Genomic DNA, 144,179 nt, shown 5'->3' with positions numbered 1-144,179 from the left:
AAACATCAATATAATTGACCATATTAACAAGCAAAGTGACAAAAATCACATGATTATCTCACTAGATGTAGAAAAAGCCTTTGACAAAATACAACACCCGTTATGTTTGAAAACAATAAAAAGTATAGGAATAGAAGGGCCTTTCCTAAAAATAATAAATAGTATATATCTAAAACCATCAGCAAACATCTCTGCAATGGGGACAAACTAGAAGCCTTCCCAATAAGATCAGGAGTAAAACAAGGATGCCCATTATCACCTCTTTTATTTAACATTGTACTAGAAACACTAGCAGTAGCAATTAGAGAAGAAAAAGAAATTGAAGGTATTAAAATAGGCAATGAGGAGACCAAGCTATCACTGTTTGCAGATGATATGATAGTCTACTTAAAGATTCCTAGCGAATCAACCAAAAAGCTAGTCAAAATAATCAACGACTTTAGCAAAGTTGCAAGACCCAAAATAGACCCACATAAGTCATCAGTATTTCTACATATCTCCAACACATCTCAGCAGCAAGAATTAGAAAGAGAAATTCCATTTACAATCTCCCTGTATAATATAAAATATTTAGGAATCTATCTGCCGAGACAAACACAGGAACTTTATGAACTCAACTACAAAACACTCTCCACACAATTAAAACTAGATCTAAACAATTGGAAAAACATTGATTGCTCATGAGTAGGATGAGCTAACATAATAAAAATGACAATCCTACCCAAATTAATTTACTTATTTAGTGCCATACATATTGAACTACCAAAAAACTTTTTTACTGAATTTAAAAAAAAAACATAACAAAGTTCATTTGGAAGAACAAAAGATCAAGGATATCCAGGGAAATCATGAAAAAAAATGCAAAGAAAGGAGGACTTGCAGTCCCAGATCTCAAACTATACTATAAAGCAGTGGTTATCAAAACAATTTGGTACTGGCTAAGAGACAGAAAGGAGGATCAGTGGAATAGACTTGGGGTAAATGACCTCAGTCAGACAGTCTATGATAAGCCCAAAGATCCCAGCTTTTGAGACCATAACCCACTATTTGATAAAAACTGCTGGGAAAATTAGAAAACAGTATAGGAGAGATTAGATTTGGATCAACATCTCACACCCTACATACCAAGATAAACTCAGAATGGGTGAATGACCAGAATATAAAGAAGGAAACTATAAGCAAATTAGATGAGCACAGAATAGTATACATGTCAGATCTTTGGGAAAGGAAAGACTTTAAAACCAAGCGAGAACTAGAAAAAAAATCAGAAAATGTAAAATCAATAATTTTGATTACATCAAATTTAAAAAGTTTTATACAAACAAAACTAATGTGTCCAAAATTGGAAGGGAAGCAACAAATTAGGAAACAATCTTCATAACAAAAACCTCTGACAAAGCTCTAATTACTCAAATTTATAAAGAGCTAAATGAATTGTACAAAAATCAAGCCATTCTCTAATTGATAAATGGGCAAAGGACATGAATAGGCAATTTTCAGTTAAAGAAATCAAAACTATTAATAAGCACATGAAAAAGAGCTCTAAATCTCTTATAATCAGAGAAATGCAAATCAAAACAACTCTGAGGTATCACCTTATACCTAGAAGATTGGCTAACATGACAGCAAAGAAAAGTAATGAATGCTGTAGGGGGGGTGGCAAAGTCAGGACATTAATGCATTGCTGGTGGCATTGTGAATTGATCCAACCATTCTGGAGGGTAATTTTGAACTATGTCCAAAGGGTACTAAAAGACTGTCTGCCCTTTGATCCAGCCATATCACTGATGGGATTATACCCCAAAGAGATGATAAGGAAAAATTCATGTACAAAAATATTCATAACTGCGCTCTTTGTGGTAGCAAAAATTTGGAAAATGAGGGGATGCCCTTCAATTGGGGAATGGCTGAACAAATTGTGGTATATGTTGGTGATGAAATACTATTGTGCACAAAGGAATAATAAAGTGGAGGAATTCCATGGGAATTGGAACAACCTCCAGGAATTGATGCAGAGTGAGAGGAGTAGAACCAGGAGAACATTGTACACAGAAACTGACTCACTATGGTGCAATCGAATGTAATGGATTTCTCCATTAGTGGCAATGCAGTGATCCTGAACAACTTGGAGGAATCTATGAGAAAAACCACTATCCACATTCAGAGGAAAAACTGTAGGAGTAGAAACACAGAAGAAAAACAATTGCTTGATTACATGGGTTGAAGGGATATGGTTGGGGATGTAGACTCTAAATGAACATCCTAGTGCAAACACCAACAACATGGAAATAGGTTCTGATCAAGGACACAAGTAATACCCAATGAAATTGTGCATTGGCTGTGGGAAGGATGAGTGGAGGGGAGGGAGGGGAATAAAGTGAGTATTGTAACCAAGGAATAATGTTCTAAATTGACCAAATAAATTAATTTTTAAAAATGTATTTGGCACATGCATTGAAATTCTATTTCAGTTGAAAGAATCTATTATTTCAGAGATATGTGTGGAAATATGAAACTGAAAATAGTCATCATAATTTAGATAATTCCACCATTTAATTAAGCTCATTTAAATGCATATTAGCATGAGTAGACATCATTGTGTAAGATGAGTTCATATAGAACATTCACCAAGGGAACTTTGTTTTTAAAATTTTCCTTATTTTTTGTGGTAGTAGGCAATTTACCATTTGGGTTTTTCTTGAAAAGTATATGGAAATGGTTGGTCATTTCCTTCTCCATTTATTTTTATAGATGAGGAAACTGAGGCAAACAAGTTTAAGTAACTTGCCTAGGATAACACAGCTAGTAACTGTCCTATGACTGGCTTTGAACCCATGAAGATGAGTCTTCCTGATTCCAAACCTAGTTGTTGATCCATTGTACCACCTAGCCATTCTATTAAGTAACTACTAGATGCTAAGCATTACACAAAACCAAAAGTGAAAGTCTCTACATTCCAGGATCTAACATTCTAATGGGGAGATAATATGTATATGTGTGGGTATATTTGCACACACACACACACACACACACACACACATCTGTAGAACAGATATAAGGTAACCTTGGGTCTCTCTAGGAAATAGTGTGAAATATAATCTCTCTTCTCTGGTTCTATTATAATTTAAAAGCCACCAAGTAAGGTTACCTAAGATGTGGGCAATCAAAATCTCTGTTAATTGGCAGCTACTGTTCATGATAGTGGGTATAGAACCTTCTGCCTTGGGCTAGCAAACATCCTAGCAAGTGGAATTCTGTCCTCTGAATCAATTTAATTCATGGTAAAGTCAAGGGAGAAGGGCAGAGAGAGCTAAGGTTAGAATTTTGATTGCTGAGTCTTCTGACCTCCAAGAAATCCTGTCAGCTATGTTGTCCCTACATTTTGATTTAATGTAGGACAATAAAGCCTCTCTAATTGGCTTGAGTATAATTGGCAGTCAAATTATAGATATCTTATTAAAAAATACATCTGAGATGAACATCTCAGAATGAAAAAGGAATGATTTTTTTTCATCAAAATTAGCTGGTTCTCACTTAGCCACTTTCTTGTTTTACATCATAGCCAGTTGGCAGAAAAAATGTTTCCATTAATTAGATATAACCCAATTCAGTTATGAGGAGACCCTTAATAAGGAATTCATTTTGTTTTATTCAAATAAATAAGTACAAACAGAGGAACATATTCTTTTTGTCAAATAGATCACTCTTAATCTAAGTTATTTTTAATTGCAAAAGCTCATTTTGGTGAAATCAGTTCTTAATGAGTTCTTGTTTGATTTGAGTATGAAAGAAAAAAATAACTGCATAAATGCCTCATTTGTTCCCATTCATTTGAATAACAGCCAAAGGAATATTGTCTGAGTCTTTTTTTTTTGTAAATTTGGTTTATGCAGCAATCATGTTATCAACTTATCAATGTTAACATTTTTAGTGAGCATTGCTACAAACATCAATGAAATTCATTTACTCAACAGGGTGGTCTGGAATATGGCCAAAGTTGGAAGATCCCAACTGAATTTTTTCCATCTTATGTCCTTGGTAAATCTATGTGATTTAATTTCTGTTGCACCTTTTTAAAAGCAAAAATCCAGTTGTTTACTTATTTGTTGGCTTCTTGCTTAGGACCCGGTATTTATATGTCCTTTCCTTCAAAGAGAAGAGAGACAGAATGAGAACTGGGTGAAAATGTTGTGTTGTCACTGTCATCATACTAAATAATAAAGATTCTTGGAGGCCAATATCTGGAAGGATTGCATCTTTTTCTAGCCTTGCAACTAGCACAGAATATAGGAGAGTTGCTGTAATTAATTATTTTAGTATCTTGAAATTTGTTAGGAGATAGACAAGTTAGATAATTTGAAATGAAGCATTTCAATTAATTCAAAAAGCATTTCTACCTCTTTCTTTTTGTTTTCTTGTCTTAACCCCTACCTTCTGTCTCATAATCAACACTGTGTATTGCTTCCAAGGCAAAAGAGTGGTAAGGGCTAGCAATGGGGGTTAAGTGACTAGCCCAGGCTCACACAGCAAGAAAGTGTTTGTGGTCAAATTTGAATCTAGGACTTCCCATTTCTAGACCTAGCTCTCAATCCACTGAGCCAACTAGCTGTCCCCATTTTTACCTCTTTCTAAAGCAATCCCTGTCCTCAAGAAATTTATACACCAAAGAGATAATTAGTGGCATGTGTATATATGTATGTCCATATACATATGCATGTGTTAAAGGAATTTTCTTAATCTCTCCCACTGTCTCGTTAAGAGGCAGGAAAGAGAGCAGAAGGATTTCTAAATAGAAGAGAACTGAAAGGTGTCTGTGAGAGAGAGCTGAAGATTTTGTTACCTAAGAGGTGAGGAAGATATATAAGGAAGTTGATAATTGGGCTTTTGCCTTTGGATTCCTAGAGAACAGGAGGTTGGTCTGTCATAGTTTTACTACTGACAGTTAAAGGATAAAACCTTATTTAAGGAGGTTATGGGTAGTGGCTGTTTATTTATTAGTATAGGTAAATAGTGAATCTAATTTAGATGGGGTAGATTAGTTTAGGCCTGATCTGCCCAGGCAGAAGAACCTGTCCTTGAAGACAGTTAGAGTAGGGTATTTTAGAAATTTTAGGTAGGATTAGGAATTTAGGAATAGTCATAAGGTATTAGAGTATCAATCTCTCTTTCCTCCTTTGTATTTTCTATCTGTACTTCTCAAATTAAACTAAGTGTTTTAGCAAACTGCTCTCCTCACTTTTGTCAAACTCCTACCAAATTAACCCTTACACATGTACGTATGTGTTTACAAGCATTCATGGATGTGTATTATGTTACAGTTTATAAAGTACTCTATATACATTATTTTTGTTTGAACCTCATGACAACACACAGATGAGCAGAAAAATGGTGCAGTTCCATCAATGAAAAATTGCCATTACTCCATTCTGGTTCTTTTCAGTTCAACTTAGCAAACTCTGGATGTGTTTTGGAAAATATCAAATTTAGACAAGACAGAGCTCCAGCCTTCATTAGAGCAGGAGTCTGTGTTGTTCAGTCAGTTTTCAACCAGACTCTTCATGACTCCATTTGGGATTTTCTTGGCCAAGAGACTGGCGTGGTTTGCCATTTCCTTCTCCAGCTCATTCTACAGATGAAGAAAGTGAGGCAAACAGAACTAAGTGACTTGTCCAGGATCAAAGATCTAGTATGCATCTGAGGCCAGATTTGGACTCAGAAAAATGGGTCTTCCTGACTCCAGGTCCAGCACTCTATTTATTCACTGCACCACCTAGCTGTCTCAGGCAGGAGTCTATGACTGACATAAATATCTGTCACAGCACAATGGATGATAGAGATCTTAGAGCTTACTGGCATTCGAGGGTTTGCTGCTCAGAGGGAAAAAATATTGTCTTGTAGACTTGGGAGCAATTTGAACTCTCTAAATCTATGTGTGTTTGCCTATATGCATCTAAAATAGATAGATGATATGTTTTACAACTTGCTAGAGGTAGGATAGAGATGCTATAATTCTCTAAATCTAGATTCAGATTGGGATGACAGAGTGACAGTGCTTTCCAAAAATTGTTCACAGGGCTTCCTATGTATGCTGGGAATAATCATATATGACATCTTTAAGGTTGGTAAAGCAATTTACAAATATTATCTCACCTTATTCTCCCAACAACCCCGAGAGGCAGAAGCTCTTATTATTTCCATTTTATAGCTAAGGAAACTTAAAGCAGACAAAATTTAAGTGATTTGTCCCAGGTCCCAAGCTAGTATCTGAAGCTGAATTCGAATCCAGGTCGTTCCTGACTCCAAAGTCAGCACTTTCTCCACTGCCCTGCTCTATCCCATGCACTTGTCTACAAGAATGATTTTCCCCCAAACTATAAACACCAGAATGCCAGTTAGAGCTGAAACCATAATTATAAATACCTGTGTAACATAGGATCCTCTGACACTTTCTTGGAAGGTCAAGAATGATACATTTCAACTTTTCCCCTCAGCATTTTCTGGTACCCACAAGGGCTTTGGATGTCTCTAGTCTCTCTGAAAATGACTCCAGATCCCACTGATTGTCTTCCCTCAAATTTTGGAGGTAGTTGCCTGCATCCCACTTCCATTAAACCAATGATAGTAAGATTAGCATTTACACAAAAATATTTATTTCAGAAAGTATAATCACCAATTAACAAAATTAACTCTACCCAGTGTGTCATCTTCCTCTTTCTTATGCATCACCTCAGTCTCAAGGATTCAGAGTCCAAGAGAAGAGAAATAGGTACATAGATTAGTTTAGCTTCCTTAGAGCACAATCCCAATTCCAAGTCTGAAAACTCTTTAGTCTCAATTATGAGGTACTCTGGCTTCTCAGAACTTCCAGGCTAAGTTGACTGTGCCTGCCAAGTCTCTCCTGCAATTCTAGCTCCAAGTTGTTAATGGTTCAAACCAGATACAGAGATGATTCCCTTCATCACTTGAAACAGAGGAGGACAAACAGCACAGAACTGAAACAAACACCCCCTGGCACATTTCTCTTTGCCTGGAAAAAAGAGATGGAGGAAAGAAAGTCAAGGTCATAATGCCCATGCTCTAGGTAAACTGTGGTCTTCACCCACTGAATTCAGCAGATAAGGAAAAGGAGAAAAGCAGAAAAGGAGGGACAGGAAAAGGAGAGAGAGAGAGACAGACAGAGAGATGGGGGGGGTGTTCATTTGTTTATAAATTTGGAAACAGATTTATGATTATACTGGCATAATAAATTCCTGGTGAAGGAACTCCCTTCTCCAGTGCATACCAGCACCTGAATGGTTTGGGAACACATCATTTTAGAGAGTTGCCCAGGGACTTTTGAGAAATTAAATGACTTATCTAAGTTGACACAATCAGAAGGTGCCAAAGGAGGGACTTGTCTTCCTGAGAACTAGCATTTGCTGTCTCTTGAATTAATTTTTTAAAGGTAAGAAGCAGCTGGTAGAACAGTGGATAGAGCCCTGAGTCTGTAGTCAATAGAAATCCAATCTTAAAACACTTAAGAGTTGTGTGTGACTCTGAGCAAATCACATAATCCCTTTTAGCCTTAGTTTCCTTATCTGTAAAATGGGGATAATAATAAAATCTCATTCCTAGAATTGTTAAGAGATTCAAAATGAGATGACAATTGTAAAGCCCTTATGTTTAAAAGGAAGAAAGGGGAAACAGGGAAACTCCTAAGGATGTCAAATAACTGGCTGGTCAGGTCCTGTGTTTGTGGGCCAATTAGCTGGAGTGACTCTCCCTTCCTAAACAGAAGGCCAAGGGTTTCTCTAATCCAGATAGGAAACTTGAAGGAAAGGGGTAAACAGGAGTCTGTAAATGACTAGGAAACACCACTGAGGTAGAGTATTGGCAGTTTGCTAGGTCTTTGAGAAATGCCTAGCACCCCTCGACGTCCTTCCATCACGACTCCTATCAGAGAGACAGTAATGGCTTTTGGTTCAGGGTTTGGGGTAACCTGAACCTATTAGAACTGTCTCTCTACAACCCTTCGCCAACCCTTCTTCCTTTGGCTTTATTGAGAATTATCTGACTGCTTTCCTGAAACGATGACCTATTTATTGAACAGGATATCGATGGCTTATTTGGGAAAGAGGGAAATAGGAGGTCCCTAACTTGGAGGTGTTGAACCCACTGTTCAAGTTTTTCTCAGTCCCAGCTTAGAAAGGCTGGTCTGACCCTCCCTATCTGTTCTGATGTTAGTGGCTACCCTCATCTATTCAAATAAAAAGTTTAGTCTCTAGCCTAGATCCCTTTGAGATAACTTGCTGATAAACCAATTTTCTCAGTTTCTTTCAGGTACAAGATGGCAGGTTGATCAGGAAAATGGCTTCTTTGAATAGATGAGGACAATGGCTGAAAGGATCTCTTGTCTTTTGAGAATCTCCCAGGGAGCACTGCTCACTCTCAAGTCCAAGACAAGAGTCCTCCAGGGCTATTAGGAAAAATCCCAACTGCTTCTTCCCTCAGCATTCCAACGACCTCTCAGCTCTGTCCTTGCCCTCCTCCCTACTGGGGGGGAATTTTCATTGTGAAAATCCCATTCCCTCCCTTACCATGGTCCCTGGAACATGGCAGGCATTTAAAAATGTATATTGCTTTCCTTTCCCATAAAGGGGATCTTAATTGAAGGTGTTTATACCTCCTGTAGTACAGTGGAATAATTCCTGAACTTTAAGTTAGAAAACCTAAATTTAAGTCCAAGGCCTCCTGCTTAATAGTTGTCCCAACCTGGGCCAAGTAGATGACCAAAGCTTTTTTAAGGCTCAGTTTCCTATGAAAAGAAAAGGAAACAGACCCAGAGAGAGAACAACAGAGACAGAGAGACAGAGTGGGAAAGAAAAGAAGATAACTATGTTTTGCAATATCTAACTAGTTTGTTATGAAAATCAAATGAGAAAATAAATATAAAAGTGCTTTATAAGCATAAGGTATATGGAAATACCATCTATTTATTGTCTTCAATATTTCAAAGAACCACAATTCATGAATTTTGTGAGTGTAGGTCCTCTTGACACCCGTGCAAATCTCAGCCTCATCCTATTCCACCCCAACCTTAGGAAACAGTCTTCACCAACAGCTCTTGCTAAAAGTTTATCTCCTTAGAATTAACATGTTGAGGAGCTTCCATTAAAGTTTTATTCCAATGCCTCCTTGTACTCTTGTTGATGTAGAGTGGAGAATCCTGAATTCTCACAGCTTGTGCAAGAAGAGAGAAAACTTCAGTAGCCAAAAAAGCTACAAGCATAGCTTCATCAGTGGACTTTCTTTGTTGATTGCATTAGTGTAGGTAAATTAGAAATCAATCCAATTCAATTCCTGAAGCACTTATTATATGCCTACTATGTGCAAGGCATTCACTCTGGGGAGGCTAGAATAAAATGAAATAGAAATGAATGAATGAATCTAAAAAACAAAAAGCATCCTTGTCCTAAAGAAGCTTATATCTTTGGGGCTATAATATTTATATTGGTTAGTTTAAGATAATTTGAGAAAAGACAGCACACAAACAATTTGGGAGATCAGGAAAAGATTTCATATAGGAGGTGGTACTTTAGTTAAGGCTTGAAAAACAGTGAGGATTTTATGCGACGGAGGTGAGAAAAGAAAGAGTTCATTCCAGGCATTCAAGGTAAACAGGAAGGTGGGAAATGAAATCCTGAGTACAGGAAATAGCAAATAGGAGAAAATGTGGTATAGTGGAAAGAGAACTGACTGTTGAATCAAGAGGACTTGAATTGAATTCCCACATCTGACCTCTGTGCCCTTAGGCAAGTTATATAATCCTCCTGGGCTTCAGTTTCCTCCTGTGCAAAATATGGGGACTAGACTAGATGACTTCTGATGTCTCTTCCTCTCCCAGATGTGTAATATTAAGCAGAATAGCTTAAACTATTATTATATTGAATTTGGCCTCCGGAATAATTTTTTTTAAATGAAAGACTATTAGCAGGGGAAAATTGATCCTGTATCATAAATGAAGGAAGCCATTAAAATGCTGAAGATTTCCCTTTATTTTTCTAAATGATGCCTTCCTTTGCCATACTTTTAAAATGCCTTCTTCTGCTCTTTAACTGATGTCCTAAATCTGTGGGTTGATGATGACAATTTAGTAGTTGAGTTGGGAATATTGTGTAGTCCATAACTTTAATTGACTCAGTTATAGAAATGGAAGATCCCCAACTCTTCTATCTTTTCAAAGTCCCACATCATCTGTGCCCTTTCTTGGAACAATATCTAATTATGAAGAGCTAATTGTAATGCTGTAAGATTTTTTTCAGACTTTAATCACTAGTCTAAGTTGTTTTCTTGGTTGTGAATATGATATGAAGTCAGTTCCAACTATCTTTCAGAGCAGTTAGTGTTCTGGGAATCAGGAAGTCTTTGGGTTTGAAATGAATTATTAAATCTAACTACCAAGAAACAGAACTGAGATGAAACTTCCCATAAAGCAAAAGACTTTACCAAATACATCTGTTCTGAAGAACAATCCACTGTAGAGAATTTTACCTATTATCGAAAGTAGGTCACCAAAGCTCAGATCGTTCTCATTTCAAGGTCTTCATCCCAAGAATCACTGCTAAACCTGCAACAATAAAAGAAAAACCTCTAACAACATCCAAATAAAAAGAGAAATGTCTGAACATCAGTGGTTTGCCATGAAAGCAATATTGACTTTTCACTATCTGCTGACAGTTACAAGTCAAAGCAGCAGTGTCGCCCAAAAGAAGATTTTATCCCAGTAATGCATCCAGGAGACATTCAATGTTTAGAGAAGTGTTGGTATACTTAGAGAAGTATACAAGTATTTTTGTATCATTCTTGATTTGACTAGGGTAACCCAGATGTACGTTTTATACCTCCACTGCATCACCTCCAGAACTTGGAATACATAGAATTATGAATTGTGCTTCCAGAGGGTGTCTCCTGAACTTCCAAAGTTTGTTCCTCTCTACAGCCCAACTCTCTCCTCTGCTGACAAGGGCTCAAAACAGGTTCCTTGAAGCTGCTTCTTCCCCAGAATAATTATCTGTCTGTATCTATGTCTACCTACTTTCTGCAAGTGTGTGTGTGTGTGTGTATGTGTGTGTGTGTGTGCCTGTTCCACAATACATATGGAGTTTCCTATTGATGAAGTAGTTGTGCTTCAAGGCAACATGGCAAATGGTGAGGGATCAAGGAGAACTTCCCTTATCTCTTCTTTCAGTGCTCTCCTCCACAGGTCAGTCTGCAGTGCTTCCCATTCTGAATCTGCTAATACTCATCCAAGATTTAGTGATTTAGTGCACCTAAAAGGCTGAGTAATTTGTTTTCTCAGCCAATCATGTCATTTTCTTACTGATCCATTCCAGAATGAATTCTGTCTCATAAATCAATAATCTTGGGATAGATGGGTAGCTCAGTGGACTGAAAGCCAGACCTAGAAATGGGAGAACTTGGATTAAAATCTGGTCTCACATACTTTCTGGTTGTGTGACCCTGGGAAAATCACTTAAGGGCAGTTGCCTAGCCCTTACCATTCTTCTGCCTTGGAACAAGAACTTGGTATTGATTCAAAGATGGAAGTTGAAAGTTTCTCTCTTGTCTCTCAAACTATATTTTTTCCTCATTTTGTTTCTTAAAAGGCGCTCTGTGTGTGTGTGTGTGTGTGTGTGTGTGTGTGTGTGTGTGTGTGTATACACATAAAACCCTACATTTTAAAAAATAGTTATACACGTCCTAGCAGACCACTTTTTCCATGTCCTGGACTATCAAAAACGACTCCCTTACATAAGCAATAATCAATGCAATTGAAACACCATATTAAGCATGACCGAAGTCACAGAGCAATGAGCCTTTTGCTAGATACTGAGGGAGAAATATCGTGTGATACTTTCAAGAAATGGTATGTTTTGAGGCACATCCCACAAACACATATATGTGCATAAATAAGTCTATATCTATATTTATGCATGCATAAATGGTATGTGTCATACATATATACATGTGCATATATCTCTTATGTGCAGATAGGTGTTAGTTAGTTAGTGGTAGTCTCTCGGTGATCGAGAATGACTATTGTCTTTGTGCATTACCATCTATTGATGCACCCTCATGTGGCTTTGAAGTCCAAAGGCTGAGGCGCAGAGTCTGTGGCACATGGGGCCTGGGATGCCAGTTGTTACGGGAGGTGCAGTTGTGGCCTGGTGTCGGCATTCACGTGCAGCAGCAAGACGTCGACGTCGCTCATCTTCAAAGGTGGTGGCGGCTGGTGAATGTGGGTTCGCCAGCTGCTTCTGTCAGAGGCAGCGAGTTCTAGTTGCTTTGGTGTCATGCCAGCCCACTTCAAGTTTGACTTTAGCTGATCCTTGAATCTTCTCTTTGGTCGGCCTTGTTTCCTGAGTCCAGCTGACAGTTCACCATAGAATACCTGTCTTGGTGTTCGCTGTGGGTCCATGCGGATGACGTGTCCAGGCCATCGTAGCTGGGTTTGGAGGACCAGGACTTCGATGCTGGTGGAGTTGGCTCTGTCGAGGACTTCCTGGTTGGTGATTCGGTCCTGCCATCAGATCCTCATGATTGACCGGAGGGAGCGTTGGTGGAATTGCTCCAGCTGTTTCATGTGCTTCCGGTACAGTGTCCATGTCTCACACCGTACAGGAGCGAGCTGAGGACCACTGCGTTGTACACTTTGATCTTCGTCACAGTGCTTACACCGCTGTGTTGGAGGACTTTGCAGCGCAGCCGCCCGAGTGCCTGGCTGGCCTTTTGGATCCTGGCATTAATCTCGTGGTCTTGGGACTCGTTGTTGGCGATGGTGCTGCCCAGGTACTTGAAAGTGTTGACGTTAGAAAGCTGCGTGCCATTGATTGTAATGCACGGCTGGTTCGTTGGCCTCCCTGGTGCAGGTTGGAACAGCACCTCTGTTTTGCTGAGGCTGATAGTCAGGCCAAACAGTTTTGTTGTGGTGGAGAACCTGTCCACAATGGTTTGGAGATGATTTTCTTGGTGGGCCATGAGAGCACAGTGATCTGCAAAGAGAGCTTCCAGGATGAGTCTCTCTGTTGTCTTTGTTTTTGCAGTCAGGCGGTGAAGGTCAAATAGTGAGCCATCCAGTCGGTATTTGATGTAGACGCCCAGGTCTAGATCCATCACAGCATGTCGTAATACTTGGGTGAAGGATAGGTTGAATAGTACTGGAGCGAGGACACAGCCTTGTTTCACACCATTGGAGATGTTGAAGCAATCAGAAGTCTCTCCACCAGATAGGACTTCCCCTGTCATGTCGACATGAAAGAGCTGGATCAGTTTAACAAATTTTGCTGGGCAACCGAGCTTGCTGAGGATCACCCACAATGTGTCCCTGTTCACTGTGTTGAATGCCTTTGTCAGGTCTATGAAGACAATGTAGAGACTCAGGTTCTGCTCAAGGCATTTTTCCTGCATTTGCCTCACCGTGAAGACCATGTCAATGGTGCTGCGATCTGGTCGGAAGCCACATTGTGATTCAGGCAGGTTCTGCTCTGAAACAGATGACAGGAGTCTGTTGAGTATAACACGGGCGAGGATCTTTCCAGCAGTGGAGAGTAGTGAGATGCCTCTGTAGTTGTCACAGGCTGCTCATGAGACTTTGTTCTTGTATAGGGCTACGATGGAGGCATCTCTGAGTTCTGGGGCCATGTCTTCCTCTTCCCATATGCTGGTCAGCACTATGTGGAATGCCTGGAGTGCCTTTCCATTTAAGGCCTTGTATACCTCGGTTGGGATCCTGTCTTTACTGGGTGCCTTGCCTGCACTCATTTGTTTAATGGCTTTTTGGACTTCCTCTATTGAAGGAGGGACGTCAAGTTGTTCAATGTTGCGGTCTTGGGGGATATGGTCAAGGGCGCTTTGGTCGACTGAAGAGGGTCGGTTGAGAAGCTGACTGAAGTGTTCTTTCCACCTGTTGCTGATGCCTTTTTTATCTTTTATGAGAGTGTCACTGTCAGAGGATAGCAAGGAAGTGGTGGTGGGTTTTAATGGCCCATAGACAGTCTTGAGGGCACTGAAAAATTGTTTGTAGTTTTTTGTATCAGCAAACCGCTGGATTTCTTCTGCCTGTTTTCCCCACCATCTGTCTTGCATCTTCCTGATCTCATGCTGCACCGTGGCTTGGAGAGACTTGAATTTGTCCTTTCTAGGAGCAAAGTTTGGGTTATTTTGCCACTCCATAAAGGCTTTGTTCTTCTTGCTCAATAGGTCTTCAATAGCAATGTTGTTCTCGTTGAACCAGTCCTGGTGTTTGTGTTGTTTTGGGCCTAGGACTGCCTTTGATGTTTCCTTCTCTGTGTCTCTGAACTGGTTCCATTTCTCGGCTGAGCTTCCAGTGAGTGGTCCCTTGGCAGACAGCTTGTTTTCCAGGCAGGACTGGAATGTTTGCAAATAAGATGGATCTCTAAGAAGACTCACGTTGTAAAATGCGTGAACCATCTGGGCGCGTTTTGGATGGCGAGGTGCAATGCGCATTTGAAGAGTCGCTCTAACCAATCGGTGGTCTGTCCAGCATTCAGCTCCTCTCATGGCTCTGGTGATCTTTACATCCTGGATGTCTCGCCAGCATACAATGATGTAGTCAATGAGACGCCACTGTTTTGATCTTGGGTGCATCCACGTTGTTTTATATTTGTTCACCATTCTGAACACAGTGTTCGTAATGGTGAGTTCGAACTCTGAGCATTTGCTGAGTAGCAGTAGGCTGTTGTTGTTCATTTTGCCCACGCCGTGTTTGCCGAGCACTCCTTTCCATCTTTCATGGTCCTGTCCAATGCGGGCGCTGAAGTCTCCCAGTAGTATCAGCTTGTCATTTTTGGGCACTGAGTGCAGGATGGCACTCAGGTCAGAGTAGAACTGCTCGATGGTCTTCTCTGTGCTGGTCAATGTAGGGGCATATGCTCTGATGATTGTGGCATACCGGTCTTTGCTGAGAGGCAAACGGATATTCATGAGCCTCTCGCTGATGCCCACAGGCAAGTCTGCAGCTGTTTGAGCAAACTGGTCTTGATGGCCAGGCCAACACCTTGGATTCTGTCTTCATTTGTGGCTCTACCTTTCCAGAAGAAGGTGTATCCAGTGGTGGGTTCGCTGAGTGATCCGTCTTCTGGTAAGCGTGTTTCGCTTAAGGCTGCGATGTCGATGTTATATCATGCCAGTTCTTTGCCGATTAGAGCTGTTCTTCTCTCAGGTCTTGGGGTATTCTCTCTGTCACGTAATGTCCTGATGTTCCATGCTCCTAGTAGGAGTTTCTTCATATTTTTTTTTTATTTCAACTGCTTAAAGGGATGACCGGGTGTTTGTAGGGCAGGCAATGTTTGGGACACCTTTTCTAGTCCCCTCCCTTGATTAGGGTGAGCAGTGCTGTCCTAGAGAAGGCTGCTCAGTTGCCCAGGATGCTGCCGAACGTCCCTGGTGCCCTACAGGGCCGAACGACCACTGGTCCATGGGCCACCTACGTGCAGGATCGTGACTACCACTGCCAGTGGTCACCTCCACCTGTTGCGTCGTCACTCCTCCATCGCCACAGGTCTTGAAGAGGGTGGATGGGGTTAGGATAGATGAGTGTGCACAAAGATACTTGTGCGTGAAGGAGATTTAAGTGGAAAAGTTGATGCACAGAGACAGTCCCACTCTCTTGGCATTGGAAGCCTGGGTCCAGTGGCATGAAAAATTGTTATGTCTGGAGACTTCCTCAGCTGCATTGGATGGCCATGTTGTCCTTTGTGCTCCAATATGCCCTAAGCACTCCACAGTGCCTTGCTGCGTCGCCATCTCAGCCGTTGAACCTTCTTGTTGGTTTCTTCCGTCTGTTCAGGCGAAGCAGTCTTCACATTCTGGGTGAGCAAAGCCCTAGTTCACCAGGGGTCGACGATGACCTGATGGCTACCCTCACAAGGTTTGGCCGGCCTGTCGAAGCCGTTGCCCGGGGTGTGACTGCTGCCACATGCTAGCAGCTACTGGGAGCCACAAGTGAGAGCTGGGTGTCAGGTGGGGGTCAGAGGCTGGAGAGCTGCCCTAGGAGGGCAGGACAAGCCCTCCATACCAGAGATACTACCCCTCCCTAAGCACCCATACACCCCCAGATAGGTGTACACATGTTTAAAACATGGTTGCATATGTGCATAGAACATATGTTAATATATGAAAACATACTATGTGTGTCCATGCCTATGTATATAGTGTACTTCAATGCATTTAAATATAAATGTACACATATATAGGTATGCAATAAAATATTCATATATATACTAAATGTATGTACACCTACACCTACACCTACCACTACACCTATCCATCCATCTGCATTTTTATCACTCTTTGGCTACTTGCATGCTTTAAAAGCCCTCTTTAGATTCAGTCTACTATTCAATTGAAAAAATGCTAATGAGCCCTTGATCTCCCTGAATTTGTTCCTCAAAAGGCAAAGTCATTTTGTTATAAATTGTATAAAATCAAATGGCAAATGATTAAAATCAATAGTTATATTAAAATAGAAAATCAGAGTAAATTAGGAAAATATCTTAATTGTAAATATTCAAATTCCCATTTACATATAATATAAAATTAAATTCATATTAAATATTTACCAAAGTGTGTATATATAATATATGTATATATGTTTGTGTACATATGCATATATCCTTATTTGACCCTTACAAAACCTTCTGAGATAAACACTATTATCAACATTTTCCAAATGAACAAAACTGAGGCAAGGAAGGGTTAAGTGACTTGTCCAGTGTTACATAGTGAATAAGGCTGGTTTAAGATCTTCCCAATTCCAAATCTAGAACTCTACTCCCTCTGCTACCTAATTGCTTTGTCCTTGTGGTTTCCTACCCTTGTGTCTGGCTAACCTTCCACTGAGACCCTGCCCTTTCTCTCATTTGGTAGTGATTGGTCTAGCCCTAGATTGTCCTAAGAAGGGAAACTTAAAGAAAAAGTAGTTTTCATTTTTTACCCATATTCCAATGATGATCACGAGTTACCCCTTTCTGTGTGCTACTTCAAGAACTTTGGAACACCACCCTTACATAAATAATAATTCTTAGTTAAGACGAAGAGCCACATCTTCAGTTGGCATATTGGTATCCAGCCTGGTGATTGGGAAAAGTCATTAGAGCCATATACAAAAATTGAGCCACATCAGGAGCATGTGTGCCTATATGAAGGCAGCTTTTAGATGAAGTATTTAAAAAGGAAAAACCACTACTATTGCTCAAGAACTATCTGACTACACACACGTTTGGTCTCAGGGTAAGGATAGATGCTGTTGTTGGTTTTTCTCTGGATCTTCCAAGGACTTTCTTATGGAGAAATATGTCCATTACCCCCAGATCACTGGAGGCAAGCCGAGTAGTTTTGTTTGCATTTTTCACCCTGCACTGCCATGTGACAATGGCTATGCTGGTGCAGAACTTTCCCCAGTGGTAAGAGAACAATTTTCCAATATAAACAAATCTGCAATGATAAAGCATGCAAACACAACCCTAGCAGAATTTCTGATGTGGTGTTCATTCTGAGACTCTGCACTGTCACCCTAAGTTTATGTGTGAGCGGTCCAGAAGTAAACAGTGGCTAGATAAGATTCCATCATGAACCAATGTCTGTAAAATCCTAACTGAGCTTTCGACACTCTGCCCATGTTGGTGTCTATGTGATACAAAAATAATTGGTTAATTCAGCTCCTCTTGAAAATTTTATTTTAAAGAAAATATTGCATCATTTGGCATGATACTAGCACAAATTTTTTTTTCCCTTTCAGTTAGCAATTGTGGTAAAAATTGGAAGGGCTATAACCAGTGATGGACTTTTTTTTTTTATTTTATATTTATTTATTTGCTTGTTACCTTAAAATAATTTTCTCCCTCCCTTTCCACCTCCCATTAGAGAAGGCAACATTTGATAAAAAGATATAAAACTATATCTTACTTATTTCTATTTATCAATACTTTCTCTGATTCCTTTTCTTTCCCTAGTTCAAATTTCCTAGACCCTATACATTATGAGCGAAGGTGGTAGGGAACTGTATTCGAACTCAGTAAAATCTAGCTTCAAATCCTGCCTCTCTGTAGCAATCTCTGTTGGCCTTTGTTCCTCCTCTATAAAAGGAAGGTCGGAATGGACTTGATGACCTCTATGGTCCCTTTTAAATCTATGATCTAACGCTGTCACCCAGGGAAATAGACTCCATCTCCAGGTCTGTAAAATCTTGGTATCACATTCAGACAGATGCTTCAGTCTACCCCTGTGGCAGGAGAAGCAATTTCTTCTTGTGTTTTCTACTGGTATTCAATGAGTTTACATAATTAAACCTTGTATTTGGGGATTTGTTAATGAATGGCTTTATACAAGTATAAATAGCATTTTAATTACAATGTGAAGGACCAGATAAAAGAGGTGAGAATGGATGTCTCTTTATTATCTGAATAGTTTAGGCCTCCAAAGGAATCCTGGTTCCAATGATCCAGTGGAAGATTATTGGGGGCCTTGATATTTCTTCAAACTCCTCTCTCTCTAGGTGACCCCTGGAAATAGCACTTACTCTCCCCCCCCCCCCCCTCCTTGCAGGATGTTATTTTGTGCATGGTACATTGGAGAGGCACTGTAATTGCTGAAATCAGATTCTTTTACAAATGGAAGGAACTTGAGGGAGCAGCAGTTTTTTGGGGGACATACACAGCCCTGCAGTTTGACTGGAAGTTGGGGGGGGTGGAAGGGAATGTGGTGAATTGATTGTGAGAGTTTTAGAGCAAAAATGCAGATTTAAGAATAGTTTAATAAAACTTAGAAATAACATAGAAAATGCCTGTTGAGGGGTGCTAGAAAAGGGGAAGGCTAAGTGGAAGAGCACTAAACCTTCCCTTTTCTTTGAAGTTCTCAACTCTAGTCTAATACAGCCATACTTTTACTTTGCTGAATTTAAAGAGACAGATTACAGAATGAACTCAAATTGCCTTACTGCAATGGACTAAATCCTCATTCAAGGCACGTGCTGCAGAGTTAGTTACTATCTTTTAATTGTCAATCCATACCCTAGTATCATCCTTTCTCCTCCTAGAAAAAAAAAGCACAACAGCAACAACAACAAAAAACAACAATCTATCTCAGGTTATTGTCTTCTTCTTTGTGTGAAGGGATTCCTTTCTTTAAAATTAAAACTTTTTTTCCAGATTACATGTCAATATAATTTTCAATAATCATTTCTTGACATCCATGTTTTCTTTCTTCGTCCCCCGTGTCCCCTCCCCAGGACAGCAGACAATGTGATATGGGTGATACATATATTGTCATACAAAGATATTTCCATGTTCATTATATTGTGAAAGAAAACACTTTCTCAAGCTTACACTTGAGAAAAATTCTTAGAGGAAGAAAAGTGAAAAATGGTTTTCTTCGATCTGCATTCAGACTCCATCAGTTACTTCTATAACAGAGGATAGTCTGTTTTTTTTTTTTGTTTGTTTGTTTTGTTTTGTTTTAAGTCCGCTGGAGCTGCCCTGGATCCTTGCATTGTTTAAAGTCATAGTTGCTCATTGCGCTGTATTGCTTTTGCTATGTACAACATTGAGCTGGTTCTGTCCACTTCACTTTGCATCACTTCATATAAGTCTTTCCAAGATTTGTTGTAATCATTGTGTTTGTTATTTCTTATGGCACTATATAGTCCATTACAATCATATACTACAACTTGTTCAGCCATTCCCCAACTGATGGACATTCCTTCAGTTTCCTGTTCTTTGCTGACACAAAAAGTGCATGTCTTTGTACAAGTAGGATCCCCCCCCCCCATTTTTTATCTCTTTGGGATACAGGCCTGGTAGTGGCATTGCTGGATCAAAGGGAATTCACAGTTTTATGGCTCTGCAGTCATGGTTTCACATTGCTCTCCAGAATAGTCGTATTAGTATATAGTTCCACCAACATTGTATTAGTGTTCCAATTTTTCCAAATCCTCTCTGACATTTATCACTTTCCTTTTTTGTCCAAAAGATACATTCTTGAAATTACAATCCTAGTTTCCCATTCCAAATTGTGCAACTCTCATAATCCATTTCTTTTTTTAAATAGTTTATTTTTATCTTTTTCAATGAACAGTCTTCATATTAATATGTTCCTCAAAGAATTCATTCATTAATTAATTTTATTAATCTTCCCACCCACAACTGAGCAAAACAAATAAAACAAAAATCTTCAATACATAGTAAATTCCCACAAGAACAGTAGGAAATAAATTAAAAAGAGAACATATTAGAATTGAGAGAAGTTGGAAAGGCTGCTTGTAGACAATGAGATTTTAGTTGAGATTTAAAAGAAGCCCAGGGGAGCTAATAGGCATGATGCAGAGGGAAGAGTATTCAAAGGCATGGTAGATAACCACAGAAAATGCCCAGAGTTGAGAGATGAATATCTTGTTCAAAGACTAGCAAGGAAGCAGGGCCACTTGATCGAAGATTGTGTCATTGGAAATTAAGGTGTAAGAAAACTGGAAAGGAAGGAGGGGAAAAAGGCATACATAATTTGGTGGCTTCATATTCATTGTTCTAAATAGCTTTCCAAAATGACCAGACTAATTTACAGCTCTACCAAGAGTACCTTAGTGAGCCAGTGCCCTTCCAAAATTTTCTGTTTTCTTTCTTGTCATGCCTGCCAGACTGATAACCATGAGGGAGAAATTTAAAGTTGCTTTATTTGCATTTATCTAATTGTCAATAATTTAGAATATTTTTTTATGATTGTTGCTAGCTTGGATTTCTTCCTTTGAAAACAACTAGCTCATAACTTTTGGCAATTCATGCACTGAGAAATGATTCTTAGTCTTATACATTTGAATCAATTCTTTACTTGTCTTGTATATGAGAGCTCTATCAGAGAAACGTGAAGACTTTTTCTTTCAATACTTATTTCCCTTCTAATTTTTACTATATTAGATTTGTTTGTATGAAAACTTTAAATTTTTAAATAATTCAAATTACATATTTTGTCTTGTGTTTTCTCTTTCACTCATTTAGTTATGAATTCTTCTCATATTTCTAGATCCATAGCAAGGTAAGGTCTTCTTTGCTATTCTAATTTGTTAATGATGTAACTTTTTAATAAGTCATTTAAAGCTTATCTTGCCACGTGAAGTATTGATCTAAACCAAATTTCTGCCAGAAAACTATAGTTTTCCCAATAGTTTTGTTAAATAGTGAATCCTTCCCTAATAACTGTGGTATTTGGATTTATCAAATACTATGGTACTATCTTTTCTTCTCTATGTTTTGTACCCAATAGGTTATATTTTTTAAAACACTAACCTACTGTTTTAGAATCAATACTAAATATTGGTTCCCAGGCAGGAGAGAGATAAGAGCTTAGGCAATTGGATTAAGTGAGTTACCCAGGGTCACATAGCAAGGAAGTGTCTGAGGTCAGTTCCTCCCATCTCTAGGTATGACTCTCTACCCACTCAGTCATTTAGTTGCTTCCCTGGAATGTTCTATTGATGATACTCTATTTTTTACAAACAGCACCAAATTATTTCAATGATTATTATTTTGTAGCACAGTTTGAGATCTGGTACATATAGACTATCTTTCCACCTTTTTCATTTTTATCTTGGAGATGTTTGACCTTTTGTTGTTCTATATAAACTTCATTTTCCCCCCAGCTCTATACAATTTTCTTATAGGAGGTTGTTAAAACACTGAATATCTAGATTAATTTAGGTAGTATTGCAATATTATATTGACTCAACATACTCATGACCATTTACCATTTCTCCATTTGTTTGTTTTTTTAAAGTTATAATGAAGCAAATTAGGAATTTATTTAATTTGAAAAAATTAGAACTACTTTGGAGTTTCCACTTCACTAATTCTCCATTTGTTTAGATCTGTCTTTATTTCTGTTAGCAGTGTCTTGCAATTCAACTAACATACTCTCTGGATCAAGTCAAGTCAGCAAACATTTATGAAGTACCTTCTCCAGGCCAGGAACTGTGCTAAACCCCCAGGCTCCAAAAAAGAAAGAAAGAAAGAAAGAAAGAAAGAAAGAAAGAAAGAAAGAAAGAAAGAAAGAAAGAAAGAAAGAAAGAAAGAAAGAAAGAAAGAAAGAAAGAAAGAAAGAAAGAAAGAAAGAAAGAAAGAAAGAAAGAAAGAAAGAAAGAAAGAAAGAAAGAAAGAAAGAAAGAAAGAAAGAAAGAAAGAAAGAAAGAAAGAAAGAAAGAAAGAAAGAAAGAAAGAAAGAAAGAAAGAAAGAAAGAAAGAAAGAAAGAAAGAAAGAAAGAAAGAAAGAAAGAAAGAAAGAAAGAAAGAGAAAAGGACAGATTGTCTACTGGAGGAGACATAATTAAACTAATATAAATTAGATAGAGATAAGAATAAATTTTAAATAACCTTAAAAGAATAGCACTAACTTTAAGGGGGACTAATTTGAGCTTCTCAAATTTGCTAAATGTCTAAGACCATACAGTCACTATACCATGTTTTGAAATAGAGGAAAAGGGGGAGTGGGAGTAGTAAGCATCATCATATCCTAGTAACATTTTTGTTGTTTTAAGATAAAATAAACTTCCTATATTAAATATTCAAGAACTTAAGGGTGCCTCATTTCATACAAATATCTGACCTAAAATAAAAGGGTGTTGGTGTTAGTCATATCTCTGACATCACTAAAGATTTATTTTTCTCTTGAAAGATTATACTTAGTTGAACCAGATCTGTTCTCCTTTATTGCAAACCTCTATCTATTCCTTTGAGAAAATAATATTCCAATTCTATATTTTGGAAGCTGCTAAGTCTTATGCAATCCTTTTGCAACCCCATGGCATTTTAACTCCTTTCTGGCTGCTTGCAATTTTTTTTCCTAGAAGTTGTGAAGTGTGGCTATGGAATTCCTAGTTTTCAAGACTTGTTTTACCTAGAGATTGTCAGTAGATTATTTATGTTTTTCTCTTTGTGCTTTGGTTCTAAAAGTTCCAGGCAATTTTCATTGATAATTTCCTAAAACATGATTTATAGATTTTTTAAATAACCATAGTTTTCAGATAGTTTGATAACTCTTAGGTTATCTTTTCTGGACTTGTTTTCCATATCAGTTGTTTTTTTATATTACATTTCTTCTGTTTTTTTTTTATTTCAATCTTTTGGTTTTATTTCAACATTTCTTGGATTGTTTTATTATTATTGTATTATTTTCTGTTTGTCCCATTCTAACCCTCTGGACATTTAGATCCTGAGAGAGGTTTCCCACTGGTTTAATCTAAAGAGACAACTTTCCTTACCAATTAATTCCTTCCTTTTCCTTTCTATATATTGTTTTATTTCATCCAGATAACCCTGCAGTCCATATGACCACAATACCTGCCCTTCCCTATCCTCCTATTACAGACTTCCTGGGGCTTTACTTGGACTTATTTGAAGGTTACTGTCCTCTTCAGCATTTATCCCTGAATATCTATCTGATCAAGGTATTTCTTCATTGTGTTTGGAATTTTCCTTGGTTTTCTTATTAGGAAACCTGTCAATCTGCTTTGAGTCAATCTGCCCCTAAATGGTATGGGCAGAACCTGCTTGGTCCTGAGGATAGTGAGGCAAAATAAGTCCTTTTTTTCAAGGGACTCTGGAGCTGTTCCAGTGCTGGGTTACATTGAAATGCTTCCTTTTATTATAGGTTTTAGGGACTCTGCCTGGTTTCCTTCCCCATTGCTTCTGATCTCAGGGATTATTGCCATAAAGGGCTCCTCACATTGGCTTCTTGGACTAGTTAAGCTTAATTTTGCCCAAAGTCTTTTTTTTTTCCAAAGGAGGACTTTGATTACTGTTGTCTACAGTAACCTTCTCAAAACACTTAGAGTCTATTCCCTTGATTTAGATTCAGGTAACCAGCTACTAGCTCTGGCTGGTCTCCAGCACTTTTAAGTGCCAGTTTGGTTCTGGCCAAGAGTGGGGTTTGGGGTGAAGTTCTGGTGAGAACGAGTTTGGTGCTCAGGAGAGAGTATTAGAATTGCCCTGAAATCTCCAGAGATTTCCAGCTGGAATTTCTCAGAAAAATACAATGAATCCTTGTGCTCTTGCCTCTATCCCACATCTCTGCAGGATTCTAGGGGGCCTGCTATGGATTTCTGGGCTGGATAAATGACTTTAGAGATGATTTTCTCTCTCTTAGTAGAGCAATGCTTGTCTAAGCCATGATAGAGTATTTCCCTGGGAATAAGTGTCCTCTACAACTTACCATATAATAATTAGTTTCTTCATATCCTGAAGGCATCCCAGTTACATGCATTGTCTACTGTTTTGAAAATACAGCCACAGACACATATACTCTCACATACATACATGTACATATATTTACATATATACACCACATACATACATGCATGTATGTTATATATACATATATTATCTACATGTAATTTTCTCCATTAAAATGTAAGCTCCATGAAAACAAGGATTGTTTTGCTTTTGCCTTTATATTTCCATTATAGTCCAATTCTTAAACACATAATAAGGGCTTTATAAATACTAATCAACTGACTGCTTCTCAGCAGTCTATGATGAAGCAGAGAAAGATGACCTCTTAGGAAGGAAGATCAGGCATCAAGTCCCATTTCTGAATTATAATAACCATATGTAACCTTGGGTAAATCATTTAACCTCTTAGTGCCCCAGACAACTCTTGAAGACTAGCCAATCTCCAATGGTTCAGGAAGCTGCTTTATCAATAATTCATGAAATCACTAGTCTGGACTACTCCTCCCCCACAAAGAAATTTAATTAAAAGACATTGCACCAATCTGAGATGTGCCTGGTTAATTGCCTTGGGAAGTTCCTTTCCTTTTTCTGAGAAGCTTTGAACATGGTTTCCATTACAGACAGCAAATTCAGTCAAACAGAGGATTAAGGGACATGCCACAACTGACTTCCTAATGCAATTGGCAAAAACAAGCCTCCATAAAAGCTCAAATCCATTCACGCAGGAGTTATGTCTCCATAATGTAAATACAGCCGAAAATTGCAGGCAAGAGATAAACCCAGGAACTTAGAGGCATTTGTTTGTATAAAGAAACATAATTCCTAATGCTGCATCCCTTTATTTACCAAATGCCACCCTTAAATGCTGCTTTATCTGTTTCCCTGACAGTTGAGGGTGTAGTGTGACACCCACAGAAGAAGTATTTTCTTAAATATTGCCATGATGAGGAACATCCTAATATAAACAATGCCATGAGCAATGCTAATCTGAATGGGCGCAGAGGCAATGTCTTCATTGCTGACACTATGGTATTATGAATACCAACCTTAATGACTCCCGTTATATGAGGCCTCAGTAAATCTGCTAACATTAAGCTACAGTAGGAGCAACTAAGCATTGCTTCCCGTTACCTTCTATTGATTCAGAAACATGCTGGTTCAGGAGCAAAACAGTTCAGTCATTAAAAAGCAGATTGTAGCTGCCTATCAGTCATACAACCTTACAGGTTGATGGTACTATATTTTGCTGTCTTAGCCATCATCTTTTTTTTAATGCTATTTGAAAACGTGATATGTTCAAAAAGAATAGAGCCCCATTTTGAAAATGATTCCATAGGAAAAAATCTAAAAACTTAGTTAAAGGGAGAGATGCATTAATAGAAGAGCAAAGGACCAAAGACTCAAGAGTCTTGGGTTTTAAGGAATCCAAAAGCCCATTGTGCACCATAAATCAACTCCCATAGTAAGGGATGTCTCCCTGTGGAGGCAATAATTATGATTGTGTTGATCACATCCCACACAACATACACTTTAGTCCATGTCTTTCCCAGACCAGACAGCAGAATTTTGGAGAGGACTGGGAGTTGGGAGACATCTTGATAATAAATGCTGCTATCCATATGCCACTTGAAATCTAACAGGGTCTAAAAAAAGATTATCAGTCCCATTATTCCTTGCCCTGGTTCATTATGTACTCATCTTTAACTATGTTTGATGACCTGAACAGCTATACTTACTTCATAGACTTAAATGAATGACCTAGGGCCAGCCACTGACCTTGAATTCAGCTTTCCTTTTTAGATTTTGTTTAGAATTGAGTTTGAACTGTTTGTCTCTTTCTATAAAGGATGTAAGAGCTCTTAATGTTAGTTTTTGTGAGTCTGAAGTATTTATCCACTAAGCAACTAAACTTTGGCCCCAAGAAAAAAAGATATAGAGAAAATCCAAAAATAAAGCAAGCCAATTGAGAAGAATGATTATGCCCTTGGTAAACATATTTGCTTGATTTAAAAACAAAAATTTCTTAATTATAGTATTTCTAACCAAGCAGCATTTCTTCAGAAAAGGATCTGGTGTTTTAAGGGGACTACAAGTTCAATAGTGTGAAACGACAGCCAAAAAATCTAGCAATATATTTATCTGTATCACATTTAGAGTATAATTCTCATCTAAGTACCACATGTTAGGAGCAATATTACTGAACTGGAAAAAAAATCAAAGGCCACTCCAAGGTTTTTGTGTAAATCATTTCAGATTCAGAGGGGAAGATACCATTTTATAGTTGAAATAGCACTGAATCTGGCATCAGAGGACCTACTTTCAAATATTATTTCTGATGCTATTATCACCTGTGTGATCTTGGACAATTCACTTAACCTCTCTGGGCCTCAATTTTATCATGAGTTAAATTAAAATTTGGGATTATCTATGAAGATCTATGAATCAGAAATGATTAGTCTAAAGAAGAGAAGACTTACTGTAGAAGGGACATGATAGCTATTGTCAGGTAGACTTTTTTCACAGACTCAGAGGACATAACTATGAGCAATGAATAGAAACAAAAAAGGCAAGATTTAAGTTGGGTAAAATGAAAAAATCCTATAAAAATTAAAATTTTATTTTTAAGTTCTGAATTATTTCTCTCCCCTTTCCTCTTTCCTCATCCTTCAAGAAAACAAGAAAAATTTAGCCCTTTAAAATAGACTTGGTCATGAAAAACAAATTTCCATATTAACTATGCCCAAAACAAGAAAGAGAAGAAAATATGCCTTAATAGAAGAAAATATACTTTAGTTTGCATATTTAAGTACATTAAATTCTCTATCTGAAGATAGGATAGCATGTTTCATCATGAATCCTGTGGAATTATGGGTCCTCTTTGTTGATCAGAGTTACAATCTTTCAAAGTTGATAATCTCTCTAATATTACTATATAAATGTTTCTTCTTCTGCTGCTCACTATACATCAGTTCGTATGAATCTACATTTTTCCCTGAAGCCATATTCTTCATTGTTTCTTATACTTCAGTAGTCCTTAGCTTCTTTCTTGGTGGGGAGGGAAAGGGTTCAATTTATCCATGTCTGAGAGGGATAAATTAAAGTTCCTCATTATTATAGTTTTACTACCTATTTCTACCTATAACTCATTTAACTTTTTCTTTAAGAGTTTAGATGTTATTCCATTTTATATTTTTTAAAAATATTGTTATTAATTCATTGTCTCATACTTTTAAGGAAAAATAATTTCCCTGCTTATCTCTTTTAATCAGATTTATGTTTGTTTTTGCTTTGTCTGGGATCATTATTGCTATCCTTACCTTTTTTACTTTAGTAGAAGCATAACAGATTCTGCTCCAGCCTTCTCTGTGTTTTGTTTTTCTGATTCAAGTCCATTTCTAGTATACAATATAATGTTGAATTCTGATAGCAAATTCAGTAGGCTATCCTCTTCAATTTTATGTTGTGTTGATCCCATTTACACTCACAGCTATCATTTTTATTTCGGTATCTCCCTCTCTCCTATTCTCTTAAATGTGTAATTCTCCTTTGCCCTGCCCTTTCTTTAAGTCTGTTATGGTAGAGGCCCTAGTCACAGTTCCAAAGCAGAAAGGAGCACTTACACTTGTTACAAGGGAGCAACATTAGGTAAAGATCTGAGCATAGACCAAGAGAGCAATGACCACACTTCTATTTGGATCACACAATGTTGGAAGCACCAAAAACTTAACAATCTTTTGGAACTAGCTTTATAAACAGCAGCCAAAAAAAAAAAAGCCTAAAGTTTAAAACATTATCTTCTCCCCTTAGGGTCAGAACCCAATTTTCAAGTAAAATTAAAAGTCAAAAACAGTGGAGAAAAAAATGAAGAAACAATAATCACCTAAAGAACCTAACTATAAAAATCTACTATGGTGACAAGGAAGGTCAAGACACAAACTCAAAAGACATTGATGCTAAAACCACTAGAAGCAATGCCAAGAAAAATGTAAATTGGACATAAGCCCAACAAGTGCTCAAAATGAATTTTCAAAATCATAGAAGAAAAATTGTAGGGGATAGATTGAGAGGGATACAAGAAAATTATGAAAAGAGAATTAACTGGAAAAAGAGGCACAAAAATGGCAAACAGGGTAAAGTGACTTGTCTAGAATCACATGGCAGTAAATGTCTGAGTTGAACTCAGGAAGATGAATCTTCCTGACTCCAGGTCTAGGAGCTCTATCCACTGTGCGACTTAGCTGCTAATTTTTTTTTTTAATGGAGATCCCCATGGAACTTTATTTTTGTCAACTTCTAATGATGGTCTTTGAATTCTTCCAATAAAACTTTGGGAAATAATGATCTATAATTCATTCATACTTATTTGTAGCTATTCATTTACTGCTTATCAATTACATATTTTCTTTTTTTAAATATAATTTATTCCCAGGTATCTCAGCTCCTCTTTCCCCTCTCTGCCCTATAAAAGGTGTCACCAAACAAAAGACACACACACACACAGTGTCTTTCATGTATCCATTTTTAGTTCATTCTCTAGAAGTGAATATTCACAAGATATTCTTTAAATATTAATTTTTCAGCTGTATGCAATGTTCCCTTGGTTCTACTCATTTCACTCTTCATTACTTCATGTAGATCTTTCAATTTTTTTAAATTAACCTGATCATCATTTCTTATGACACATACATAGAATTTTCACAGGCCATTTTTCTTCTTCTCTCTTGCTCTGACCTCTGCAATTTCACTACTTGGAAGTAGCATGAATCCTGGATAGACAAGTATTCATCTTTTGTCACCATTTTATAATTGAAAGTAACCTTCAATAAGGTTCTTTTTGGTCTCTCAGTAGCTAAACAACCACTATCCTCTAAAGAACACTTGATTTATATTTAGAAGATCTGAATTGGAAGCATGAGTATAGCACACCCAGCCTTATAAATTTGAGCAAATAAATTTGCCTCTCCAGACTTTAATTTTCAGATCCAAAATAAAGAACTGCATTCAGTGATCTTTTAGGTACCTCCAAATCTAAAATTCCATAATCTTGAAATCCCAAACCCCTTTGGATGGGTTTCTAGACATGCCAGAGAATATCCCATTCCTTCATGGTTCCAGTATACCAGAATAAAAAGTAGTGAGAAAGAAGAGAGAATAGAGTTTATAATGATCTATCCTGATATTAATAGAAGAGAAAAAGGAGGAGAGTAGAAAGATCAATGAACTCAACTTCCAATGACCTGAATTAACTTTTGGCTCCAATACATAGCTGTTTGAGCATAGGGAAGTCACTTAAGTTCTCCAGGCCCCTCTAAATATCTTCATTTGAAAAATGGAGGTATAAAGACTCATCTCATAAAGTATATTGTAAACCATAAATCACTAAATAAACATTAACTATTATTTTTTTGCCATTTTGCTACAACAATCTTTTTGTACAAAGATTGGATCATGTTACACTCCCCTAGCATAAACTTTATATAGATCTCTATTTTCAGCTAGGATAATTGGGAGAAGCAGTGAATAGAACTCTGGGCCTAGAGTTAGGAAGATCTGATTTCAAATATGGTGTAAGATACTTATTGGCTATGTGTCCCTGAGCTAATCACTTCACACTATTTCCCTGAATTTCCTCACATGTATAATAAGCAGGAGAAGGAAATGGCCAACCACTCCAGTACCATTGCCAAGAAAACCCAAAATAGGGTCAAGAAAAGTCAAACACCACTGAAGCAATTGAAAAATAACAGCTTTTCCATCTGGATAAAATATCAAATCCTTAATTTAATATTTAATACCTTTCATACTTTATTCCCTACATTTACATTCTTTTCATACACTTTATAATTTATTCCCTTCACATACTCTTCATTAATAGCTATCAACTTAAGATTTACTCCACCCTGCTTAGTCTAACAAAACAGGAATGTCTACACCCCTACTTAAGGATTAAGTATTTAGGAGGATGGCCTATGACAGGCATGTGCTAGCAAATGATAAATCAGAAACAACTGACAGACCCCTGGGCTGTCCTAAGTCAAGCTCAAGCTACCATTGGTATATGTGAGATACATGAAAGTGATGTAAAAACGGTCTATATATTTTGCATTACTTCCTCTCTTGGGCTCTCTTTTCACGGAGAGGTGGTTCTGGCAGCAATGTGCTGAGGGTCTTGGCATCTTGGCATGGCAGAAACTATTGTCCAGGTTTGGTGGTGAGACTCCTTGATACACTACTGGGGAAGCTTAGTAACCTAGTTCAGGTGAGGCATCTTCTCTGAAGTCTCTCAGAGTTTAGGCTGATTCTTTTCTCCTTCACCTTCCAAAAGACTATCCTCTTAGGAAAGCCTCTAATCTTCTGAAAAGACTTTGTGGTGGAGGTCTTTGAACTCCCCCTGGCACATGCCAGGCGTGAGAAATCCTATACCCTCTTCCTCTCTCTTCTCTTTAAATTCCTTCCCTCTATATTAAGTAAACCACCATAAAACGTCCACAGTGACTTGAGTATTTTATTTGGGATATTCTCTGGTGACCAATTAAATTTACATTAAGTCACAATCCTAAAATTTCCCCTTACATAGTCAAATTAACTGTTTGCTATTCCCCATCTTGCTTTTGCTTCCTTCAGAAGGTGTCTTATTGAACAACAATACTTTTCCATTAAACTGATTATTTGAGTAATTCAATGGGTTTGTTACCCAGGTAAGCTTGTAGAATTATGTAACAAGCCATCACCCCTTTTTTTCACTCTCCCTCTCAAAGAGTCTCACATTGAATCAGGAAATCTTCTCTTTCCAGAAAGTATGATCTCAAACTCTGAAATTCAGAGACTTGTGAATTTAATAAATCACCAGAGGAAACTTACAAAGTTGGCATTAGAACCCCACTTCCAATAGGCCTCACCCCCATAACATGAAGTTGGGCTCTCAGGAAATATGTAAACAAGTCTACTATTGCCATGTGATTGGTAAATGTCTGCCATTACTGCTGGAAGAGTGGAGAGAAAGAACCTTCTTTTCCCCTTCCTTAGCTGTTCTCCAGAAAAAGGATAAGAGACAAGTTAAATGATAGAAAGCCCCATCAACTTGCTTTTATAACCCAAGAGGAGGGCCTGCTACTTGTTAGCCAATCATTTGTAGTTTCCTGGGCTTTTCCCTGGCCTTCATTCCTCGACTCTATAATCTTATCGTGTTGATACTCCCCTGATTGATCCTGTTGCATCTATGTTATAACTATGTGAAAAGAGAGGTGAATAGATCTAGTCTCTATTGCTCTTACTGGTGACTGATATTTGGTGTCATCCCTTTGCTTCTACAGTTAACCTACTTAGAAAACATGACAGTCTGTTATTCCACTATTCTCTCTATCACTGGCCCTACTGCTTGAGCCTGCTACTAGCAGAAGTTCTGCCTACCAAAAGTTTTAATACTGTTCAGGGTAAAATTGACCAGACCTCAATCCTATTTATTCTAAGGACCCCTCAGGTAGCTGTGATTTATCTTTCAATCATTACTTTCAATCATTCCTCCCACTGAAAGGAGCCCTTACTTTTCATTCAATTTGGGTTAGTAAATTCTATTCATCTCTTACCCAAACTCCCTTCTATGGTCAGTGCTGGTTTCTGAGTCACTCTGAACTTAGAGATTTGCATTTGTCCCCATACTCTTGCCATGCCTTCAGGACACTAACACCCAGTGAGGCTGGATGTATACTGGAGTCACCTTAAGGGAAGTGATTGTGAGCATTTTTACTTCAGAAATCATCAAACACCATAAATAGATTATGACTTAATTGATTTATTGACTGTCTTTCCTAAAGAAAGTAATGAACAAAGTGTTAATAATGCAAATTAAATGTGTGGTGCTGGCATGGGGAATGAGGGAAGTTTATAATTTTTATCGACATAACCTTGGTCATTATTACCATCAAAACACCAAAATTGTATTGATACTTTATTACTTGTGAGACATAATGCTAAGGACTGAGGATACAAAGGCAAAAATATGTCCCCGGGTCTTCAAGGAGCCCAAATTCTGGAAGGTAAAATACAAAGAACCATATACATGTAGGATATATGCAATGCAAATGAGAAGTAATCTTGAAAGGAAGGCAGCAGGGTGGGAAGACCAGTAAAGGTTGAATCTTGAAGGATAGAAAGAAAGGAAGACAGAGGTCAGAGATGTAAACATGGGAGAGGGTCCTTGAAAATTCAGGCACAGAGTTGGTGTCTAGGGTTCAAGGAATAAGAAGAAAGCCTTTATTAATTTAGGTTTATAGAGTACAGGGAGGAAAATAAAGTATAAGAAGATTCAAAGGGTTCAAATTGTGAAGGGCTTTAAAAGCCAAACAGATAAGTTGTTTGTTTGTTTGTTTGCTTGTTTGTTTGTTTGTTTTATCCTGAAGATACCTGGAATCCTTTGGAGTTTATTGAGTGTTATCCTACTGGGTGACATGGTCAGATCTGAGCTTTAGGAAGATAACTTTGGTCCTGGATTATAAGTTTTCATTGTTCATGCATTTCAGTTATGTCTGACCCTTTTGGAACCCATTTGGGATTTTCTTGGCAGATATTCTGGAGTGTTTTGCCATTTCCTTCTCCAATTCACTTTTCAGATGAGGAAGCAGGGAAACAGGATCATGTGATTTGCCCAGGGTCAGTAAGTGTATGAAAACAGATTTGAACTCATGATGAAGAGTCTTCCTGATTCTAGACCCAGCACTCTATCCTCTGTGCTCTTATACGTTTTCATAAGCCCAGAGAAAGCACCAAAAACACTTACAGGGGTATCAACTATCTTATTTCTATCCCCTGCTATTATTCCTGTCCATAGCTAAGTAGAGGTTCTGGTTTTCTTAACAATAATGAACTCCATGAAGACAAATACTTCTCGTCATTTCATTTTCATACCCCTAGTACCTAGCATAGAGTCTTGCATTTGGTAAAATAGTGACAAGGACTGGACCTGTGATTTTATTAGTTTAGAGAAATCTTAGGTGAAGAAACTACCTCAACCAATTCAGGTAATTCCCTTTAAGGCAATTTAGAGAGCTTCCTAGAAGACTAAGAAATTAAGTAACTTGCTCAGTATGTGTAAAAGGCAAGTGGAACTCATTCTTCCTATATATGAGGACACCTCTCTATTCACTCTCTTCTTGTATTCTTACTTACTAAATGCTCATTTGGATTTGATGAAATGATAAATTTCATCCAGAAAGGAAATTGAAATGAATGGCTGAAGGGAGGTTTGTTGAATATCAGTGGATTGCATTTATCCACGTTATCCATGTCTACCATTTGCATGGATGCTTTTGAGCTAGCTCTAATGAGAATATTTTGTAGATTAGGCTAAAGTATTATTACTGCTATCATGAATCCACAGTATCAGCAGGATAGCTTAATATTCCATGCCAGGAAATATTAGAAAAAATTTATAAATTATGCCATAAAATGCTTCCTTAGCCCTATGAGTTGTTGTAGTATTTATCAACTCTCTAATTAGGACCCTAAGTATGAGACTCAGAAAGCTTAGAACCAATTTCCTGCCTCACCATAATAAGAGATCATGGAATCCAGGAACACATTGGCTCCTTCCAGTGTGTATATTGTAGCTTCAGGGTTGATATTTTAGTCATTTTTATAGCCAGCAGCATTTTTGCAAGTAGATTTCTTATCGAAAGACTGGATTCAATACAAATGGCACCGTAGCAAGGCTCTGACTGCTCTGTTCTATCAACTGGAAAGCTTTAAAGGGAAAACTTGTGATTTGAATATCCATATAAACCATGTTTAATGCACCTTTAAATGAAATGAAGAGTCAATTGCAGAAACAAAAATGCTCAGTATATCAGTATATGCCTCCCTTGTGATCTTGTGCTAAGCAAAGCTCGTGGGAAACATCAAGGAACCAAAAATTCATTTCTCAATGTCATTTCAGAAATAGAATTGAAGGAAGCAACATGGTATGGGGAAAAGAGTGTTTGTGTTTAAGTTGGAAGGATCAGGGTTCAAATTTCAAGACTTGCTACCTATTTGTTCTTTAGCAAGTTATTTAACCTCTCTGTGACTCAGTTTCCTTCTCTATAAAGTAAGGGAGTTTGACTCTTCTAGCTCTAGGTCTATGATCAATTAAATCAATTCAAGAGGATTCCAAATTCCACATGAAATGAAATATAATGCTTTCTTTATTTGGCACTGGCCAAGCTTGCTGACTGATTAGTCAGTCATGGAAAGACACCCAATATCAAATCTATCTATTCTTCATAACATCATGGAGAACATAGAGGGAAAACTAGATGGTTGCCCCTATGGAATAAATAAAAATATCTGACTCATTCCATTAGATCTGATGGTTGGATTGGGATACAAAATCAGAAGCATTAAAATCACATGTCCATCATGGTAACTGGTCTCTGAACAATATATTTCTAGACCTTCATGAGATAAAACTTCAACTCTTGACCTGTTTCTAGGACTCACTTAAAGAGATTAATGGATCTGACTAGAGTTCAAAATCCCTTCAGGGACAATTCTGCTCAGACAATTAATGTTTCCATCAATGTTTGGGTTAAACATTATAACGTATCTTGTCTACAGACACTGATAGTGTAGCCCCAAAAGACACAACAGGTCCTTCACACTAAATCATCCTCACAGTTCACAATAGATTACAACATATGCAGCACAGAAGGAGATTTGAGAAGTTCATATCTCTCCCTGCAGTATTACCTGATTGATAGAAGCTAAAAAAATTTTAATCCAAAGTGTGTGTGTGTGTGTGTGTGTGTGTGTTTTACTGTGGAAAACAAAGGAAGCATTTTTTCACTCTACTGTTGACTCCTCGAAGTCTTACTCAGAAGGGCTATTTAAGACTAAAGATTGCCTCATAAATCCAATCTTTTTGTAATCACTGACAAAGTTAACATCTTGTTGCTGTGCTGAATTTTCACCTTCCTCTTAGGATCAAATTGACCAGATCAAGATGGAATTTGTTGTCAGGGAAGTAAAGTCATATCATGAGGTAATTGACACACAGTTTGAGTGGTACTGCTGGTGGTTTCAGTGTGTGTTTTTAATAACTGTAATCATATGCTTATGGAATGAAAACAAATGCTAAAAAGTGGTCAAGTCCTTTTAGAGTTTGGTGTAGATTCTCTTTCCCTCCCCACATAGTTCTCTCCTCATAGCTCCCTTAACATTTTATCCAAGTGAAATATTATTGTCTGCCATGCAGAAATGGTGATCACCTAGAGATAGAATTGAGAGTGGGGTGAGGAAAGCTTGCCCTGACCTGGCATGTTAGGATATCATTTATTCCATGCTACTTTTGGTTCTAACTGACAAAACTTGTAAAAGGAAATTATTCACTATTGTTAAATTTTATTATATCCTTTCCCTTTGAGGTAATAATACAATTTTTAACCCAAAGGTCACTGAATGATTGACTCCCATTAATGCCAAGGTCTTGTGCCTCAAGGATTGGCATAGGTCATGGAAAATTTTTCTTACTATTTTCCCAAGATGTTTTTACTATTATATGAAATTCATAAGGTATCCCTGTTGGGGAGATGAGCATGGTTGGCATGTAACACCACAACTCTGTGTTGATATAATGTGTCATTGTGACCTTTTGGGTCTGCCCATATGAATTTGGGCATATTCTCCCCCCAAGGGGAGACAACGTAGGTCACCACAAGCTCCCACCAGTGTATTTGTTACTTCTATCAGACAACCAAAAGATATTTTAGTTCAAAATAATATAAGTTTAATTAAATACTATAGAAAAATAAATTCTAAGATTCACTTCACATCATACCACAAGGCTATACTTCTCCACCGGTTATCACTGCCAGCAGGAAAGGTGACACACAGGAAGAGATATGCCCAGGAATTGTGTACAGAGGTTGTGTACAACAACAGAAATACTTATATTTATTTATAGTTAACATTTTCTCATTGTGTCCATTTTCAGCCATAAGATATGTACAGAAAAGGTATATGCAGAAGGCAAATGGAATCACAGAACTAAAGAATTTGAGAATTGGAAAGGACCGTAGTCATCTAGTCCAATTCATATAAAAAAGGAATTCTTATATTATAACATACTGTGCAAATGACTATCCTTTCGCTGATCAAAGATTTCCATGGTAGGAGAACTTAATACCTCTCAAGGTGACCCAACAATACTAATATTAAGTTTATTTCCAAAGGTGATCAAGGAAAATGAAAAAGAACTATATATTTTAAAATATTTATAGTACTATTCTTTATATTGGCAAAGAACTGGAAATTGAAGGGATAGGCCTATCAATTGAGAAATGGCTAAGCAAGTTCTGGTATATGATTACTGCACTCTCAGTAATGATAGCTCTACTGCACTACAAGTAATGATGAGTAGGCTAATTTTGGAAAAATATGGAAATATCTACATGAAATTATGAAGAGAAAATGAGCAGAACTAAGAAACCATTATGTACAGCAACAGAAATATTGTTTAAAGAATGTCTTGTGTATGTCCACCTCCAGAGAAAGAACTGATAAATAAAAATAAGTAAGATATAGCTTTATATATAACTATAACTTTTTGTCAAATGATGCCTTCTCTAATGGGGAGAGAGAAGGGAGGGAGCTATCTGGGATTTAAATATATCAAACAAACTACTTTTCTCTTTTTTTCTGGTCCTAGGTGCTAGGTGTTCTCTCATTAGAAAGAATCTATGAATCTCCTATTTCATTCTCAGGAAGATAAGTAGCTTCTTTCTCCCTGATAGAATTGAAGAAGGGCCTCTCCTCTGATATTAAGCTCTTGCCACATAGATATGCTTTTAGTTCCCCAGCATCACTTATGGCAGCTAATTAGCAGAAAGGACAAAACATTGGGTCTAGAACCAGGAAGATGAGTTCAAACCCACTCTCAGACATTTACTAGTTGTGTGATCTGGGCAAGTTTCCTCAACTATAAAATGAGGATAATAAAAGTACTTTATTCTCAGGAATTATAAGGAAAAAATGAGATAATAAATAAGCTTTAGAAAAAGAAAATATTAATATATTTACTTAATATACAATGCTATCAGACCCATTTTTATCTATCTTCTTTTTTTATTTAAAACTCTTACTTTCTGTCTTGGTAATAATTCTAATAGGATTAAGTGATTTTTCTAGAGACACAAATATTGTTTCTTTTGAATAAGGTATAGACCTATGATCAATTAATGAATTTCATTCCACCAAATCTTTTTAATTAAAAAAATTTTTTTTAAACCCTTACCTTCCATCTCACAATCAATACTGGGTTCTAAGGCAAAAAAGTGGTAAAGGCTAGCCAATGGGGGTTAAGTGACTTGCCCAGGTTCACACAGCTAGGAAGTTCTTGTAGTCTTATTTGAACCCAGGACATCCCATCTCTGGGCCTGACTCTCAATCCACTAAGCATCCAACTGCCCTCTATTCCACCAAGTCTTAATTATGCCAATGATATCATATTTAACTCATTGGTGTTAGTACTCATAGCTCATGTTAGTTTCTTAAAATATGGGATTGGTAGCGCAACTAGTTCACTTGACTGAGAGCCAAGTTTAGAGATGGGAAATTCTGGGTTCAAATTTAGCCTCAGACACTTCCTAGCTATGTGAACCAGGACAAGTCATGTAACCCCCCACTACCTAACCCTTACTGCTCTTTTGCCTTGGAACTGATACACAATATTGATTCTAAGATGGACGGTAAGGGTTTTTAAAAAATAAAGAAATGGGACTGAAATATATATATATATATATATATACATTGACATTTTAGTATATGCCTTCTTCCTGTGTTTTTTCTCCTGTTAATTTTTAGGCATTTCATCTGTTCTTCTTTCTTTTTACTATTCTCTTTAGTATCTAACTTTGGGATATAGATTTCTTTTCTAACCCCTATCTTTTCAGTTAAATTACCTTCTGATCACATTTTAAAGACATTTATCAAGTACATTCTTAACAAACATTGCTTTTGTCCTCCAACTCTGGTCAGGAATCTGTCAATCTTATATTGTAGTACAGGAACCTAAATTTCATCATCAGATAACAATATTTAGGGCTAGGATCACTTTATCAATTAATTTGTAATTTTGAGAAATCTTGGGAGATTCTCTGTTATAACATAGAAACATTCCCCCCAAAATCAACAGGCCTCTCAATTGCTGTTATCAGATAGACAAATAAATGTCTCAGGATCCCTAAGCAAGGATTCACCAAATATTACTACTTGACTCTTTTTCCTATTCTAGCTGGAAGCTCTCTCACCAGATAGATTCTGTGAACTTACTAAGTCATTCTCAGGTGGATAATTAGCTTCTTTCTCCTATGGCTGCTAGCTTTGCAGCAGCATCTGCTTGGTCATTTCCTCTAGAGACAGGGTCAGAGCCACCTGTATGGGCAGAGCAATGAACTATAGCTAGGGCTTCAGGCAGCTGGAGAATAGAAAGAACTTCATTAATAATTTCTGCATTAGCTATAGATTTTCCAGTTGTGGTTAAAAATCCTCTCTGGAGTCATAACATCCCAACCGAGTAACAAATGCCAAAAGCATATCTAGAATCCATATAAATTGTTGCCTTTTTATCCTTGGCAATTATACAGGCATGTTTCAGAGCTATGAGTTCTGCCCCTTGAGCGCTAATATTAGAGGGCAGTGAAGCTGAGCACTCAGTGGCAAATTCTGTGACTATAGCAGCTCCAGTGTAGCATATGCCATCCCTCATAAAAAAGGAACCATCAGTAAATAAGACCAGATCTGGATTGTCTAAGGGAGTGCCCAAGAGCTTATCTTGAGGCTTTTCTGCCAAGGACGCTAGTGTTTCACAACTGTGTAATGGTTCTCCTGAAGTTGGTAAATCCAGAAGCAAGGTGGCAGGGTTAAGAGTTGTACAGCATTTCAAGGTAATGTTTTCACTATTTAACAAGGTTATTTCATACGTGTAATTCGCTGATGCAAGAATGCCTGTGTTCTATGCCTTAGCAACAATGCTTTTACCTCATGTGGGTCCATAATTGTAAATGGGCATCCCAATACTAGATCAACAGTTTTTGTCACTAGTAAGGCTTTAGCAGCTACTCCTCTAAGACATGGTGGTGCTCCTGATGCTATTGGGTCCAGTTGGGCAGAATAATAAGCAGTTGGGTGCTGAGAAGGCTCCAAATTCTGAGTTAAAACACCTGATGCTACCCCTCTTCACTCATGTACATACAAAGTAAATTGCTTGTTGTAATCTGGGATGCCTAGAGCAAGGGTAGACAGGATAGCCTGTTTTAGATTTGATAGAGCTAACAAGTGTTCTGGTTCTAATTTGAGGGATTCAGGGATTGAATTCCTTGTTAGTGCTATAAAGGGTTTAGTAATTTCCCCATAGCAAGGAATCCATTATCTACAAAACCCTGTTGCTCCTAAAATTGCTCTCAACTGTTTCTTAGTGGTAGGAGTGCTTAAATTTTGAATATTTTCAATTTGTTTGGGAGAAATAGAGAGGGCATCCGCAGCCAGGATGACTCGCCAAATATTCTACTTTAGGGAGACACCACTGAACTTTATCCCTCAAGATCTTATGTCCTCTTTTGTGCAATTCCAAAAGAAGGTGTTTACTATCTTCCTGACATGCTTCTGCATCTGTTAAAGCAAAGAGCAGATCATCTATGTATTTGATTAATTTACTATTTTAAAATGTTATATTATCTGTGTCTTGGCTCAAAATTTGTGCAAATAAACTCAGGCTTTCGACAAACCCTTGTGGCAGGTGACTCCCTATATACTTGAAGCCCTTCCAGGTGAAAGCAAAGATATGCCTGGAGTTCTCATGTATGGGTATGAAAAAGAAGACTGAGCACAAGTCTACTATTGTAAAGTATGTAGCTGTGCTAGAAATAGAAGAAATAATTGTATGTATGTTGGAAACTATGAAGTGTCTCTTTATAAAATGTTTGTTCACAGCCCTCAGATCCTGTATGAATCTATAGAGGTGCTTGCCATTGGGCCCCCTTTTTCGGTTTTTTAATGGGCAGGATGGGTGTGTTGTATTCAGATTTACAAGGGATTATTATTCCCTGTTTAATTAACGAGTTTATTACTGTGGTAATACCTTCAATTGCCTCTTTTGAAAGGGGATATTGAGGAATGGAAGGAGGTGGGCTAGATTTAGTTTTTATATGCACAGGAACAGCCGACTTAAGTAAGCCTACATCAGAAGAAGATATGGCCCAAAGAGACTGTGGTATATCTGCAGGTATTACAAAGGTGGGATGCTCTTTCCTCTCCTGACTCTCTGAGAGAATTATAGGGCATAAATTTAAAGATTCCTCAGGTACTTCCAATGATAAGGAACCATCTGGGGAGCAAGTTATTATGGCTCTGAGTTTGCATAGAAGGTCCCTCCCCAGCAAATTTAAAGAGGAGTCAACATCAAAAGGAAGGAATGTTGTACCACTAGGGGTCCTACAGACACCATTCTAGGAGAAAGTTTTTTTTTTTTAACTCTTTGGGGTATTCCTGACATTCCCATTATATTCTCTGAGTAAATGGAATAGCAATGTAAATCAGATATACTCTTTAATACAGACTTGTAAGCTCCAGTGTCTAGAAGACAATCATAACAGATGTTACCCACCTTTAAGGTAACATAGGGTTCATTAGTATGGGGGGGCAGTGGATAGGGACAATCCCCTATGGAGATATTTATATATTTTAGTGATGTCATCAGACTATTGACTACTTTCTTCACTGAACTACTCTCTATTGCTTTTTTTCCCTCAGGAAATTTCCAAGTATTTACCTATTATCATAGAATGGTTAATCACTATGTGGGAGGAAGTTCTCTTTCTGGAAACTCCCTGTCCCAAACTGTCTAGGTAGTTCTCAACCTTACTAAATGCCCTTAACTATCTAGTTTTCCTTCACTCAGATCTCATTCTAATATTTGAAACCATTTAATTGATCATCCACCATCTTCAAATTGCCTTACCTAAACTTAGTTCATTAAATTCTCCGGAATAGAGTGAAATTTAATCTTCTCTTAGTAACCCTTTTCCTGTCTTTGGCTGAACTCATTCATAAAAGAGGGAAAAATATCAAGGTTCAAACAATTAAGAGTGCTCAAACTTGCCTCATTGAGTCTGGCATATATAGTATGAAGGGTTAAATTTTCAGAGTAGCAGTTTGAACAAAAGTCAGGAGAGCAGCTTCTTAAACACAAAATTCTTAGTTTATTATTAGGAAAATACTGATAGGAAATAGAAAAGAGGAAAGTGTGAATAATCTTATAATAGCATATAACTATACCTAAAATCCTAATCCTAACTAAAATTTTCTAGATAACCCTAAATCTATCTGCCTTCGTGGGCAGTTGCTTCTGCCAGAGTCAGACTTTGGCTTAACTTTTCTACTCTATCCAATAATATACACACTATCTATCTTCCTATCTACCCAAAATAATCAATAATCAATAAGGCTGTTAAGGCTTTAAATCCTTTTCTTTGACTCCAATAGTCCCAGAGAGAGCTAGCCACACACTCCTCTCCCCAGGGGACTGAGAGAGACAGAGACAAAGAGAGACAAAAGCCTCTTTCCAGCTGCCACCAGTAACTAACTTTCAGCCACATCTTTCTAACTGTCACTAACTGACAGTTTGCACAGTAGGGGGACTCTTACTCAGAAATCTTTTTACTCCCTTGTCTCTTAAATAGAAAAAGGGAGAAATTTTAAAAAAACTGTCTTAATAATAGTAAACCCCTAATAAATGCTTGTTGATTGATTGATAATTCCAATCACATATTCAATTTCAACTATTTATTAACACAAAAAAGACAACTCATAGGGTAGTGGAATAAACATTGAATTTGGAGTAAGAAATTTTTTATTATCCAGATGATCTTGGACGAGTAACTGTACCTCTCTAAATTTTGTCTTCTTATCTATACAATGAAGAGATTATGCTAAAATGATTACCAAGAGTTCTTCCTTTTTTCTTATTCTTAAATTCCAAATTCCTAAACTCAATCTTCTCCCTGATCTCCCTAACTCCAACTTCCAGCTTTGACCAGTTTTTCCTCCTAAGTCATTGGCATGACCCAAATGATAACTGCTTATGCCTGTGGTTGCTGAGAGAAAATAGGGTTAACCACTCTTTACGGCTTGGAATTTGACAAAAATATTTGAATGAGTGAATTCAAAGTCAGAGAAAGGAATTGGAAAGAGAGGCTCCAAACTTCAGACCTTCACAAAGTTTACTCAGGCCCTTTTTATCTTGCTCATATGGTGATTTTCATGAATCCAGGACACTGAGCAAGGGTATATTTTATATGGCAAGGAATCTTCTCATGACAATCTATCCATTTCTGGTTCCTTAATAGTTTTGAGTTCAGGGATTTTTTTTCAGGCTATTATCTGTGGCATCATAAGAGTTAAAAGTTTTCTAACCATAACTCAAATAAGAGTTCAGTTTGAAAATATGAGTGGCATAGTGGAGTTATAGCAGTTCAAAAGACAGACCAATGCCTAAGGGTTTCTCTAGCTATATGAATGGGTATAGCTGTCTGGAGATCTGGTTCATAAAAGAGATGAAATAGCTCCTAAATTGTGTGATCTAAAAAGAGCTGAAACTTCTAATACCTACAGATGTAACTCAGCAGAAAGAAGTTTAATGGGGATGTCAATAGAAAGCAACAGAGAGCAGCTCAGCAGAGAAAACTACTTGTAGAGTGATGACATCACCAAAAGACACCATCAACTCTGTGGGAGAGCATAGAAAATTGAAAGTTGTTCCATCTGGGAAGCTACCTTAGGCAGGTGAGCCATGAGAACAAATCAAGAAATCTGAAAAAGTTTTAGAAAGAAATTTGTTTGATTATTTGGTGAAGGAAAGAGCCAGGAAAAGGTATGGCTTCCTTTCAAGTCTTCATACCTGGTCAAGCACTTTTGCAGTGAGGACAGATTTCCAGCAAATCCATTAACTGTATATCAATAGGCATAAATATTCAAATTTGAAGAATCCAAAACACAAGCATTAGGTGGACCCTCAGATCTGGGTGGAAACTAAGCATTCCCTGCAGTCATCAGATTTGCCCAGAGTATCTCTAAGGTCAGCCTGGCCATTTCAGTAAACTTTTAGATTAGACAGCATTTAGCCACAGAAAGCTAGATTCAAATAATATTAATAAAGGATAAATAATAAACATTTTTAGAATGGAAGGCACAGTCATATGTGTTCCCTAGTCATGAATGCATATCTCCCATGCATTTTATCTTAGATTTATCTAATTTATATGAATTATTTTGGTGCTTTTGTGTATTGTGTGGATTTAATCTTTTCCTGTAAGTAAAACCCCAATAAAGAAAAATAATCTCATGAATATTTCAGAATGAGAGGAAGAGAGAAAAGGAGAGAAGAGAAAAGGAGATGACAAGATAGGTAGATATCCACAGGATATGGCAACCCAAGAGGCAACCTTCCTAAAGCATTGGATCAATCTTTAAGGAATTTAGATTCAGTTAGAGATTCTAGAAAACCTCTTTGGCTAGAGAATGTGAATGGATGTTAGTAGGGTCCTGACCTTGTTTTCCCATTCCTATTCTTTATGGCTTCCAGACAGCATCATAGGTCACGGAGCAACAGTCTTTTCAGTCATGTGGAGTGATTCTAAGATTCTAATTAGCAAACTATATTCTTCGTAATTTTTTTCTTTATCATTTTCTAACAATTTTCTACAATCTCCAGTCCATCCATATGTGAGTGATTTCAGCAAGCTGCAAGCTACTTTCTCCACCGAGTTTCTCTCTATTGGGTTACAGCTACAGGTCCTAAAGATTGCCCTTTTGTAGCATAAACTGGGGGCTATTCCAATTAATTTTTTTAATTCCAAACCTCTAGACACAGAGGAGCCCTGGAGAAGTTCAACCTGTCTTTTTAAACACTATTCTTCTGTTACTTCTCTCTTAATCCAAACTCTTACCTGACTTGTTGAGAAAAGTTCTTTTAACACCTAGAATGCATTATGGTCACTAGTCCGCTTTACTGTAAATCATCAAAGAAGCTCCACTTAAAACTGCAAAGGAGTTGGAACAGGATGGAGCTGGGGCAAGGAGATTTCTTTCAATCTTCATATTGTCTCGAGGTTCTCATAAATCACCTAGAGAACAGTCTGAATGAGGTTAGGTGTAGATGATTGTGACAGAGATGTAGGCAAAAGCAATTTTGTGGAGTGAATAAGATTTATTTTTCCTGCAATGATACATCAATAGACTTTAAACTTGCTTTGTAGTATTGGACTCACACTACCCAGTACTTTCTTTTCAATTAGAAAAATGTTGCCATGTGCCGACACCAGGAATTTTGGCAATTTCTTGTCTCATATTGTTACTCTGGGATATGTAAAGATCAGAACACTTTTCTGCAGTTGTCTATCATACCACTATCGTGCTTGGTTTTTGTTTTTGTGGTTTCTTTTTCTTTTAGTAATATTTTATTTTTCCGAATAATACATTAAAGCAATTCTAATGTTTGTTTTATCATATTTTGAATTCTAAATTCTTCCCTTCCTTCCCCTCCCTGAGATTATATCTATATATCTATTATATATACATATATAATAGATATCTATTATATATGTATATATAATAGATATATAGATATATATACATATATAATAGATATATAGATATAATCTCCCTGAGATTATAAGTCATTTCATAAAGGTTATATATATGCTATTGGATAAAACATTTTTCCATATTCATCACGTTGTGGAAGAAGACATATAACTAGAAAAAAAAAAACCTCAAGGAAAAGAGAATGAATAATGATGTGCTTTGATCTGCATTGAGTCTCCCTCATTTTTTCTCTGGAAATGAATAGCATTTTTCATCATAAGTCCTTGGGAATTTTCTCTGATGTGGATATTGCTGATAATAACAAAGGCATTTATAGTTAATCACCATACACTATTGTTGTGACTGTGTACAACATTCTCCTGTTTCTGACCACTTCACTTAGCACCAGTTCATATAAGTCCTTCCAGGTTTTCTGAACTCATCCTGTTCCTCATTTCTCATGGTGCAAGTGTATTTCCATTATAATCATGTACCACAACTTCTTTAGCTATTCTCCAATTGATAGTCATTCCCTCAGGTTCCAATTCTTTGCCATAACAAAGATAGCTGCTATGAATATTTTTGAACAAATAGGGCTTTTCCCCTACTTAAAAAAAATCAATTAGCACACACCTAGTTGGGTCAAAAGGTATGCAGTTTTAAAATCCTTTGGGCATCTTATTATGTTGATGGGCATTTATTACACCCTAAATCTTCCAGTTCTAGGGATCAAAACCATTTTCACATTAACCTTTATCCAAATGCGACAAAGCCTGCATTTTTCAGAATGTCACTCTCATTAGACTACTTTGAGGATTTGGGTTTTTTCCTTTTGTTTGCTTTTTTGTTGTTGCTCTTTTTTTAGAGACAGAATTAATTCTTTTAGAGTACTAGGGCCACTTAGTAGGCTACTGCTTCAGTGCACTAAATGGGGCCCCAGTGGCATGAAACACTTAATGAATTGTCCAGAAGTACCTGGCAGTAACTTAAGTGGAGTACTAGAATTGTACTAGGATTTGGCCCAAGATTTCCAAGTCTGATACAAAGCATTTATAACCTGTTTAACCTAAAATTCCTACATTTAAGATGAATTCCCTACCCAGGATCATCCAATCTGTTCTGTCATGTGACAGTTTCTCCTTCCTCTATGTGCTTCAATTTCAGAATTCAGTATTAAATAAATTAAGTATTAAACAATATATCCACAGGCATTTATTTAGACCTTGTTGCTGGAAAGAAAAACAAAGAAAGGCTTAAAAAAAGAACCCATGTTACTCTGAAGAGTACAAAATAGTGCTGGAAAGAGGTCTTAATGCAAGTTCCAGGACAGAAATGTTAAGCCATTTGAGGGGGGGAATAATGCATTGAAAAGATGATAAGCATCATTCTTCAGCAGATATCTTGCTTTTCCTGTAACCACTCTGGCTCCTCTTCCTGTCCTTCCTTTGTTTGGTTTGAATCTTATTTTATTATTTATATGTCTGTGTTGTAGTAGGAGAGCAAACAAATGATGAGTTCTCCTAAGCCTCCTCCACCGGAAAGCCCTCAAATAGTGAAAGTCTATTTAAAGAGCCTGAATCTTGTCCTTTGCTTGAGCAGGAAATGAATTTGCTACGATGGGTCTTAGAACCAGCACTGATAGAATGGAAGGTAATTAAAATCTAATGGCAGGATCTAACCATTTGAATTACCATTTAAATTGGCCAAATAGTCTTGAAGTCAGACTACTTGACAACCTCAAAATGGGACTATGAGAGATTCATTGTGTGAATATGAAATATTTTGCCTAGTGTGAATTGAAACTAACTTTGTATAAATGAAAAGAAATAATGTCCCAATTTTTTATGACTTTTCATTAGTATAAAAGTTAGTGGTAATGATTTGCAACATAAAATGCATGCATAACAAAGAACCCCAGATATTAAACACTTTTACTATTGAACAAAAAATAAGGCAATAAGGCATGTTGTTTATGATGCTTCCTATAATTTTGATGTGAATATTTTATTGTAAAAGATCTAACAATAGGATTCTTAAAATGTTCAGTTGTTAATAGCATAATTTTTTTAAAGTAATGATAGTCTAACTGTATTCTGCCCTGGCCAAATCATGTCTGTAAGCTTCTTTAGAGCAGAGCCTATTGGGGGGGGGGGGGGGTTGGACTTAGTTGGTTTTTTGCCTTCTTTTTTATTCCCCATCTCTATACAGTGCCTGGTTCATACTAGGTACTTAATAAATGCTTGTTGTCTTGATAAGATTGGAGATAGATAATTACTTCCTGCTACAGGTAAGAAAAGAGGAGGAACACGAATGAGAGGAAGTTGGTTTGGCAGAATACTAATACTATAAGAGTTTGAAAAAAGTTAACCTGGAGGGTGGTTTTTTGTAAGGTGATACCTCATTAGAATTTGAGGGGCAAGGATGAGGATGGAGTAGAAAACTCTGGAATAGGAACTATTAACTAAGAGACTTATATCTGTAAAAATCCTTAGGGATCTAATTTAGTGAGGATTACCTATGGGTAGAATAAGGTTCTTTTGTTTAGTTTTTGTTCTACAAAACTGTAAATGGGAATTCTTGTAAAAGGGCAAAATCTGAAATTCAGTTGCAGCAAACCAAACATTAGCTGGACTCCTCTTTCTATTAGAATGTGTCACTCAAAGAATGAACTATTTAATTCCCCAGACAAGCAATGGAAATGGACTGTTTGTATTAATCCAGTCATATGTAAAATCCCCTGCAAATCATAGACTATGTGCTAAATTCCATCCCTATCTTTACTTTTTCTGACTCAACTCAAAAATATAGTCAAGGTATTTTAATGGAGGTGGGAGGAGAAGGAAAGAGCACAGAAGATAGCGAAGAAGGACATGAGGTACAGAGGATGGTGATTCAAAGGACCAACCAGAGTACTTGGGAAGTTTGTCACCTATTGAATGGTGCCATCTTGAGTCCAAGTTCCTATTAACTTGTCTTAGCAACTACTGAATCTAATATCCACTCTGTCTTTGAAAAAAGTCATTCGGATGGAAGTTGGGACCTTTCATCTATCTAGTTAGAGTCTGACTAACTCACAGTCCTAAATGACTGCTATTCCATGAGTAATATGTATACCTGTTGACTTGAAAAAAGCTTACCCATGCCCCAACACACACCCACATCCACACACGCACTCAGGCACATCATTAAACTCACTAAACTTTAAGAAGTTTGGGAATTAAAGCTAGAAAAAATTATAGCTTCCACTAACTGAAGAACACCACCCAGTTTCTTAAGAGAGGATCATAGGATTATAAACTAAAAGATCCCTCCTCATAAAGAAACTGACTCTTACAGCCATGAAATTATTTTCTTGACCAGAATGACACAGGCAGTAAATAATAAAGATAGAATTAGATCTCGTACTCATTCCCCATTAGATGATATATAAATAAATATACAAAATAACATATCATAAATTAAATTATATATGTTTCATATGTGTATATAATTATATTCTATATACAATACTATGTACTATAAAATTATATGTATATCAGCAGAGCCCAATGGATTATTAATTTACCTTAGTACCAGGGGCTTCCTGGGTTGAAGTCTTGCCTCTACTACAGGCTAGTTATGTGGCCCTGGGCAAATTACTAACCTTCTAGGGTTATAAGAAACTGGCGAAGACTATGAGTTGTAAAAATGGTATGGATGTATTATAGAGGGAATCTCCTCTGATGCAAGGTCCTTATAGCAATGAAATCACAGATCCAGTCCCTATCATAACATATATGCAGTGATTAATGTATGAATGTGTTTGTGTGTATATGTATATATGCATCAATGATCCTATGTTAGTATGTATATCCGTAGCACCCATCTGTTGCAGCAATTTGGTATTTTGTGGGAAAGAACAATCCCCCCAAATAAACAAGCACGAGAGTCACAGCTATAATCTGTGTCTTCATACAATGCCTCCTAGAAATCATATTGTTAAGTAGATTGGCATAAAGCGTGTTATTGCCTTTTCAAGGGAATAGTGTTTTAAATGAAGTGTTGCTTTCCTGACTAAGGAATTGGCAACAAATAAATGATAGATATGCTCAACACATCATAAATGCCAAGATAGAAACCTCATAAACCTCTGTAGTCATTTCAAATAGTAAAATTGTCTACTAAGTCCCATAAAATGAGCATAAACATGCTATATACATGGATAATGCAAAGGGTCCTAAGATACTATTAAGTGTACATACATCAAATAAAACCACAATTTTACTGTATCATAAACTTGGTCTACTTAAAATTAATGTGCTAGCAATGATAAATATGAAACATTTAAATAATAATCATTTCTAATTTAGAAGGACTTTGGGACATAACTTGTACCATCTGAGTCTCCTTAAAAAAACTGAGAGAAATTTCAACTACTGTCTTGTTTCTTTCTCAATAAAGTTCCCTATTACAAACAGGTACAATTTTATAAACCATTCCACTGACTTTTGATATATGGCCAAAACTAATTTTAAACTTTTTTAAGACCACACTTTTGACTCTGATTATAAGGAACTGAACAGGAGGAATCTTTTGAATTTAGTCTTAGTATTCCTTTAGCCACCAAATTTTACCATTCCCATTTCCTATTATTTTAGATAATTGAGTTCTAAGACATTTCTAAAGGGGAAGGAAAGACAATGGCATTATCATACATGACAATCATTTTTCCAAGTGTATACATAGTAAGTTTTATCAATACCTTTCCATTATTCATTTATCCTGAGTTATACCAAGCTGTCAAGGAAAACTAGTGTGTGTTAAGCCATCTATTTGTGAGGGCTTGACAACCCCTTTTCAAGGCTGCTTTCCTCCTTTGATGTCCACCTGCCACCCAGATTTACCTGTGGCTCAAAAAAACCGTAGAATACACAGCGACCACACTTTGGTAAACCATTGTAAACCAAAAATTGTCCATGTTTTAGGTCCTAAAAAAGTCACAAATGTAGAAAAAGAATGTAGAAAATGTAGGAAAAAAGTAGAACTCTTAATGCATCTTAAGTGCATTAAATTTAAATGCAATAAAAATTACATTCTATAAAAGGCCTTTGAAGCACAGATTAAAAATTAATTAGAAATCAAATAACAATCCTAGAGGAGAGGGTCAAACAACAAATCAAAGAACACAATATTAAAGATAATGACAATCATGGGACAATATCCCAATAATTATGGAATGCCACCAAAGAAATACTTGGGGAAATTTTTTATCTCTAAACATTTACTTCAATAAGCAGAACAAAAAACTAGATCTATAAATTAAAAAATAAAACAAAACTAGAAAAATAAAAGTTAATCCCTGCTCCAATTAAATACCAAAATAGAAATTATGAAAATCAAAGTAAATATTAGTAAAACTGGAATTAAAAAATAATTGAACTAGTAAATAAACCTAGGATCTCCTTTTGAAAGAAAAATAGATAAAACATTGACTGATTTGTAAAAAAAGAAAGAAAACCAAATTACAAATATCAAATATGAAAAGGATGAATTGACAACCAATGAAGATGAAATAAAAGCAAATATTAGGAACTTTGTTGCCAATTGTATAACAATAAAATTGGCAATCTAAGTGAAATAGATTCACCCATCTATTTGTTCATTATAAAAATATAAATTGCTCAGATTCACAGAATAGAAAATAGAATACTTAAATAAACCTATCTAGGAAAAATGAGCAGAATTTTTCAAAAAGTTAGATATGAGAGATCTATAAAAGAAGTCCCTAAACATGAGATGGATTTGCAAATGAATTCTACTAAACATTTTAAAAACAATTAATTGCAACACTACATAAAATGTTTGAAAAATAGACAAAGAAGTAGTCCTACCAAATTCCTTCTATGACCTATATATGATCTTGATACCTAATCTGGAGGGAGCCAAAACAAAGAAAGAAAACCATAGACTAATTCCCTAAATATTATATATTTAAAATTTTTAAATAAAATACTAGCAAGAAGATGATACATTCTAGCCAGGCTGGGTTTATATCAGGAAGGCCAGGCTCATCAAATATTAGGAAAAGTAAAGGCATAATTCACTGTATCAAAATGAAAACTAACAAAAATCATATTATTGTTTTGATATATACAGAAAGTTTTTAACAAAAGACAATATCCATTTCTATTAAAACATGAAAAATCACAAGATTAAATGGTGCTTTTATTAAAATGATATGCAGAATTTATCTAAAAGAAGAGTAAGCATTATTTTTAATGGAATACACAAGATGCCTTCCCAGTAAGATCAAAGCTGAAGAAAGGTTGTCCATTATAACTATTATTATTCAACATTGTACTAGAAATGCTAGTTATAGTTAGAAGAGAAGAAAAAGATATTGAAATGATAAGCATAGGCAATGAGCAAACAAAACGACTATTTCTTGCAGATGATATGATAGTTTTCTTGGAGAACCCTTGATAGCCAACTAAAAAAGACAATTAACAACTTTAATAAAGTTGCAAATATAAAACAAACTCACACAAAATCAGTCTGTCTTTTAACTTTGCTCATTCTAAGAGGTAGACAATTATCCTCCAGTTAACTTTATTTGAAAGCTCAAATTCATTCCTATTCTCATATTCATAGCCTATTCTCATATAGCTACCATTTAAGATCCGGCCACCATAAATTCTAACCTGGACTATTGTAACAATTGACCAATTGGATTGGAGTAGGGTTTCTCTCCTTTACAAATCTTCCTCTACACAGCTGTCAGAACAACTGACTGCTTAACTGTTCCTTTTTAAATTTTTTTTTGTTTATTTTTATTTTTTTTGAACCCTTACCTTCCACCTTGGAGTCAATACTGTTTATTGGCTACAAGGCAGAAGAATGGTAAGGGCTAGGCAATGGGGGTCAAGTGACTTGCCCAGGGTCACACAGCTAGGAAGTGGCTGAGACCAAATTTGAACCTAGGACCTCCTGTCTCTAGGCCTGGCTCTCAATCCACTAAGCTACCCCGCTGCCTCCTGCTTAACTCTTCCTTAAACAGAAATGAGAACCTGTAAATACCCACATTAAGAAACTCATCCCTCAGAAAAATATCAATTAATATTTGGTCTTTAAAAACCTTTACAGAATAATGAACTGGAAGAATTCCATGCAAACTGGAAAAACCTCCAGAAACTGATGCAGAGTGAAAGGAGCAGAACCATGAGAACATTATACACAGAGACTGATACACTTTGGTACAATCAAATGTAATGGACTTTTCTACTAGCAGAAATGAGGTGATCCAGAGCAATTCTGAGGGACTTATGAGAAAGAATGCTATCCACATACAGAAAAAGAACTGTGGAAGCAGAAACACAGAAGAAAAACAACTACTTTACCACATGAATTGATGGAGAGATGATTGGGGATGTAGTCTCTAAAGGATCACCCTACTGCAAATATCAATAATATGGAAACAGGTCTTGATCAATGACACATGTAAAACCTAGTGGAATTGCCCATTGGCTATGGGAGGGGGGTGGAGGGAGAAGAGGGAAAGAACATTAATCTTCTAACCATGGAAACATATTCTAAATTAATTAATTTTTTAAAAATTTCCAAATTAAAAAAATGAAATCCTTTACAACCTAGCTCCAGTCTATCTTTCTGGGCTTATTTCACATAATTCCCCTTCATATACTTGCTATGTATTGTCCATTTGATGTTCTCAAAAAACTAATTTTTCCATCTCCTAGTTCTGTTCCCCATACCTAAAATGCACTCTCTTCTCATCTCTGCCCTTAGAATTCCTTCAAAGGGCAGCACAGGTTTCATCTTCTCTGTATTCCCTCTTTCCTAAAATTATCAAGAATATTTCTCTTTTCACATGTTGTCCAATTGCAGGAAGTTCCTTCAGAGGAGGATCTGTTTTATCTTTTGTATCTCAAGCATGTTGCATAATGGTTTGCAAATAGACACTTAAATTCTTTCAAATTGGATTGTATTGGAGAGATTCGAAGTCAAAAGATTGGTTGGGAGCTTTGGAAAGGATAAGAGGGTTGTGAAAGATATTTTGGAGATAGAGATGTCAAGACTTAATGATGGACAATAGCAAAAGAGAAAGGAAAGAGACAAAGGTTTCTCCTAAGTTTTGGCCACTGGAAAATAGATAATGGCAACTATAGAAGATGAGACATAATGAATTGGTAGGATTTAGGGATTTTTTAATACATATTTCATTTGAGATGTCTATAGTATATTTAGGTGGAAACATTCAAAAGAAAATTGGAAATGAAGTATTAGAACTCTACCTTTGTGACCCTGGGTAAGTCATTTGACCTGTTTTCTCGACTATAAAATGGAGATGATAACACCTACTTCCCAGAACTCTTGGGTTGCCTTATTCTTGGAAAAGGGACCAAAACTGAGGGGTTATGGATAGAAGCTCCTGGAAAGGGGAGAGGGGAAGGAGGCAGTGACATCAGAAAAAGTCCACCAATGGTCAAGTTTTAGTTATCACACAAATGCATAATACCTTATAAACATAACTTCTTTCACTAAAGAAATAGAATAGTATAACAGGAAAAGTTTAGAACTTGGAGACTATAGAGAACTGAGTTTGAATTCCATTTTGACCATTGCTACTTATGTGACCAAGGGATAGTCAATTAAAATCTCTGTGTCTCATTTTATCTATCTGTCAAATAAGGATAAAAATATCTGATATGCCTTAAAGGGTATTTTTTTTGAGGATCTAGAGAAATAATCAATCAAAGAGAATATGTTCATTTTTCTAGATGTGGCAGCTCCCTTCACTAAAGGAATTAGCAACTCACCTATAAGTTGGAGTTTTAGAAAATCTCAGGTAATGTACTAGACACCATTGGCACACAAAACCAAAACTGAAATATCTCCTGCTCTCAAGAAGTTTAAATTCTAGAAGTGGGAAGGTTGAAAGGATCAAAAGACAACATATATATATATATATATATATATGTATATATATATATATATATGATTCAATTCTATAAATATGTATTGTGTCAATAGTGTGCCAGGCACTGTGCTAAGTTCTGGAGATATAAATTAAAAAAAAAAAAAGAAAAACAGTCCCTGCCCGCAAGGAGCTTACAATCTAACAGAGGAAGATAATAAAAAGGAGGCTAGAAAGAGGGGTGAGGGTGTATATTAGGGGTTACTTAGCACAGGGGCATCATGTTCTCTGGAAAGTTAACTGGAAAGTCAAGATCCCTCCCTATAATGGAAAACTTTGAGAGGAGCTTAATCTTCCACCCTCTAATCTAATCTAATGGAGAAGAGACTGAAGGAACTGGGAAGGTGCTGAGCATCCAAAACTGAGTTAATTGTTTGATGATGAGAATTCAGATAATCAGTTTATCCTGGGGAAGGGAGAGGGGGAGGGACATGGTGTTCTACAGAATCAAAACCATACAACAGATGGAAAGATCACATAGCTAAAGTTTCTCCACCCATTTTGAAATGTGTGTCTTCTGTCACAAGAGTGACAAACCATTCAGCATTCGAGATCTGATGGTAAGTTAGTAGTCCCATCTTGGCATACAAAGTAGAGTATATTCTTTTTACTGAAGATTCTGATTTAGAACACATGATAAGCGTTAGTATAGAAAGTAGAAGACCGGGTGACAGAGTGTGTAGCTTCTTTAAGAAGACAGAGAAAGCAAGCTTGAGGCAATGTAAAATGAGAACCATCCTATGGAGAGTGCTGTTACCACTCAGTTCTGGTCAACCACATTTACACTCTGGGGCTCCGTTCTGGCTGTGTCAATCTCAAGAACAAATAGGATTGTATTTTGAGATGATGACTACTTAATGAATATTTAAAAGAAGCTTGCTCTTCCTTCCTGCTGGTGAAATGGGTTAGGATTCTTTTGAGGGAAGTGCAGAAAGTGAGGCCAGCCTTAACATAGCCCCCCAAAGCACATATTCTGCCTACAAAATCCTGAGTTTGGACATTATCGACTCTTTTGTTTGTTCTTTCTTGATCTTAGGTGAAAGTGTATCTATGCCAAGATGGGTTTGTTTAGGCTTTAAAGTGACTTTTCTAAGTTCTACAGTCCAGAGTTTCTGGGTCCTGCTGAGTCAGAAATGGAATGACATTAAGAAAAGAATAGCTAATATTATTCCAGTAATATCCACCAACAAGAGGATTAGTGCAAACCTGTCCATTATGTCAAGAGCCAAGTGATGAGAGCTATTTGAGTCATGGAGAGCCTAAGTGAAATATAAAATGCCTACCAACTGTGGAACACTTCAAGTTAGTCTCTTAGCAGATTATAATAGAACATCGAAACTTCTGCTGAACAGTAGAATAAGTTTGCTTATTTTTGTTTTGAGTCTCCTTTAGTTAGCACCTACCTCACAGAATTGTTGTGAAGGTCAAATGAGGTAACCAAAGTAAACTTTGAAGTGTGATATAAATGCAAATTATAGTTCATGTAAATTAAATAAATAAAGCTTATACATTATAACTAAATGCAAATTAACTGTACACTTGTTAGTGTTTTGCTGTTTAACATTCCTTTTGTTTGTAGGAAGTAACTTTCTGTTCCATATCTAATTCATATGATACTTCTTTTTGGAAAAATCCTAACCATGATGCATAAGTGAGGCAGGCGGGAATTTTTTTTCCCTGGGATGCTAGATTAAAGGTTTAACTAGCTGAAGAATGAACCAGGAATGCCTAACTCTCTTTTCTTTAGAGCCAGGTTCTTTCAGGACTGGACCTCACTGGAGAAGAAGTGGCCAGTACGCTATTTGCTCTCTGGACCCCGCAGCAGTTCTTTTCATGTTCCATGTGCGTAGGGCAATAAAGCTCTGGATCTGAGTCCCGACCGACAATACCAATTGTGTGACTGTACATATGTAGTCTTAGTCTCTTGGCGTCCCTCCTAACTATCTAAGATATTCATTACAGACAAGTTGGCCTTTTGCTTCAGTGTAAAGAGCTCCCATTTACCACTAAAATTATGGACAAATAGCAAAAAGGGGAGAGGGGAGACAGTAAGGGATGGTGAGAGGGAGGGAGAGAGAGAGATATGGTGAAAGGGTGGGAGTAGGGGTGGGAGGAGATTCTTCTATATTACAGTTCATAGCCCAGAAGAGGAAAAAACTGGCACAGAAGGAAAAAAAGGCAGAAAAGAATTTATCGACAAATGTTACATGGCGTGCATAGTTTGGCAGAATGCCAATTTTCGTACTGTTGTGACTATTTGAGTCAGCAATGAATGATCGATATATTTTTAAAGCTTTACCAAATCCAATTTTAATGATTGTGTGTGTGTATTCATTCCCCCCCCCTCCCTATCAAGCCAGAATAAAATTTTGCTCATGTTTTGCCAATGCCTCAAAAATCTGCACCATGTGAGCGTTTTTTACAATCCTCTGATCTCTGCAAAGGAAAGACAAGATGGACTGCTTTATTTTGACAGTTCCTTTCTGATGATTATTTAATGTGAGCATCATTTTAAAATGTGAAATTGGGATAAGATACATCTTAGTGCTCATTTTTACTTAGCTTCAACATCTTATCTTAGCCTCAGCATTTAAAACCTCCCATTAGACTTTATTTTTCATCAGCCTTTTAGACGTATCCAAGCGTTTAGACTTGGTGGTATACAATTTTGACTGAAGAGGAGCTCATTCCCATTGATAAGCTTATATATATATATATATATATGTATATATATATATATATATATATATATACCTGGCTCTGTTCATTTAGTGGCAACTGAAAAACTGATAATTTAGAGAAAAAAAAAAACACCATCCTGAGGCTTCAAACCTGCTCTGTGTGTGTATATATATATATATATATATATATATATATATATATATATATATATATATATTTATGTATTTTCATCCACTGTCAATTTTGAGGAAGAATCCTAAAACAAGGAAAGGCTATGAATGGACCTGCAGACTTGAAACTCAGACCTTAATGTTTTGAGTTCCATGAAACCATGGCTACCAAGCTAAAAAAAAGACTGAATCAAAGAGTAGAGATGATTTAGAGTGATCTGTAATGTTTTGATAGAGGTAGAAAACTACACAAGAAAGGGTTATTTGATGCTTCAGCAAAACGTAAACATGAATAGTACTCAATTAAAGACAGAGCTATATTTAAAACAATCTGCAGCCAAATCCCCTTATTTTATTAATAAGAGGATGAGGGCCTAAGGAAATCTAAGAGACTTAGCCAAAGTCATATAGGCAGTAAGTACCAAAGGCAGGATTTGAACCTGGATTCTCTAATTCCAGATACAGTGCTCTTTCCTCTGTACCAAGCTGCCTACTGCTCAGAGCCTTTAAAAAGTTTCTACATCTATTTCCTGTATTATTCCTCTCACAAATCAGCATTCAGGGGCAGTGAAAATCAATTTGGAAATTGCCTTAATGTGTAAAAAGAACAACAATTACATGAATCTTTTACTTGGTGATAAAGAGCAAAGGTAGGAGTGGAGAAGTCTGAGGAATAGATTATTCAGTAAGAAAAAAAATAAATGTGTATTAATTTATATATTTATTTAAAGGGTTAATGATGAGGGGAAGAAAGAAGAGCCTTGGAGTTATAAATATCAGGTGACAGAGAGTTCTTAGGGGCAAGGGGGGTAAATATAATTTTCATCATTCACATAATGAAGATGATGGTGCTTATCAGCTGTTTTCTGGAGCATAAACTCATTTTCTGTGTGAGCCTGGCTGTGTGACCATAATGAATGCAAGTTATGTGGGAAAACAAATGCAAACATGAAAAACAATGAGTCAGAGAGCTCATTCATTGTTGTCAATAGGCCCCAGAGTTCCTGAAAGCTGCTTAATGTGATGCCATTGTACAGTTTAGAGAAAGAAGGGAAGGCATTGTGAAGTATTTACACAGAATGAAATGTTCAAGTTGATCAGGGATAAATAAAGCCCTTGACTTGGTGCTCATTTTCTCTTTCTGTCTCTCTGCCTCTGTCTCTGTTGTTTGTATTCCTGGTATGAGCACTCATTAGATTAGAGATAAAAGATATTCGTAGCAGAAGTACCCAAATGAAATAGAAAACTGAATAAATTATCTGCAGATTATGGCCTAAAAGATATTCACATGTAAAGCCAGATAACCAAAGGATTGTGTTTTTTTGTTGTTGTTGTTTTGATGACCCCTCTATACTTTCTTTAGTACTCTATTTTATACAGGCAAATATGATCATAATCACTCTTTCTACCTATCAAGGCATCATGCCACTACATCCTTTGAAACCTTTCAGTAGTTTCCTGTTGTCACGAGAGTACTCTCCAAAGTAGAGCCATGACTTCCTGGAAGGTGATGGCCCAATCCCAAGGGGCTATGGACTGGCCTAAAATGGAATAAAGAATGGGAGGACAATTATCTTGAGTGAGGCATAATCTTTTTGGGAAATTCTTGTCTTGAAGCTTATGACTTCTAAGTGATCACAGTGGTGGTTGTTGAAGACTGGGATGACTGTGGCAATTTTTAAAAATAAGACCACAGAGAAGTTTGCCACACTATTTGACTCTTCCTTTCAATGAAAGAATTCTCTATCACATGTAATGCTGTTTGGTAGTACTTTGCCCACAGCAGAACTTCTTTTGAAATTGGAGTCAAATACACTGCTGGTGGAGTTGTGAAGTGGTCCAACCATTCTGGAGGGCAATTTGGAATTATGTGCAAAGGGCTTTATAATAATGCCTACCCTTTGACCCAGTCATACCACTGCTGGGTTTGTACCCCAAAGAGATAATAGGGAAAAATCTGTGTGCAAAAATATTCATAGCTGTGCTCTTTGTGTTGGCAAAAAACTGGAAAATGAGGGGGTGTCCCTTGATTGGGGAATGGCTGAACAAATTGTGGTATATCTTCATGATGGAATACTATTGTGCGAAAAGGAATAATAAAGTGGAGGAATTCCATGGAGATTGGAACAACCTCCAGGAAGTGATGCAGAGTGAAAGGAATAGAAGCAGGAGAACATTATACACAGGGACTGACAAAATGTGGCACAACCAAGTGTAATAGACTTTTCTACTAGCAGCAATGCAATGACCCAGGATAATCCAGAGGAACTTATGACACAGAACACTTCACATCTATAGTAATGGGATTTTGCAAAGCTGAATGCAAGAGATGTTGCAGGACCAACATTCCACTCAGAACTCCCAAGACTGGGACTGAACACAGAGTAAGTTGCTGGAGAGAGAGTTGGAGGACTCTGGAAGAAGACAGAAAAGGTATGGAGGTGTCTCTCTCTCTCTGAAGGAAAACAACTTTGGAGCTGCCAGGGAATTGGACCATCTTCAAGGAGGGTTGAGTGAGTGATTACCCTACACTGATATACAGTGTGTGTGTGTGTGTGTGTGTGTGTGTGTGTGTGTGTGTGTGTGTGTGTGTGTTAATCCTCATTCCCCCTTTAATCCTGTGAAGAACTCTTCATCCTGAGGTTGTTTGATCCAAAGGGGGACTCTGGTGTCATGAGAATCTTGGGCCCTGTAGACTTTACAAATCTCTCTAACTTTAATTACTCATTTAATTAGATAGTTTATGATCATTTAGAAAGTTTAGGTTTTAATAATTGGGTGGGGTTTAGAAGTAAGTCATTCCCTGATTCCCTTCCCATCCTTCTCAATTCAGTTTAATAAACCTTTTATTATATATTTATAACTAGTTTGAACCCTTCCTTTTACCCTCCCTATTACACATCCAGAGAAAGACTTGTGGGAGTAGAAACACAGAAGAAAAACATAAGATTGATCACATAGTTGGATGGGAATATCATTAGGGTTTTGATGTTAAAAGATCACTCTACTACAAATATGAATTACATGAAAATGGGAATTGCTTGTCAGCTTCTGGAGGGGGGAAGGAAGAGCAGGGTGAGGATGAGGGGAACCATGAATCATGTAAAACCATGGAAAAATATTCTAAATTTTAAAAAAATTTTAAAAAAGAAGTTGGAGGTAATCCTCTCAAACTCTAAGCTATTTTATGAACTAAACCCTTCAATATTGTTGTGGCACAGGGAAGCCTGAGGAGAGGGAGAGACATAGGGAACACTCATTAGGTGGAGCACTCAGAACACCCACAACATTTATCCAAATCAATAAAAATCAAGAAGAGCTCTCCAGTGGGAAATGGTGCAATGTTGAAGTCTAACTATAGCCTTTCTAAATAGCTTGTTTGTAGGTTCCAGTATTGCTATATTTAGTGTAGAAACCAATTCATCTTGTCCCTGAGAATAAATAAGACTAACTAGAGAAACCATACTTTTTTTTGACATTCTATTCTCAGTTACCTGTATACTTATTAGCTCTCAAGCCTGCTAACAGCAATGGAATGCATTGAAGGCCTAAGGGGCCTGTATAAGGGAATCTGGGATACCAGAGTCAGATGGAGGTGGGCCACTTAGTTACCTCATCTGTGCCCCCATGTATAATATAAATAGATGCTCTGGGTATAGTTGAGGGGAGTTCCTTATCCTGTAAAATCTTCTTTCAAAGGTGAGCTTGCTAGGAAGAGGAATAGGCATAGGAGAGCAATAATATGTACATTGGCAAAGAAATCCTGAATGGGACTTCCAGCAGTGTAAAGGGAAACAAACATACTTTTCTCACTTCTGGGTTGCCTTACAAAATATTTCTCTACTGTATCTAAGAGCCTTTGATTCACTTTAGGTTTCAAACCTTTCTCTGCTTAAATTCTCTCTTGTAAATCAACGTTGATCTGACTAACGTGTACTGCCACAGAGTGATGCCAAAGGTTTATGATTCTCCAAAAGGGAAATTGGGATACTTCCATTTCACTGGACCTGGTCCTAAAAATTGAATATGCCCCCATTGCTTTTCTCAACTTAACTATTCTTCTCAATCTCTATTGGTACTGATATGAATTATGGAACAAGGATTTGTGAGAGTACAAGGGGGAAAAAGGCATTTGGCACATACAGAGTCAGGGCTGAGTGCTGCTAATTTTGCAGCAGAGCTATAGTTGCTTTAGACTCTTTCCTTTCATGGAGAAGAGTGAAAGAAGGAACTTCTTTCTCTGACGTGGAACAACAGGAGGAGGAAATTATTTTGAGGGGGAGTTGGGTTATCTCACCAAACCTATCCCAGTCAGCATATTAAAAAAGCCCCATAGCCAGCAGTAAAACTTCTCAGATTTTTTTTTTTGGTAGGGAAGAGGAAAAGAACATAAACCTGGAGCCCCACATAAGTACTCAGATCTGGAAAATACATATGAATGAAACATTTACTAAGAACACATAATATGCAAAGCACTGTGCTAAGGATCAGGAACACACATAGAAAAGTAAGATAGTCTCTGCTCTCAGGGAGCCCACATTCTAGGGGATGAGGGAAAACAGCACATATTTAAGGGTTCACTTATTAACCAAATGGAAAACCCCCATGGTCCTTAGGATGCATCAACAAAGCAGATGTTAATGCTTCTGATTTAAATTAACTTCTTCCTTTTTTTAAATTTAGAAAATTTTTCCATGATTATGTGATTCATGATCTCCCATTCCCTCACTTTCTCCTCCCCCCTCCAGAATCCAACAAGCAGTTCCACTGGGTTATACATGTATCATTTTTCAAAAGCTATTTCCATGTTATTCATATCTGCAGAAGAGCAATCCTTTCACATCAAAACCCCAATCATATCCCTATCACACTAAGTGATTGATCACATATTTTTCTGATGCATTTCCATCTCCACAGTTATTTCTCTGGATGTGGACAGCATTCTCTTAAGTTCTGTGAATTTTAAAAGTCTCCATCTTGGTCTAGCACCCAAAAATTGTGCACACCCACACTACACGGGCATGTGCTAGTCAATGACAAATCAGAAATAACTAACTGCCCACCTGGGCTGTCCTAAGCCAAGCTAGAGCCAACCATTGGCATTTGTGAGACACAGGAAGTGAGGTAGGGAACAGCCTCTGGAATTCGCTGACTTCCTGTGGAGAGAGCGAGAGAGGGGTTGGTGTGAGGAGCTTGGACAGGAAGGACGCCCGCAGACAGCTTTCCTTCAGATCACTCACGTGAGTTAAGGACTGATTCTTTCCACCTTGGCCCTTTGGGCCTAAAACTCCCTCTGCCTTGGTCAGAGGTTGAGTAGCCCCTTTCCCTTTTCTCTTCTCTCCTTCTCTCCCTCTCCTTTCCCTACTCCCAGTGTGATTAAACCTCCATAAACTTCATTCTGACTTGAGTGTTTCATTTTAGGAATTTCATAAGTAAATTCCTTGGCGGCCATTGTTCAATATTACATAAATCCTGTAGCCACATTTTTAACCATTACAGTTGCTCATAACCTCTTCCAGAAGCCTAAAATTTCCACCATTACAGTTCCTCTTGATTGTCCTGGGTCATTGCTTTGCTGCTAATAGAAAAGTCCATTACATTTGATTGTGCCATAATGTATCTGTGTACAATGTTCTCCTGGTTCTGCTCCTTTCATTCTGCATCAATTCCTGCAGATCATTCTACTTCACATGGAATTCCTCCAGTTCATTATTCCTTTCAGCACAATAGTATTCCATCACCATCAGAGACCTCAATTTGTTCAGCTATTCCCCAATTGATGGACACTCCTTCATTTTCCTTTTTTTTTTTGCTACCACAAAGAGCGAGGCTATAAATATTTGTGTACAAACCTTTTTCCTTATTATCAATTTGGGGTATAAACCCAGCAGTGCTATGGCTGGATCAAAGGGCATGCCTTCTTTTAAAGTCCTTTGCGCATAGTTCCAAATTGCCCTCCAGAATGGTTGGATCAATTCACAACTCCACCAGCAATGCATTAGTGTCCCAATTTTGCCACATCCCCACCAACATTTATCATTTTCCTTTGCTGCCATATTGGCTAGTCTGCTAGGTGTAAGGTGGTACCTCAGAGTTGTTTTTATTTGCATTTCTCTAATGAGAAGGGATCTAGAATACTTTTTCATGTGCTTATTGATAGTTTTGAATTCCTCATGTGAAAACTGCCTATTCATGTCCCTTGACCATTTGTTGGTTGAGGAATAACTTGATTGTTTAAATTAATTATTTAATGTTACTGTCAAGTAAGTAACTCCACTAGGTCCTTTGAAAGTTCTTGCCTTGCTCTTTGGGTCATCAAAGGCTACAAAACCTGGCCTGGATTGTAACAATGGAAGACAAGCTATAAATTACAACTTTCAACCTAGCTCATTCACCTCAAGTATTTTTCTTTTGTTAATCTCTACAAAAATTCCTAGGAACCCCAGTTCTTTAAGTGCAATAGCTGGTAGAGTCTGAAGAACAATCCCTCCTAATAGGCTGCTAGGTGGATTGCCAGATACCATATTGAACTTGGAATCATGAAGAGATAGGTGCAAATTCAGTTTCAGACACTTTACTACTTGTGTTATACTGGGAAAGTCATAACCTTTCCTCAGTCTCAGTTTCCTTATCTGTAAAATTAAAATAATAGCACCTAACTCTTTGGGTTGTTATAATGATTAGATGAGATAGTTTATATAAAATATTTTGTAAGACTTAAAGCGCTATATAAAAAGCAATTATTGTTATTATCATTATCAGCTCTGAAAGATATACAGGCTTATATCAGTATTCCATTTCTACACTTATGAGACCAATACTCAAGCTAGCTAATAGGAACTGATATGATGTATTCTACTTTAAGTATCTTTTTGTAGGTTTTACTGTTTCACTCAATTAGCTATAAATAGTTCCATTTAGCTTTTTACAGCCAAACATAATAAATTGGAGCAATCTAGAAGTTGTTTGTCAATGTAATTTATCACAGTTATGTTCATAATTTCTTATTAGCTATCTAGCTTCTACAACTGGGATTCTAGTTTCCTGACAATTTCATCAATCCAGTATCAATAGAATTCTATCAAGGTTTGTGCAATGTCAGTAAATAACTACATTGAACTAAAGTATTATGATTCCATATAATAATACCCGCAGCATCAATTCAATGTCAACAGGAAGAATGTCAGTGAGCAACTCTATTGAACTTGTTTCTTTACTCCTTGCAATAATTTTTTTGCTCCATCACCTGAAAATGTTTATCTTGCTATTTAGAGCAATGCCAATGCACTTGGAAAAAATCAAATTAGCCTTTTGACACTATGTTTTGTCATAATTTCTAGAAAATTATCAGTCTTCCTAATCTGAATGTGAGGCTTTTCTTGCTGAAAATCCAGGATTCTACGTGTCAAAGAGGATAGAATGGAAGAAGTGGATTTGAATCTAGTCTGACATACTCATTAGCTGTTTATGCTGGGGCAAGTCACTCAAGTTCCTTCTTCATTACTTTTCTCATGTGCAAAATGGGATAAAAATAAGATCTGATTGTCAGGATCCTTGTGAGGATAAAACAAGAGAGTGTTTGTAAAGTACTTTATAAACTTCAAATTCCTATATAAATACGAGCTAGAAAATATTAAGAAAAACTCTCATATGGGAAAGGGTTCAAATGTCAGGATCTAACTGCATTTCATTTAATCCTTTTTCCAGCTTGGCTGGGTGGATCAGTGGATAGGGTGGTGAGCCTGGAGTCAGGAAGATTCATTTTCTTAAATCTAGCCTCAGATACTTACTAGTTGTATGACCCCGGGCAAGTCAATTTGCCTCAGTTTCCTCATCTACAAAATAAGCTGGAGGAAGAAATGTCAAACCCACTCCATTATCTTTGCCAAGAAAACTCCAAATGGGGTCATCAAGAGTCAGACACAACTGAAATGACTGAACAACAATTGTCAGTTCCAATATCTATAGAAATATGTATATCTTGCTATTTATAGTAATATTTTAAATGACACAGTCTAAAGGGCATACTGATAATGTATTTGTTCCAAATGATATACCTTATTTCTTATTAGTTATATCTCTTCATATAAATATTGGGTTTTTATAAGAACTAGACCTCATTTCAGTTCCATAGTCCATCCTTTCTTGATCCTTATTCCCCAAACATTATCTCTTAATATATATTATTATATGTTATAATAATAGCTAACATTTATACCATGCTTACAATGAATCAGGTCACAAATATAATCTTGTTTGATTCTCACAACTGGTGATAGTGTTATTATCCCCATTTTTCAGATGAGGAAAGTTAAATTAAGTAATTTGCCGAGGGTCACACAATTAGGAGGTATCTGAAACTGGATTTGAAGTCAGATCTTCCTGATTCCAGAACCCGGGTTCTATCCACTTTGTGGTCTAGCTACCCCACTTATCTGATCTTTATGCATCTTCTAAGTCCCCCCACTAAATATTCTAATACCATCTATTGGGAAGACTGAATATTAGAGCCACAGATGTAAAATAAAAAGACAAATTTCAGTGGGTGCTTGGCTTGGAGTATACAGCTAAAAACATTACTCACTCCTTCAGTTCTAGTAGCCTGTAGGCAGTCTATCTCAATAAAATAGCCACACACTCCTGCTGATACAAGTATAGAACTCCATTACTTCAAAGAGAAAATCTAACTTCATCCTGGAGCCACAGAGGCAGACAGAAACATTTTTGTCTAAAGGCAACCACTACTCAATAAGCCTGGCTCAAACAGAAAGTTAAGATTTTGGTGAAATGCTCCTAGTAGGACATTGGATTAATCTCTGGTGATCATTGCAAATTTAGTAAGGTGTATGCAGTCTGGAAGTTCAAGCCATCATTTAAAGCGAGACTATTGGGCAGTTTAGTTAAAGATCATACTCCATTGTCCTATCTACGCCTATTCTAGAAAAAACAGAAAACAGTTCTTTAAATTAAAATTGGTATTGCCTTTTTTCTTTTTAGTATTTAAAAAAAATTATTATGTTAAAATACCCAATTCACTCCATTGATCCCTGCCCTCCTCCCATCAGAGAAGGTATCATCTGACAGAAAGATATATGTATACATGAAACTATTTCTTGCTTGTTTCTATTTATCCATTCTTTCTCTGGAGGTGAATGTACACAAGTCATTTTTCAAATAATATTTCTGCTGTTTGTAATCTAATACCCAAATTTGATAAGTGGATCATTGATAGCTTTTAAAAACAAAACATCATGTGTCCCACAGCTGATTTTCCATCTTAGTCCATAGTTTATTGTTTCTCTAAAAATTTGTAAAACTGCATAACACTAAGAAAAATAGCTTCAGGACCCATATAACTGAGTCAGATGTTTCTGCAAGTTTTTCAAGCCAGAACACTCACAAGAACTTATAGTGCTAGTTGATTAGTCAACCCAGCAGGATTATTCAGTAATGGATTCAGCTTTGGGCAATGCTAATGCAGTTAAAAAAAAAGTATTAAAACTAACCTTGAAACTGGTGTGACAGCCTTAGATTGTCACTATGTAATAGCTCTACTTTTCTTTTCTATATAGAGAATGTAAGGAAAAATTGAAGCCATTATCTGGATCATTCAATTGTTTTCCTTTTTTTGTCTGAAAAATTCAGCTACTTGAACCAAAAATGTTTTTCATGGTTAAATTATTCAGTTAGCAGTCTTAATTCTTTGTTTTCTTTTGTTTACAATACCAGGATTTTTATGGAAAAAGTTAACTGAGCCAAAATCTCCAAACACACATTTATTCATACAAACCTATAGAAAAGAGCAAACTTCTCTCGTTTCCTCATCCTTGACATAAGCAATTAAAAGGTTAGCTCTGAGAAGTTTTCATTACATTTATAATTTTTGCTTTTATAGAGTTGTAGATACTACAATTGCTTACCATTAAATGTTACAGCATGATTGTCATATAGACATGACAAAATCCCTTTTTTCCACATTTTATTTTCCACAGTCATATCAGCGTTCATCTTGCAGGCCAATGGCTACACATTTGTCAAACGTTTGAGTTGTTCTGGTACTGATAGGTAATTCAAGGATGATATATTTGTTTTTATTCCAAAAAAATAGTTGTTTATTATAAACATGCATCATCAGCATTATTTCTTTTCAGTCATATTTGACTCTTTGTGACCCCATTTGAGGTTTTCTTGGCAAAGATACTGGAGTAATTTTGCCATTTCCTTCTTCAGCTCATTTTAGAGATGAGCAAATGGAGGCCAGCCAGGTTAAGTGACTTGGCAAGGGTCATAGTCTCTGAGGCCAGATTTGAACTCATAAAGATATCTCTCCTTAAATCCTGGCCTCGCACTTTCTCCACTGCACCACTTAGTTGCCCATGCTAGTTATAAAAGTTGTTTTTTGTCCTTTGTTTTAAAAGAGGATCAATGACATCACAGGATACAAGAGTTGGATTAAAATGAGGCAGAGTTGCACAAAGCCATAGGTCTCACTCTCTCTTCCAGCGTCATCCAGATCCAATAGGAAGACAAAATTCTGGATGAGTGGTGATGATCTAGAAAGTAGTAAAAGACTTTGGCATCTTTGATGTTTGACCAAGCTCTATGAACTCCACAGAACCTGCTTCAGCCACTTTCATGGTCACTGGAACAAATTGTTATCTGCCCATTCCACTGGAATAAGTCTTCACATTCTTGGGGTAGACCTGCTGAAATGGGTTACCAGAGTATGGCTGCTGTGCATGCTACAGTTTCTTGGAATCATAGGTATGAATTGAGTGTCAGGTGAGCCCCAAATGTGGATATACAGCCTTGAAAAGAGCTTGGCAAGCCCTCTTTCAACACCTCTAAAAGACAAAGGTTACTAGGTCTATCTAGTCCCTTTCTAGTAGTATTTACTCTTAAGGTGATTTCCATTAACCAGGAGTTAAAAAGAACATCCACACACCATGTCCATCCAGCTTCTCTGCAGTTTTACTAAATAGGGTTTTAGCCTGATTAAAGATTCTTATAGAGGGACTTAGAGAAAGAACACTATCCACATCCAGAGAAAGAACTGTGGAGTAGAAACACAGAAGAAAAACAAGTGCTTGATCATGTGGTTCAACAGAGATATGATTGGGGATACAAGACTCTAAGCCATCACCCTGGTACAAATATCAATAATATGGAAATAGGTCTTGATCAATGACATGAGTAAAACCCAGCGGAACTGCGAGGGGGGTGGGAGGAAGGGAGGGAAAGAACATTAATCATGTAACCATGGGAAAATATTCTAAATTAAATTAAATAAACTTTAAAAATTAAAAATAAATAATTAAAAAAGATACTTAGATCAGGGACCTGGATATGATAGAAGTTAAAAGGCATTTTAGATGATATCTCAGTGATTGGATTGTGAGAGTCTAATATTGTAGCAGAGGAGGCAGAAATGCCCAAAAGTTGATCTTCAAATTCTCAGTTTCCTTATATAGCTGACTGGCTACAGCCTGCTTCTTAAAAGCACTAAGCTAGAAACTGGGGTAATACCTAAAGGGCTGGCAAGATGACTCAGCCAATAGGGGAAAAGGCACATGCCACTTCCAAACAACAGATAGAAATAGCATAACAAAAAAGCTGACAATGTGATGTCTGCCTTACCTGGGAGATTATTCTTTTCCAGATTAGAAGAGTGGGTTTATTACATATAAATGCTATAAAAATAATTCTGAAGAGGGGAGGGAATTCTTCTAAATACATATTTAAAATAATACAAAATCTTCTCAATTTGGTAAAAACAACCTTAATTTCATATGATCGGCTTTTGTTAAAATCATCAATACACATGCATTTTCTCAAGAGGTTTACTTAAAATGTTTTTATTAAACAATCATGTTTTATATGTCATCAGACCTTACCCCTGAAGTGTAAAAATAAATCCACATACAAAAAAATTCCAGCTTGAGGTATTGAAACTGAAGGAAAATGTGCACATTGTGGTTTTTCCTTATAACATGTTTACACTCTTGCAACAAATATCATTTAGGGGGAAATTATCTTGCATTCCGGGGTTGTGGAGAGCAGAGCTTTATATTTAGTATTATATTCCACTATGTACTTCTAATCCTGCTGATTCATGCTGCTTTACATGAAGTAGGAACAAAACTCATTCATGAAAAAAGAGATAGCTCCAGAAATATAGAGCCAAAAGACAGCATTATGGAATAATTAAACAGGTGTTAGAACTGTAATTGTTCTGAAAGTTTAGAAATCAAATTAACAGGTGTACCTATCTGCACAGATATGATGATCATGCTATTGGATACTTAGTCAATTGGCCCATGACTATTCAAATGCATGATCTAAAGCAAATTGGGGGTAGTGGTGGGAAATGCAATTCTGCCAGCATAGGCATAAGGTTGTATAAGCCACATGGCCTATTTTGTCTTTAGGAAATGTTCACCCCCCACTATCTCAAGGAGGAAGGAAATTTATTAAAACAGAGAGTCCAGGATCATCGTTTCTTGGCTGAATTAAAACAACACATGGTGAAGGAAAGATTGGAGACCTTGAAGGACTAATTTTTTTTCTCTACATTCAAGATATTAACCAGATGCTTGCCAAATCCTCTTTCACCTTGCCTGTGCCTTCCCAAAGAAATGAAGGGTTGAAATAGTTGTACAGATAATTATGTTCAGAAAAGCACTTTCTCCTGAAAGAAAAAGATAAATTGTAGGAATATTAGGCTTGGGACCTGAATAATCCAGAAAATTACCTTACTGCTCCATTTGAGGGGGTAGGCACAGATTTTTATACAAGGATTCTAGTCATTTGCATCTGGCAGAGCAATTTGGTCCTGAACAACATGACAATCTGTGGGCAGAAATTACTCTATTTTTTCCGATGTAACTATTATTTTTAAAGTGGTACTTGTCAGCATTTGGATCTCTAGCACCTAGCAAACTGCTTAATAACTGTTTACTGACTGATTGACAAGATACTGGACAATCACCGATGACAAATCGATCATTTTATTTATCACTGATTATCAAAGAATATAGAGTTCATGTACTTTATTACCAGTGTGTCTCCTAAGAGGAGGGGAAGCTTAAAAAATGACTAGTTAGAATGTTATGCTTTCATGGAAACTTTTAAAGGGGTGAATTACTTTGGGTGAATATTGGGTGAATAAAGGGGAGGGGTGAATATTAGAAAGAAATACTGTTGAATCCAAAGGATATAATCAAAGAAGACTTACTGTAAACAAAGCATCTTCGAGAGAGTGTTTTGCCTTTGTAACAAATGTTTGTTGACTATTGTGGACTGACACCAGACTTACAGTGATGAAAATTTTCAGTGTAGACCCAAGGGGGGAAAAACTGACTAGGAAGTCCTTTGTAAGGGCAGACATATCACTGCAAATTCATCTAGGGACATTATAATATTTATTTGGGATCCAGGGTGGGGAAAAAGTCTTTCTCCATTTTCTGATTTGATTTTAAAAGGGAGAGAAGATGAAGGAAGGAGAAAAGGAGGAATGAGATCAAGGCAACAACAGCAGTCAAGCTGTTTATCTCAGAAAATTGGTCCTGTTGGGGTTCCCTCCAGACCTAGAAGGATAAAACTGATCCCATTCATTCTTGTGTAAGTAAATAGCAACCATGGGCTACTTAGTATAATTTGGAGGCTACCTCTCTTTTTCACTACTTGCTGTATAAAATGGATACTAGAGGGCGACACAACACAACTCTCAAGAGGGTCCTAGAAAATGAACTGTTGCCAGCTGTGGAAATCAGCCCAAAGCACAGGAGGTTAAAGTGAATAGCTATCAAGTTTTCAGATTGGCCAATCTAATTAAAATGGAATCCCCAAGCCAGAAGAAGCTCTAAGCAACTTCAGCTTTAAGACCCTATTTGGAAACTGTCTCTCAGGGCTTTGCTGGGGGAAATGGAGTGGGGATGACAGATGGAGGAATGCATCTGATTCCCAACCTCCTCTCACACTCAATGCTACTCCATTATCCCAGAATCCACCAAAGATATGAGAGAGAGAGAGAGAGAGAGAGAGAGAGAGAGAGAGAGAGGAGAGAGAGAGAGAGAGAGAGAGAGAGAGAGAGAGAGAGAGAGAGAGAGAGAGAGAGAGAGAGAGAGAGAGAGAGAGAGAGAGAGAGAGAGAGAGAGAGACGAGAGATGAGAGAGAGAGGAGAGAGAGAGAGAGAGAGAGAGAGAGGAGAGAGAGAGAGAGGAGAGAGAGAGAGAGAGAGAGAGAGAGAGAGAGAGAGAGAGAGAGAGAATGAGTCTAACAGTAGGGAAAAAAAGGCAGTGTTCCTGTCAGATTTAAGTCCTGATTTTTTTAACTTCCAATTAGCACACTCCTGGGCAGGCAAAGAGGTCTGATCACAAACACCGAATGACAAATAGCAATATAGCCTTAAATTCTTTCACTACCATCATGATTACCAGCTGCACGATAAAGTCTAGTAAGACTACAAATACAAAGAGCTGGCATTCAGTGCTGATGGAACATTGCCTCGGTCCATGCACATTGGAACCACACATATTATTGAAGGAAGCTCCCCAAATGTGAGAAAGCTGCTACAGTTAATCAAAAACTGGATTTCTTATGCCATTCAACACTAAGCTGTCAGACCCCTTCCTGTGCAGCAGTGCCAGGGAACACATGAGAAGGGAAAAGCTCATGACTCCAGAATGACTAATCCTGATATCAGTGCACTGGTGATGGAATTCAACTGGAAAGGAGGCTCACTGGAGGAACCTGTGAAGCAAGGAAAAGCAGAATTAAAAAGGCATGCTATCACCCTCTCCAAATTCCTACTGTCTCTGAGCACCATGTACTGGCAAAAGTACTAGTCTAGGAGTCAGAAGATCTGGGTTCTAGTTTCTGAAGTCAGAAACATTTGACCTTTGATCATTGAAACTTTACTACTTTGACTCAATTTCCTCATCTATATAACAGAGGCAATTTTGTTGATTTTTTTGAAAGCCATCATCCATTTCCAATATGATTCCCAGCCTCCCATAGACCATCCCCTCTAACAAAGAAGTACTCTTAAGAACAACAAGCCAGCAACTTGTGACAGTGTCCCCAGGGTCCACCTCCACTCGACTGAGAGAAAAGATATGCTTGATCATCAGGCAACATAATAGAAAGGGGGCTAAAGTTGAGTCATTATAACTAGGGGAAACTAGGTAACACATTGGGTAGTTCCAGGTTTGGAATCAGAAGGACTTGTGTTCAAATGTGATCTCAGACACTTCTAGATGTTTGACCCTGTGCAAATCACTAAACCCCAATTGCCTTTTCCTTACCACTTTTCTGCTTTAGATAGATTCTAATAAGGTAAGAGTTAAGAAAAAAGTCAATATAACTCAGTTGGCAATATTTAGAAGAACTTACCAAGCTGGGAATTGTTGGTAGGCGTTTCATCTGAAAAAAAAGGAAACAAATATGTTATCTATGTTTGCCCAGGGGTCTCCTGAAGCTGCCTCTTGAGAGATGATTGTTAAATTTTCTTGAAGAACATTTACATCTCCAAAATCAACAAATGCTAAAGATTAACACTCAATTTATTGTTGATTGTCTAGATTTTTTAAAAATTAAAAAGAAAACAGAGACTTAAAAATGAAAGAGCAAAAGTTAATACTGGAGATTAAACCTGAAGTATATGCGTTATGTCCTTTTTCCCCTCCTCAAGTTAGAAGACTATTAGACATTTACCAGAACATTCCTTATTTGGCCCCATTTTCTTCAATTCTCACCTTCTCCAAGAAGACCAATCTATAACCTTCTCTATAACCTTTTTTCCACATGGTTCTCACCATCCCTCAAATCCCTACTGATCAAAATATGAATACTCTCTTTAAATACTTGTCAATTCATTCTTGTCATTGCTGATTTATCATTGTCTCTGACAGGAAGCTTAGAGGAGTCATTAATTAAGGAAGCTGATTTAATTTTAACTGTGCCTATAACTAACCTTTTTATGTTCAAATATTCATTATTTAGTATCTACTTTACTTTATCATGCTGCCACTTTTTTCTACCTGTTTTCAAAAATGTTATTCTATGCTTAAAGAAAAATATTCATTTAAAAAAGAAATCTGAATATGGTAAGTTTGTGTTTATCTGTACTGGTAAATCAAAGTATACTGACTCACTTTTCCTTACTCAATTCATTTTTTTTCCTATTTCAGGTTTTACCTTTGTTTATCGATAACTGCAATACGTTGAATTTTTACTGTGGAATGGAACAAGGAGTGGTTCTATCCTGATTAGAATTTGTCTAAATGTTTCTGATATTTTGTTCAAGCCTTCATTTATCAAAACCCTAGTGACAGTAAAGAGCTTATGTTTAAATCAAAGCCTACTATCAATTTCTTTTTTTGTAAAAAAAGAATGGAAAGGAAAAAGAAAGTAAATGTAACAAAAATGATTGATCTGGTTATAGAGGAAAAGAACACTAAGCTTAATTTGTCTAGCTTTTGATTACATTCAGCAAACATTTATTAACCATCTCCGGAAAAGAAACTGTCTGTCTTCACTGAGTTTGCATTCTAACCTTAAATAAATAAGGAAGAAGACCTCTAACCATTAATGGCATTTTGTAAAGTATCTTAAGCTTTAAAAAATTCCTGGATAGTTGAGCTTTAGGAAAAAGAAATACTTGCTCCAGGGTCCAGACTTTTAAGGTGAGGTAGTCCTTTTAACTGTGGCTGGTCCTATTCACAGATGAAAAGCAAAGAATACTACTAGGCAAGACAGGCCCTAGCTTTGCATCCCTGATAAAGAGGTTTAGAGATCCAAAACTGGGGAGTCTCAAGCATCAAAATGACTTGGTGATCAGCCCATACACAAGAAATGATCTAGACTTTAGGAACTGAAATCGGTAAAAAATGGGCCTCTGACAGAAAGAAGCAAACCCTCGGATTAAGAAGTTTAATGTAAAGATATAAATTTGAGGCTATACTTAACTATGTCTTTTTATATTTTTTTTGTCTAAATAGCTTTGTAGCCACAGCTGAGAATACCTGGAAGTTGTTAAAGACCTTCACAGGAGCTTTGCAAGTAAGATTACTGGCTGAACAAAACAGTTTTCTCTCCTCATAGAATCAAGATGGTGAAGTATCTAAAAGAAGGGCTTTTAAAAGCCTATAGCATTTGAAATATCAGAGCACACTGGAGCTCAGTAGCTTGAGAGTTGGGACTAGAGATGGAAGGTCCTCTCTTCAAATCTGACCTCAGATATTTCCTAGCTAAATAACCCTGAGCAAGTCACTTAACTCCCAATTTCTTAAACTTTATTGCTCTTCTGCCTTAAAATCAATATTTATTTTGATTCTAAGACAGAAGGTAAGGATTTTTTTTTAAAAAGAAAAGAAATATAAATAGGCTACTCTTCTTGCCAAGCTTTTAGCAGATCAAATAAAAAAAAGATTTTTAATTTAAATAAGTTTTGACAGAGAAAAGCTTCTTAGTCATGCGTCCCCCAGCAAAGCATTGACTGGCAAAATTCACTGGAGGTTATCTGTCCAATATAGCAGTCAGTGTAGACTATGTCCAGAAGACCAGTATTCAGCAAAGCAGAATTGAACAGAGAATAGCCTTCCAGTAAAGACAACTATGCTCCTCCCACAAGTACCTTTCTTTCTCTGTGTATTACCTGATCATATATATTTTCTCTATGTCTATTCTTCCCATTGATAGTTGTTTATTTGGGGGAAGAATATGTCACAGGCTTATGGAGTGACATGTTTTATTGCTGTTTCTCTTACTTTACTATTTTAATAAATGTCTTTACTTTGAACTAATTCCATCCTTTGGCAATGGGTTTAACAATAAACCAACTGACTGGAGCTTGTGGAGTATGGTACATGAGTTAGCTGATTCTGGGGGACCTGCCTTGAAGTCAAGAGATGTGCCCAACCGCTGTAGTCCTAAAATGCTAAATCCAAACATATACAAAAAAGAAAATTTCTCGGTTTGCTGGTCACTTACCAATGCTGCAAGAAGACTAGGGAGGAAAATTTGTAATTATTTTCTATTACTTTATTACCTGGTCCTTCTGGTTTTCTTTTCCTTCACCTTTCGTTAGGTATACCAGACTTTACATTATGGAAATACTCTTTCCTTTTGGTGGTTTAAAAATACACTAGGGGAAAGCAGATGAAACTGTTCGGGAATTAACATGATAACAGCTTGGAATACTATGCTTGATGGGCACTTCAAAAAGAACATAGATGGATAAGAACCAGTGGAAAGTAGGTAATAGAAGCAATGCCATGGGCCATTACAAAGCCAGTAATGACAGATAAGCTGTCTTACTCTGGTTTCTCCCATAAAAATGGTTGAAGTACATTGAAAAGATGTACAGCATCTATGCAAAGACATATGCACAATGAACATTTCCTCTCTTGACATAAGTAGACAGCAATAAAAAAAACACAACTCTACTAACCATGTGGTAAAATGACATATATTTCAAATTCTTTTATAGCCTCCAAACTTTTACCCTTATGCTGTCTTGTATCTGAATAGAATTACATAAAATTACCAAGATCCCAAATGAACAAGAACCTTGACTTGGTCTTCTCTTTAAGACCAAGGATTCACACTCAATTAGAAAACTAAAATCAGATGTTTATTATATGGCCATAGTACTTTCCTTTTCCCAAGACTTTCCTCATGTCCTCAGAAAAAAATTTCAATTGATCCAGCTATATACTTAAATGTTCATAGATTTATAGCTGGAATAAGATCTTAGAGTAAAATGAAACCAGCCCCCTCATTTTACAGTTGAGGAAACTGTGACCCACAGAACTTGAATGATTTTTACAGGGTCACACAGATAGCAAATATTTGAGTTGGGTTTTCATCCAAGCCTCACTAGCAAATAGTCTATCTGCTATGCCATTATAGCAGAATATGAGATTTAGAACTAGAAACCTGGGTTCGAATTCCATCTCTGCTGTTTAGTATCTATATGATATTAGGTACATCAATTCCCTCTGTCTCTACCTTTGTTTGCTCATCTGCAAATTTAGATTGTTATGGGTAGACTCAAGAATTTTTAATTTCTAATTATTATCTGTCAGTTACTCAAGGGCAGGAAGGATATTATAGCTTAGAAACCTGCTCTAGATTACATGCCTAAAACAAGAAGCTTGGTCAAGATTGGTTGTAGGATGCAGGAAGGATGAACCAAATATATGAAGACAACACTGAACAGCAACTTCAGTCTAAAAGCAGTGCTTGTTGCTTCTAGATAAAAAGGACTTAGTTTTCTTTCAGGTCTAGGGGATGAAAAATAGAATCTGGGATTGAGCAAAAAGTAGTTCCAAAAGGTTGATGTATAGACTAATCTGCATAAACCTGGGCTCTTCAACTAAGCTGCCCTATCTATAATTATTTTGGACGTCCTCACACTGAAATAATATTTTTGTCCTTCATTAACGAGTGAGTCGAGATTATATCCATTTTGAGTCTTCTTATATAGGAGATTCACTGACCACGAACAAGAGGGAAAGATGTCTGTAGTCTCTGAATAAACATCTAAAAAAAGAGAATCCTCTTTTAACTCCTGAGTGATGATAGCAAAGATGATCATTAGTTAGTTGATAAAGGGAACTTATTGTTCCAGAGTAATATTCATAATGATTTAAAGAAGGGATTTTTAACCTGAGATCTGTGAATTTGCTGAGTTTTCAAATAGATAAATAGATAGAAAGAAAGAAAGAAAGAAAGAAAGAAAGAAAGAAAGAAAGAAAGAAAGAAAGAAAGAAAGAAAGAAAGAAAGAAAGAAAACTACTTGTGGTTGTTCAGTAGTTTTCAATTGTGTCCTACTCTTCACAACCCCATTTGGGATTTTCTTGGCAAAGATATTGGAGTGGTTTGCCATTTCCTTCTCTAGTGTATTTTACAGACAAGAAAATGGAGGCAAATAGGATGAAGTGACTTGCCCAAGGGCAAACAGCTAGTAAGTGTCAGAAGTCAAACTTGGGAATATGAGTCTTTCTGACTCCATTCTATCTACTGCACCATCTAGCTACAATTGATTTCCTTTGTTATTCTTATTATTATTGTTATACATTATTCTGAGAAAGGATCCATGGGCTTCACCATGCTGTCAAAGGGAGTCTATGGCATAAAATAATAAAGGACTCTGATCTATATTTAGTTATACTTAAACTTGATTTGATCCATGTAAAAAGGAAACATTCCCTTAAAAAGGGTGGTAGAGAGAAAGAATGATTTCCACATACATAGGAAGGGCCTATCCCTTCTATAGATCACACACTTCCAACTATTTATTTCCCCTTTCTATCCCCCCAAGCTGATCCTGACGTGCTTCCTAGAAATTAAAAACATTTTCTATTGTTCCCACTCAAAAGCAACTCCAAATATTGTCGATGCAAGCTGACTTTTCATCCTGTGTAATTCTGCACACCAATTCTACAGAGAGGCACGGAGACAAGAATTGGGCCTTTCACAAATTACAAGCCTGTATTTTTCAAACCACTCAAAAGCATGTACCAGATCCTCAGGGAGTCTGCACCAAGTCTGAAATTTCATAGTTAATACATTGCTGCATTATTGGAGAAAGAACCTAGCAGCCCTTTACTATATACAATAACACATTTTCCCCTCGTCGTCATAAATTATAGACGACTAAAAGGATTTCTTTGTTCCTTCAAACTTTACAAATGAAACATTCCACCTTCCTGCTGAAGGAAATTTTCAGCTGAAAAGCAGCTGTCATGGAAAACTGAAATAAGAGCATGATAAGAAAGAATGACCAACATTTTAAGCCTGTGCCAATGCACAAAAGTGAAATGAGGAACTGAGGCAATTATTTGGATAACTCAGCTCGAAAGCATTTTTTTTTTGCCTTTGCTAGATTTTTCTGGGGAACTTGATTTTCTTCATGAGTAAAGATACAACTTAACTAAAATATTACAATAGTTTGCCTATCCTGAGGCCATAGGAAAAAAGGAATAAAAAATCCTACTGTAATAATCCAGTTATACTTTCTGAGCCAAATTCAAACTGCTGAGAGAGCTTTGAGATCATCTTTGAAAGACAATGTGCTCTATTATTGACTCAAGAGTCAGAGGACCTGAAGCTGAAGCCTAGATCTACTATTTACCATCCAAATGATAAGGTAAAGTCACTTATCTAATTATAAATGATTAAGCAAATCATTTGACACCTCTAGGCTTCATTATCCTAATATGTAAAATTAGAGGGTTGAAATTGGTGATACCCAAAGGCTTTTCTTGCTCCAAATCCAGAACTAATCCTAAATTCTCATAAACTGCAACTCGGGAGTTTAAATTTCTCCAAGGTCACACAACCAGGGCTCCTGACTCTTAGTCCACTCCCCGTGGCCTTGATTTTTATCCAGTAGACAAAAGTGTGAGTTCAGTCCCAACCCATCCAACCACCCACACCCTGGTGACTTAAAGCATCCTTCCTCTATGGAGGATGGAGGATGGAGGATGTCTCTCTCCCTCCTCTGCCTTCTCCCTCTCCCAGTAGTAAGACTATTACCCTTTATATGAAAGTCGAGTAAACAGAACACTGCTGTGTAATTAGAGGGTTAGAAAAGCCTGGAGGTTTATCTTATCTTTCAGTTAATTAGTTCTTTTTAGAAATGACTGTGAGCTCCTCTAAGAAGTAAAAGAAGTTTCCATTTTGGAAATTCCTGTGAGTATAATGGGGGGAGAAGGGGGTTGAGAGGGAAGAGCTGTCCTACCACTCCGTGTAATGATGGGACCAGCAGAAACCACAGCATTTCCCGAGGTGCTCTGGGGTGTCCATGTTGTCCTCATCTCCACATCTCTTCTTTCTCTGTGACTGCAAATCTAAGGTGTGAATGAAAACAAATGAAATTCCACACTGGAGCAAACCTGTTTCTTTATGGCCATTTTGGAAGGCAGGTTTCTCTGGTCTGAGGGCCACACATTTTATTTTATTTGCATTCATTTGTGTGCATTTAATTACTTGGCATGCCCCTGCTACAGTATTTCTTCCCCTGGCTTGGGTCACAGCTCTCATTTCCCACCATTCCAATTGTGTTTTGCCTCATTAATTTACATAGCTCAATAGCTCTCCTGAATGAGACTTCTGTTTATTAAACTTTTATACAATTATTTTACTCAATCCTTGAATAAATCTGTCTACTCCAATATTACTAAGTACCAAAGCAAGGTTATGTAGATGTTCCACTTAATCCATTCCAACATAATTTAGAGCATAGGATTATCCATTTGCAGAAGAAAAATCACTGCCTCTGGAGTCTAGGACCCTGATTTTGAATTCTGCCTCTAATGTTCATAAACATACCCTGTCCTTAAAACAAAAACAAAACAACCTTCAAGTGATTTGATTTTCCTCCCTAGCTATTGCTTATATATATATATATATATATATAATAATTCAATAACCTTTTCTAAAATCTTATTCTTTTTGACCTCTCTGTCATCTTTAACATCCTCTTCTAGTTTTCTTCTGTCTGAACACTCCTTCTCAGCTATCCAGGCCACACCAGGCATCAGTGTCCTACAAGGCTCTTTCTTGAACCTTTTTCTCTTCTCCTTCTATGACTCCCAGGAATATACATATATAAAACTCAAAGTATCCTAAACAACATTCATTATCTTTCTCCTCAAACTCTGCACTGTCCCTATTATTGTCAAAGGTACCACAAATGCTCTCAGTCTCTGAGACTCCCAATGTTTGAGGCACCCTGGGCTCCTCATTTGCACTCAATCAATATAGCCCAATCTGTCGCCAAATCTTGGCATTTTTGCCCTCATAACATCTCTTGCATATATCCTCTTCTTCTCCAGAGGTGCCATCTTGATATAGGCCATCACCTGCCACATAGTCTTTAGAAATAGCCTTCTTTGCTTCAAATCACTCTTCACACCAATTCATTCTCTACTCAATTGCCAAGTGATTTTCCTAAAGACACTATCTGGGAGGATTGGGGGGGGGGGGCAGCTAGGTGGTTCAGTGGATTGAGAGCCAGGCCTAGAGATGGGGCATCATCCTGGGTTCAAACCTGACCTCAGACACTTCCTGTCTGTGTGACCCTGGGTAAATAACCTAACCCTCATTGCCTAACTCTTACCACTCTTCTGCCTTGGAACTAATACACAGAATTAATTCCAAGATGGAAGGAAAGGGTTTCAAAAACATATTTAAAAAAAAAGAATATGTCTGATCATGTTACTTTTCTTGCCCAGTAAATTCTAATAGTTCCCTGTTGCTCCAAGGATCAAATATATAAAATTTTCTTAGCCATCTTCACCACCTGGCCCCCCTCTGACTTTTTTTTGTCTTTTTCCACTTAACTCCCCTCCATGTACTATATTCTCCCTCTACATAATCCTTCCTACTGTCCTTTCAACATTATACTCCATCTCACAACTCCATGTCTTCTCCCTGGCTGTCTCTCCTTCATCATCTCCCACTTCTGGTTTCCCTCAAGAAGCAGCTTAAGTACTACTTTCTGTGAGAGGCCTTTCATGGTCACTATTCATCACTAAGTGCCTTCCCTCAGAAATTATTTTCCATTTAAATTGTGTAAAAATGGAGACTTGAATCCAGGACTCCAGTCCCCAGAAGTCCTTGCTCACTTCCCAGAATGCTTTGTAATCGCACTAAATTCTCACCTGGGCGAGATCACAAATTATTATTTAAAGGAGTTTTCCACCTACTGAAGGTCTCTTTACTACTTCTGCTTCGGAGCACACGTGGCTCTCCACCTAGCAGGCAAGATGTGAGTGGTCGTGAATAGACTCTTTGGGCCTAGACACGTGCCTTTCTTACTTGTATTTTCTTTATAGTTTAATCTTCAATAAACCTCTAAAAATATAATACTCCTTGTAGAGAGAAACTAATTTCTACCTTGCCTCAGTTTCCCCCAAATTTTAATCTTTACAATTGTCTATGTCTTGCATGTACTTAATTATTTGCATATCATCTCCCTGATGAGAATAGGAGCTCCTGGGAATATATTTTTGCCTTTTTGGTTTCTCTAGCACTCCACCTTTCTTCAGGACTCAGCCCAAATTCCACCTTCTTCAGGAAGGCTTTTCCCTAGTCCTTATTCCTTCCAGTGCCCTCCCTCGGAGATTACAATCTATGTACTGTCCATATCCTATATGGATAGAGTTAGTTGTTTACACACTGTCATCCTCTTTAGAATGTGAGCTCTTGAAGGGAATTTCTTAGTATCTACTACTTTCTTCTGCAGGAAGTTTTTTTGATCCTCCTTAATGCTAGAGTCTTTACTCTGTTGATTATCCCTAGTCTACTTTGTATGTATTTTGTTTATACATAGTTATTTGCATGTTGTCTCCCCTCCTTAAATTTCATGCTCTTTGAGATTAGGAACTGCTTTTTGTCTCCTTTTTATCCTTGAAAAAGATCAGGTTTTATCTGGGACTTGAAGGAAGTCAGGGAGTCAAGAGATGAAGAAGTGGAGGGAGAATTCCAGGCATGCAGGACAATCTGTGAAAATGTCTAGAGTGTTCCTTCCTTTATGTCTCCTGTACTTAGAATAGCTTGACACATAGTAGGTAAGTAAAATGTTTGTTGAATGGCTTCTAGGTATGTTCTGGTCACTGTTAGGAAAGTCAGTTCATATCCCTGAACTTCACTATAAAGTGAAAGAGTTGGGTTCTGCTTTAGAATTACATCCCAGCTTTAGAGATAAGGTTCTATAATTTAAAAAAAACTAGAGAGAACACCAAAACGTCATCTAGTTTAATTTTCCACCTCCATTTGAGGACCAGAAAATTGAAGAACTTTGCCTAAGGTTTCATAGGCAACAGAAATGGGATTCAAATCTAGGTAGTTTTACTTTTTTTCACTGTACAAATTCAGGATTTTTTCCCCATGGCTCTACAGTTGTCAAATCCCAATAGAAACAACTGATGTTTTAAAGCAAAACTGCACAAGATCACAGAGAAAACCACTACCCTATAGTGAGTGGGCTTGTCCCTTTCTTGGGAAGCAAAGGGAGCTATGTTTTCTCCTTCCAAAAATCTTCTTTGCCCCAGGAAAAGATGTGGGTACAGCCGAGCTAGAAGAACAACCCATTCCAGACTTTCCACCTCTCTTCTCTCCTCTTCTCTCCTCTCCTCTCCTCTCCTCTCCTCTCCTCTCCTCTCCTCTCCTCTCCTCTCCTCTCCTCTCCTCTCCCCTATAGTGAGTGGGCTTTTCCCCTTCTTGGGAAGCAAAGGGAGCTATCCTTCCTCCCTCCAAAAATCTTCTTTGCCCCAGGAAAAGATGTGGGTACAGACAAGCTAGAAGAACAACCCATTCTAGACTTTCCACCATAATTCTACTCTCCTGTCCTCCTCCCTCTAGCTCAATGGAAGCAAGGGATTGACATCACCTTCTCCTGGAACCATAAGTCACACTGTCCCTGACACAATTGTTTTTGTCTCAAGTGAAAAAGTTCCCCATTATGTCTCTCTTCACAAAGAAGATAAAGTCAGAAATAATAATTATGGTTTCAGTGGTATAGGCAATTCTCAGGGAAGAAAAATCTTTCTACCAATTCAGAGTGGAAATTTGAATTGGGAATTAGAATTTGAGAATTGCCTAGGGAACTAAGAGATTAAGTACAGCCAAAATGTGAAAGAGGCAACACTTGAACCCAGGCCTTCCGAGCTTCAAAGCCAGCTTTCTATCCATTGTACTATGAATCCTCACCAAAACAAAACAAAAAAACCTTGCCCTCTTTTCCCCTTAGACCAATTAATTATTCAATAAACATGTATTAAGAACCTACTATGTTACAGGCACAGTGCCAAGCAATAGAGAAGAGGTAAAAGACAAAGTCCTGCAGTCAAAGAATTTATAATCTAATGGGGGAGACCACTATACAAAGGCATTAAGTTGAAAAGCCAATGAAAAGCCAAGATCTTTGGTTCTTGGGCAATGAATCTGGATTTCAAGGATAAATAGATCTTTATACAATCCCCTGAAATCCTCTTCTACCTCTAATATACAATTCTATGATCTGAGGACTGGCTGAGTCTGAGGGATAGACTATTGTACCGTGCAGCATGGCACATTTTTTGCTTTGGTGATCAATTAGTCCATGGTATAAAATGCACACACACACACATACACACACCCCTTCAGCCATTAGTTTATGTGTTAGAAATCTCTGAAAACTTACAGGAGTGAGGAAGGGGCAATCCTCTGCCCTGCACAGTTTTGTCACACAGTGAAGGAAGACGGTAGACATCTTCTGGTTTTTGTGCTTCACAAAACGGAATACTTCAAATGAAAACCGGCCTTGCTGGCTCTTGCCATTTTCTATGACAGTTGTCTGTGGATCTTTGTCACAGCTGTAGTTCAGGAAACACAAACACTGGGCATTACTGGGGAGCATAACAATGCCTCACCTTTCTGCAGAGCTTTAGTGTTTGCTGTATATTTTCATCGCAACCACCCTATGAATCAGAGAAAACAAATGCTATTGTCTCTATGCTGTTGTTGTTGTTTGGTTTTTTTAAGATTAGGAAACAGTCAACATTTCCTAATGTCTTTCCCAGGGTCACACAGATAGTAAAGTATTAGAATGAAGATGTAAAACTAACTTTTCTGTTTCAAAGCCTAGTGTTATATCAACTGTACCATTACAGTTGGACTGTACCATGTCCTCTTATATGAAGTGTAAAATTGCTTCACTTTTTAGATGTATTTCCAGAGCAAAAATATAAAATAAAATAAAAGAACAGTTTTTGAGGGCTGACTAAACCATTCCTCTATTTCAGGGATATTTAACAAGGTCATAAAACAAGAAATTAGACTGGAGCCTTAGCTACATAGCAATAATTATAACTAACTCACATTTTCATAGGACTCTGTTTTGGTTTATTTTCTAATGTAACCTCAGGTTGAACAGGGCATGTGCAGAGCTGCCCTACCTATTTCCTTCCAATCATATGTGCTAGCTCAGTTCTTGACTGCCCTGGGAATGACAAATACCCCGAACCCTTCCAGGTGGTCGTATGTAACTAAAGGCTTGGATGCTTTGCTAATGATAGTCATCTCCATATTGTCCACTGAGTAAAAAGAACTAATGACTTAGTGGACCCTTACAAAATGAATGATTTTGTTCCTTTTCCTTTGATTCTCCAGGTGATTGGGATTTCCAAGAAGGAATGGAAGAAGGTCAGCATATCCTTTTCTATACCCTGCATGCCATGAGGGAGGGAGTACATGGTACTCTCCCCTATTTTATGTTTTATTTTTCCTGAGTATAAGTGACTAAATATCAGTCTTGAGATGGAGATGTTCATGTTTAGAAATAATCTTGTGAAGTCCAGAAGTCCAGAGGATCTTTTGTCCCTTGAGCAGAGCTGACTGATGATAAAGGGAGTTTCTACATCAGAAAAGATGTCCCCTGACAAAAGGAGGAGTCTAAACCCCAACCTGACTGGTCAAAGGATATGGACAGAACCAAAGATAAATGAAAATAAATCTATTCAGTAACATACAAACTACTTTATGTTCTAAAATATTTTAAGTTTCAATAATCTAAGAGCAAAATATCAGTTATTGCTGAACCCTGGTTTAAGTCTATCAATGCCTACATGAGAGTGTTTGCATCTGAAATAAAAATCTATCTACCTGATTTGTATTATAGATTGTCTTTCTCTTTGGCCATCTAAGGAGATGTTAGGCATGAGGTAAAATTTAACCTTGATATAATTTTTCCATGAGGTATAAGAGTGGGAGAATGTAATGAGCCAGTAGTCTTTCATTCAAGGCTAGATTTCCTCTATCCCACCCTTCAGGACTGGACAGCACACCTGGGTCTAAAACAGAGGGGTGCCATATTTCAAACAGAAAGGCCCTGGTGTCCTAATCATTTAGGCCCATTAGTGGTTCTGCTGTTAAACTGACAACAAACCCATGCAATTCTTGTCCAAAGGGAGCAGATGTGGGTTCATTAAATTTCATTGACCATTTGCTGGGGACCATCCTGGTGGATTAGAAGCAGTGAAACAGATGCTTTGTGCTTCCCATCATGCTGCTTCTCCCATCCAAAAGCTGCAGTGAATCAAGCCAGCCACATCTGATGTTCCAAGTTTAGGTCAATTACTGTCTACAGTCCATCCTCATGCTATTGAATCCTATATTGTTATCTTATCCAGAGCACTGGACATTAGATGGGAAGATTGAGAATTTTTATGGCCATGACACACCAAAAGATGAAAACTATTGTACAATCCATCACCATTAGCTAGAAACTAATGGCAAAGTTATTGGCTCTGAGAAAAGTAGGGTAGAAGGCCAAATGGGACTTGCATTTGAAATACTCTGATAAATGAGGCAAAAGTGTTTTCTTGCCCTAAATTATCTGAATCATTGACTTAATTTTTTTCCTTTTAAAAATAATACTAGCTATTATTTATAGAGAACTTTGGGGTCTGCCAAACACTTTAAAAAATCTAATTCTTTTCTTACCAGAGAGGGAGGTACTGTATATTAATTCTATTTTATAGTTGAGGGAATTAAGGCAAAGTTTAGACGACTTGATCAGGGTCATACAACTAGTAAGTGTGTGAGGGCTGGATGAACTACAAGTCCAGACCCAGAGCTCTATTCACAGTGCCACTTACCTGCCTTCTTTGCTTATGATGGCATAGTCTAATGGAACAAATAGCTGGTGATCCTCCCCTATCTGTAAATAATGGCTTCCTTATGATTCTCTAACATGGGAACATTTTCCCTTCCTCTTTTAATTATAAGCCAGCAATGTTAATGAAACAAATTTATTCCTAATTCTCATTTGACTTTGGCCTACTTGGTAGCCAGTGGTGATCATACTTCCACATAGCCAGCCTAACCCAGATTTCAAATCCTACAATCAAACGAATTTTTAAAAATAGCAATATGGTTATTTGAACTAAACTTGCCACTTCAGTCAGGCACAACTAGATTTTAGCTATAGAATGGAAGCATTGGGAAATACCTACCTAAAGAATAGGTCATATCGTATGTCATCATTCGGGTTCCCAGATGGCGTTGTATAGCAGTAGTCCATCAAAACATTCCATCTATTGAAGAAAGCAAGAATGAAGTCATGTCAGCACCACCTGATGATCACCTTTTGGTGATAACTAATTGTGTGAAGTTAAAAAAGGGTCAGTAAGAATGCTCTTAAGCCCCAGATAATTTTAATAGAGAATGTATTCACTACTGTTTGAAGATAAAAATGCTAACTCATATTTATATACTATTTTAAGGTTTACAACATATTTCCCTCATAATATTTCTGTGCATCAGGCAGCCGTATTTGTATTAATATTCCCTTCTTTGCAAATAAAGAAACCAAAGTTCACCATGTTTCAGCGAATTGCTCAAAATCACATAATTCCAACCAAGTAAGAACTCAAACTTGGGTTTTATGATTTCAAATATCTCTTTCTAGAGGTTTTAAAGTTGTTCTGAATACATAGCTCAAAGAGTGCCTGAAGCAAAAAATTTCCATTCCCATTTTTCTTTCCTCAACATTTTTGATATGCTTTCAGGGTTAATGCTACCACTGGAATAAATATCACGAGTGTATAAGGTGGCAGATCAGGGAAGGACAGAAAAAGACACTTCTGGAAGTAGATCACTTAGAAGCCTAGGTGCCACTGTTTATTTGACCCATGCTTTAAACATATCAGTTTTGCCAAATGAGACAAAACTAAATGGAAGTTGGTAGGCAGTGGAGAGAGGAAGGAGGGACAAGGAAAGGAGATACTCGATTACTTTGGGGAGTGTACTTATGTTCTGCACAGAATACCCAAAAAGGTTCTGTTGGGCCTGGCTGTTTTCTATGTTATCTATAAAACCCTCAGAAACAATCTGGCAGAGAGAATTCAGACTCTTCCTCTGCTACTTTCTGTCCGAATGACCTTGGATCAATCAGTTCAGTCCTCAGTCTCTTCACTTCCTTACCAGATAAATGAGAGAATCCACCTAGTTTATTCCTGAAGCCTTTGCTTCTAAAACTCTACATCCTATTGTTGATACATGGAATATATATGACCAAGCAAACAAATCAATAACAATGACACATTTTTTCCATTTGAATAAGTTTATTTAGACATATTTTTTTAAATCCCCAAATTTTGCGACACTTTTAAAAAAGGGTATTTTTAATTTCCAGTAAAGTCTTGGAATCTTGATACCTATGTCAATTGTGTCAAGTCCTAACCAAGCTGAAAAGGCTTCAGGTTCAGGCCCAGTGGTCCAAAGGCTCATGAATGTTTGTGTTTGTGTGTGTTTGGGTAAGTGTGTATGATTCTGAGATCAATCTAGCTCCTTGGGAGGGGTTCACATCTTACAAGGGTTGTGAATATTGTTTTTCTTTGTTTGGGAGACGAGTTGGGGGGAAAGTGGAGGAGGACATGAAGCCCAGCCACTCTAGGAGGGTTAGAGTGTACATCAATGAAGGAAATACCTAGAGAGGTAAAGTCATGAATCCCTAAAATATTAAACTATGTAAATTCTTTTCACTCAAAAAAAAAATAGAAATGCCAGAGAAGAAAGAAAAGGAGGAAGGAAAGTCACATTTGGGCCACCTATGGAGCCTCTCAATTTCATCTCTTTTAATAGTAATTCAATGACATTTCTAAGTCTAAAATAACTTTGCATTCTTAACCACCGTAATATTTTTAAAGGAATTTGTATTCCAAAGCACATTTCTGAGAGAAAATCTTCACATTCTATGTTGCCCTTGGAAGTCAAGTGGATAAAGTTCTAGGATTAGAGTCAAAAAGATCTGACCTGATCAAATCCAGCCTCAAACACCTAAGGGATATATGACTAACTTAACTTGATCTCTGTTTCCCTCAGTTTCCTAATCTGTAAAATGAGGATAATAACAATATATACTGACATTCTTTGTGATGATTAAATAAAATTATATTTAGGAAGCACTTAGCATAGTGTCTGTCATAATAGGTGTTTAATAAGTATTTATTTCCTTCTTTTCTTTGCTGTTTTAACTGAGCCTATCAGTTTCTAGCTATTAACTGAAGTCTACTTTTGTTTCATTATTCTAAGAACTTTTTAGATTTGTGCTTTATTATGCTGGTCCAGGAACTCCCCAAGAGAATTCTTGTTTGTTAAACCGTGGCACAGGATGGCCTACAGAAGCTGACCCCTCACTCGGGCTTAACTTAATATTCCTATTTGTTTATACAGCCAGAGGGGTAAGCACCAAGAGTATTTTATAAATTGAAATAAAAAATGAATGAGCTAACTTTATAATTCATGAGGATCCTGAGTAACTAAATTACTTTTTTTCCCTTTTTCAAATCAGAAAGGAGGGTAGTGATACCTGCCATCCAAGTTGGTAGCTCGGACTGCTGCAAATATTTTGGTTTTCAAAGGCAGTCCTGCACTAGGTACAATCAATTGCTGGCTGTAGGTGGAATCCTGTTGATTAAAAAAATTACTATTACAGTCACATCAAGTGAAACATGTAGGATAGTAGTGCTAAGTTATATTACAATCCATTTCTTTGTAAGAGACACAGGTGAATACAAACTCATAGTTACAATAGAGAAGAAGCACAGAAAGGTCCTCTAAACTGTCTGGACATTCCTTCTGGTTTCCAGGGATGATGGTACCAAATCCATAAAGCTTAACTATGACATTTAAATATTCTTCTTATATGGTTCATTTATGATTTGCTTTTTTTCCTCTCTTGGTACTAAGCTGCCCTCGTAACTTTTTGAAAGTTAGGATCCCTTTTGGAGAATATCTTATTTATTGAGAATATTCAAGATAATCATCAGCCCAATAAAGAGATAAAGTGAACAAATGGCTGACTCTGATGTTGGTTCTCAGCTTCGTAAACAGACACATAAGTGAGGAAGGATGGGCATAGACTGTCTAAAGGGTACACAAGGATATTCTCATTTGCCCTTTCATAGGAAAAGCACAATTCCTAACTGTATGAAGGACACAAAACTTTATCCATTCCATAAGAATTTAACAGACAGAGAAAACGTGCAGTCACAAAAGAAAAGTATTATTTGATGATAGTACAATTTAGTCAACCAAATCTCTGTCTTGCTACCTAAAAATGAAGTAGGATGGTCCCTAGGCACTATTTGGCAACCAAATATTTCCCTTTCTTCATCACTATACATAAAGAAGATTATATGGTCCCCAATTCTTTAAAAAATGCAAAAAGGGAACATTTATATATATTTTTCAACTAGACCTATGATTTCTTCCTTGTAAAAAACATCCCTCCAGTGATGTGGATCAGCAACTCATTTGTTGCTGAGAATCAACCAGAGCACAAAGAACTTAAATGAATTTGCCCAGGGTCAAAGAGCCAGTATATGTAAAAGATAGGATTTTAACCCAGATCTTCCTGTTGTGTGTGTGTGTGTGTGTGTGTGTGTGTGTGTGTGTGTATGTCTTGCTTCTCTAAAATTTAGTTTGCTAATGCATTATTGAAATGGACAGGAAGGTTGATATCATGAATAAGATTTTGGAAGACCTGGGTTCAAGTCCTGCCTCTGGCTTACTGGCTATGTGACCCTTTGCAAATCATTTTACTTTATGCCTTTACCAACTTCCTAGGACTTAGCTACCAAGGACTTATTTGCTGTCTATTTAAAAAAATGCAAATTATTACAACTAAATTTTAATGCTTTAAATATAACTGGTAAAAGTTAGATTATTTAACATTACCCTAATATGACAAATTTGATTAGCTGTTTTTCCAAAAAAAGTAAGTTGCAAATTTGGTAATGCTCAAAATCCTCAGCTTAAAAATTACTTATTACACAGATTGATTTTAAATTTTTCACATAATTCATTTCAAAATGATTTATGCTTTATTTTGGTTAACTTGCTTTAATTATTATTTTCTATTCTACTGTAAAGGGTCCTTGATTTTAAGCTTTCTATAAAGCATTCAACATTCAAATTAAATTATATATATGTATATATAACATAAAATACAAAATAAATAATTTATTTTGTCTTACTTAAGATCTCAGGGGCCATTCAATGCATTACTTTATTTAAGGAACACGTTAACATGTTCCTAATAAAGTGAAAACAAAAACCATCATTATATCCATACTTCTTAATTCTGAATTTCTCCCTTTTCAGAGGAAGAACAAGTCAGGTGACTGGATGCAGTGATTTTAAATGCTACAACAGAGGTTACTTTTGGCTTTTCTAGAATCAACAGCTCTCCATTTTCTTGAAATCCATGATGTCTAACATTACATAAATCAGAACGCTTGAGTCACCTGAAATTCTACTGCAAATCAAATGATAGAAACCTTTCAGCTGAGAACTATAGAGTTATTGAGTTAGTTCTCATAACAATGCTCAATTTCTGGCTTGATTCAGTGACTGGTACTATTTGCTGAGGATTCAGTTATTGTAGTACTTCTAAGTAACTTGGCAGCATCTCCTCTCAGAAGAAACTTTTAAAATGAAGGAAATGCAATCTTCATTCCAACACATTTTAATTTGTTTTTTAGAACTCTGTGGTATCTGACTACAAACTTATAAACATGATTTTTTTAAATGCCTTTGGAAAATGTCCTACTACAATATTTATAGCTCATTATATTCAAAGTATAAAGCTCTGACTTTTAAATCAGTTGCATGAATTATAACTCAGTGCCATGATGACATGAATAATAATGTAAAAATCAGATTCATAATTTACAAAAATGTTGCTTGATGGATTGAAAAATTGATATTTAAATCAGGCATTTAAAATGTATGAATAAAAAATTTTAATCAACATGAAAATATCATTTTGAGGATTAATGTTGCTGTTATAAATAGAAATCCATGTATTTTTCACATTTTGCTGCCACTGTCCATATTTACATGACAAAAGTTTAGACAATGCTCTGTTTCTTATCCAAATCATTTCAGATATGAAAGAATTGTATGCAGCCAAAGATCCATATTGAAAAAATTAACACATGCAACCCAAGCATACTTGTCAGAGAAATATGATTTATGTTTCCTACATTTTTCTTCTTCAGTATAACAATATTTGTGAAACTTTGACCCCCAAGTATATAGGAAATGTATGTACACACACTATTATGTGGCTAGAATAACAATTTGACCTACCCTACAGATCCTTCTATATATAACTATATGCATTTTTTAATTCTGCAAAGTAAGGAGGCAGAGCTGGGATTTCTTTGGTTTGAGGAATGCACACTGTGGGAACTCTTTCTATTAATGTATATAGGCAACTAGTCTAACAAAGTCTTGGGAAAGCGCCTAAAATACTAAAGAGAATCATGACCTCCCCATGGTCACAGAGCTAGTTTGTATCAGGAGGAGGACTTGAACTCAAGTCTTTCTTACTCAAAAGTCAGGCCTCCCTCTACTTTGCAGCATTACCTCTCTTTTACAGATATGTAGAATCCAATTCATAAAAAGTCAACAGGTAGAAAGAAATTGGACCTTTTGGCACATCTTTAAAGATCTTTAAGACATGCACAAGTGATAATGAAGAGATAAAGACATTACCAAAAAGATTATCCCATAATCATGTTTGCAATATGTATGTATATGATGCACACTCTATGCAAATGTTTCAAACAGATTTCTCTAATAGTGTATATATGAATATGTAGGATCTCCTTGCAAATGACTTACCCCATTCAGAAGGACCTAAGTGAGGTAGGAAGGACAGTATTTTCAACCATCACACTTACGTTATAGAGAAGCAAATTCAATGTGCTGACAAATGTACCATTGTTCTCCCGTACAGATATAGCAGCTGAAGACCTAGAATCAATTTGGAAAAATTGAAGCATTGAGGAGGTTTTATATTTTAACTTTGGGCTGGATGTGCATTTTATATTTATGGCAATAAAACTCTGAAGAAACCCGGCAGATTGGCAAGAGACCTAGAATGGTGTATACTGTTTAAATCACTGAGAAGGTAAATAATTAGAAAGGAAGCAGAGGCATGACAAGAAATTTGATTTTTATGATGTGCTAATTCCTGGGAAATGTTCCCAATTGAACTTCATGTCTAAGTCTCCCTATGTGCACAGATTGTATTTCACAGGAATTTAAATACACTAGCGGCAGTTACTATTATATTGTGAAAAAAGAATGATGGGAAAAAATAGCTATACGAAAAGTTCTCAGCACTATTGTTGTTTTGTAATTGTGGGCATTTTTTCTACTTTTTCTATTAGATTGAAAGTTTATTGAGGGCAAGGTCTGTCTTTTGACATTTTTTGTATCACTAGTTCTTAGCCAGTGGATGTTTTGTTGTTTTTCAGTTATGATCTCATTTGGGATTTTCTCAGCAAAGATATTGGAATGGTTTGCCATTTCCTTTCTCCAGATCATTTTACAGTACAATTTTACACATTACATTTACAGATTTACTGAGGCCAACAGGGTTAAGTGACTTGCCCATGGTCACACAACTAGAACAAGTCTGAGACCAATTTGAGCTAATGAACATCAGTCTTCCTGATTCCAAGCTCAGTGTTCCATCCACACGTGCCACTTAGATGCAATGTTTATTGATTGGTTGATCAATGTTTCACTTTTTTCTTTTTTGCCTGCAATATTCTTTTCCTCATCCAGTCATCCTTTGCTTTCTCACTTTTTGCCACCCATTTTTGTTCTCAGGTAGACATTTCTTATCCCAATGGCATCCATTATGTGTATTTGTAAATTGAAGCAAAGCTTATAGTAACTGGTAATTTTACTAGTAACCAATCACGCTACAATAACTAGGTCTATATGATATCATAAAATCTTTTGGAAAAGTAAAAAATTTGGTTATTCAGAAGGTTTACAGTTAGAGAAGAAACTAGAGAGTACAGAACAACTGCTTCCTTTTGTTATTTTTTTTTAATTCTGAACTTAAACACCAAATAAAATGAACATTTCCATATACAAAGGAGAAAAAGATAAAGATGATTTAACATAAAACTACCTATATTGAATTGAATATTAAAAATTCAATATGTTGAATATTCATGAATACTGAATCTATATAAACACGGTTTGTTCTTCCTCTCAAACATATAATAAATTCAACATGTAACTTTCAAATATGTTCTGCTTTTCTGTGTTTTCTATTGGTTTTCATTCTCTTCTTTCCTGTATGCTTCTAAAAGTGCCACAACAGCTTTATGTTATTTCTCTTTTCCTTTTTTTCTTCAGGGGAGGTGGATGGCAACCCTTATTGAAAGCCCACTTCCTCCCACTCTCCTCTTTGGTTGGGGGGGAGAAGAAAAAACAAACAGATAAACAAAAAACCTTTTAACAAATAGACCAAATGAAAGAAAATAAATCACCATGTTAAACTCCCTGTTTCAAAGAGGAAAAAGTTAAGTCACTTGCCTAAAACTAAGACACCGGTAGTAAGTAGATCCTGTTATAAATAAAAATTACCCTGGAGGCTTATTACCAGATTCATAAGCATTTATTAGTAAAGAGATAAAAAGAGAGAAAAAAGGTTTTAATTCTTTCTAACTTTAGGTAAATATCTGATCCTCCATTGCAATGGCTCCATTGTCAGAGATAAGAAAGCAAAAAAAAAAAATACCAAACCCAGAGAGCCAGTTAGTTCAAGAGAACCATCTATAGAAAATCAGCTTCTGCTTTCCAAACATTGAAGACCAATGGCCTTCAAACGTCAGGTGACATTATTCAAGGGAGACTGACATTGGGATGCACTAAATTCGAGGTCCCCTGAATATTTACCTCACTCAGTCCTATGATTTCAAAGCTGGAGCTCTTTCCCTACTATACTCCAGCTCTTGCATCATTATCCAGATGTTTTGTCCTACATGTTTCCATAACTTTAGAAGACTGGTAGCTTATGTAACCAATTTATGAAAGGACGGCAACTTAAAGATGTTAAGATAAAATTAACCTGAACTGCATAACTTTGCCTCCTCCCTTGCATACAGTAGACACAATAAATATTGATAGAATAAAGATACATGAATGACAATACTTACGATGCAAGCTGAGTATTGTTGACCAAGTATTCCAAAGGGTAGCTACAGCTAAATTTGTACAAAAGCCCAGGCAGATAGCTGATGATTGTTGGGGGGTCTGGGGTATCAATATATCCTGAAATATTTCCTATTTGTACTGTTGTTACATTTCCATAAGCACTGACTCCTGGCACTGAGGATACCTATTAGAATAATAAATGTATTTTAATCACTAAAAGGTCATACCCACATAGTTACATATATACATTATTCATTTTGCCTATAATGATGTGTTTATGTTCTTTTAATGAAATTTTATATAAAATAGGCTCCACAAAAGATGAGAAGGTAACCAAGTTTGTTACTAAAAACCATAATAACTAGTTGAAAAGAGCCTAAGCTGAGAGGTTCTCTCCAGATCCATCTTCTTGCACATCTAGATTCTCTCCCCACAAGGCTCTATTTTTGTAACTTGTCAAAAAGAGTGCCTGCCACCATGCCATATTTAAATATACACTTAAAAATAAGAATGACTAGGCTCCTCTTTGAGTAAAACAACTGAATGCAAAAAGAATTTAATGCATGCAGTACATATATGTTTGAAAGTTACATATGTATGTCACATATTTCCTTGACTTTGCCTTTCTGAAAAAGGATTTTAAGAAATCTTGGGTTAGTCACTCCAATATTATCCACGTTGCAATAAATGTTGTCTGTGTGACTGATGGCCAGATCAACAATTTAAAAATGGCTACTGCTAGACACAAGAGAAATAGACATTAACAAGAAAGATGGTGTGCTTCTGTCATATAGCAAGCAAATAAACATGGCCCCAGGTAACATACCAACTCTGTTTGTGCCAAATTGTATGTATCACGGTTTATTAGCCAGTGCAACCAGAGATTATATGTTTGGGAAGGAGGCCTGAAATGGGCAAAGGGAAATGATTTAATTTTATGGGAATTTTTCTGTAAAAACAGATGGAGCTTCTTATTTGTCTTAAATAAAAAAATAGAGGGGATTTTAATGCTATTGCCCTGGATATGACATAATTTGAGACAAATCTTACCACTAAGCTGTTTCCACAGCCCTCCAAGGTGCTGAGGTTGATGATGAAAATGACCACTGCTGGAAAGGTATTGTTATTGACAAACCCTCTGCAGTGGGAATCCCCATGTTTTCCATTCAATGCCAAATCTGTCTCAGAATAACCCGAAAAAAGAACTGTGCAAAAATTAATCTTCATTGTAATGGCCTGTACTCCACAGTAGACGCTAATGTCTCTTTCAGCTGAAATGAAAGTATACGAGAAGGAAATGAAAAACCCTGCATAGCTGAAAACACTACCAGAACTGCAAGGAAACATATCATGAGATTTACATACTCAACTTTTAGACATATTCAATAAGTTTCATATTGTTAGTCTAACCCTCTATACTAGAACATTTCCTACAGAGACAAATGAAATGGTCCCCCATTGCTGTTGAGCTTCTCCGAAAGCTCCTACTTGTAGATAATCCTAATAACAATAACAATAGCTAACATTTATATCGGGCTTACTATGTATCAGGCACTGTGCTCAGCAGTTTCTAAATATTAGCACATTTGATCATAGATGGCAATGTCTAAATTGTATCAAGTCCCACAACAATTCAGAGCCTTAATGAATTCCAGATCAATTCAAAGAGATTGGTCTAACCATCCAAACTGTGAAAATAAAGTGGATACATAATATAGAATTATGTTATATAGTGTGTAATGCAGCCAAAGCAGTCCATTGAGTTAGTCACTATGAAAATTTTGACAAGCATATATGTACATAATTATGTGTCATATCCGTATTCAGCTATGTTATCTAGAGATAGAGACAGAAGAAAGAAACAGAGACAGAGGTAGAGGACAGCGAGCTAGAGGTAAAGGTGAAGACAGGCCAATAGGTAAAAATGAGAGACAAAAAATCTGAATGCTGCATCAACAGGAAAGCCTTCCCTATGGAGAATTAATGGCAAAACCAAAGCAACAGCTTCACAAAGACATGGAGAAGCTACAATGTTCTTCAGAGAAAGGAGTATCTTTCCTGATAAAAATGAGTTACAGCCAAAATATCTAGTGGATTAAGGTGACATAGCAGAAAAAATTGAAAAACTAGCTACCAAATTTTGAAATGCAATTTCTCATTAGCTCTGCAGAAGTACAGTAAGGTGGAAAATTGAGTTGGCAATCCATGTTCTTGAGAAATTATTGACCCAGGAGATTCATATTACCTAGATTATCTGTCTATACTGATGAAATACTACATAATTCCTCAACTCTTTATTTCATTTTGTCTATGGGGATACACATTAGAGAGTGTGTGTCAAACACCAGTTATAATAGCTGGCCTTTTTTCAAGTGCTAGCTTTAAGGTTTGCAAAGTACTTTGTTCATGTTAATTCACTTTATCTTCACAATTCTAAGAGATATGTGTCTTTATTTTCCTCATTTGTAAAATGAGGAAATTGAAGGAAAAAGAAGTTAGATGGCTTACCTAGGGTCACACACCTAAGTGTATGACAGGATTTGAATTCCAGTTTTCCTTTATTCAAGACTTAGCTCTCTGTCCACTGTGCCACCCAAATAACCCAGTGTGGCACCAAAGACAAGAATACTCACAAATGTAGATAGCTAGATGCATGGGGTAGTGCATGGAAAGTTGAACTTGCAATCATTAATGTTGTTGTTCAGTTGTTTATTCATGTCCAACTGTTTGTAATCCAGTTGTTATCCATGGAGTCTTCCTTGCAAGGACACTGGAGTGGTTTGCATTTTCTTCACCGATGGATCCACTTTTATCAGACAATCAGATATTAAGTCTTTTGCCCAAAGTCACATAGCTAGGAAGTGTCTGAGGTTGGATTTGAACTCAGCTCTTCCTGACACCAGATCCAGTGCTCTTAACCTCTGAGCCACAGCTGACTCCGTATAGTCAATAATATCAGAGTTCAATTCCCACCCCCAACAATGTTTAAGTTCGTGTGACCTTTCTGGGACTCAGCATCGTCATCTATAAATTAAGGATTTCAATCCTTGCAGCACCTACTTCACATTCAAAATTTTAAGATCCAAGTTAAATAATATATGTACAGAACCCAGCTAACATGAAAGCAGTATGTAAATGTCAGTGATAAATATGACTGTGCCCATGTATACACATACACACATACCCACACAAACAAACACGAGAGCCAGGGATGAGACTGAAAAGTACATTTTGTCCGGTTCTTCACAGGTTGTCAAGGATCTCTGTTTCTAAAGCCCAGGTGGCTAATGAAATAAGCCATGCCCAAACTAGACTAGTATTTCTTGTTTGCTTTCCTCAGCTTCAAGATGATAATTGAAGAGGGCCAAAAGGAAAAAAATTGCCTCTTCCCTTTCTTTCTCAAGAGTCTTTTTTCTTCTCTAGCAGAACATTTCTATTTATTTTTGTTGGCTTGACCTTGACTAGAGCTCAACTCTGTACTTCACTTTGCCTTATGTCTTTAAGATGGAAGTCAATAATGAATAAAAGCTGAAGTATGAGACAGAAATTATCAGGCAATATCAACAACCTATAGTAAAAACAATATACTACCTTCCAACCCTATGAAGCTGGTCATGAATGCTATAACATATCCTGAATTAAATAATAATAAATGTAACAATAACCAGCATTTACTTACTGCTTCAAGGTTTTTCAAAGTGCTTTGCAAATCTTATTTCATTTGAAACTCACAACAACCCTGGAAGGAAAGAATTCTTATTTTTCTCATTTTACACATGAGGAAACTAAGGGAAACAGAGGTTAAGTGACTTGCACAAGGGTTACACAGCTAGTAAATGTTTGAGGCTGGATTTGAATTCAGGCCTGGCAATCTATCTACCATGCCACCTATGGGGAAAATCAAATGGAGTTTTATTTTTTATTAAATTTTATTCCAGAGGTAATAGAAATCTACTCTAGTTTCTTATTAGGAGAGAAGAGAGGGGGTGACATAATGGGTGACATGATCAAACTTGTACTTTTGTTATTTAGTCATTTTTCAGTCATTTGTGACTCTTTGAAACCCATTTAGGGGTTTTCTTAGCAAAGATACTTGAGTGGTTTACCATTTCTTTCTCCATCTCATTTTATCAATGAGGAAACTGAGGCAAGCAGGGTTAAGTGACTTGCCATGGGTCACACAGTTAGGAAGTATCTGATCAAAGATTTGAATTCAGAAGGAAGAGTCTTCATGACTTATACTTTGGGAAGATCAATTTGCCAGCTGAATGAAGGATAGACTGGAGTGGGTCAAGGCTTAAAACAGGGATACCAGTCAGCAGGCCATTACAGTGGTCCAGGTGAGGGTTGATCAGGGCCAGAGTCGGGCCGTGTCATCTCAGCCTCTTCTCCAGAATGAGGGGGAGGAAATTAGTTTAAATTGATATACAGGACTCCTTAACTAATAGCAACCAGTCTGTACTCTGTGCAGTACCATTGAAGAATTGTCATCTCTGGAAGGAAACTGATCCCATTCGAAGACCTGAGATCAAATGATGGCTTTCCAACAAAGTAAGAAACAGAAAACTGTCCCCATCCAGGCTCACTCAAATTGCTAAAGTTTTTTCAAGACCTATATAGGCAAATATTTTTCAGGGGCAAATGCAAAGGGTAGCCAGCCAGCCAAGCACAGTTTTACCCCTTGCAGTGCTCTTAAGAAGAATGAGTTGCAAAAGGGCAAGATTTTGTTCTTCTGCCAAAGGCAGTGAAGTTAGCTTTAGAGTTACTGAATCACAGGGGCTCTTGGCAATTAAATTATATGAGCTTGTTTATTTCCAAGACCTGGCCTGAATTGTGATATTCCTTTGAGTAATACTAAAATATTAAACTGTGTAATGAGGGCTAAAGGATGGAAACATCAAAAATTTAATAGTTCTATGTTTCTTCCTTTTAAGTACTCTGTTTTTAAAATTCCCGAATATCCTTTAAATAGAAGATAAGTATAAGTAGAGGTTACAGACTAGCAGCCAAAATAGCAATATGTGTATTTTCCCTACAGATAATTTGCCCAACTTTAGCTTTTGAATAGAAGACTAAAAAAACAAAACAAAATAAAAAACAAGCTTCACTTCAGTATAGCCTGAAACTCAATGATTAGGTTTTGTTGTTGTTGGGTTGGTTTTTTTTTTTTGGAGGGTTGAGTTTTGGAGTTTTTCTTAAACCATTTCTCTGACCTATATTCATTTCACTTATTCAGAAAACAGTGAATATGTTTTCAATGTGCTTGGTCCAGAGTAGCAGGTGTAATCTGCTGCTCTCTTGGGAAGGGAGATGGGAAATGTCTTACACAGAAAAAAAGGGGGTCTAACTGTTCCTCTGCAACCAGGTTGTAAGAGTGACAAAACAATTCTATCAAAGTCCTAAGTTAAAAGCACATCTCTCCAAGGATCTAAATGTAGGTCTCAGATATATTCCTAGGACAAACTCTCATGTCGCATCTTTCTCTCTCAGAGGCTCTCAGAAAATGGCCCAGCAGCCAGAGAGGCAACAGGCTTAGATATAGGTTGGTCCTATTGTCACTGCTCCACTAATGTCAGCATAAATTAGATTCTGGAACAAGTAATGAGGAGAAGGAAATATAGGAGCTTCCCCTACCCTTTGTATTGATGATGCTCAAACTCAAAGGAGAATTGGCTCCATAAATACAAGAGAACCCAGCAATATGCTCTTCCAAAGAGAGAGAGAAGAAAATATCCAAAGAATGTCTATGTATATAAATCAGTTTTAAAAAACTAGCAGAGAAGTACTGATTGCTCCTTGTAGGCAGGAATCCCTTTTTATGCCTCTAAATCCTGTTCCAAATGCCTGTATTAATAACTTGCATATAGAAGGACCTCAATAATAATAAAAAGCTAGCATTTGTATATTTAAGGTATGCAAAGGACTTTACATATGTTAACTCATTTGAGCTTCACCTCCAAAAAACCCTGTGAGATGGGTGCTATTATTATATCCATCTTATACATGAGGATACTGACGTGCAGTACAAGGTTCCTTCTTAGACCTTTCTATCCTTCCTCTATGCTACTTCATTTGATGATTTGATTACTCTGAAAGCTATCTTTCTTGTCCCAATTTCTCTGTTTACCTCCAATCTGACATCTCCAACGGTATTTCAGACATTTCAAACTGGATGTCCAGTAGACATCTTAAACATAACATGACTAAAATTAAATTAATTATTTTTCCAGTTAACTCACACCCCTTCTATCTTCCCTATTACTGTCAAGGGCAATCCCATCTTTCAGCCTAGGTGTCCTTCTTGACTCTACACTATTTCTCACTGGATATGTCCAAATTGTTGTCAAGGTCTGCTGATTTTACTTTTGCAACATCTCTTGAATATATTCCTCCTTCTCTCCTCTGACATTGCCTCCACATTGGTGCAGGCCTTCATTACCCTTCACCTGTATTACTGCAATAGCTTGCTGGTTGGTCTGCCTATCTCAGTTCTCTCCCCATTCCAGTCCTCCACTCAACTATCAAAGTGGTTTTCATAAAATACAAAGTCCAATGGTGTTACCCCACACCCACTCCAATAAACTCCAGTGATTCTATATTGTTTCCAAGATCAAATACAAAACACTTCATAATGAAGCCCCTTCCTAGCTTTCCAGTATTCTTACACCTTACCCCCTGCCATATACTATTTGCTCTAATGACACTAGCCTTGAGCTGTTATATGAACAAGTTCCTCCACCTCTCAGCTCTGGGCATATTCTTTGGTTATTCCCCAGGCTGGAATCCTCTTCCTTATCTCTACATATTGACTTTCCTGGATTCCTTTAACTCCAACCAAAAATCCAATCTTTTTCATGAAGCCTTTCCCAACACCTCTTCATTCTTTTGCCTTCCCTGTTTTAATTTTGTTCTACTTATCCTATATATAGCTCAGTTGTACATATTTATTCACTGGTTGTCTCACTCATCAGATCATGAGCTCCTTGAGGGAAAAGACATTTTTTTGCCTCTTTGTTGTATCCTCAGCACTTAGTGAAGTGCCTGGCATAGTAGGCACTTCATAAATGTTTATTGATTGAATGACAAAGAGATTATATGACTTTTCCAAGGGCAAACATTTAGTCATTTTTCAGTCCTGTCCAATTTAGCAAAGATTCTAGAGTGGTTTGCCATTTCCTACTCCATCTCATTTTACAAATAAGAAAACTGAGACAAATAGGGTTAAGTAACTTGCTCAGGGTCACACATCTAGTAAGTGTCTGGGGTCAAATTGTAATTATTATACATAACCACATGTAAAAATAATTATATGACATAATCATTATATATAGCAAACAAGTTTTCGAATCATGATTTGAATTCAGCTTGTCCAGGTTCCAGGGGATTCTAAGGTAGATAGTCTCATCATTGTCACCTAACTGCCTAATAAGTGCATTAATGACTAAGATCAGTCAAGAAATAGTGACTAGTCAGTCAGACTCATCTCAGCTGAACAAAAGAAAAGGGATCTGTCCCATATAAACAGAATAGGTGAGAAAGATCAATGTTCCTCTGGTGACTGACTGAGAGCATTGATTACCATATGTAACACTACTGCCCATTGAAGGTAGAATATTCCAAAGAAAAAGACAGATTTAGGAAGTGAAGAGGGGCCTAAGATATCTGCAAATGTGATTTGTACTGATAAACTACGGTTTAAAATGCAGGTTTGTTGGGCCCATGACAAAAGTAAGGAATATGAATTGGTTGTTTAAAAAGTTTGTTTTGTTTTGTTTTTGCACCATGAAAATCTAACAAAAAGAGTTTTAAATTGAAATGAAGGAGAGAAAACTGGCAATATAGATGGCAAGTCTACTACAATAGAAGTAGTGTGTACAAGAAACGAAAAAGAATAGCAGAAGAAAGGACCATGAGAAAATATCCAAGAGAGAATAATCAAATGCATAGCCTTAGGTGCCAATATGAAATGTAGAGATAATTAACAAAGATCCCTAAAAGAAAGCAGATGTGACCTCAGGAGTTAATCAGTGACATTTGGTAAACTGAACTCATGACAAGAATTTTGCTCTAGATGCGTATATCTTACTCAGAAGGAGAAGAATAAATAAAAAGGGAGCAACACTGCATTTTAGAAAAACATATACTTGTATGAGAAAGTTCAGGAAACTGAGGTGAGAAATATACTGGAAAGGATTGGGTAGGAGATTGTTGGAAGTAGGGTGTAGAAAATGGCATTGTTGTGAGAATATGCACCTGGATATAGATAAAAAAGAATTTGAAAAATATAACAAATGACAAAGAAACATTACATTGTGGTCATAAAGAACATCAATTCTCTCTATATTTGTTGGTGCTCTATTTCTTTAGGTATGTTGTCTCTGTACATCTTTATATCTCTTCTCCTTCTCCCCTTTCAAAGCAGATAGTTGAAAATATATAATTCATTCTTCAAAAGACAAAGCAGAACAAAAGAATTCTATTATGGATCTCAGATCTCATCTGGCCAACAAGTTGGATCTGTTTGCTAAGAAAGAAATAAAAGGAACCTATAAGTCAAGGGACCATTCATTACAGAGTTGGAAACAGAGAAGAAAGGGAGCCAAGTTGGCAAAGTAACAGGAAGTAATTCAGTGAACTTCTCTCCATGAACTCCTCTGAACCAATCTAGAAAATGCACATAATAAAATTCTAATGGGGTGATCCAGAAAAAGTCAGTGAGTCATTTTATCCAATCTCACCTTGGGGTGACAAACAAGGATAGGTTGGGCAAGTAGCATAAGAAAGGAGAGGTTGTGGACCAAGGCAAAAGGAGGTCCCAGACCTAAATCAAGGCACTCCTAGATCCATACCAGGTCACTGCAATGGGAACAGGTATAAAATGGCAGCTCTTTTTATCCACTAACCAATTCCTATTCATAGACCCCATAGTAACTGAGAGAGGGACCTATGCAGGGGAATGACACTGATAGAGAGAGAGAGGTCCTGGGTGATACATAGAGAAAGAGGAAGCTAAAAAGCCAGTAGCAGCAGTGGCACTATGGCTCACAGAATATGTTCATATAGCAAGGTCTCATTCCAGCAAGGAATCCCAGACCACATAAGAGCCTATATTTCAATCAGTGTAAAACAAAAGAGATTTCCAAATGACTGATGGTGACAGAGTCCAGCAACAGTCTTCTCTTGCACAAACCCAAACATGGATCAGGAACTTATAGAACTCAGACCAGAAGAGCAATAATCAGACTTTGCCCTGGATCAATCAATCTCTTGAGGAATAATAAAAATTTGAAAGTCTCCTGTCTATCCTGAGATCTTAGAGTATGTAACACTCAATATGTCAAGAAAGCAGCAGCAGAACCAATCGAGACCTTCCCTCTGTAAGTGTGACAGAGCCTACCTCCATGATCAATTCTGAAGTTTAGAAGTTAGCTGGAAGAATGGACAAACAACAAAAAAAAAAGAACTTCACAATAATGAACTATTATTATAAGAGAGATGCTCAATAGACAAATGCAGAAGGAAATGACTCTAAAGCTTCTACAAGCAATGACTCAGAGGAAAACACACCTAGTACACAAACTCAACTAGATTTGCTGAAAGAGATGAAGCATTTTTTTTTTGCTTTTTAAGAGTTTAAAAATATCTTTACAAATGTAATGAGAATACACAAGGGGGTGGGATGGAAAAGAAATGCAAGCAATGGAACAAAAGAATATGAAAGGGAATTAAAAATTTGGTACAAGAGGTATAAAACATACCCAAGCAACAGACTCCCTAAAATGTAAATGGAACAAATAGAAGACAAAGACTTCATGAGGCAACAACAAATATTGCCATGACTTTAAAGAGAAAATCCTAGACATTATATTTCATGAAATCTTAAGAAAATCATTCCAATTTTATCATCTGTAGGAAAAAAAAACTCCCAGTATTATCATAGTCAAAATCCAAATCTTTCAGGTAAAAGAAAAAGTAAGGATTACACATCATATAACAGTCATCACTATAAAGGAGCAAAGAACTTGGAATACAATATTCTAGAAGACAAAGGTTTGGGGCTTATAGATAAGAATAACTTACCCAGAAAAACTGAATATCATTCTACAGGTGAAATATTTTTAATGAAATAGAAGATTTTGAAGCATTTGTGATGAAAACTCCATAGTTATTAGAGAAGTTCAAATGTATGAATAATGAGAAACATACATCCCAAAGATTATACAATGTGACCAAATAGGATTTATATCAGGAATGCAAGGATGACTTAATATAAGGAAAACTATGAATGTAATTGATTATGTTAATTAAAAAGTAGTGAAAACCATATGATTATTTCAATAGATTCGGAAAAATCCTTGTCAAAATATAACTTATTCCAATTAAAAATTCTGTAAGGCTTGGGTGTAAATGGATTTTTTTTCTTAAAATGATATGAATTATCTACCTAAAACCATCAGCAAGTGTCATTTCTAACAGGTATAAACTAGAAGTATTCCAAGTAAGATAAGGAGTGAAACAAGGATGTCCATTATCACCAATATTATTTAACATAATATTAGAAATACTAGCAATAGGGGGTAGCAAGGTGGCTCAGTGCCAAACCTGTAGTTAGGAGGTCATAGACTCAAATCTAGCCTCAGACATTTCCAAGCTGTATAACCCTGGACAAGTCACTTCACCACAGTTGCCTAGCTCTTATCTCTCTTCTGCCTTGGAACCAATATACAGTATTGATTCTAAAACAGAAGGTAAGGGCTTAAAAAAAATAAAGAAAGAAATGCTAGCAATAGCAATAAGAGAAGAAAAAGAAATAAAAAGAATCCCAGTGGGCAAAGACGTAATAAAATGATCTCTGTTTCCAGATTGCATGTTGGCATATGTGAAAATCCTAAGATTCAACTAAAAAGTTATTGAAACTATTAATAATTTTAATAAAGTATAAGGATATAAAATAAACTCACAGAAATCATCAGCATTTTTATATTTTACTAACAAAGTCCTTCAAGAAGAAATAGAAAGAGATATTCCACTTAAAATCGCCATAGATCGAATAAAATATCAGGGAGTATACCTGTCAAAGCAAACCCAAGAACTGCATGGACATAATTATAAAACACTTTTTATATAGTCAAATCAACATAATTGGAGAAATATTAATTGTTCATGTATGGGCATAGTCAATAGAATCAAAATCACAATCCTACCAAAACTAATCTGCTGATTCAATGCTGAACCAACTAAATTACCAAAATTAATTTTATTGGGCTAGAAAATAATAACAAAATTCTTTTGGAAGAACAAAGGATCAAGAATATCAAAAGAATTAAGAGAAAAAAATCAAGGGAAGGAAGTCTAGCTCTACTAGATTTAAAATTTTTAGAAGGCAGTAATTATCAAAACTATCTGGTGTTGGCTAAGAAATAGAAATGTAGGTCAATGCAATAGGATAGAAATACAGGAAATAGTAGCAAAAGATTATAGTGACTTCGTATTTAACAAAATCACAGATTTAGATTTTTTTAATCAGTAATTAGTAAACATTGTTGGAATAACTGGAAAGTAGTTTGGCAGAAACTAGGTATAAACTAATATGTTATACCATTCACTAACATAAGATCAAAATAGTTGTATGATATAGACTTAAAAGTAGATATCATAAATAAATTGGAGCAGGAAACATTATTAAATCTATGAATAGGAGAGAAATGTATGAATCAACAAGAGATGGAGAGAATTATGAGATGTAAAATGGATAATTGTCAGTACATTAAATTGAATTTTTTTGTACAAATAAAACATATTACCAAGATTAAAAGGAAAGCAGAAAATTGGGGGCGGGGATATTAGTGGATGGTCTCTTTGACAGAGATTTCATATCTAAAATATATAGAGAATTTTGTCAAATTTATGAGTCATCATCCAATTGATAAATGAGATGGAGAAATCAAAGCCATATATAGGTATATTTTAAACTGCTCTAAATCAATACTCATTAGAGAAATGAAAACCAAAACAATTATGAGAGATCACCTCACACCCATCAGATTGGCTAAAATAGCAGAAGGGAAAAATGGGAAACATTGGAGGGGATGTGGAAAAACAGTGACACGAATACACTGTTGGTAAAGCTGTGAACTGATCCAATTGTGGAAAACAATTTGGAATTACTCTCAGAAGACTATAAAACTGTGTATATCCTTAGACCCAGCAATAATATTATGACTGGATCTATTTCTCAAAGAAATTGGGGGAAAAGGAAAAGAACCTCTATATTCCAAAATATTTATAGCAGTTCTTGTGGTGACAAAGAGCTGGAAATTGAGGAGATGCCCATCTATTGAGGAATGGCTAAACAAACTGTGGGATGTGATTGTGATGAAATATTATTGTACCATATGAAATGATGAGCAAGCTAATTTTTTTAAACACTTGGGAAGGACTACACAAAATAAAAAAAAAGAAATGATTTAGATATTTTTGTACTTACAGGTCTTTCCTCCTTTTGTTTTATATCACAAACCTAGTAAGGAATCCCTGGGTCAAAAGACATATTGTTTTATATCTCTTTGGCCATAGGTTGAAATTGCTCCCCAGAGCAGTTCAAAACTCTCCTACCAATGCATTAGTGTTTCAGTTTTCCCACATCCCCTCCAAATTTTGGCATTTTCCTTTTCTGTCATAATTGCCAATCTGATAGGTGTGGTGTGGTACCACGAAGTTGCTTTAATTTACATTTCTCTAATTAATAGTGATTTAGAGCATTTTGGGGGCATGATTACAGAGAGCTTTAATTACTTTATCTGAGAACTGCTTTTTCATATCATTTGACCATATATCAATTGGGCAATGGCTTACATTCTTATACACTTCACTTATTTCTCTATGTATCTGAGAAAAGAAGTCTTTATTAGAGGGAATTGTTTTTAAAAATTTTTGCACTATTATAATTACTGTGTATTACTTCTCATCCTATCTGCCCCATTTGGTTTTTGACCATCATATCCCTCGAATTGCCCTCTTTTCTATCAACTCCACTCCCCTTCTCTTATCCCCTTCCCCTCCTACTTTCTTACAGTAAGACAGATTACTATACCCAATTGGTTTTGTTTGTTCATCCCTCATTGAGCTAATTCCACTGAAAGAAAGTTTCCCAATCCACCTTCTCCATCTTCCTCTCCACTGTAAAAGGTCTTTCCTGCCTCTTTTATGTGAGATAATTATTTCATTCTATTTTTCCCTTCCCTTTTCTTCCAATGCATTCTTTTTTCTTATCACCTCTTAATTTTATTTTTTAAATATTATCCCAACATATTCAATCCACCCCCTTTTCCACTGTCTATGTTTATTATTTTAAACTGTCCTAATAATGATAAAGTCACTGTGAGTTGTAGGTATGTATATAATTTAACCTTATTGAATGTCTTTTGATTTCTCTTTCCCATTTACTTTTTTATGCTTCTCTTATTTGTGAGACAAATTTTCCATTCAGATCTTGTCTTGTCATTAGGAATTATTGAAAATCATCCCATTGAATACGAATTTTTTCCCTTGATAGATAATGTTCAATTTTGCAATGTGATACTTGATTAAAGTCCTTTACCCTCTTGAATATATCATGTTCTTGACACTGATCCTTTAATGGAGAAACTGCTAAATCTTGTATTATACTGACTGTGGTTCCATGATATTTGAATTGTTTATTTTTTTGGACACTTGCAATATTTTCTCCCTGACCTGGGAGCTCTAGAATTTGGCTTTAATATATGTAGAAGTTATCCTGTTGGGATCTCTTTTGGAGGTAATCAGTGGATTCTTTTCAGGTCTATTTAACCCTCTTGCTCTAGAATATCAGGGCAGTTTTCCTTGATAATTTTTAGAAAGAGGATATCTAAGCTCTTTTTCTTATCATGGTTTTCAGGAGTCCAGTAATTCTAAGATTATCTCTTCTGGATTTATTTTCCATGTCAGTTGTTTTTCAAATGAGTCATTTCATATTTTCTCCTATTTTTTTTTCATTCTTTTCACTTGGTTTGATTGTTTATTGATATCTCGTGGATTCATTAGCTTCCACTTGTGCAATTCTAATTTTTAAGACATAATTTTCTTGAGTGAACTTTTGTACCACCTTTTCCATTTGGCCAATTCTACTTTTTAAAGAGTTCTTTTCCTTTGTGATATTTGTACCTTTATTTCTCCATATGGACAATTTTGCCTGTTAAGTTCTTCTCTCTAATACATTTTTTTCCATTTGGTCAACTCTGTTTTTTAAGAAGTTCTCTTTGTTGGATTTTTGTGCCTCTTTTCCAAATTGGCTTATTCTGCTTTTAAAGATGTTAAATTCTTCACTATTTTTGTGCCTTCTTTATCAACTTGTTAATTCTTGTTTTTATGATGTTCTTTTATCACTCTCATTTCTTTACCAAACTTTTCTTCTGCCTCTCTTATTTGGTTTTTTAAATATTTTTTTAGTTCCTCTATTAATTCTTTTTAGATTTGAGACAAATTTCTATCTTTCTTTGAGGATTTAGATACAGCAATAGTCTTCTTTAGAGTTTCTGTTTTGGTCTTCCCTGTCACCAAAATAACTTTCTTTTCTTGCTGTTATTTGCTCATTTCCCAGCAGTTTTATTTTCTTTTAATTTAAAAAATTGCTAAAGTTAGGCTCTATAACTGTGGTGAAGAGAGCACTGTTCTGGACTTCAGGATCCTTTTGTAGCTACCTTGAGAGCTAGTTCTGGGGATCTATCTGTTTTCAGTTCTTACAAGGTTATATGATGTAAGGAGAAGGGTGTTTAATACTCTCCCAGCCTGTGCACTGGTTTATGAGTAACTACAAGCACTATTGTCTTTCTTGGAACTGTGACCAAAGGCTCCCGATTCCCTGTGGCTGAAATTACTAGTGATCCTACTCTCTCTGTGTTCCTGACCCAGGAATGGAACTTGATCTGCATATGGACAATGTAACAAGTATCTTGCACCCAATGCCAGCAAAGGGACCCCGTAATCTTCTTCTGAGCATTTATCCAAATCTCCTTACCATCTGTGACTGAGAACTCCAAAAGCCTTTGCTGCTAATTCATCTTCCACCAAGGCCTCAACAGGGCCTGCCTTTGAATTCCACTTCTACCACAGTGCAATAGATTTTTCATGTCAGCCTTCTAAATTATTTTGAGCTAAAAAATTATTTCACTTTATCTCTTTGTCATTATGCTCCAGAATTCATTTTGAAGACTAAGTTTTTGGAGGGTAATTGGTAGAAATCAAGTGCTTGTCTATACTTTCTTTACCATTTGGCTCCACCCCCACTTCCCCATTAATGTCTTCCTTTTAATAAAATTTGATTAATAAATGAAAGGAACAAGGATTATTTTCCTTCCTCCATCATCCTGTGAACTCCATCAAATAGGGATAGGGAGGTGATTGATAGCTTGATGGACCATCTCATAGCTGTTTACCAATTAGAAATATCTTGAGATTTTCAAGGGAGGACCTAAATAATGAGCTTCTTAAACTCTCTCTCTCTCTCTCTCTCTCTCTCTCTCTCTCTCTATATATATATATATATATATATATATATATATATATATATATATATATATACACATATATGGAACTTGATCTGCATATGGACATACATTCATTCATATACATATATGAATGAATGTATGTATATATATGTATATGTGGGGAGGCATTTGATATCTTCAGTCATTGAAGGAACATTTACTGTTGGTTATAATACTAACCTAATCAATAAATTGTTATTCTTATCCAAAAGCAGTTTCTTGAAATAATTCTAATCATTATGGTACATACTACTTGATCCAATGAGTAGGTCTGTATCTAAAAGAGATCAAAGCAATGGCAAATATGTATGTATGTATGTATGTATGTATATCAGCTCTTTTTATGGTGGCAAAGAATTTGAAATTGATGGGATTTTCATCAATTGGGGTAATGGCTGAACAAGTAGCATATGATTGTGATGGAGTTCTGTGGGAAATGATGAAGGGGATGGTTTCAAAAAACATAGTAAGATCTGTATGCATTGATGCAAAGTGAAGTGAAAAGAACCAATTGATCACTGTGCATTATTATTATTATTATTACAATAGCATTATTGTAATGATGATCAATTATGGAAGATGTGGCTTCTTTGATCAATATTTAAAAATCCAAGATAATTACAAAGAACTCATGATGAAAAAAATGCTACCTAGCTCCATAGAAAGAAATGATGAATTCTAAGTACAAATTTAAGCATGATTTTTTTCTTGATTTAAAAAAATAAATGACTAATATGGAAATGTTTTACATGTTTTCCCATGTATAACTGATATCATATTGCTTTCCTTCTCAATGAGTAGGGGAGGATATGAGAGGAAGGGAAGCTCTAGACCTAGAATTTTTTAAAATAATAAATTTTAAAATATTTTTAAAAGAAATGCATTTCACTTAAGAGGAAAAGGAAAAAGGGAGAATTAAAGGGAAAGTAGATTAAGGTAGGAATTGATCCTAAATCAAATAAACTTTTAGGATGTACAAAAATATTTATAGTTCTTTTGCAAATGGCAAAGAATGGGAATCTGAAGGTGCCCATAAATTCAGGAAGAGAGAAACAAGTTTTGATATCTGAGTGTGATAGAATTAGATTATATTGAATTCAGTTCTTAGTGTAATGACCAGCCATGATTATAGAGGACTAAAATGAAATATATCATATCAGTTGTGATAGAGAAGTGAAGGACCCAAAATGCAGCATGGGATAAAATATTTCACTGGATAATGAATAGCCAATGTGGAAATTTATTTTGACTGCTATACATGTTTGTAATGAGTTTTGTCTCTCCTCTTCTCAACTGGGGTTTGTGAAAGAAGTGAGGTGGAAGAGTGAAAAGGCAGATCTTTGCCAATTAAGACAAGTAAAATGATACTTAAAATAAAACTAAAAATCAGAGAAGAAAACTTCAAAGTTGGTATATACCCAGGACTTTAGAGGGAAAAAACAGTTGGAAAAGATTTCTAGAAAATACAGGTTGGATTGAATGGCTCAATATTTTGAAGGGGGAATTTAACCCAAGAGATTTGGGAAGCCTATAAGGATAAAACTATAAAGAAAAGTAGACATGATTGTGATTGTAATGGAGGAATTAGTTGGTGGTAAAAGGAATAGAGGAGGAATGGATATCTTCCCCGGAAAGAGGAACCCAGGAGAGGCAGCTGATGTTTAAAGTTGGCCCAGAGAGAGAAGAGAAGAGGAAGGGTTGAGTAGTTTCCCCCTTCAGCCTTCCCTCCTCAGCTATGGCTGCTTTCACAAACTGGCTTTTGACTTCCTCCAATACTAGTGTCTAAAGCTTCCTCTTCAGGGAGATTACTTTCCCTATCAAGCTCACACTTGAGTCACTTTGGGGAAAAAACAACAATTTTATTATAAACTAAGTCAGCTGGGGATAACACTAAGAAATGACTGGCAGGGAAAAGTTTTGTGAGGAAAGCAGGGAAGGTATCCCTGCTCTAACTATGTATCTTCCTCCCCTACCTCAAGTTGGGGAACCCAGGCCTTGGCAGCCTTGGGCCCCCTGAGAGTCAGGCTTAGCTTGCCCTGGTCTTGGCCCAACTGGCACAGTTCAGACCCAGGACACCAGGAGCTGTGAGGTAAGTTTGGCAGAGGCTCAATGTCTTCTTCAGTTATCACTTCAGTTGAGAACTGGGAGTGGGGGAAGGATTTCCAGTCACCAAGAGAGGAAAAAGGTGAGTATCTCCTCAGGAGAAAGGCTTGGCCAAACCTCCCTCCCAGGCTCCTCAAGATTGAGAGAGCTAACTGAATCTCAGTCAGAACCTTCTGGCTTCTCAAAATTCCAGAACTCCTGGGACCCTTTCCCCATGGGGGTGAGCAGATTCAGCAGCACTTCAGCCTGTCACTTTTCCTTGAGTGCAAAACCTCTTTCACATGACACAGAGTAAAAGAGAAATTACCCCCAAAAAATGTAATAAATACATAAGGAACTCATGAAAAAATGGTTTTTTAAAAGACACAGAGAGACTATGGAGACAAATACAAATAACAAGATGAATACAACAAGAATATATTATTGGAAGTATTATGTAAGGAAAAAATTGTTAGTAGTTACTAAAGCTGAGAATGAAGAAATGATGGTGGTTAAGCTAAAGACACAGAAAAGGAGATTTTTAGAAAACTGTATTAAAGGTAGCTGAGAAATTTTAGAATGGGGAGAAGGGAGACAATTTGGATCATATAACTTTGGAAAACTTGTTTAGAAATTTGTCATAAAAATAAAAAGTACTAATTAAATTAAAATTTAAAAATAAATAACATTTTAAAAATTTAAGTATTACATAAAACTGTGAATAAACAATTAAGAAGAGGAAAAAATAAAAAGGGAAGGGTAATTAGGTCAACACTTTCCAGTAGATGGGATGGTGATGACAGAAGAAGCTGATAAGGATTAACTATTCAATTTTAAATAATTTTTATATTCCCTTCCAAAATAATGATCTTTGGAGTGGAAAGGATAGAACAAAAAAATGGTTAACAGGGAATATTTAACTAATAGGAGGTCAGGCAGCATCTAATCACCAGGTAGGACTACTGAGTCACTGTCAATAATCTTCAAAAGACTGGGAGATGGTGAAGGTGCTGAAAGTGTGGAGGTGGAGAGTGATATAAAGTCTACAAATTATAGTCCAATAAGCTTGACTTCTATAATTTGTGAAATTCAAGAAGATACTATTAAGTGTTTGGGTTGCATTCAAAGAATCAATGATGACTTAAAACAAGCATCATTTCATGAAGAACAAGTTAAAGTTTCATTTCCTTTTTTTTGGTAGATTAACAAGCAAATTTTTCCTTAGATTTCAGGAAAACATTTGAAATATCATACTATTTCTATGGATAAAAGAGTAGGAACTTTTTAAGTTATCCAACCTAAAAAGTTATCATTAAGGGATCAGTGGCAAATTACAGGGAAGTTCTCTACATGTGTGCCTCAAGGATCTATGTTTATTCTTCCACTTTTCAATGTTATTATTATTGCTTTAAAAGAGAACATAGGCATTTACTCTTCTGCCTTGGAACTGATAGTATCAATTCTAAAAAAAAGAAGGTAAGGGTTCAAAAAAAGAACATAGGTAATAGATTTTCATATGAATAAATCTTGGAATATTACATGAAAGAATATGGATTCAAAGAGATCTTAAACATTAGAAAGAGGTAAAAAATAAAATTAAACTTAATAGGGACACATGTAACATTTTATATATTTGTTATAAAAACATTTCACAAATTGTGGATAGAAGAAACATGGGTAGACAACACTTCATATGAAGAAGACCTGGGTATGGTGGGATTGAAATATAAGGTTAGTATGAGTGAATACTGTCATGTGGCAGTCAATTAAGCTAATGTTATATTCAATTATAAGAGGTACAATGTTCTCTTTTAGGGAAGTAAATTTTGTTATACTCTGCCTGGTCAAGCAATATTTGAAAAATTATGTTCTTTTTTCACTTAATTTTTAAAAAGATGCAAATGAACTATAGAGTATAAATAGGGCAGCCAGAATGGTGGGAAGACTAAAGAATATGACATTAGAATTAGTTAGAAGAATTAGTGTTATTTAGACTGGAGATGGGAGGATTTGGGAAGACTTGATTCAAGTATATGAAGAGATATAATGTGAAAATGCAGTTATACTGGTTCTGCTTGTTCCCAGAAGTTAGCATGAGAAGCAATATGGGAAAGTTGCAAAGAAATAGGTTGAGGTTAGATGTGAGGTAAAAGAAAAAGACTAATAAACTTCTATTAGAACAACCCAATGTGGAATGAACTGTTTTCGAACACTGTGAGTTCCACTACTTTAAAAAATATCTCAGTAGAACATGGACAACTATTGGTTGGTAATGTTGTACAAAGCGTTTTTAATTAAATACATATTGGGGTAGGTAGCTTTTGGGGTCTTGTCTAGTTTAATATTCTGTGAATCTATGATGCCCTATTAAGATAACATAGCCTGAAGTCTCCTGAGTCTAAAATTAGAGAGCCTGAAACAATATGCATTTAAATATTGAAATTGTGAATTTCTTTAAGTTTTTTATGATGACAAAGAGCATGATATTCAATAAAGTCAACAGACATCTATTAAGTACCTAGCTTGTGCCAGGCACTCTGATAAACACTAGAGATAGAAAAAAAGAGGGGGGAAAGGCAAAATATTTTCCCTGATCTCAAGGAGCTCATAGTCTAAAGGAGTAGACGGCATGCAAATAACAATGTACAAAGAAAATATATGCAGGATAAATTGGAGATAATCAACAAATGGAAGGCATTATTGGAGGGACCTGGGAAGAATTCTTGCAGAAAATGGGATTTTAGTTGAAGGAAGCTAGGAGGCAAAGATGGGAGAGAATTCCATAACTGGTTTTAAATCCTACCTCTGACAAATACTGGCTATCTGAACCTGGGCACTGCAGAGAATATTATGACTTGGTATTGGTAGAAGTTCCTGACCAACAAGTTGCCCTAAACCAGAGAAAATGCAGATCGGGAGCTAATTCCTTAATTTACCAAATACTCCATGAAGTCCTTTTTATAGTAGGAGATGACACTGAATTATAATAGTTAGGCTAGTGTACATCTAGCTCTGTGAGATCCTTCTATGATTGAAAAACTGAGTAGAAGCCCAGCAATGGATACTCATCCTAGCACCTGTCCTGGTAAGTTCAAAAAGAATTAACATTAAAGTTTGATCACAACATGATGAATATTTTTTGGCTAAAGTAACTCCCCAAACCATCTAAAGAGCATGGAAGAATGATCAAGTACATTACTAAAGAAAGTATCACTACTAACACAATCAAAATCGATTTGGGGTACAGGCTCCCCCTAGACACCCTAACACCCAGATTATGTAACATTCCTGTAGTGTTAGGGAAGGTGACTCTGAACCCCTCTGGCATCTCCCTTCATTCTTGATGAGCACCTCCCAGCTTGCTCCTGATGAGCATCTGCTTTATATCCCAGATATCTAATTATCCTCTGAACTGGACAGTGCACCCCCTTTTGACTTTGAGGCACAGGACATAACCACATGATCCATCTCTGGTCCCAGAGACCCAGTAACATGCCATCATCATGTTTTCTCTAGTCACATAGGTCGTGTTATCAAAAGAGAATAGGAAGCCCAGAATCCATCTCCTCCAGGAGACAGTGCTCCATCTGCACACTGCCTCCCTGGCCTTTCAACATGAATTCCAAATGAATGCATTTCTCTTTTGATTGTTAAGCTAAGTTTGGGAGTTTTGAATTCTTGTAAAGGGTAACCTATCACAAATCTTGGGTTTTTTACTGTAAAGTTCTCCCACAACAAAGACATGCCAAAAAAAATGATCAGATAAGATATTCTATATTTAGTATGTTACTCAAGATCCACTCTCACTAGGGTCTGAGTTCTGAGTTGTTTTGGAAGTTTGTCTTGGTTTATTTGATTTCTAGGAGTGACAGATTGGTAAGGATCTTGCCTGGAACCCATTGTCTTAAGAGAAGCAACATGGTACTACTGATTCTGGAAAAAAAGTATTAGGTTTAGAGTCAAGCAAAACCTAAATTCAAATACTATAGCTGACATTTATTTGCTGTGAGACTATGGGAAGTTATGTAGCTCTTCCACGCTTTGGTTTCCTGTGAAATGGAGTTGGGGGCAAAGTACAGTATATGTGTATTAACCTACTTTTCATAGCTATTGTGAGGCCCAAATGAGAATGTACAGGCAGTGCTCTGAAAATGTTAAAGTGCTCTATTGTTGCCGGCTATTATTATTATCAAAAGCATGCATTTGCAAGATGCTGGAGCCATGTATCTGTGAAATGGTAATTGGTCCACATGGCAACTGAACAGACATCTCCAGCTTCATTAGCACTGTGCTCTGAGCTAACTAGCCACAGCCTGTCAAATAAAAAGTCATTTTGCCAAAACATTTATCGCATGTTCACATTACTATTAGCCTAAAATTAATAGAAGCCCCAAATAGTTCAGGACAGTGAGAGAAATCTTTTTGTTTCTTTTTGCAAACCTAAGAATTCACTGCCAGAACCTCAGAAGTTCCAACCGGAAGCTGTTATTTCCTATCTCATCCAATAAGTGTTCCAGTGGAAATCCAGCCCTGACTAAGAGCAAGTCACTTACGGGATAATTCCATTCCTCCCTCAGCTAGATGAAGGCCACACTGCCGGCCAGAGCCTAAGGTTTACAAATTGCCTGAGATTTTCAGGGGACAAGGATTATTAGGCTGTTTGTGCTGGAATATGATGGAAATCGTTTACGATTCCCCTCAATAAGCTCTCACATAGGATAATAATGAGATGTTTGTGCTGAAATGCAAGAAATCCGAAAGGGTATTGGTGTCTGGACTCCACAAATTACCAACAGCTGAAGAAGGCTTTAGACTGGATTAGGGATTCAAGTTCCCACTTTACACAACACAGGGTTCTTGCCAATACAGTTTTTCATCCGAACAGCTGGGTCTGGTTAGCAACTGCAAGCTGTTGTTGAAGGCTGCTGAAAACAGAGCAAAGCCATGTCTCTCCCTGGGTTCCACAGAGACAAGCCCTAGCATGAGCATTTATTGGAGCCAACAGAAGCAAGCTTTGATCAGCAAAAGGGCTGACTGGCCATACTTGGAGGGGCAAGTGGAGAGTTAAAGCTGAGAGAGCCAGGCTAGAAACCTCCCTGTTAAGATCAAAGAGAATTGGGGGCCTGAATTATTCAAAGGGATTGTGCTGATGTAGTCACTGAGCAACCTGGCTAATTGCTCACCTCTCCCCTTCACTTTCCCCTGGTATACCCAGCATAATAGGATCACCAGCTGTTACTTGTTTCAGTTCAGTGGAATAATCTGGTGATTGTATTTACAAATGCAAAAGAGAATGTTGGCCATTAGCATGTTCAAAATATTTGGGGTCACAAAAAAGCTGAGGAGAGAATGGGAGCTTTGCCCAGTGAAGGCGGTGACCTGGACACCTGAAGCGAAACGGTCTGATTTCTAGTTCTGATTCCCCCCTCTAATTTGCTATGTAAGCTTAAAGCAGTGGTCTGCTGATAGATGTTTAACCACCAGCTCTTCCACCACCCCCTTCAAATATATATGACACATCGTTAAGCTTAATCTCATTATTAGCCTGTTCTCCATCACTTTCTTTAGTCTAGAAATCAGCAAAGCAATTAGTCAAATCTTGATTTATAGCATTTGCTGATTTTTCAAGGTACAAATGCTCACACTGTAAATTTAACAATTGACTCTTCCAAGCCAGTATGAGCTGGCTCCAGCACATTCCCATGAAGGCAGCTAACCTCAGGGTTTAGCTTATTTAATTTATTATCTATTTATTACATAATCTATTTATTATGATGTTATATTATATATGTGTTATTTTTTATGTTACAAAACAAATGTAAGTGTTGAGAGGGATGAATATCTAAGTTTTGTTTTTGCACACTCACCGCCCAGCATAGTGCCTGGTTCAACATAGCCCATAATAAATACTTATTGATTGATTGATCTGATGAATGAGGCCACTAAGCAGAATAATCAACTCATAGGGTAATGTAGCATACCAGGCATATTAGCATCTTGGAAGTATGATTGATGTATTGATATTGTATCCTATATATTCATTTACCAAACACATGGTCAGATCACTTAATGTTCATTGTATGGAAAGGGACAGTCCAAAGGACTAGCAAATTCCTGGGCTGGGCATTGACAGCCACAGTGCCCTGGCTCCGATTACATTCCTTTACAAAGTGCGAGTTCAATTAATCTCCTCCTATTTAATTTCGTCATTGTCAATTCAACCAATGTCAAAAACTATATCATGTCACGTATTCATTAATCACCTCCCATTCACATTCCTAAAACCTCCAATAAAAGCTGGGAAACATGTGTGAGCCTCCTCTTCTCTTACACCTCTTGCTCTCACAGCCCTTGCTCTCTCCCTTGCCTCTTACAATCTTGATTTTGGTCTTGCCTAAAATGTTCCTCATGTCTAACTGATTTGGCACAGCTGCCCCACACATCTCCCATTAATCTCTTGGCCATCTGGCCCATGGGGGATGTCCCAGAGTTCTCCGCTCCACGCATGTTCTCTTGCTTCTCATACTTGTAATTTCTCTGCTTGCTTTCTTTTTCTAGAGAAGTAATTATGGAGCTCGCAACTCCCCACGTGTTTTAATTTGTGGTCTCTGAGTCTTTATTCCTGTGTCTCTTCCTCTGACTGCCTTATCTATCTTACATCTATATTCCTCTAGCCTCCAATTTCCTTCTCAGGTCACCACCCACAGATTCATTATATAGGAGCTGCTGGCAGATCCTAAAGGTAACAACTCAATTGCTTCCTAGACATAGTCCACAATAGTTCCTAAGCACCAAAACCCACTGGGCAATACAAGAGTATCCTAACAAATCTACTCAGTGTCTGCAAATGTGCTGAGATCCAACAGCTTAGGTGATGATATACTGATGATGGCCAGCATGTTGGGCGGTGCTAGGCTCCTGTCAGGTTGTAGAGGCCAAGCGTCCCCTTCCTTCCTCTTTCATTTTCTGCAGATGTGATGGCACTCTTTTGTTATAGGTTGGAAACAACCAACTCACAAGCCAAATTGATGTCATCAATGCATGTGAGTTGTCACATAAATAAAGGAATTAGAAAGAACAATAATGACTCCATGTTAAGCAAAGGGCTATATTAGCAAAAATAACCTTGTTAGCAACAACAGCTGGGGAAATTGCTTTTGAAATAAAAGTTCTAGAGGCTATTTCTCCCCACTGCTTAATAATGTAAAAATTATTCTAGTCATTGTAAATTTTTCCCTGGTGATTGGATAAGACTCAGAAGCCAATAAAAATGTTTGTCTATATCTTGCACAACTAGAACAGTGCTAATAGCAATCTGACTCTTGTCTCCCCTTGTTAAGTAGGGAAAAAACTCTGTTTGACTTATGTGACTGATCTCCATCTGATTTACTATTGAGGAGAACCATGGAATAAAGTTGATTACCCCTGGGGTCTCTCTTTTTGAACCCATTATAAATATCAAAACATGTTACCTACCTGCAGATAAGAGGCATTGTAATCCACTGCCAAGTATAGAGAAGTAAGCTGAGGCATTTGACATCATTAGGAAATCTCATTATTTTGTAGGTTTGAATCAGATTTGGCACTCTCGCCCCATCACAACCCTTTGCTCCTCTGAAGAGAGGATGGAACCATGAACTCCAAAACCTCCTTTTGAAGAGGTAGCCCAAGACAGACAATTCTTCATTTCCCATCTGACTGCAATACTTTGGGACTTCTCTGATTTCTCCACTCTCCCTCTGAAAAAGTTGTTTGGTCATTTTAGTCATATTTGATTCTTTCTGACCCCATCTGGAGTTTTCTAGGGAAAGATACTGGAGTAGTTTGCTATTTCCTTCTCCAATTCATTTTACAAATAAGGAAACTAAGGCAAATGGGGCAAAGTGACTTGTCCAGGGTCACACCTCTAGTAAATGTCTGAGACCAGATTTAAACTCAGGAAGATGAGTTCTCCTGACTCCAGACATGGCACTCTATTCACTGTGCCACCTAGCCTGCAGCAGTAACTTTCCCTTAACTCTTTCTAGTTTTCTTTTGAATTATCTTCCCCATTAGACTGGAAACTCCTTGAAAAAAGAGACTGACTTTTGTCTTTGTAATTATATTTTCAGCATTTCTACAGTGCCTGGCACATAGTAGAAGCTTAATAAATATTTATTGACTGCAAAAGAGAGGTGATGAAGTAGGAGTGTAGACTAAGATATAAACATATATATATATATACACACACACACATATATATATATACATATACATATATATTTGTGTGTGTAGACACCAGCAATGCAGGATTTATTTTTTTTAACTATAAATGTTTATAACGGGTTTAGTTTTCTTGCTTTCTCAGTGTGGGGGAGGGCCAGTAGGGATGGAAAGTGAGGAAAAGAATGAGAAGTGAGAGGGAAAGAATGAGTCCCTGAATAGAAAAGAAAATTGAAATTTTAAAAAGGAAAGAATAATATCTGAGTTGGGATCTGAAAAGTTTAGTCTATCTGAAAAGGAATCTTCTCTGTGACATTCCATCCAACATTTATTCAAAGACCTCCATTGAAGGAGAACCCACTGCCACCTGGGAACAAACAAAACAATTTTTTTTCCATGGGCTAGTCCTTTAAAGACTGGAAAAATACTTATCATGTTCCTCCTAACTTTTCTGTTCTTCTGGTTTATGTTTATACCCTAGCCCTTCAATCAATCCTCAAATAACAAAGATTTTTAATCCCTTCATCATCTTGGTACAATCCTCTTTGTTTACAGATGAGGAAACTGAAACCCAGAAAATTCCAAACTTCTATCAAGGCTTAACTCAAGGACACCTTCTATGGGAAGTCTCTTCACACTTCCCTAACTAAAAGTCTTTTCTCTCCCTTTTAAAATCATCTTGTATTTTTGCATCCCAAATCCTACCCCAAACCCAAGAGAATGAAAGGTCCTTGAGGGTAGAGACTTTTAATTTTTTTCTTTTGATATGCAGCAGCTAGTACAATGCTTTGCACATAGTAGGTGCTTAATGAATTCTTGCTCAATGAATGAATATCTATCACTGCATTTGAGTATCATTTTAATGGCATTATTCTTTACTGCCATCGTAACTGATCATTAATTTTTAGCTTACCAGGCAAAGATATTTCTAAAGTCCCTACTATATGTAATGCACTGCCCAACATGGCATGGGGATCAATAGACAAAGTAAATTCCTGTTCTGAGACAGTTTAACATTTGGGCAAGACAACAGAGAAGCTTATAGATGTGAAAAACATGAAAATTTCAGGCAAGTTCACTTAGAAGAAGCAGTGCCAATGCCAAATTTCCACAGACCCAGCAAGAAAGGGATAGACATTGTATGTTGCCAGGTAGCAACAGCAGAATAGTCAAAAGACAGTGTGTGGTAACATCATTCTGATTTTGTGAAACAACCTGAAGGCTCCAAGCACAGCTGCCACAGCCATTGGCATCCCAGCTTCAAGGAGAGACTTGAACTTGATCTTGCTTTCACACATTCCGGCCCCTAAGATTCAATTTGAGTCTCTGTAACCAAGAGGCTCCATGCAGACTATGGAGTCATAGTCAAGCCAATGACAGGAAACACTCATTTTTCTCCAGAAGAATTTTCTCTCCCAGCAGGAGTTTCAAGGATTTTACTGGCAAGGCTATTAACACTGAATGAAGAATTGGGGTTAGAATATGGCATAGATGTTGACCAGCAAGAGGGGAGGACACAGTCGGTCAATCCAGGAATAATACATAGTTATTAAGCACTTGCTGAATGCCAAGCACTGTGCTAAAGACAGAGAAAGGCAAAAGACAGTCTCTTATCTCAAGAAGCTCATGATCTAATGGAGGAGACAATATGCAAATAACTATATTCAAAGAAAACATATATAGGATGAACTGGAGATCATCAATAGAAGGAAGGCACTAACAATAAGGAGGATCAGGAAAGATGTTTCATAGAAGATTTCATTTCAAGTGAGACTTAAAGAAATCTAGAATGGGGGCAGTTAGGTGGCTCAAGGATAGAGAGCCAGGACTGGTGCTCAAATGTGGCTTAAGTTCTTCCTAGCTGTGTGACCCTGGCAAATCACTTAACCCCGATTACCTAACCCTTACCACTCTTTTGTCTTAGAACCAATCAATTCTAAGAGAGAGAGCAGGGGTTTAAATAAAGGAAATTTAGGATAGAAATTAAGAGAGAGCATATTCTAGGTATGGAAACGGCCAATAAAAATGCTCAGCTTTGCTTGATGGAGTGTCTTGTTAGAAGAACAGAAAGGAAGCCAATATCATGGGATAGCAGAGCAGGGGAGGGAGTACTGAAGGTAAGGAGTGAGACATAAGAAGCCTGGAAAGACAGAAGAGAATTAGTCTGGGAAGAGCTTTTAATGCCAAACAGGATTTTATATTCTGCCATAGCTGTGACATTGACCCATTGGACTTTATTAAATTGGGGCGGGGGGGAGGGAAAGGGGATTTGATCAGTTCTACGCTTTATGAAGACTAAATTAACAGCTTAGGTGGGGGAAGATCTTGAGTGGAGAAGAGACTTAAGGCAACCAGCAGGCTATTCTAGTAGTACAGAAATGAAGTGCTAAAGTCCTGCCCCAGGGCAGTGCCAGAGTCAGAGGAGATAAGGGGGACACATTGCAAGTAACATCACCAGGAAGTGGCAAGAGATTAGATATTGGCAAGTGATTTAGAAAGTGTGATTATTTCACATTCAGTCTTGAATTGGGAGGGGGAAATATACACAGTAAGAAGAAAAATCATGAGAGGAGAAAAAAATAAAAGCAAGTCCCTCAAATGAATATATTCTCTATAAGGTCACTATAACCTTCAAAAAGTACATAAGGTGAATTAAGGTTCATTTAGAAATTATATGTCAAATTGGAAGAAGATTTGGGTTCAAGCTCTGACTTTGACATTTATTAGCTGTAAGAGCAGACTGGGCTAAGAAGGTTTGGAATGCTGAGGAAGCTGAATTGAGTGACAGAGATGGACAGTTAGAGCTGAAGCAAAGGAGCTTGGGAAAAAGAAGCATACAGAGCCGGGCTTTTGATCTGGGATCTCAGGGAGAGAAGATGACCTCGTGCCTGCTTGGGACCAATGGAAAGCAGCCCAAGGGTTTCACCATGGACATCTCACCTCAGATCCTAGTGTTTGCTGACAGCCTTTACCATCAACTAAGGAGAGATTCTGGTCTCTTGGGACAGCCTGAGGGGTCAAGGACTCCTATGGTCTCTAAGCCTGACCCCTAAAGACCTTCAACCCTTCTTGCCTTACATCAAATCCCTGTCATTCCTTTAATTCTGTAATTTTAGAATAGGATAGGAAATAGGGGAAGGGAAGGTGAATTTCTGGTTTCAGCCATTTGCTTGGCCAGGAAGAAGGGTCTTTGGGATTAGTGATTCAGGGACTCCTCAAATACATTTACCTACTCCCCACCTTCTGCTAACTCAATCGTCATTAAAATAAACATGGTCTGCAGTCAAATAAAGGGAGACTTTATTCAGGGAGACATAGAGGGAACAAGGAACTAAGAGACTAGCTGATCAAGTCATACTCTGGCTTGATCAGACCCCCTGCTGTGTTGCTTTAACACAGGGGGGTGGCTTTTGCCTGAGAGGGATCTGAGTTTATCAATCCTAGGGAACCACTGACATTACCCATAAGTGAAGATCGCTGTCAAGCTACTATCGCTGGCTCATTCTCTGCAGTAGATAGAATGGAGAGCCTGGAGTCAGGAAGATATGAGTTCAAATACTGCCTTAGACATTTACCACTGCATGGTCCAGGGTAAGTCACTTAACCCAATTTTCCTCACTTCTTATCTGTAAAATTAGCTAGAGAAGGAAATGGCAAGCCACTCTAATATCTTTGCCAAGAAAATCCCAAATGGGGTCAGACACAAGTGAAAATTACTAAATAACAACAAACCTCAGTTTCCCCACTTGTAAACTAGGGATAATGATATATTTACTGCCTTGATTTCTCAGAGCTGTGAAGAAAATATAGAAGAAAAAAATTAAACATAAATAGAAATCCTAAAGATCAAAGGAAAGAGTTGCCAAAATGCAATGTCTTTTAAAAATTCAACTAATAAATAAAAGTATGAGGTATCTCCTAAAAAATAAAATAAGATAGGTAGACCACTGACTAAAATAAATTTTAAAAAGAAAGAAGGAAACCAAATCACCAGTATCAAAAATGAAGAGTGAACTTGCAATCAACAAAAAAGAAATAAAAACTAGGGGTTATTTTGCCCAAGTATATCCCAATAAAACTAACAACTAATTGGTTGAATATTTCTAAGAACATAAATAGTATAGATTAAAAGAACAGGAAATAGTATACTTAAAAAGCCATACCTTAGAAAAAAATAAATTGAACAAGCCATAAATAAGCTCCCTAATAAACAAACCTTAAAGACTAGATGAATTTACAAGTAAATTCTACCAAACATTTAGAGAGCAATTAAATCTATTAATACATAAACAATTTTTTTAAATAGGTAAAAAAGGAATCCTAGCAAATTCTTTAAAGACAAATTTCATCTTGATACTCAATAGGAAGAGTCAAAAGAGAAAAAGAAAACTGGAAAACTGGAAGAATTTCTATAATGAATATCAATGAAAAATGAAATAAAATATTAACAAGGAGATTACAACAAAAGATCACAAAGATCATACAATATTACCATGCTAAATTTATGGCAAGAATTCAGAGTTAGTTCACAATTGGGAAGTCTATGACCATAATTGGTCATATCAATAAAAATCACCTGATCATCTCAGATGAATAAAAAGATTTTTTTATGAAATCCAATACCCATTCACATTAAAAGTTTTAGAACATATAGAAATAAATAGAGCATTCATTAAAATAATAAGTAGTTATCTCTTTAAAACCATCAGTAAGTATTATAAGTAATGGAGATAAACTAGAAGCTTTTCTAATAAGATCAAGACTGAAGCAAAACATGGTTATTATCACCCTTATTCAATATTGTACTAAAAATACAGGTTCTAGAATTAGGACCCAAAAAAAGAGATTAAAGGAATAAGAATAAGCAATGAGGAAACAAAATTATCATTTTTTGCAGATGATATGATGGTTTACCTAGAGAACCTGGGAGAGTCAAAAGAAAAAATAATCAAAGCAATAAGCAAGGTCAACCAAGTTATAGGGTATAAAATAAATTCACAAATCATCCACATTTCTATATATTACCAATAAAACCCAGTAGGAAGAGATAGAAAGAAAAATTCCATTTAAAATAACTTCAGCCTCTACAAAATGTTTGGGAATCCACCTGCCAAGACACATAAAAACTACATAAACTTAATTTAAAAACACTTTTCACAGAATTGAAGATACATCTAAATAACTGGAGGGATATTAATTGCTCATGGGTAGACAGAGCCAAAATAATAAAAATGTCAATACTACACAATTAGTTTACTTATTCAGGGCCATACCAATCAAATTAACTAAAGAATCACTTTGTTAAGCTAAAAAATAAAATAAAATTTATCCAAAGGAACAAAAAATCAAGAATTTCAAGGGAATCAATGGGAAAAAATGGGAAAGAAGGGAACCTGGCAGTAACATCTCAGATTATACTACAAAGCTGTAAATATCAAAATAATTTGGTACTTGTTAAGAAATATGGAGGTTGCTAAGGGGAACACATTAACAAGGAAATGAACAAAGCATCCTAACTATTTGGCAAAAAATGTTGTGAAAATTTGAAATCAGTTCAGCAAAAGCCAGGCATAGACAAATATCTCACATTATTATATCAAGAAATGTTCAAAATGGGTATATGATTTAGGAAAAAGGGGTAATATCAGGAGCAAATTATTGGAATAAGGAATAAATTACCTGTTAGATCTATGGATAAGAGAAGACTTTAAGATTAGACAAAATCAAACAAGAGACATAAAGGTCACAAGAGGTAAAATGGATTATTTTGAAATTTTAATTTAATATTTAAAAGTTTTTGTGCAATAAAATTTTAAAATAAGCAGTCAATTGAAGTGGGAAATATTTGAATCAAATTTTTCTGATATAGGTCATATTTCTAAATATAGGGAATAGACCTAAATTTATAAGGATGAGAACCATTCGCCAATTGATTAATGTTAAAAGAATATGAATAGGCAGTTTCAGAGGAAGAAACCAAAGTTATCAACAGGCATATGAAAAGTACTCTAAATAACTAATAGTTAGAAAAATACAAATTAAAACAACCCTGAAGTATATCATGCCCATCATATTGGCTATGACAAATAAAGGAAGATGACAACTGGTGGAAGAGGCATAGGAAATAAGGTGCACCAATGCACTCTTGGTGGAGCTATGAAACAGTCCCAAAGGGTTGGAGAACCATTTGGAGCTAAGCTCAAAAGATTCCTTTCTCCAAGTCTATACTCCAAAGAAATTAAAGAAAAAGGAAAATGACTCATATGTACCAAAATATTTATAGTATCTTTCTGTGATAGCAAAGAATTTGAAACTGAAAGAATGCCCGCCAATTGACAAATGGCTGGTCAAGTTATGAAATGTAGATGTGATGGAATACTATTGTTCTATAAGAAAGGATGAAGGGGATTGTTTCAGAAAAACATGGGAAAGTGTTTATGAACTGATTCGAAATTAAGTGACCAGAACCAGATGAATGAATGAGAGGGGGAAAGGATAAGGGGAGGGGAGAGAGAGAATAATAGTGTGAAGATAATCAGCTTTGAAAGATTAGTAACTCCCTCAGGAGTTCTGCAGATAGAGCCAAGATGGCATAATCCTCAGCAGCTCTGTGCCACCATGAGAATCCTCTCCAATTAAGATTAAAATTTCACCACAAAACAAATACAATAGTGAAAGAACTAATAAGGAGACAGAATGAAAGAACTTTCACAAAAACAAAAACCCAAAAGGTAGGCAATGAACATCTAGGGCACTGAAGTAAGAGGAGAACAAACCCAGCAAGAAGCTGTAGCAAGGAGAGAAGAGCAAGCAAAGAGTGAGCCACACCCCACCACCCCACATCTGTTGCCTGAGGTTCAGAAACCTATGCTCCAGCCAATATCCAGACCCTCCCTGCCTGAGCAACCAACTTTGCTCTTTGAAATTTAAAACTGTGGAGTAGTCTGGAGGCCCAGTCCAGGGAATTCTAGTATGGGCTTGGGGCAAGGACTTAATTCACAATTTGAGGTGGATTAAAGTACTAAGTATCTTTTTGCCTAAAGCTCAGGGCAGAGCTGCTATATAGGACATTCAAAGAGTGTGCCTGATTGGATCAAGTACACAATGAAACCAAAAACTTGAGATTAAGCCTGGGGCTAGAATTTGACCTGTCCCTGACCTGATCAAATTCAATGTAAGTTCAAAAGTTTACACCTAAACCTGAGGCAAGTCTTTAAGCTATCAGCATCACAAGGGTTTATGGAATCACCAGGGGAAGGGGACTCTCATAGCTCTCATTCCTCAGGCCTCAGACCACCACATCATTCCCCCAAGCCTACCTATAAATAGATCAGGAAAATGAGCAAACAACAGAAAAAGCACTTCACTCTAGAGAATTTTTATGGAGACAAAGACCAAGATACAGACATAGAAGGGGGACAGTGAAAACAAAGAAAACACACCCCAAGTCCAAAAGAAAAATATGGATTGAGCACAGATTCTGGAAGAACTCAAAAAGGACTTCAAAAACAAATTAAGAGAAGCAGAAGAAAAGTGGGAAAGAGAAATGAAAGTGATACAAGGAGAAAAGAAAGTTATATAAGAAGAAATGAAAATAATGCATGAAGAAATGCTCCATTTGAAAAAGGAAAACCAAAAACTGACAGAGGAAAATCAAGCCTTAAAAAACAGAATTGACTATTATAGACTAATGCTTTCATGAGAAATCAAGAAACAATAAAGCAAAATCAAAGAAATGAAAAAATAGAGAGGAAAACATGAAATATCTTACTAAAAAAAAACAACTGACCTAGAAAATAGATCTAGGAGAGACAATTTGAGAATTATTGGACTACCTGAAAGCTATGGTCATGAAAAATCCTTGGATATTATATTGCAAATTATCAAAGATTATTGCCCATGGGTTCTCAAACAAGAAAATAAAATTAAAAATGAAAGAATTCACAGATCACCTCCAGAAAGAAATCCTTAAATGACAACTTCCAATAATATAATAGCTAAATTCAAGAGTCACCAAGATAAGGAAAAAAGACTTCAAACAGTCAGAAAGAAACCATTCAAATACCACGATCACACACATGGGTCACAGACCTACCCCACTCAAGTGTGAATGGGGTGTTTACACCTTTGGTGATTAAATCTAAAATGGGCAGATCTTCATAATCAAATTTAAGTATGGTGTTCTAAGAATAGTCAGGGGTTACAATTAAATCTTCACAATCAGGGGAGAGTTAAGTATTTTCATTGTTATAATTAGGGCAGTGTTAAATTTAATCTTCACAATATACAAAGATTGACCATGTATTAGGGTATGGAAATATTGCAAACAAATGCAGAAAAGAAGATATAATAAATGCATCTTTTTCAGATCATAATGCAATAAAAATTATAATTAGCAAGGGTCTGTGGAAAGGCAAATTTAAAATTAATTGGAAACTAAATAATCTACTACTTCAAAACTGGTGGGTCAAAAAAGAAATCATAGAAACAATTACAGACTTTATTAAAGAGAATTACAATGAGGAAACATCATATCAAAATCAATGAGATTCATTCAAAGCAGTATTCAGGGGGATATGTATGTCTCTGAGTGCCTATAGCAACAAAATAGAAAGGGAGGAGATCAATGAATCAGGCTTGCAACTTAAAAAAATTTAGAAAAAGGACAAATTAAAAATCTCCAGATAAAAACTATATTGGAAATCCTGAAAATTAATGGAAAAATTAATATAATTGAAATTAAAAGAACTATTGAACTCATAAATAAGACAAAGAACTGGTACTTTGAAAGAACAAATAAAACAGATAAAATATTGGTTAATCTAATAAAATAATAAAGAAAGAAGATAATCAAATTAACAGTATCAAGGATGAAAAGGGTGATCTCACCTCTAATGTAGAGGAAATTAAGGTAATTATTAAGAACTACTTTGCTTAATTATATGGCAATATATATGGCAATCTAGGTGAAATGGGTGAATATTTACAAAAATATAAATTGCCTAGATTAGCAAAAGTGGAAACAGAGTGTTTAAAAATCCTATCTCAGAAAAAGAAATTGAACAAACCATCAAGGAACTTCCTAAGAAAAATTCCCCAAGTCCAGAGGGATTGATAAGTGAATTCTATCAAACATTTAAAGAACAACTAACCCCAATACAATAGAATTATTTGACAAAATAAGCAAAGAAGGAATCTTACCTCATTCTTTTTATGACACAAATATGGTATTGATTCCAAAACCAGGCAGACCAAAAACACAGAGAGAAAACAACAGACCAACCTCCTTAATTAACATATTTATAAAATACAACACCCATTCCTATTGAAAACACTAGAAAGTATAGGAATAGAAGGGCCATTCCTCAAAATAAGAAACAGTATACATCTGAAACCATCAGCAAGTATCATCTTCAATGGGGACAAGTTAGAAACTTTCCCAATGAGATCAGGAGCGAAACAAGGATGCCCATTATCAACTCCATTATTTAATGTTGTACTAGAAACACTAGCAGTAGCAATTAGAGGGGAAAAAAGATATTAAAAGGATCAAAGTAGGCAATAAGGAAACTAAACAATCACTCTTTGCAGATAATATGATGGCATACTTAAAGAATCCTAGAAAATTAACTAAAAGGCTAGTGGAAATAATAACTTTAGCAAAGTTGCAGAATATAAGATAAATCCATATGAATCATCAGCATTTCTATATATTTCTAACAAAAATCAGCAATAGGAGTTAGAAAGGGAAATTCCATTTAAAAATCATTCTAGTCAATATAAAATATTTAGAAATCTAGTTGCCAAGACAAACATAGGAATTATATGAACACAACTACAAAATATTTTTCACATAATTAAAACTAGATCTAAATAACTGGAAAACATTAATTGCTCATGGGTAGGACAAGCTTATATAATAAAAAAAACAGTATGGGAAAAATTAGGTTTAAATCAACATCTTACAACTTATACCAAGATAAATTAAAAATGGGTAAATGATATAAATATAAAAATGAAATCATAAATAAATTAGGTGAACATAGAAGAGTATACCTGTCAGATCTGTGGGAAAGGAAGGAATTTAAGACAAAGCAAGAGATAGAGAATCTCAAATTCTCTCCTTCCTTACCTTCCTTCCCCCCTCACTGAGATAGTATACACTCTGATGTATATTTTACATGTTGTTGTTGGTTGTCTCTCGAACCGAGGATGACGGTTGTCTTTGTGCGTTTTTGTGCACAAAGACACCTGTGCATGAAGATTTAAGTGGAAAAGTCGATGCACAGAGACAGTCCCACTCTCTCGGCGTTGGAAGTCTGGGTCCATTGGCACTAAAAGTCGTTACACCTGGAGACTTCCTCAGCTGCATTGGATGGCCATGTTGTCTTTTGTGCTCCATCATGCCCTAAGCACTCCACAGTGCCTTGCTGCATCGCCATCTCAGTCGTTGAACCTTCTTGTTGGTTTCTTCCGCCTGTTCCGCCAAAGCAGTCTTCACATGCTGGGTGAGCAAAGCCCTAGTTCACCCGGGGTCGATGTCAACCCGATGGCTACCCTCACAAGGTACAATGTACAATATACATGTACAATCATATAAAACATTTTCCCATATCAATTCTTTTAAGGAACAAAATGTGAACACCAAAAAATGAAGAAAGTGATATAGAGTATGTTTTGGTCTGGTTTCAGATTCCTTAGGTTCCTTCTCTGGAAGTAGATGGCATATTTCATGGATTCCATTGGCATTGACTTGGATCATTGTATTGTTGAAAATATCTAACTTATTCACAGTTTTTCATTGTACATTATTGCTGTTACTATGTATAATGTTCTCCTGGTTCAGTTTACTTCACTCTGCATCAGTTCACTTAAACCTTTCCAGGTTTTCCTGAAATACCCTTGTTCATCATTTCTTACAACACAATAGTATTCCATTTTACTTATACACCAGAACTTTTGCAGCCATTCACCAATTGATAAGTATCCCCTCACTTTCCAATTCTTTGCCAACACAAAAAGAGCTACTATAAAATTTTAAACACATACATATACATTTATGTAACAAATACAGTTTTTTTCTTTTTTAAAAAATCTCTTTGAGATGCAGACCTAATAATGGTATTGTTGAGTCAAAGAGTATACAAAGGGTATACATGGTAGCACAGACCTTTGGACAAAGATACAAATTGCACTCCCAAATGGTTTAATCAGTTCACAACCTTTCCTAGAGTGCATTAATTTTTGTCACTCCCATCCCAGTGTGACAGACCTTTCCTACCAATTTTCCAAGTTGTGTTGGGGAAAAAAATTGTTTCATTACAGCTTTTTGTGAGTACTCTTGCTCTAGAATTTGTTTTGAGGCATTATATCAAAGTTGTTTGGAGGGTAATTTGGTGGATATCAGACTGGTCCCTGTCCTTTCTCTGTCATCTTGGCTCCATCCTTCCATCCTCTATTTTTTTTTGAGAACACAGCTAAAGTAGAAATTTATTTTGCATGACTATATCTATTAATAATAGGATGTGTTTTTCTTGCCCTCTTATTGAGTGGGGTGGGGTAAAGGGAAGGAGAAAATTTGGAACTGAAAAAAAAGTAAAAAATCTCTGTGCTAAGAAAGAAAATTACCTCTAATTATGTGTAAGAGGTTAAGTGGTTTAATCATAGTCATATAGCTCGTCTATATCAGAAGTGAAATTTGAACCCAAGTTTTCCTGACTTCAAGCCTGGCCAGCCTTCTATCCACTATGCTATATCATTTTCCCTATCTTATATAATAACAAGAAGTGTCTTTAAAATTCTAGGGCAGCTTATATCTATCACTGAGCATCAGAGAAGGCAAATTATTTTAGTGCAATCCCATGAAAAATAGAATTAAGAAAGTAAAACTCAGCAATGGGGGGGGGGAGAAGGAAACACAATATAAGAGTCTTCTCTTTCCTAAAGATTTCCCAAAGAAAACCAACTCTAAGTATCCATTTTGGGGGGAATTATCACGTTACTATTTCTATCCATTACCATGGATACTTAAGAGTTAACTATCTTATCAAGTGCAGGTGAGCAAAATGGAATCCATTTGATCTGAAAATGAATTAGGCCATGGTAAGTTCCCTTGGTCCAAGGATAAATGCCATGGAAATTAAAGAAAATAGTTCTAATGTCATAAAACAGCACAGGTCACTGATAGGGCAAAATGATTACTATCATCATTATTAATATTACTTTGCATTTAGATAGCTCCTTTCCTCTGAAAAATTCATTTTTATTCCATGCCATTGCTTATGGATCTCTTTAGCCCTTCAAATTCCTGGGGTACATAGTTCTCATGTAGAAGAAATGTGCAGTCAGGTGGGGAGTGAGCAATTAACCTTTAAGCTTAAATAAGTTTTCTTTCTTCAAGTAACATAGGAATACACTAGTCTTTACAATACTGACTATTTTTAAGTCCTTTTTTGAGTGGATACTGACATAGATTTTAAAGCCAAAAACACAACTTTTAAGTACTGAACTAGTGTTTAAGGAAAATAATTCTAACTAAAAATAGTATCATATCATTACATAACATGCAATACATTGACAAATGTAGGTACTTGTTCAAAACACCCCCTACCTAAGACAATAATGAAATTGTGTAGTATACTCCAAACAGAGCAATAATAGGATAATCCATGGGAATGGGGAAAAGGGTGAAGATCAAAACACTTATATTAATTTGACTCAGTAAATCATCATTTCACCATTCTTTGCATATTACCTGGCCCATTAGACTATGAGTTCCTCAAAAACAGGGGTTCTTTTTTGGCCTTTCTTTGAATCTCCACTATTTAACATGATGTCTGGGACATAGTAGGCACTTAGTAAATGCTAGTTGATTGACTGACCATCTGAAAGAGGCCTTTACTGATTACCCCTCCCCTTCATGCTAGTGTCTTCTTTCTAGAATTCCAATCTAGTGATACTGGCCCTTTTGTTATTTCATGAACAAGACACTCTTATCTCTCAGCTCTGGGTATTTTTTCTCTGATTGTCCCCCATGCCTAGAATAGTCTCCTTCCTCAACTCTGCCAACTGATTTCCCTGGATTCCTTTAAGTCCCCACTAAAATCTCTTCTACAAAAAGCCTTTCCCAAAACCTCTTGATTCTCGTAGCTTCTCTATTTTAATTATTTCCTATTTATTCTGTATAAAGCTTGCTGATATATAGTTATATGTTGTCTCCCTCATTATATTGTGAGCTCCTTGAGAATGGAGGTCATCTTTTGTATCTTTTTCTGTCCTATATGGTATCTGGAACATAGTAGATTCTGAATAAATGTCTGTTGACTGACATTATATTCTGCCATCAGAGTCACTTATTTTTTAAAAATTAATTTATTGATTGATTTACAATATTTTTCCATGGTTACATGATTCATGACCTCTCCCTCCTTTCTTCCCTCCCCCTTCCAGAGCTGACAAGCACTTCCACTTGGTTATACATGTATTAGTGCTCAAAACCTATTGCCATATTATTTGTATTTGTAATAGAGTGATCTTTTAAAACCAAAACCCCCAATCATATACCCATAAAACCACAGAGTCACTTCCTTTTTAGGAAAATGTAGTATGGGAATTTTCCTCTTTGATTCCTCTGAAAATAGGCATGAAGTGAGGGAAGATAAGGATAGGTAATACAAGAAAACTGAAATCCCAATGGATTTACTTGTCATTGTGGTAGAGAGCCTTGGATTTGGAATCCCAAGATCTCATTTAGAATTTCAGCTCACCTCCTTGCTACTTATATGAGCCTAAATAAGGATTTTTCCCCTCTAGCTCTCTGTTTCCTAATCTATATAATTATAGTATTAGATCAAATAATCTCTTAGATCCTTTCTAGCTCTAAATCTATTCTCTTATTATATGATTCATGAATCCAAAAGGGATGCAACAGCCTGACTCCCTTTGCCCTTTACTCTGTAACCAGAGTTGACATTGAAGTAAGTTAGCAATCCAAACATAAATTCTGTTCTTGATGCTTGCTTGCTTCTGGCAGATGTGCCATTACTCTAATGGGCCAGTCTTCCAAAATCTGGCAAACAGAATGCAAGTTATAGAGAATGAAGCATAGTACTTTAAGGGTTACATGGCTCTTTCCTCACAAAAAAAATGATTTGTTTAAAGAGCAATCAGCTAGGAATTAGCAAAATGCAGGTTCAAATCCCACTTCAGCTGCCTTGTAGCTCCATGATTTGGGACCACTTGACCTCTCTCTGCCTCAATTTCCTTATCTGAAAAATAGGTGGGAAGGTCCTTTCTAGTTCTAAGTCCATGATATTATGATCTAAATCTGTGAGAGAAGTTAAAATTTAAAATCATAGAATAATAACATCAATAACTTATACCTAGAAGGGAACTTAGAATTCAGAAGTCATGTACTCAAATATTCTCTAACATCAGGACTGTAACATAATTTTAATTCTCCCTATCTCTTAAGCCTATGAGAGTTCAATGGGTTGGTTGTAAATTTAAGTGTTTTACCTGTAGGCAATAAAATTTTGACTGAGAAACTCTCATCACATTGCAACTCTTCATTTCACAGATGAAGTAGCTTAAGTTAAAAGACTTGTCCAGTCACTTATTGGAAAAACCAAGACTAGACTTGGGTCTCCAGACCCCTGGTCCAGTGCTCTTTTCATTAAACTCCCACCTTTACATAACTGTGAAAAAGATACAGATTAAAACTTCTATGTGACTTGAGGATAACTAATCTAGTAGTAGAGTCTATTTCTTTAAATTATATGAAAATGGAGGAATTATTTATTCATTAAGGCTCAGCAAAAATCAAACCACCTCTTCCTTGAAGACCTCTATGAACACCCTAAGCTTGGCATGATTTCTCCCCTCCTCTAAGCACTGACAACAACTACTATTAATCTAGCACCCATAATCTATCATTCTGAGTCATTGACATGATTTTCCTGAGGCCATAAAATCAGTAAATAAACAGAGCTAAATTTCTAACTTACTCCTTCTATTTAATGTAGCTTCTATTAGGTCAAATTGACTTATGATGCCCCTGTTCAATGAGTACTTAAATTGGGGATTGAGAAAAAGGAGAGGGTGAGAGAAGATCTACCCCAAACCAGAGAAGATGGTGAAGATCCTGGATGAGAACACAAGTCCTTTGAAGATTGGTAGATTATATATAAAAGTCATATACCTGCAAAAATTCTGATAAACAATTATCTTGAAATTCTTTCTGAAGTTAGACAAATGCAATCTAATGCTTACCAATGTTATTCAAGTTTCATTTTCTTCCATACAGGACAATAAGTTGCCAGTGTCTTCCCAGCATGATTCTTAAATACATTTATTAATATGAAATAACACCAGGGAAAATCGAAATTAACCCATCAGAATAAAAGAGCATTAATTAAGCAAATGTTTGAATGAAATTAACATCTTCCAATTTTGCCACCCAGTGACTAATATTTTTTTTAAATCTAAGAACAGCTATTATGATAATCTTAACTGTGATGAACACTTTGTATGTTAATGTGGATGCAAATTATAATGGAGAAGGCATTTCTTTTGTCACTTACCATTTGTTAATATCTACTTAATGCAAAGCCCTATTCCTTCCATATCATCCTGTATATATTTGAGTGTTTTACTATGCAAACCTAATCAGAATTTTCAACCAAGATTATTTTTTTTTACAAGGTGTGGAGAAAAGGGGTTCCAACTTACCAGGAAATCTGCTGTGGAGGTTAGCATCACAGTTGTAGCCATTGAACTGTGCAGTCCCAGGAAGGACCTTAATTGTTAGCAGGAATAGTAACCATGCTCGGTCCATTGCAAAGCCTGGAAAAAAGGATTATCTTGTAAGCACATGCCTACCATAATTCATTTAGCTGATTATCCAAATGATTGAGTTCCCAAACATTGGTCCCACAGGTCACACCTCTATCATCAAAGTGAAGTAGAAGGTTAAATGATTATTAGGAAAATTCAAGAAAAGATTTTGGCCTGAAATACCTCAAATACAGATAATGATCTTAATATTTAGTTTCACTTTTCCAGGAAGTCCTCCCTAAGCATTATGCAGTAAAGATCTAAAGAGGGATCACAGGAAAGGGGCCTATTTAACAGTGAGAGGAAGATGTCTCATTTTCTATCAATATGATGGCAAGGAATGTAATTATCCAGCAGATTAGAGCAACATAGATTACCAGAGTAACTAATTATCTGTATCTTCACTTCAGATTTCCTTCTAAAAATCAAATCATGGAGACACTTCAACACACTTAATTATTTTAATTGTGGAGAGTTTTTTTAGCTCTCTTTTTGCAATATAGATGATGGAAAAATAATTTTTTTACAAATTCTTAGATGATTAATAATTTTAGCTGGCCCTATATAAAAAGTCTACTGTTTGATCATTTTTTTCAAAGAACCATGAGGAGAGGAGGAGAAGAGGATGGTAGTTTAGAATAGGATAATGGCCAGAAATTGCTTTATGGAAAACCATTCTTTCTTTACCATCTGTTCACTGGCAAAAAAAAACTATTTTAGTTATGAGAACAATGAAGACTGAAAGGAATTTGAGATTAAAACAAAAACAAAACATAATGTGCAATAGATTACAGAAATATAATAATTACAGAATCCGCTTAATCCTTTAATAACATAATGACTGTACATACTATCATTTTTAGATATCACTTAATATTTTTTATTTCTGTGTTCTAATGCAAACCTTTTTAATGTGGCTTCTAAAAGTTCCTCTCTCAGAGACTAACTGGGGTAATTAGAAAATGATAGCTCAAATATTTACCTCTAAATTTTTTTCTACTACAGATGAAACCTCAAATGAAATATTTGTTTCCTGAGTGCTTTTGCACAGGGAGTCTCTCTGGTCAGTCAGTCCATAAGCATGTATTTCTTAAATAATATTTTATTTTTTCCAATTAAATGTAAAATCAATTTTTATCATATGCTTTTGAAAACCTTTGAGATCCAAATTCTCTCCTTTTTCCCTCCTCTCCACTTTATGACAAGGCAAACAATTTTATATAGGGCACACATGTATAATCATGCAAAACATTTCCATATTAGTCACTTTGCAAAAGAAAATACAGACAAAAAATAAATAAAATTTTAAAACCAAAGAAAAATTAAGAAAGTTTTTTAAAAGTTTTCTTTGATCTGCATTTAGCCTCCATAAGTTCTTTCTATGGAGGTGGATAGAATTATTCATGAGTCCTTCAAAATTGTTTTGCATCACTCTATTATTAAAAAAAAGTTAAATCAATTGTTCAGTTGATCATAATACAATTTTGTTTTTATTGTGTACAATGTTCTGCTTCTATTCATTTCAGTTTGTATCAGTTGGTATAAGTCTTCCAGGTTTGAGGTGGTACTCCAGACTTATTTTTAATTTGCATTTCTCTAATCAATAGTAATTTAGAGTATTTTTTCTTATGACTAAGATAGCTTTCATTTCTTCTTCTGAAAACTGATTTTTCATATCTTTTGACCATTTAACCAAATGGAAAATGAATTATATTCTTATAAATTACATTCAATTCTCTATATATTTAAGAAGCAAGGCCTTGAGAGAATTTTGCTTGAAATTTTTTTCCTCTGCTATCTATTTTCCCTCTAATCTTAATTGCATTAGTTTTATTTGTGCAATTTTTTAAATTTAATATAATCAAAATTATCTCTTTTATATCCCATAATATTCTCTGTCTCTTGGTTGGTCATAAATTCTTCCTTAATCCATAAAAATCTGACACATAAACTATTCCATGCTATCCTAATTTGCTTATGGTTTCACTCTTTATGACTAAATCAATATCTTGGCATACGGTGTGAGATGTTGGTCAATACCTAGTTTCTGCCAAACTACTTCCCAGTTTTCCCAGAATTTTTTGTCAAATAATGAGTTCCTGTCCCCAAACCTGGGATCTTTATGTTTTTAATCAAATATTAGATTATTAATATCATTACTTAATTAATCTATTCCACTGATCCACAACTATCTCTCTTAGTCCATACCAGATTATTTTGATGATTACTATTTTGCAATATAGTTTAGTATCTGCTACAGCTTAGGCCACTTTCCTTCACATTTTTTTATTCATTTCCTTGATATCTTGGCCTTTTGTTCTTCCAGATTAATTTTGTTATTATTTTTTTCTAGTCTTATAAAATAATGTATGATAGTTTGATTGGTATGGAACTGAATAAGTAAATTAACTAGGTAGAATTATCATAAATATTATATTCTCAGTCTACCAATGAGCAATTAAAATTTGTCCAATTATTCAGATCTGACTTTATTTGTATGAATAGTGTTTTGTAATTGTGTTCATATAGTCTGTGGGTTTGTCTTGGCATGTATACTCTGAAATAGTTTATATTGTCTATAATTATTTTAAATGGAATTTCTGTTTTTATTTCTTGCTGCTGGACATTGTTGGTAATATTCAAGAATCCTAATGATCAATAGTCATTTATTAAGCACTTGTTATATTCTGGGCACTGTGCTAAACATCAAGGATAGAAAGAATGGTAAAAGATAGTCTCTGCTCTGGAGGAACTTACAATCTGATGTGGAAAGAAAATGTGCAAATAACTATGCACAAACAAGCTATCCACAGGGCAAAGTAGAAATAACCAAGAGAGGGTAGGTATGGTATTAAAAGGGATCAAGAAAGGCTTCCTGTAGAAGGTTTTTACCTTTTAGCTGGTACTTGAAGCCAGGGAAGCCAGGAGGCAGATATGAGTTGTGAGTAAAGAGTTATAGGCGTTAAGGATAGCCACTGAAAATGCCAGGAGTCAGGAAATGGAGTGTTTGCAAGAAACATGGAAGGGGGACATTGTCACTGGATATAAGAGTACATGAAGAGACACATGGTGATGTTGTTGTTCCCCCATGATTTTGAAGAAGTCATGGGATGATGTCGTGACTTGCACATAAATTGGATTTAAGTGAAGCACAGTTGTATAGAATCACCAGCCTCACTCTCCCTTCCAGAGTTATCAAATTTCAGAGGCAAGTCAAAAGTCAGGTTGATCAGTGATAGCCTGGAATACAATGGATGACCTTGGTGCCTTGGATATCTAACCAACCTCTAAGTGCTCCACAGTATCTGCTTTAGCTGCTTTCATGGCAGTTGGAACAAATTGTTCTCTTCTGTTCATTCTATTGGAGGAAGTCTTCACATGCTCAGGGTAGGCATTCCCCTAATTCATCAAGGCCATAGATGTTACAATTTCTTAGAGCTACAGGTGAGAATTCTTTAAAAGATGGACATCAAAGGTGGATGAGCAGCCCTGAAAAGAGCTTGGCCAACCCTTACACTAGAAGTGCTAGTCCTTGAACACACTGCATGATGTGTAAAAAGATTTCAAAGGAGGAGAACAGGTTATTAAGGGCTTTGAATGCAAAATAAGGGATTGCATATTTGATGCTGATATGATAGGGAGCTACTACAATTTATTGAATGGACAAGGGAAGTGACATTGTCATACCTGAGCTTTAGGAAAATCATTTTGGTGGCTGAGTGGAGAATAAACTGGAGTGAGGCAGACTCACCAGCAGGCTCTTACAATAGTTCAGGCATGAAGTGATAAGTTCCTCAATCAAGGTATTAGCAGTGTCAGAGAAGAGAAGAGGGTATATGTCTGAGATGTTACAAAGGCAAAATTAATGGGTCTTAACAACAGGTTGGATATGGGAAGTGAGAGAAAATGAGGATGAAAAAAATTTTGACATGTATAATTTAAGACATCTACAGGGAATACAGTTCAAGATGTCCAATAGGCATTCAGAGTTTTGAGACTATAAATCTACAGAGAAGTTGGGGGAGGAGAAGTAGATTTGAGAATTATTAGTACAAAGGTGTCTAACTTGCATTTACTCTACCACCTTCTCCTCTTTAGACAGAATATCTAGTTATCTTATGTGTGTCACCCAGGTGTTACCACTTCTTTCACAAATGATCCTCTCAGATGTTTGTTCATTCTCCAACTTGAAATTAATAAGCACTTTCTAATTTTCTAATATTATTTCACTTGACTTTCACAGCAACCCTAGAAATCAGATACTATTATTATCTCCATTTTACAGTTAAGGAAAGTGAGCTAAATAGAGGTTAAGAGACTTGTCCAGGGTCATACAGTTAGGAAATGCCTCAGGCTGGATTTGAACTCAGGTCTTCTTGACTTCAGGACCAGCACTCCCTCTGCTGGAACACCAACCCATAAACTTCATATTACTTGATCTATGCATATACCTACTTACATATTTACATGTTATATCCTTCCAGTAGAAAGCAAGTTCCCAGTTAGCTAGCCTATTTCATTTTTTTTTTATTTCCAGTGCCTTGCATACAGTTGATTCTTAATTGTTTGTTAAATTAGATTGAAATTAAGTCTATTTTTGTTGTGCCTATACAACAAAAAAAAAGTAGAAACTGTAAATAGCTACATCAGAGAGTGACTTCAAAGTGCTTTATTTTGTTTGTTTTATTTTCATCTTGAATTATTGCTGAGAATTTGGGCATTCTAGCTATCCTGAAAAAGACCTCAATCTTTAGTTGACCAATCAAGTATTTAGCATTAGGAAGGAAATAAAAATTGCATTTGAACCAACATGACAGAATACAGAGTTTATAGACAGGAAAGTCACTTTGGAGAGGATGTGGGAAAAGAGAGTATGAGTTTACTTTCAAAAATAGATGAAAAAGAATATTAATTCAACCACTGGTTCCTTCCAAAGCTTCTATAACACTCCCTACAGTAATATTTGGGTCAATATTTATTTATCAATTTATCTATGTTCCATTAGAGCCAAAATGCCCACCCCATTGAACATCATTCATGAAGATCTCCTGGTCAATACCCTAAATCCCAGACAGGCCTTAGGGCTCATTTAGCTACCTTAATGAGCATCCAGTAAGGTCAGAAAAATTCCAGAGAAGTCTCCTTAATCCATTATGTCCTCTAGAAGACATTTATTACAAGCACTGGTCCCCAAAAGTTGGAGAACCCCTGAAAGAACAGCTTGACTCTGAGTAGTAACCCAGGTCATGCCCTCCTTCATACCCAGCACCCTTCCAACAGAGGTTACATCTATACAACTTGTAAATCATATGGATCTTATAAAATAGAATGTTTTCATTGTTTCAGATTAAATCACAAATGGTATGGGTAGGGGACAAAAGAAGATTGTGTTATAACTCATTACATAAGCACTAGATCTCATCAAAGAATTATCCTTTGCTGAAAAGAAATGGCCTAGTACATGACATGAGGTGGTGGAAAATACAAAACCAGCTTACATAGTATTGAAGTCATACTCAAGTGGCACGTAGTGTTAAAAGATATGTTGGAAGGTAAACATCAAAGTTTTGTGGCATAAGGTAGGGACATGTGCTCACCTTGGCTCCAGGAAACCCTGGTGAAAAAGAACACAGATATTATTATCTCCATGTCACAAATAAGGAATCTGAGTACGAGTCACTTTACAGAGGTTAAGTGATTCACTCATTATCATAAAAGTCATTAAGTAGCCAAGCCAGGATTTGAACCCTGGTCCATAACTCTTTCAATTATATTATACTGACATTGAAGATATGCTGCTATGTGAATGCAGCTCATGAATAATAACCATCTCTGTACCATGGACAATTAAATTTTTGATGATGGTCATTATTCTATATTTTGTCTAGTGTAGAAGTGGAACAGAGTAAGAAAGTTTTAAAAATATGTACATGTAGCTCAAGTTGTCCTGACCATTCTCACAGTTGGTAGTTATAAGAAAAGAGATCTCTTAAATTGTTGGTTGTCATATAAGCCAGCCTTAGACCTGGGACCACCCTTTGAAAAACAGTTTGTGACAGCTCAAAATGGGTTCATATTTTGATTATTAAAGGTCACATGATTTTAAATAACGAGACGAGAACCAGATCAGACAGCTTCCACAGTTATAGGTAGTGAGAGGTTCTTAATCAAATGAAAGAGAAAAGTGATCATGAAAGATAAAATAGATAATTTCTATTACATGAAATTTGAAAGTTTCTACATGAAAACTATCAATGCAACTTAGGTAACATGAAATGCTGCCAGATTGCAAATTTTTTCCACATCAAGTATCTCTGATAAGGTTTTCATATCCAAAGTATTTAAGGGATTCATGCAAATACATAAAGCCAAGAGACATTATCTAATGAATAAGTGATCAAAGAATATGAAATAAGAGTTTATAAAAGAACTACATCCTCTCAAAAACCATATAAAAGTTTGGTTCAAATCACTAATAACAAGAGAAAAGCAAGTCAAAACAAGTCTGAAGATTGACATCACACCCAGCAAATTGGCAAAAATAAACAAAGATGGAAATATTCAATGTCAAAGGGGCTGTTGAAAGACAATCACTGCAGGACACTAACAGTAGAGTTGTGAACTGTTCTAACAACTCTGGAAAGCATTTTGGACTTATACTAAGAAAATGGCTAAAATATATGTTTGAACCCAATCTCTACTAGGGATATAATTGCTTAAGGCAAATGAAAAACAGAAAGGTATCATTATTTATAGCAGAAATTTTTATTGTAACAATGAACTAGAAACAAAGTAGGCATATGAATGTAATAGAATATTACTGGATAGTGAGAAATGATACATATGAAGATCTCAGAGAAGCTTATGAAGATATAATAAACTGATACAAAGTAAAATAAATCAGGCAAAAAAAATAATAATCCTAATAACAAACTAAATGAATGAAAATGGAAAGAACAAAGCCCCCATAAATGAGAGCTAGACAATTATAATGATCAAGTTTGTCCCTCAAAAAGAGATGAGAAAATACATGTGTCACCTACCATCATTCCAAAATGGAAAAAAAATGTATGTATGATACTTCTAAGTTTAGTCTGCATTAACATATTTTCCATCACTGCCTTGTCTGGAAATCAAGAAAAAAGTTAATCATGATGATTTGTAGCAACTGAGTAGGAAGGGGGAAAGGACAGTGCAATGGATATATTCAAAAATGAAGAACGAAAAGATATCAACAAGATTTAAAATAAAAATTTGTGTCATGGTTGATACAAATGCAAAGTCAGTGTTGGAAAGGCCAATATATTAATGTTCGTGTAAATGTGAATTGGATCAATCATTCTGGAAAAACATTTGGAATTATGTGAAAAAAAACTTGCTAAACTGTTCAAGTTCTGGCCTCAAGAGCCTTAGATTGGGTCTATGCCCCAATGAGGTCAATGTAAGGGAAAAAAAAGCAAAAGAAAGGTCCCATATATATATATATGTAATGTTTATGGTAGCATTTTTTAGACTAGGAAAAAGAACAACAACCACCTGGAAACCAAATAAATGTCCATTAATTAGGGACTAGGGACATGAATTGTGATATAACAATATAACGGAATACTATTGTGTTTTAAGAAATGATAAATGTGAATAATTCATAGAAATATGGGAAGACGTAAATGAACTTTTGAAAAGTGAAGTAAGAAGAATCAGGAGAACATGTTATTTATATATACACATATATGACTATAATATCATACATCAAAACAACACAGAAAGTCAAACTCTGATTATTTGGAATTACCAATACACATAATAAAGCATTTATTTTTTTTTTTACTCTCAGCAGATATATGAGCAACCACGGATATAGAATGTGGCATATATTGTCAAATGTAGTCATTGTCTTGGCTGACTTTGCTAAACCATAAAATGAAGCATTCCCTTGAGGGGAGGATATACTTGCAAAATGACTGGAACAAAAACAAAAGGGAGCAATAAGTGTTTTCAAATATGTTGATTTTCACTTAAGTGTCAAGTTTTTGATTCATTTGCACAAAACAGGATTATGGCATAATGCCTTCATTTTGCTTCTAAAAAGAATGTTCTTTTTTTAACCACATGTTGAAAATAAAATTCTATCAGGTTTCTTCCACAAACACAGTCCTCTGATGTTAAATGGAAGATTCATCTGTAGTTTAATCAAATTAACATCTCCACACATGAAATTAATTGGGGCAACTATGAAAATAATTTGGGTTCCAAAATATTTTTGCCAGAATGCTCCAATGAATTTGAATTTTAAAATGGCTTGAACTATTTGGGTAATTATCTCACTTTCACACTTGGTTTTATACATTCATAAGTATAGTCATTACAGCTTAAAACTGAACTAACATTTTTAGAACATACTGATGGTATTAAGTCTCCTCAAATGCAATATACAAAATCCCAGCTATGGAATCTCAAATAGTAACAGGAAGAAGAGACTTAGAGTTGGAAGTCCTTGTAAATCAAACCAGTAAGGAGCTCCAGATGGGCAGCTAGGTGGCACAGTGGTTAAAGTTTGGGCCTGGAGTTAGAAGGACTCATCTTCCAGCGATCAAATCTTGCCTCAGACACTTACTAGTTGTGTGACCCTGGGCAAGTCATCTAACACTTTGCCTCAGTTTCCTTATCTATAAAATGAGCTGGAGAATGCAATGGCAAACCACTCCAATATCTTCACCAAGAAAACCCCAAACGAGGTTACAATAGAGCCTGACACAAGAGAATGAGGAAA

The 144,179-nt window shown here is 36.4% G+C and overlaps 1 protein-coding gene and 1 non-coding gene across 2 annotated transcripts; both read right to left on the bottom strand.

Annotated features, from left to right (window-relative positions):
• Window positions 1-57,105: 57,105 nt before the first annotated feature.
• MIR12308B (microRNA mir-12308b) lies at window positions 57,106-57,197 on the bottom strand. Its single transcript, NR_162901.1, has one exon. It is a non-coding gene; the product is annotated as a microRNA mir-12308b (primary transcript).
• Window positions 57,198-71,115: 13,918 nt separating this feature from the next.
• ZPLD1 (zona pellucida like domain containing 1) lies at window positions 71,116-135,411 on the bottom strand. The gene is given in 11 exon segments (XM_001363436.4): window positions 71,116-71,385; window positions 71,388-71,453; window positions 72,096-72,125; window positions 78,451-78,559; window positions 82,897-83,068; window positions 85,709-85,789; window positions 88,066-88,163; window positions 91,448-91,520; window positions 93,728-93,909; window positions 94,776-94,996; window positions 135,305-135,411. Coding segments are annotated over 11 exon segments (1,245 nt in total). The 5' UTR covers window position 135,411; the 3' UTR covers window positions 71,116-71,278.
• Between the last annotated feature and the right edge of the window lie 8,768 nt (window positions 135,412-144,179).

The sequence above is a fragment of the Monodelphis domestica genome, chromosome 4 (genome assembly GCF_027887165.1).
Source record: "Monodelphis domestica isolate mMonDom1 chromosome 4, mMonDom1.pri, whole genome shotgun sequence".
Taxonomy (NCBI): Eukaryota; Metazoa; Chordata; class Mammalia; order Didelphimorphia; family Didelphidae; genus Monodelphis; species Monodelphis domestica.
Note: the sequence above shows the minus strand (reverse complement) of the source record. Positions and strands in the feature narration are given on the sequence as shown.